This window comes from Agelaius tricolor, unplaced genomic scaffold (genome assembly GCF_023055355.1).
Source record: "Agelaius tricolor isolate 1412-34295 unplaced genomic scaffold, bAgeTri1.0.p SCAF_1, whole genome shotgun sequence".
Taxonomy (NCBI): Eukaryota; Metazoa; Chordata; class Aves; order Passeriformes; family Icteridae; genus Agelaius; species Agelaius tricolor.
Genome location: NW_027269261.1, coordinates 7,923,921 through 8,049,171, shown reverse-complemented (window position 1 = coordinate 8,049,171; position 125,251 = coordinate 7,923,921). Strand labels below are relative to the sequence as shown.

General features: G+C 40.8%; 5 protein-coding genes across 10 annotated transcripts; 3 read left to right on the top strand and 2 right to left on the bottom strand.

Moving 5' to 3' along the window:
* The first annotated feature begins 8,319 nt into the window (after nt 1–8,319).
* FBXO28 (F-box protein 28) lies at nt 8,320–21,647 on the top strand. The gene is made up of 5 exons (XM_071422054.1): nt 8,320–8,560; nt 14,284–14,393; nt 15,369–15,507; nt 17,864–18,059; nt 19,963–21,647. Exons 1-5 carry the CDS (start codon nt 8,348–8,350, stop codon nt 20,355–20,357), a joined length of 1,053 nt encoding a protein of 350 aa, XP_071278155.1. The 5' UTR covers nt 8,320–8,347; the 3' UTR covers nt 20,358–21,647.
* Nucleotides 21,648–22,728: 1,081 nt separating this feature from the next.
* On the bottom strand, nt 22,729–76,668 carry NVL (nuclear VCP like). 4 transcript variants are annotated; one of them, XR_011678442.1, is made up of 24 exons: nt 76,541–76,668; nt 74,402–74,475; nt 73,810–73,862; nt 73,622–73,718; nt 72,724–72,778; nt 71,926–72,192; nt 71,017–71,140; nt 70,652–70,728; nt 70,236–70,370; nt 68,632–68,733; nt 65,925–66,042; nt 65,316–65,460; nt 62,789–63,059; nt 60,112–60,330; nt 59,021–59,125; nt 58,189–58,251; nt 56,924–57,043; nt 55,697–55,796; nt 47,595–47,701; nt 43,833–43,909; nt 42,298–42,386; nt 38,595–38,665; nt 25,656–36,825; nt 22,729–25,592 (listed from the first exon to the last, which is right to left on the bottom strand). XR_011678442.1 is itself a non-coding variant. In XM_071422006.1 (23 exons), the coding sequence occupies exons 1-23, from the start codon at nt 76,595–76,597 to the stop codon at nt 36,781–36,783; spliced, it is 2,568 nt and encodes an 855-aa protein (XP_071278107.1). In that variant the 5' UTR covers nt 76,598–76,668; the 3' UTR covers nt 36,567–36,780. The 4 variants fall into 4 exon arrangements, 2 of the variants coding, with proteins under 2 accessions (XP_071278107.1, XP_071278108.1); XM_071422006.1 differs by lacking the exon at nt 22,729–25,592 and having other exon boundaries at nt 36,567–36,825; nt 38,595–38,662; XM_071422007.1 differs by lacking the exons at nt 22,729–25,592; nt 74,402–74,475 and having other exon boundaries at nt 36,567–36,825; nt 76,541–76,635.
* Nucleotides 26,063–30,601, top strand: DEGS1 (delta 4-desaturase, sphingolipid 1). 2 transcript variants are annotated; one of them, XM_071422067.1, is made up of 3 exons: nt 26,063–26,203; nt 26,960–27,702; nt 29,861–30,601. In XM_071422067.1, the coding sequence occupies exons 1-3, from the start codon at nt 26,122–26,124 to the stop codon at nt 30,005–30,007; spliced, it is 972 nt and encodes a 323-aa protein (XP_071278168.1). In that variant the 5' UTR covers nt 26,063–26,121; the 3' UTR covers nt 30,008–30,601. The 2 variants fall into 2 exon arrangements, with proteins under 2 accessions (XP_071278168.1, XP_071278178.1); XM_071422077.1 differs by lacking the exon at nt 26,063–26,203 and adding an exon at nt 26,718–26,803.
* CNIH4 (cornichon family member 4) lies at nt 76,641–103,658 on the top strand. Of its 2 annotated transcripts, none has more exons than XM_071422133.1 (5): nt 76,641–76,797; nt 78,339–78,407; nt 79,237–79,349; nt 81,515–81,655; nt 100,543–103,658. In XM_071422133.1, the coding sequence occupies exons 1-5, from the start codon at nt 76,729–76,731 to the stop codon at nt 100,565–100,567; spliced, it is 417 nt and encodes a 138-aa protein (XP_071278234.1). In that variant the 5' UTR covers nt 76,641–76,728; the 3' UTR covers nt 100,568–103,658. The 2 variants fall into 2 exon arrangements, with proteins under 2 accessions (XP_071278234.1, XP_071278225.1); XM_071422124.1 differs by lacking the exon at nt 100,543–103,658 and adding an exon at nt 82,243–82,444.
* Nucleotides 86,361–118,060, bottom strand: WDR26 (WD repeat domain 26). The gene is made up of 14 exons (XM_071422008.1): nt 117,702–118,060; nt 116,095–116,194; nt 115,922–115,978; nt 109,326–109,462; nt 108,648–108,745; nt 107,673–107,829; nt 103,010–103,148; nt 99,403–99,543; nt 98,005–98,124; nt 97,092–97,237; nt 96,524–96,602; nt 95,826–95,955; nt 92,660–92,845; nt 86,361–91,251 (listed from the first exon to the last, which is right to left on the bottom strand). Exons 1-14 carry the CDS (start codon nt 118,058–118,060, stop codon nt 91,226–91,228), a joined length of 1,875 nt encoding a protein of 624 aa, XP_071278109.1. The 3' UTR covers nt 86,361–91,225.
* Between the last annotated feature and the right edge of the window lie 7,191 nt (nt 118,061–125,251).

Here is a 125,251-nt window from a genome sequence, read left to right as displayed (position 1 = left end):
GAAGTGATTTGTCAATTGGATTCTGCTGAGGATTGTTTTATTTCCTTGGCCAATCACTCAAAGTTGTGTCCTGACTGTTGGGACACAGTCACAAGTTTTCTTTAGTATTCTTTTTGTATAGTTATAGTATAGTATAATGTAATATAATATAGTTTCAATAAAGTGAGAATTCAGCATTCCAAAGCCTTGCAGTCAGATGACAATCATTTCCAGACATTGGGGTCACCTGATTTCAATAGACCTTGTAAATAGAACTTGTAAAAGTGAGAGACCTCGTGACTGGTTCTCCATTTTGTGACCATTTGGGTTCATCTTGGGTGTAGCCCTGGCTGGGCTCTTGTGCTGCCCAAGGTGGATCCATTGAGGCCTTTTAATAAATCCCTACTTTATTCTTTAACTCCATCTAGGCTTTGTTCTAGGTCTTTACAAGGCATCACTTCAAGAGAAGCTCATACTCCTGCAATGGCTTGAAAAGTATCCAAGAAAAGGAAAAAAAGCCCAGAAAACCATTAAACAGAAATGTAGCAGAATTGTTATTCTTTCCACAGGAGATCAGCTTGATCTGAACCACAGAAACCTGCAATAGCAGAGACATTACAGACACTATTGGTAATGATAATCAGTAGAAATAAACAACATCATCTTTTCTTGTCATTAATCTTCCCATACAATGGGATCTGTAGGACAGGGCTGGAAAAACACTGCTGTATTTCATGCTCTCAGCACACTACTTAGAACTCCAAAACTCCACATAATTTCTTCAGTGCTGTATCCAAGCGATTTTAATAGTAACACTACTTCCAGACCAGACAAGTCCCCTTTTACAGTCCTGACAAAAATTTGGAGGATTATCAGGTAACATTCCTTTTGCAAGAACTCATAAGATTTTAAAGGGGGGGAAAAAAAGCTCTACCTTTTGGTTGTTTTTAATAAACCCTTCAATTCTTCAGCAAAAAGCTGAATCTGTTTTTTAGACTGCTTCTAAGGCGGTAATTTCGGAGGGTGTTTGACATAAATCAAGAGAGCAGCAGCAACAGAAGAGGTACAGGAGGGCAGCTGGGTTAGATTTGCTGTCCACTGCCACCTACTGTTAAAACTCCACCAAGTCAGACTTGTGAGCTCTTAATTCCCCAAGGATATGATTTAAGAGCCCAGAAGGAAGGAAAAGCTTTGGAATTAAGATTGCCTGTGGAGAAAAGGAAAAGAAAAAAAAAAAAAAAAAAAGGGGGCATGCCAAGAGAATTGCTCACCTAAACTCATCGGGCTGTGGCACGGCAGCTTCATAAGTTTGGATTCTTTCCAGCAATGTTGAAATTCTGGCACCTAATTTAGACAGCTCCTCTTCAGCTCAAGATAAGGCTTTTCCAGGCAGTGATTCAACACAAAGGCCTCGATTAGTCCGTGTTGTCAAACTTCCTCACAAAGAGAAAATGCAGCTAAAGAAGAGAAAACAGATGGTTTAACACTTTCAGCACCTACATACAGTTCTGCTAATCCACCAGCTGCCCTCTTGTTGTTGTTAGATCCGTTTCCACTATTTAATGCTGCATTCCCATAACTGAGTTTGTTTTCAAAACATCAGATAACAGACCTTAGAGCAGAAACAGTTCGGGGGAAAACACAGAGAAATTACCATCTCCCAGCTGGAAAATAAAGTTCTCTAGCTCATAGAGCCATAGAATCATTAAGGTTGGGAAAGACCTCTTAACTCATTAAGTCCAACCATTAACCCAACATTGCCAGGTCCTTCACTACTATAGTGCCATAACTATGTATTGTTGAACACTTCTGGGGCAATGATTCCATCACTTTTCTGGGCAGCCTGTTCCAGTGCTTGACCAAGTTCCAAAGTCTGCAGGTAACATTTATGAAATCTTTTCAGAAATTTGCTAACATCAGCTAGGACATCCCATGTTATTCCAGTGGCTGCTTCCAAAGAAAAAGCTTTTTGGTCCATGCTACATTCAAAGCAGCACATCAAGAAGCATTTAACAAGTGTAAACTTTAAATTAAAACACACTGGCTTGCCACCACTTCTGTCAGCCTGCTCTCTAAGAGTAGTTTTCTTGGACATTGAGGAGCTGTACAGCAGACATACCTTCCCCTTGGAGATAAGCCACCTCTCTAAACTTGTGTCTGGAAGCTGAAATGAGCCTCTTGAGGGAGTTTATCACATCAGGGCATGCTTAATGCAGAATATCAACATCATCAGGGCCCTCCTTGGATGGTGTGTGCTTTGTGCTCACACCAAGTCCATTTTGGTTGGGACATATGCTTCCTTATTCACACTCAGATTAAATCCATTTAAAATCTAAACAAATAGCTGTATTCTGTCACATCCCTACACCACAGCTGAAACAAAATCTAGATTTTCCCAACATGAGGAACAGCTGAGTTACATTTACCTCACTCAGAGCCATGAGAGATGGTGCCTTGCTTTGAGATAGCACTGACTACTACACAAAGTAAATATAAACATCATTGGTCACTGTATGTAGGAGCTGGTCATGCATATAAGCAACTACATCAGACAACCAAAGTTCAGACTCTGTAACTTTAAAGTTAGTTAAAAATTATTTTTTGCTTAACTTGTATCCTTCTCTGTAAACTAACCCCATTATCTAAGTTGTGACAGTCCCACATGCACCCACTGCACAAAGTACATTATCATGTTACTCAGTAAACTAATAATTGTACAGAGCCAGCAGCACTCAGAAAATACTTCAGAAATTTGCATCAATTTTAATGCAACCTATTCAGGCCTTAAGCAGATCATTTAAATACAGTTTCAAATGATGATTCTCTAAAAATAGAAAGTGTCATTAATATCACAGGCATCACTCACTTTAAAGAGATGTCTTCAATTTATTCCAGGTCAATAAGGAATTATTTAACTAAAGCTCTTCCAACTTCTCAAGTTACTTGCTGGAAGAAAATTCTAATTTCCTCACTCAAAAGTCTTTTCTATGTAATTTAAATTCTGTGGGGGGTTTTTTCCCTCACAGGTAATTGAACAACCAGCCAGCTAAAGCAAGTCTGCACTGTGTCTTCAAAAGAGGAGAAACTTCCTCTTCCATTAGACCCCAGCATCCTTCAACAAATTAGTGTTTTGTATGCATCACACACAGCTGCCATTCTTCTCAATAATCAAATTATATTCACTACACTCACTCTGGATCCCTATCAATTGATCTGAGCACAGATCCTGACAGAAGACCCTCTGTAACAAACCATCTGTTTAGGACAATTAGAGTGACTTGGGAAAGCTTTATCTGCCTGCAGCCACTCACCCAGCCCCATAAGGGCGCTGGCCAGGGAGGAAAAACAGGGAAGGAACTGAAACACGTGCTCATTTGCTCATTAAGCACAAATCTATTCAGCTGATGAAACAGAAATTCTGTGGTCAAAATGCCATTCCTTCCCAGAAGCTTTAAGATGCTGATTATCCACACAGTGAGTCTGGAGCTTCATCCCAGCTGGATGCTTGGAGGATGTGGAGGGTTAAATGAACACTGCCATTTTACTGTTGCCTCATCCCTATTGCTTAGCTGCCAAGAAGCCAGACTTAGCTCATGCTAGCAGCCCCTCTGGAGTCAAGAGAGAATTAAACCAGAAGGATTTCAGAAAATATAAAATTATTTCAAGATCAGGCCCTCAACAATATCTTTTTTTGTAAAGTGACTGCAGGACTGAGCAGACCATGCCTTTGTAAACCTCTTCTCATGGTTAATTTATGTATTTTCTTTGCACTTTCTGACACAGAGCTATAGTCCTGTGCCTCAGAATATCAAATTCTGCTTGAGATAACCCTGGCAGACCTGGGGACATCAAAAGTACTTGTGCAGTTTGTTGTGTCTATGGCATTTCACCAAACTGAACTGATATCTCTGAGACACAGAGACATTACTGATGTCTTCTCTGAATTATCTTTATCATAGTGTAAATATGTGCTAGTATACTGAAATTAAAGGAATTCCTTGGAACTTACATCAAAACTGAGCCCTTCCTCATGGTGATAATGAATTCTGTGCCCTAGGGATGGCAAACACCCTACAAGAGAATAATACAGAGAATTAGCAAAAGTCATGTTAGCTAATGAAAGCCTCTCATTTTTTTTTATCTAAGCTTGTTGACCAAAGTTAGTTCTGAGTACAGCTGTGTGAGGGAGGTGTGTAACCATCAGGAGCTGATTCTGTAGCCTCCCTGGGGGAGGTATTTTGACTGCAAGGAAATAGAAGGGGTATTTGTCTGAACCCTTGTCTTCTTTATTCCCCAAGTACATCAGTTTACCTGATTTGGAATTAATTTGTAGTAGTACAGAATTAATACAGTATGTGTCTACAAATGCCATTTTCCCCGTGGATATGAAAACATTTTAAGTTTTTTTCTTGACATTTGAAACAGAAAAACATATTTGATGAAAGCTTGACTGTGCAACATGCCTGGCCTACATAAACCACTCAAGATTGGTCTGGTCGCTACACTTTCAGTTCAGAAAAATCTAGAGAGAATCTATTTTCTGTCTTCCTGTCTTCTACTTGTTTTCCTTTTGCTTCTACCTCTCATCTCCATGGAGCATCATATTCTTCTGCCTCCCAACATCACCATATTATTACTTTTAGATACCTAATATACAGTATTACAAGTAAATAAAGGGGCAGATGTAGATTTTAGAGTCAGTTTCTCAACCAGATTTTTATGCAACATGTAGCACTACAGGGTCCAAAACTGATTAAACTGCAAAGGATCCAGTTAAATATTTATATTGATTTAATTAAACTGGGATTACATTCATATCTGAAGCTGACTCCATACCACAATATTTACTCATTTACCTATTAAAGGATTAAAAGTTTCAGCTGTGAAAGATTAATGTGTTCAAATTTACACTGCTGTGTTTATTAACAACACCCTCAAGGGAAATTTAAATATTACTTTTTTTCCATTTTTAATGCCTTTCACAAAAAGACCTTTAAGCAAGAAAGACTTTACTCTGCCTTAGTGTCCAACAGCCTGAATGAAAGCACAGCTGTGTGAATAGACCAGACTTCTTTCAAATTCACCATCTCTTTAAAAAAAATTCCTAATATCCATGAAGTGAGCAAACTGCTGCTGCCCCCGAGAAGGAAACACATCGTGTGGGAAAGGCTTTTCTATTTTTCTATTGATTACACTGACTTAATAAAACAAATCTGTTCTCCTCCCACCCAACTTCTGCTCTTACCATCAGTTTCTGAGCACGTTACTCCTCTTTGCTCCAATATTCCTAATCAACATGACAGTTCTGACCTACTTACACACTTTCCTTCACCTCCAACCCCCGCTGCTAAATTTTTTCCACCACTCCCATCTTCCCAGATGTCTGCTTGTTAGCTCCTGCTTCTCACTCTCTCTCTTTCCACCCTTTCTTTAATTTCTCCTCCTTGCTCAGATCTCATAGATACAACTTGACTCGTGTTTGAGCCAGGCTCCTTCCTCTTCATCACAGTTCTTGGTGTTGCTTGCTTCCATACAAAGCCCAACCAAAATATTCCACACAATTTCAGTAAAATTTGAACACACCACACTCCAATCAATTGGGAGCACAATATGTAGTCCAGAGTATGGGGAGATCCAAATTTCATTCCCCCAAACATAAATCAAAATATTATGTGGATTTTTGCATGAAAGGAGTGAAAAAATTCATTTCCCCTAACACCTTCTTGTGAGTCATTGAGAAGTTAAAAAAAAATCAATCCAACTATGCTCATAATTCTAACATGATTAAATAAAAACGATGGCTATTTCTAGATTTTAAGATTTAAGGCTATTTCAAGGCTATACATGACACGTAATATGCCAACAGATTCTACATAACTTTATTTTATCCCTTTCAGAAAATATTAGCAAGTTTTCTGGCTTCACAGTATCCCAAAATAACTGCGAAGTTCATCCACTGGAGAGTCTGTAATGGGGGTTTTGTGAAAGTGCATGAGAACTGTGTTATTCAAATTAATGCAAAGTGATGCATGCTCAGAAAAATGACACCAGATACACTGGAGAAGGACATGAGTCAGAACCTGGAAGGGAGCAGAATTACCCAACTTACTAAAATAGACTTATTAACTGTTAAGCTATGTATATACTTAGCAAAAAATATATACTGTTCGTTGTATTTCTTTTGTTTGGTGATATGAAAAACATACAGCTTATATTTATTAAACATAGAGCTGTATCTAAAAAACTGAAATTGCCTAAATTATATAGCCAAAAAAAAAAAAAGAAACACTCTCTTGAAACAAAGTGAAATCTTATATGCTTAGGTAGGATGAAAAATTCCACTTCCTTTTAAAGCATCAACACACTGCCAGCCCAAACTTCACGTGCCAAGTCACAAGTTCATAAAGAATTCTCCTGAGTGAGTTTTAAACTGCTGACGGTGCATGTGAAAGGAGATCAGGTCTGAAAACCATGCACAAGAATAAAACCCCTGCTGCAAGATAGCAGCATTGATGAGTTGAGGGGAGGGAGCAAAACACTTCCAGATCCATACAAGGCACACAGTGTTCTGCTCCTAAAAAGGAAATATTAATTTCAGCACACATTTTTGGAGTGCCATTAGGATGACACACATAAAGCCTTACCCTTGCCTTTGCCCTGCTCCCAAGTTAATTCTTTTCCAGATGCCTCTTTTTGGTTTGGGGGGGTTTTGTTTGTTTGTTTGTTGGTTTTGGTTTGGTTTTTTTTTTTTTTTTTTTTTTTAAGAAAGAGGTTGCAGATGAGTTTCTGAGGAGAGGGGGGAGTGAAAGAAATGGGTTAGGATAAAACTTCAAAGAGAGGAAGCATGAAAAAAAAAAATGTACAGAGGTGCTGCAGGCAGCTAATTCTTTAGTCCTGTAATATTTTAAGCTGCACTACCTAGGTGCAGGTACTGAAAGAAGTGGTCTCATTCTCCCCAAACATTTGATGTCTTTTTCCCTCACATTTTGCTACCAGCACTCTTGGGATTTGTTTAGTGATTTCCTCTGGCAAGTGAGTCTTCAGTTCCCCAGTCAAGCACAGACACCCAAAGCTGCTTATGAGAAATGAAGCAGCAGCAGCAGCTGAAGGCACTGAGGAGACTGGCACCATACTTTTCAAAGCTGTGCCAACTCCTGTCAGGCTAAAATGCTTGTGAAACTGAGGAGTGTCTCTTCTCAGAAGCACCATGGAATGTTCTAGAAACAGCTCTTGGTCCCATCCCTTTGTTGTCCCAGCAATCTGATCCAGAAACCTCCTTAACATACAGGATAAAGTGCAAATAAAGGAGCAGAGTTTCCTTTATTCTGAGTGTTCTGCTGCTCAATTATGCCTGGTTCCAGGCAGTGGTTTTCGGGCTGCCGAGGGTTTTGCCAGCTGGCTCTGATCCCAAAGGCCGACAGTGGACCTGCAGCCCCCTGGCTGCTGTGGCTCCCTGTGCCACCAGAGCAGGGGCAGCTTGAACACCAACCACTGAAAGGGTGCTTGCCCATCCATAGGCCAAACTCAGCAGGTTGGATTACTTTGTAATGAGGATGTAGTTTTGTCTCGCTTAGGAGCTACGAAGATATTTTCCACCGTGTAGCTGCCTCACTGTAATCCAAGCACATTCTCCCGGTAGGTCACTACCTGTGCCTGTGCGGACGGAGCGCTGCCGAACTGGGGCGCAGCAGCACCCACGGAGGTTTGGGAGGTCCTTCCCACGGATGTTTGGGAGGTCCTTCCCACGGAATTTGCTCAGAGGGGCATGGAGAGGGAGGCGTTCATCCCTTCTCTCCGGCCTCCAGCCGTAGAACACGAGGGGATGCTCTAAAGCCGCCTCGGGGGAAGTTCAGGTTGTGTATAAGGGAAATTCCTAACGGAGAGAGTGGGAATCCTACATGGGAATCATTAGGGTTGGAAGGGACCTTTGGAGATCACCAGTCCAACCGCCTGCCAAGGCAGGGTCACCTAGAGCAAGTGCCACAGGAACGTGTCTAGGCGGGGTCTGAATGTCGCCAGGGAGGGAGACTCCACGACCTCCCTGGGCAGACGCTCTGCCACCCTCAGCTTAAAAAATTCTCCCTCGGGCTGGCGAACTTCTCATGTTTCAGCCTACGGCCCTTGCTCCTCGTCCTGTCTCCTGCACCACGGACAAGAGTCGGACACCATGCCTCTGGCACCCGCCCGCCGGCGAACGGCTCCCCGGGCAGGGGCAGCGACCCGAGCCCCAGGGCACCGCAGCAGCGCTGGGGGTTCCATCTCCCTCACTCCCTGCGGGAATGCCGGGGCGGGCTCGCCGTGACGGCTGCGGAAGAGGCGTCACAGAGAGGCGGTGCCGTCCCCCCGCGGAGGAAGGACGGGCTGCAAGATGGCGGCGCCGGAGGAGCGGCTCGTGTCGGAGGGCGAAGGCGGCGCCCCGGGCTCGGCGCGGCTCTCCCCGGCCCCGCTGCCGGAGGCCGCCGAACCGCTGGCGCCCATGGAGCCGCCGCCTCAGAGCAACACGCTCATGGGGCTGCCCATCGTGGCTATCGAGAGCATCCTCAGCTTCCTGTCCTACGATGAGACGAGCCAGCTGCGCTTGGTAGGGGCCGCGGAGGGGAGGCGGCGGGGCGGGGGCCGCGGGGCTGCGGCCGGGACCGGGCTCAGCCCGCCTGGCCCGGGGCAGGGCGGCGGTGGCGGCGGCGGCCCCGGTGCCCCCCGCCGGCTGCTGCGCTCGCCGGGGAACGGGCTGAATGAGGTGGAGTGGGTGGGATGGGGCTTTATCCCTTCTCCGCTCTCCGTGTGCGCTGCCATACGCGCATTCCTAAAGCTCTTTATACCGTCTCTTACTTCTTTCATTCCTTTCACGCTCTGTGAGAAAGCACCGGGCTGCTGGCGGCTCGTTTCTCCCAGTGACTGGTTGGGGTGGGTAGTCTATTGTGTCTCATATGTGTGTTTATTTTTGCTTATAGGGCTTAAGCCTACAAGTGTAGGAGGTGGTGAGCCTGCTGCTCCAAGAATCCTCCCTTATCTAGAAATGTGGGTCAAAAAAGAAGATGTAAAAAAAAAAAAAAACCCCCACAAAAAAAAACCTGCCTGTTTCTTCTAGTCTTAGTGGATGTGTAATTAATAGCATATAGTATCTGCACCTCTGAACTTGATAATGCCAAAAAACCCCGCAGCTGTCAGCGAGGAGATCAATGTATATCAATATTTAACTGCCTGCATAAGGAGCCTGATGTAAACCATGTCATATTATGATAAGCTGTTGTCTTACTGAATCTCTTACGAGGTTGTAAATGGAATAATAGTGAGGGAATTAATGCACAGCTTATGTAACTCTCAGTAAATGTGCATGCACTGTACCATTCCTATTTTAAGAACTCGATTAGTCTAAACTGGATAACATTACAAGTGTATTTCTGCAGGAAATTGGACTGCCTGTGTCCTGGATCAGCAACCTGAAGTGTTGCATCCTGACTGTAACTATAAACTGAAAGCTCTTCAAGCAGAAAATCTGTTCTCATTTATACTGTTCCAAGCACACCAGTTCCTAAATATTTCTCGAGTGTGCTGTCAGTCCCTCAAGGCTTCAGCTTCTTCTGTGAGAGTAGGTAGTGGATCTGTAAAAAAGATGTGGTACTTGAGAAACACAGAATAGGCTGAGATAGAAGTGAGCCACGAGGATCCCAAAAGTCCAGCTCCTGGCCCTGCACAGGACATCCCCAAGATCCCAGGTGGCACCTGCAGTTTGACCAGGGGGAAGGGAAGTAAATCACATGGTGTTTGGATATGCCACGTTTCAGGCTCAGAATTGCAGGCACAGCCCGTGGCTGCAGCTTTCCCTTGCATCTTATGAATGGTAGTGCCTGTGGGAGCTCTCACAAGTCCACAGAAGGCTTTTTCTTTCTCCAGCTCTCAGTGTTTGTAATGTTCTGTTGGCAGTGAAGGTGAGAGCAGGAAAGGTAAGGATGTCAGGACTAAACCAGCTGTTTAACACTCACTGGCACTTAGGGAGTAAAATGTCACACGTTTATGCTCCCTTGTATAGCACCTCCAAGTTCCTTTTTCTAGAAGAGGACTGGCCCTTTCAGAACTTTTAGAAATATGCAAAACCAGACTTGATAAATACCAACTTTGAAGCACATGTAGAACAATACTGGGTGTAAAATGAAGGGAACTATTCAGTTGGTCTTTCCCTACTTTGAGTTTTTGAGTCAGTGACAGCCAAGAAAATTAATCTCCATCAAATTCCTAACTGTTCCCTTAAGCACATCAGAAGGCATTATGAGCATTCTCCTGAGAAGAAAGTAGCCTTTTGTTAACCAGCAGTAATGTAAAGAATCAAAGCCTTTCTGGTGTGAGCCCATAAGCTTGATCAGCTGGGTCTTTCAGGTGGCTGGTCAGAGCTGAAGGTGTTCTTTTGGCAGACACTGGATGTTCTTCATAGCTCCAGGTGCTTTTGTCAGAGAATTAAGGAAGCCTTTAAAAATAGTAGTGCCCAGGCATAAATTCAGAAATTTCATTACTTTGGGATTTTTCAAGGTGTTTTTCAAGACCTGCGTGTTCCTGCTCTACAAGCTGCCTTGCACAAACAGTAAATTTTTGTTTTCTGTGAGGACTGACTTGAGCTGCTTATCAAAGATGAATGAGTGTATCTTATAATAAGTAGTATTGTGCTAAAGATACGTTGCAGGAGCACATTAATTGAATGACAGATATGAAATTGCTCAGGTCTCATGCATATTAGAAACATACCCAAAAGCGGCCTCATTACTCCTTAGAATGTGAGATTCCATGGGATGAAGCATCTTGAGGAAGGCAGGAACATCCAGGACATCAGTTGACCTAAACAAAGTTTGATGATACATGTTTAGACAAAAAACGTGGATTCCCTAAAACCAATAATTTTGATGCATTTTCTGGATCCCAGCATGGAAGGAATGGATGTCCTAATGTGCTTTTTATTTTGGATCACCTTAGCTCAGTGATCCATAAAAAAAATCAATCTCTGGATTGAACTAGGTTTGGATCTACAGTGTATACAAAACAGCAGACTGAGGAGTTGGCTGGGTGGGAGGACACAGAGCACCAGAATGTTTTCAGATTGAAATGGAGATAGGAATGTGCATTGTTTATGTAGAGCATAATGAGGAGCATAATCTCAGGCGTAAGATCCAGAAGTCTTTTTCTGTCCTCAAAGGATGAGGTAAAGAACATTTCCTGCTTGTGATGATTGCCATCAGGCAAGGCAAGGCCGTGGGCCCCTCATTGTGCACAGAGCACTTGCTTTCCTGAGCATAATGCTGCTGTTCCTGGGGTCACTGTGTGAGAAAGCAGAAATGAAGCACCTACAGCTTAAGCAGTGAAGTAGATCCAAGGAGCAGAGACTAAACAATAGGTATTCAGAGAGCGGTCATGTCTGAAATGAGGGAAATCTTGAGCCCTCAAATTTTTGTTCAGACAAAGTGAATGAGAGGAAAAGCAGCAGCATTTTGCTTTCAGCCCTTTTGAGTATTTACTTCATCTGCTTCCTCTGATGATCCCCATGAGAGAAACACAGAGAACCCCAAGGATGCCAGTGTCTGAAGCTGTAATACTTTGGACAAGCCCACTGTGCATGCTGACAGGCAAGCTCACTATCTTCCAGCTTTTGAAGGCTCCTTTTACAGGGATATTTTTAGTAACTTGCAGAAGCTTTGAAATTTCAACCTCAGTGGGATAATAATGAAATTCTTAGATTCCAGTTTCTTTTTCAGTCACATGTCAGAGCTTGGAAAGGCACTTCCATTCAGGCTATTACTACAACAAGCATGATTAAAATCACACAGTCCACAACCTCCTTCCATGAACAATCTGAGAAGGTTGTCTTGGAATCTGACACACATCAGGACTACATAGATTCTGTAGCAAACTTGTGCTTGTTTCCTGCACAGCACAAGTAAGGACTGATAGCCTTTGGACAGGATGGCTTTAATATTCCCAGTCTATATTTACAGGCATTTCTATTTTAAGGTTTCTTGATGAAGTTATAAGCATTTTTCCACTTACTTTACCTTAAAAAAGGCATTTTACAGACCACGGTGTCAGTGTAATAAGAAAAATAACATATTGAATCTAAATACTCCAGGATATTTTATATTTGTTTTGGAGTTGGTTACCTGGTTGTGAATCTTGGAAGAAATTAAACATGCTTTTTAAGGAAGTTAGATTGTGTCAGTGTGTTTACAAATGAAGTGGAAAATTAGTTTATAAGATCATAGGAAGCTGCTTTCACATAAATGTCAGCACATGAAGAAGCAACCTCTCCTGCTTTTTAGATGGATTTGGAATACCTTTCTAACCCTGAAACTTGAACACAGGGTCTGGTTGGACTTGACCTTTGAGGAAACACAGCCTCTTTCAGCTCTGTGACTAAAATAAGAAAATATTCACCAAAATTGTAAATACAAGGATAAGGAAATTCAATTTATGATCTGTTGAATATGTAATATCCAACTGTCTTGGACTGCTGTGGACGCCTAGAAGTGTAATGAAGCTACTCTGCATATGACTGTGCAGTCTAGAAGAGGTATATTGTTCCTATAAATCCAGGTGCTCTGTGGTTTACCTGGTGAACTAGCTGAGAATTACCAGATGATTGCTAACACAAGTTGCAAACAAACACTTTTGATTTCTGGTGGTCCCGGAGTTTGGGTTCTAGACCGATGATTGCCTAAATATGGGTAATGTCGAGAAATTGGAGCAAATAATCCTTCCTGCTGTGCAGGGCAAGCAGAGGAGCGAGGCTCCAAGCCCGGTGCGGCGGGCTGCAGCTCCTGGGGGCCCGTCTGCCGGCAGATGTCACTGTGCGCGGGGTTGAAGCCCGCTCTGCCGCCTCCGAGCGCGGCCGGAGATGCTTCCTTCCTCCGGTGCCCGGGGACCGCAGAGCTGCCGCAGCCCTGTGCGGGTCCCGGTCCCTGCTGCAGGGATTTGGTGCCGTTGGAGCTGCGGGAAAGCTGCAAAGCCTTGACTCAAAAATGGTTTAAATCCGTGCGCCCCTGGAGCTGCGAGCTCAGGGAAGAAAGAAGGATTTCCTCCTTCCTGTAGGAAGGGCCAGCATTTTTCCTTATACACTGGAGATGGTTTAACTGGATCATTGAGTGTGGGGCAGAGTGTGCTGAGGCTCTCCCTCTGCCGTTTGCCTGGCTGATCCTTTATTAAGCAGAAGGATGTAATAATACCGAGGAGCACAGACAGATCACAGCCACTGCTTAATGGGCTGTCTATACAGAGCTGTCTGAAAGTAGTCAGTTCTCACAGAACTTGGCAGAACTTCTTTCTTTTTATACAGAAGGCATCACACAAAGTAATTGCAGGTTTTACTGGGAGAGGTGAGAATCTTCTTCCTCAAGGTATAAACTTACATAGACTTTAAAGTTATGAAATGATGAGTGTATGGAGGAAAAGAGTGTTTATTTAAAAAAAAAAAGAGAAAGTGTATTTATTGGCAAGTGGGGTCACAGTGGGAGCTGTGGACCTAAGTACCTAAAAAATCCCAACAAAATCAAAACTATTTCAAAGAATAGTTGGGTCACTAAGCTCTTGTATCTTCAGAATTGAATAGCAATTGCTTTAAACTTCTGTATGAGTTGGCTTTGTCCTGTAAGTGGTAACTTTGTGAAGGTTTAACTTTAGCAGTTTATTGTATCTTCTGCAGCTCTTCATGTCCCTTCTTTCTAAATCTGCGGGGCAAAAAACCCCTGAGACTACTGGTGTCCAACAGCAAATAAAGGAATTCTTTAAACAGAGAAGACTTTCTTATACAAAAAGGAGAATCTTGTTTTCCATGTGCAATGTTTTCCATGTGTTCTTAAATGTATTTGTGGTTGAGTTAAAAAACATAAGCCTTAAACACTGGAAGAAGACCACCGTGATTTCTTGTGTTTAAAGGTTTCTGGTTTTGAGACTACAAAATATTAATTTCTTCTACCAGAATCACTGTGGAGACCATGCTGAAAGCCAGGCATGGGCATTTGCAGCTTCCATTAAAATCAGAGGAAATTGTATTTGCTTCTAATAGGTGGCATTCAGCCCACTGTCTCTTGTTAGGCAAAATCAACAGATTTATTTGTGAACTGTGTAAACATAGCTGCTCCTTTTTGGAGTATTCTGATCTTTGGTGGAGATGGAAATGCCTTAATCTCAACTGCAGTTTTTGCTTGTTGAAATGGAGCAAAAAACAGTAAGAGAATCTTTTGCTACCAGGCAAGTAGGGGTAAGATAATAGTAAAAGTGAGCTGTGGCCTTAATTGAGCCTTAAGATTTCTTTTTACTTAAATACAGGTTTGTAAGCGCATGGACTTGGTTTGCCAGAGAATGTTAAATCAGGGATTTCTGAAAGTGGAGAGATACCACAACTTGTGTCAAAAGCAAGTTAAAGCTCAACTTCCAAGGTATGTACCAGTTAAAACTGGAATTAAATTTAATTGTGTTCGATTCATTTAAGCAGATTATTGAAAAGGAATTCCTTTCTGGCTAATTCTCTTATATATCTTGAAAATTTGAGTCACATTTGCCTTTATTTAATTTTTTTTTTTTTCTAAAAGCACCTTGAACTTAAGATTTAATTACATAATAGTGGTGTGAGAAGTGTGTCTGGTATTTCAAACAGAGAAGTCTGGGTTCTGTATTACTCAACTCTTCTGGCAAATCAAACGAGGATTCCTGGGAATGAATAAATGCCATTCCTTTTCAAGAACAACTGCCTTCACTGATGATTTATCAAATATTCTGCTTAAAAAAAGGCAAGGTTTTTCACTGGCAAGGATTAAATGGGAACAAGGAAGAGGGATTTGACATGTGAGCATTACTGGGAACTAGTTTCTCACTAAAGCCATGTCTTTCTTCCTCTTTCCACTGAATAAGAGCAGCTGCTGCTGTGTCCTATCAGATTTCCCAGCCAGAGGGAAGAAACTAAATGCTACTTAGCATAGACATCCTTTATCAAAAAGGGTTTCTAGCTCAACCTAAACTTCACAGTAGTTACTTACTATGTAAACTTCACTAGCAATATATTACATTTATTATTTAATTGCATTGAAGTACTGACCATATGAGTGAGTGGGATAAATACATTCCCTCTGACTCAGTGTCTGCTGCTGGTCAGTATTGCAGCCTTGTTCTTAAATAGTCCTCAATTACATACAAAATTTACTATACATAAGGTATACTAATTATTTAGAGAACAAATTTTGTCTAAGAAAGTGTAGTGTGCTGTTACTAGCTGGGTCTCTATAGTATCTATTATTTCTGTGAAGACAGATATTATTGGTTACAGGGTTTTAAGGGTGAAATTAACTTGACAAATGTTACAGTTGGATTTTTGAACTCCTTGTTAAATCAGTGTCACCTTGTGGTCTGTTTTCCAGACGGGAGTCAGAAAGGAGAAACCATTCATTAGCTCGCCATGCAGACATCCTCGCTGCTGTGGAAACGAGACTCTCTCTCCTAAATATGACTTTCATGAAGTATGTGGATTCCAATCTCTGTTGCTTCATACCTGGAAAGGTAAAATGCAGACTATATTATGGGAATATGTATCTGTGTTTCAAAAATAGGATTGTGTCACTTAATCTGGCACAGCTGGGGAAAATTTATATTGTGTGTGTGTATATATACATATATATATATATATATATATACACTTGCAAATAAACCTACAAGCCAATACTCTGTTTTACCAGGTAGTCTGAAATGAATAAACCAGGCTGTATTTAAATGTTAATTATTTTAAATTAGATTTCTGTTTGCCCTTAGATTCTCTCTTGATTCTGATGTTTGACTTGTGGTATACTCATCTTCTACAACCTTTTAGAAAAAAACATGTGATCAGGCCATCTGAAGATGTAGTAATTTAGATTACACATAACACTAGGTACTCAGTCAATCATGATTTTATGCACCTTCTTAAGGGTTTGAGTACTTCAGGTTAATTGAATTAAGGTATTTAGTATGTCAAAACACTGTTCAGTATTACAGTGGATGGTATATTTTTGTACAGTAGGTGGAATTAATTTTAAATGTAAAGTGTGTTAAATGGGAACATTACTGAACAGTTCTGGTGTTTTAGAATACCAGCCCAGCATTAAATATAAATTATGCAGGCAAGATGTACATTTGAGATACCGATGTTTTATAAGCTGTGAAATCACCAGTGCACAGGGGAATTGACAAAATCAGGCTCAGAGGAAGACTGGTACAGCTGAGGGATTAAATGAGATCAGTGAACATTATCCTAATGCTCTATTCATTGATCTTCCATGTAAGGTTGGGATATGTTGATGTTACTTTTTGGTGGGCAGAGAACTGAATTGCAGTGAGATGAATGGAAAAGTTCTCTCCTGGATTCTGGGGAAGCATTTATGCATACAGTGGTAGGATAAACTGTGGGCATGGAATGTATTCTTATCTTGAAGAAGTCACTATTTCTGTTACTCTTGATGACTTGGTATTCATTTTAAATTATATTCTTGTATGACTTTACATTATACTGCTATATATCATGTATTTTTAAAAATTTAATATAATGAAGTCAAATGAACTTAAGTCCCTGATACATGGTAAATGGGATACTTTAAAAAAATGTTGTGAAGAGTAGAGGGAAAGGCAGTACTCATCCTAGACCAGGGGTGTGCAGGAGTTGGGCAGGTGAGCTTGCTTTTCCTTGTGGGCACCAACTTGTAAACACCTTGATTTTATTTTGATACAACTGCTAAAAAGTTGTTGGTGGGTTTTTTTTTAATTATTTACTTAGTGTGTGAGTTTGCTAGCACTGCTGCACTCTCAGCACAGTTACCAGTTCACCCATTAATTAATATTTTGGTCAATCAGATTCAAGGCTTAGTGTTCACTTACAGTCCGAGGTTTCCCTCCCACCTGCTTTGCTGCCCTCAGGAAATGTCACCATAAAAGTGCCAGGAAGTGAATTTGTGTCAAAATATGCAAATCCTGGTTTGAGGTTCAGCATTCTGTGATAGCAGAGCACTGCTGCAAGGTTTTCTATTGAGGATGTTGTTGCTAAGAGGATGTGAAGTGGATGAAATTAGAGCAGTCATTTGTTTGTTGCTTGATGGGAAACTTAGGTCTTGTGTAGCTTTTGGGACTTTTTAGCTAAGCTTCCTTTATCAGAACAGGAGGTGCAACTGTATTACAAGGTCCTTATTATGTGTGTTCTTCAAACATTCTTAATCCTGTGCAAAATACCTGTACAGCTTTGCCTAAGAGACCAGCACTCCTATCTTGACCTGCCTCAGATTTTAATTCATAAATTAGTAAGACTCCTTTCATCTCTCTGTATCTCTCCTAACTAAAGGGCTTTGCTTTCCAAGCCTGTCGAGAGTTTTGCTCTCTGTCAGTAGTGAATTGATGTTTTGTAAATGAATATAGTTTGGACTTAATCTGACTTTGCAATGTTTTGTGTGTATGGAAGTGGACTCAAGTAAATATTTACAGCTCTTCAGGCTGACATAATGCTAATTCTTGCTACTCCAATTCTGTTTCATGACTGGCAGGGGTAGTGACTGCTCTGCTTTAGGGCTTCTTGCTTCAGGTTCTCCTGAAGGAAATGATCATGCTTTGCTGAGTATAGATTATATAACTTGCAAGCCAACTATGCCTGTACTTCAAATATCACCTAATGAGCATTATTTCATGACTTTGAAGAGAGATGTTGTGATAGATTAAATTAATAGCTTCTCTGATATATCATGAGCAACACTTCAAAAAGCTGATCTGGAACTAAAACACACAGTGGTGTGCAGCTGTTATGTGGTTAAAAAAACCCCTAAATATGCCAGAATTCCTAGAACAAACTGAAATAATCTTGCCTTTATCAGAAAATCCTAATTCTTCTTAAATGTTTTAGGTAATAGATGAAATTTATCGAGTGCTAAGATATGTAAACTCTACAAGAGCTCCTCAGAGAGCTCATGAAGTTCTTCAAGAACTAAGGGACATTTCCTCCATGGCTATGGAATATTTTGATGAGAAGATTGTTCCAATACTGAAAAGAAAGATGCCTGGGTCAGATGTATCGGGACGTCTAATAGGAACTGCCCCAGGTATTAATTCCAACGTATAGTTAAGTTTTATTTAGTTGTTCTTTAAAACAATCACAGCACTGTATGTTTTCTAAGCTCCCTCCCTTAAATGGGAGCTTTATTACATAAATATTGATGATACTTGTTTCTTAAGAATGCTAACTGAAATTCATTTGCTTTGAAAGTTAAGGAGCCTTTGTACTACTAAAAGAACAGTCACTTGAATGTATGTTAGAATTATGCATAGTGTGTATTCATTAAACAAATGCTTTTGTGCCACCAATGAATGAGACTTTATCGCTGCATTTGGTTGAAATTTGGCACATGAGATGACAACTCGCTGCCTTTTATTTTTAGGACAAGCTGCAAATGAATTTGCCTAAGCTGTAGTAGCACATAGAGGGCTGGAATGGGCTTTTTTTACTTTGCTGGGGGTACTGTTTTATGCACTAACAAGCAAAATAGTTACAGGTAATAGTGAAAAGGCAATTAAAATAACAGTCTATAAATAAGCCATTAAACTGGTCCTTCAAATATTCTGTCAGACTTCCCAGAACTTTTGTGAACTAAACTCCAAGGTAGTTGCCTCTTGGCTGAATTTATCCTAATGGTAAAAGGCAAAAGATTGGTAAAATTGTAGAATTTTCCTTATACAGGATGTGTTCCCATTTTAGGAAGTGTGAAATTTAACTTTCTAGAAGGATAACTTAGTAAAAATTAGGGGGGAAAAATACATCTTAAGTGAAAACAATAGGCCTAACTGCAGATGCTTTTGTTTCTTGTATGTCCTGTCCATCCTTTTAGCCATAAGTGTATATGCCACCTTTAGTATATCCTGCTAGTTGTACTTTAATTTTTATAATTATATAAATTTTAATTTTAAAATTATAGTCCTGCTAGTTGTACTTTAATTTTTCAAATGATATATGGGTTTAATTTTTTTCTAATTCTATGTGTTAGTATATACTGAGCCTCTCAGCTGAGGAAGTATCGCCCAAACCCACAGTTGATACCAATCAGCTTTTCAAGGCCAAGGCTTTGTGGTGCATAAAATGCCTCTCTCTTGTTGAGGGAAGGGCATCACCTCTCCAATAGCAACCCCTTAGTGTCCCATAATGGTAGCTGTGCTGCCATCCTGATGGAAAAAAAGGAGGAAAAAGAGGATGACTGTTCCAGACTCTTCTGTCTGTAGAACACTTAAAGTTGCACATTAATTGCACAGTGTTTCTAGAAGAGTATAATGACAGAAAAAGTGATAGATACCTTTTATGGCAGAAAAAGTGAAAGAAATTATACAGTAGCTGTTAGTCTCCTTGATTTGCAGGAACTTTATTAGAATCAACAGTTCCAAGCTCAGATTCCAGTATGGTTTTAGTGCTTAGGAGGAGTGATTCTAAAGAAGCATGGAAAATAAATTCCTTTCTTCTAAAATGTAAGTTATACCGAAATACCTTGTTAAGTTCCAAATTACAATTTTTTAGAACTTTAGCTGCAGCTAAGACAGCAGAATTTTGCTGTTCTAATGAAAGATATTTATTCAGTCTTAACTATTCCATATTAAGTAATTTTTTTTTGTGGGATTTTGTCTTAACATCTGTGACACTAAGTCTAGATGACAACACAATAGCTGTACACAGTTTTTGATGCAGCAAAAGGAGGGGGGCTTATGTACAGGAAATGAATTATGAATTTTTTTCCTAACTACTGAAAAGCTGTAAGTATTTTAAATTAAACTGGTTGTGCTCTGAGATTACCACATGTTTTTGTTAGATACTTACGTGACTGTAAATCTGTTTGCCTGTTCACATAACTCGCAGTGGGTGCTCAGATTCACGTGTGGGAAGTAGGGATAAGCAAAACATTAACACTGGGGTGCCATTTCTACCTGTAAGTCACAGAGCACTAATCACAGTTGTCTCTGAAGTTCCAGGGCCTTCTGCAGCGCTGACCACAATGCAGCTGTTCTCCAAGCAGAGCCCTTCCAGGCAGGAAGTCACCAAGCTGCAGCAGCAGGTGAAAGCCAACGGCACGGGCCTGACGGCGCTGAAGCGGGAGATCTCGGAGCTGCGCCTCAAAGTGCAGGAGCAGCAGAAGCAGCTCCAGGATCAAGACCAGAAACTGCTTGAGCAGACCCAAATCATTGGGGAACAGAACGCCCGCTTGGCCGAGCTGGAGCGCAAGCTGCGGGAGGTGATGGAGAGCACAGTAGGGAATTCTTCGGGTTCCGGCTCAAACGAACAATCTCCCAGGAAAAGGAGGAAGGCGGTGGATTCCACAGACTGTCCTAGGAAATCTAAACGCCTTCGGAACAGAAAATAACCGGGGAGGAGACGGCGCCTTCAGGAGGATACACTGCTCTAGTAGCCCGAGCAGGCCTGCTTGTTTGGATACTGTGACCAGCTTCATGGTGTCACTTAGGCTGCTGGCTCTTCAAAACACCACTTAGACTTGAACAGTGATTTTCTTTCATTGACTTTTCCCCTGCTTTCTATATGGGTGGGCCTAATGCACAGAATCTTTAAGATTTGCAATAGCTACATACTAACCAGACCTGCTCTGTTATGTTTTGAAGGGTTAACCTTTTTTTTCCGTGCAGATGTGTTTTAAAGTAAACTTATTTGTGTTTATGCATATGTTCACATGAAATCTTAAATAAATTGTCTTAACTGACTAAATGGTTAAGAGTAAAAACAGATGTCCTGTTCACTTGAAGGAAAGATCCGCTTTTAAAACCTTGTTTTTGAGAACTTGACCTTTTTTGTTACAAGTGACCTTGTCTGGAATGTCTGAAAAGTAGTTAATACTTTTTGGGGTTCTCTGTAACGAGTAAAACTGACTTCTTAAGCTACAGTATTGGCTATATATTTTTGTAAACTTCCACGGAAGGGCCTTCTATCCAGTCTTCACATGCACACACCCGGGTTCTAGGTCTTGGGAGCCATATTCTACATTTGCATGGATAGATGCATGTACAGCTTAGTCAGCCTGCCAAAAGCACTTGCCTGAAACTGTTCCAAACTCTGGGAGAGAGCACAGAGACCTGTCAAGCAATTCCTTTGTTCCTCAGCCATAAGTCAGTCTCTGCTTTCAGCACAGAGCGTTTGTGCCCAGGCTGTGTGGCTGCCCCTCGCCCTGCCTGGAGGGCAGGGATCTGCTGTTAGCCAAAGCTGGAGAGTGGAGAGGCTGCCTGGGCATCCCTTGGGTCGTGGGCCAACACCGAGCACCTGCCAACTGTCCCTGGAGTCACCAAGCTCTGGGGACATCACTGGAGTGAAATGCTGTATTATGGTAAAACTTCAGCTATTCTGTGTGTCTGTGTTGGGGTTGGGGTGGAAATTTCTCTGTAACACTGATGACAATATTCTAAGCTTTCCTTATCCTAAAAGGTAAATCACTTCAGACAGAGCTTTAATTTCTTTTGCACTTCTGTTTTGAGCTTGTAACTGGAAAAGCATGTCTTGCACTGTTCAGTCTCTCTGGTCACTTTAACCACCTCAGAGTTGTGTACAGTGGTTATTCCCCCCCTGCCATCTGTATATTTTTGGAATCTTATACAAATACCATTGTCTTTGGTTTTGTTTTAATGTACTAAACTATGTAGCTTTATAATTTGACTTTTGTTTTCTTTTTTTAACCAGCTGCTGCTTTGTCTTTAGGTGGTTCTGAATTCAACTTGGTATGGCACTGAAAATGCAAATGCTGCATTTTGTAGCTGTTCACAATCTTGATATTCCTGCTGTGGGTTAAAGTGCAAGTTCATTTTGTATGGCTGTCAGCATAACCTAGTGGCTGTATTTAAAGCACCAAACAAATCAGAAGTTGTCTGGTCAGGTATTATATAATCGTGGCAAACTGATGTTTTTCCTGAAACTTCAGCTACAATTTTTACTTCTAAAACACAGTAGCTCGTACCAGAAGTAACATTACAAATGTCTAATATTTGACAGACATTCAGCTTTCAAATAAACTTCTCGAGTAGTTTAAGTCCTTTCCAAAAAAAAAGGGCATTTTTCTTAATAATCAAGGAAATTATAGAAGGCTGTCTGAGAGCAGACTTAAACTGTTGAAGGAGCATTTGCTTTTACTGGTTTATACAGCTCAGAATGTTTTTTACAGGTAACTCTGTCTTGGAGATGGATACCTGCTATTCAGCTTAAAAATACTGGCATATACCTTAACTTTTAAAATACAATTTGGAGTCAAAGGGGTCAGCATGATAGCTAGAATTACTGTGTGATACAAATTCATTGAATGGTTATTTGTGATAAAAAATTCCTGTAATGGACTAATTACCATTTCATTTAATGAAGGGGTTTATTCATACATTTTGAATATTTTTCACTTCAGTTTCTCTGTTAATTTCTAGAACATGCAGACAATTTCCCCCTCCCCACCATCCCAGTGTACAAATCGTTTCAGGTTTAGTCCAGAGTAGCATTTCTGGATGTGTTGGGGAATCTCTGGCTGTTCCTAAACTGAGCTGGAAAACAACAGCCAATTGTTATGGGAAGTGTTCACTGGGAACTGTGCCAGCTTGGACCCTTCAGCTTAAGGAAGTATCATGTGCTCCAGGATTGCAGGTGCATCCTGCTCCTCCATGTGCTGACATTTTTCATTCCAGTGAAATGGAATGAGGCCCATGAAACTGAAGGGATAGAGGGGATGGTTACAAGAAATTCCACAATAAAGATACACCAGTGGTTTTTATTTCACATCCCAGAGAAGGAAACATCAGATGGCTCTTGGTTGGAATGTACACCAGAAAAATATGGGAAATAAAACCAGAATGAAGTAATTGTTCAGACAAAACAGCTGGAACATTAATTTCTGACACCATATTGTCCCTTGTTAAATAAAAAGGATGAATTTTGCAATATATGAGCAAGCTGATGAATCACCTGAAGTAAAACTATATCTCTTGTCACTCTCAATGCCTGTGCACATTTATGTGAGTTGGTGTATCAGCCTCGAAGTAGTGTTGGTAGTGATTAGTGATTGTATCATCTGTTCAAGGGAGAGCCTTGAAACAGTGAGACTGAGATGCAGTTTGCAAAATTACATGAGAAATTGATTTATTTCCATCCACTGTTCAATTTTAGTACTTGTGTCAAGGGCTGAAAGAAAAGTCAGAGCTGTCAGGAAAAGCAATTTTAAGTGTCTTATATCTGATGTCTTAAAATAACTTAAAACTACCAAGGCCAGCTTTGCTGCTTTTCTAAAAATAGCACTTGCTTAGAAACTTAGCACTTGCTTAGAAAAATAGCACTTGCTTTTTGTTTCATATTAAGGTTGGAGATTTTTTAAAATGAATTTGTGTACCTAGTGAACATGGTGAAAATAAGATCAAAAGATACCATGGTGGTACTTTTTTTGAGGGAAAAGCTGTTTTGTGACAAGGTCTTGCTTCCCAAACTGAACAGCTTCTGTGTAACTAGAGTATGTAAGGACCCTCCCAACCTGGGCTAATGGAAGTGCTGAAGGAAGGAAGAGTACCTGCAAACTTCACAGATTAAAAACAGATGGAAACAAATGGAACTTGGTCAGTTTCTGATACTCAGCATGGCATGTTAATATTCATTAATGCTACAAAGGATGCCTGTGTGTAACTTGTTAATGCAAAAGGTGAGACAGAATTGAACAGAAGCTTGGTTGCTCTTACTCAGATCTTCTAACAGTGAATTGTGGGGAGCACTAGGGCTGCCAGAGGAATTTTCAACATTAAGAGCCTCTTGAAAATGGGATGATGTAGGATAGAGTAGAATGTGTCTCAGCACAGGAGAGGATTCTCTGATTCCTTGGTGTTCCTGATGCTTTTAAGAGGCTAATTAGCAAATTTCAGTGATTGTTACTTCATTAATTAGTAAATTCAGTTTGGACTATTTTACAGCAACATGTCTGCTAGTTGTGAACTATTCTGTTCAACTCAAGCTGCATTTCTGTGCTACTTTGCACTGTACCTGGGCCAGCTTGCTTGTCCATGTGCTCTCCACTCCTGCAGTCCTCCTGCCTGGATCTCACCTTGCCCATTCTAAGGATGCAGTCCTGGCTTTGGTTCACATGTAAGTGAACATTCCAGGATTGTTGTTCAAGCTTTGTGCCAGCTGGAGACACAATAGGTACTGGATCTCACTGTCTCTGGAATGGAAAACATCAGATACAAACACTGTTGGCTTGCTGAAGACCTAATAAATCTGGATATGTTACACAAAATGATCAAATGCAGTGATTAAATAGGGAAAACACTTTGCTCTCCAGTACACTTGGGCAATTAAATTGTCCAAAGCTTTCCTATTTAATATATTTTTTTTAGTTGTTTAAGCCTTGTTTAACTGCTCTGGAATGTTTAGTTTATAAACCTGGGGTCCTCTGTTTAATTCACGACCATTTACAAACCTGTGTATGTTTGTGGTGCTGTAAACCTGCCTCTGTGTACCAAATTCTTCGTGTGCTGTCACTCCTCCAGCGCTCCTGTCACCTGCTGCTGCCACACTCCTTTTGGCAGGATCCTTCCCATGGATGAGGAGCTCTTTAGCACAAAGATCAGCAGTGCTAATATTTGATCTCCAGCCAGAAGGGAGCGCTGTCAGAAACGTTCCATGTGGTGCTTGGAGTGCAGCTGAGTAAAACGCTTGTGACCCCAGCGATTCTGCAGCCAGCTGCTGCACTGGCAACCCCAAAGCTTCCTGGTTTATTGTGAAATGGTCACTGACCAAAAAGTAAACCTGGCAAGGTCACAGAGCCTCGATGCAATCTAGACATCTGCTTTGCCTCTTATGCTGCACCAGTCTGCACTGTTCAGATTTTGTGACTGAGGAGGGAAAGGCTGAGCAAAACCTTTCCCGTGTCTCACCACCTTGCTGCATTTTTCACTTCTAAATCCCACCCCAATGTGCTCTAATTGAAATGCATGCAAACCAAACTATTCACAAAAGTGCTATGTTTTATGGATCCTGTGCTTTGCCCACTGCTTCACAGAGTTGCAGACATTTCCAGGTAGGGATTGAATTTCCCCTCCAATAGCCCTGTTGCATGTGGGACTTCCAGCAGCTTGTAGGCATGAGCCTTTTGTACTCGTTATTACTAATAAATTTAAAGTGATGAATCATAACCTTGAGATACTAATACTACCTGAATAGATAAGGCATAATTTACTTTGTGATAATAGCCTCCATTGTTTTTATCACTACTGCTGATTTAGATTAATTTGAGTGGATTTTTGATCTACTGATGTAGATTATTATGAGTGGATAACTGAAATTCCAAGCAAGTAGTAGTTCAACTTCTACACAGGGCAATCTTTCTCACTGAACTGCCCACAGTCAGTGTTTCATGACAAATACATGCAGTGACAGATTAAATGGAGGTAAGTCCTTACAGAGGAGTTTGTCAAAGAATTTCTTCAAATATCTTACCACAAAAAGGGAAGGAAATGGAGACTTTGCTATAGGCGTTTGGAGTTGTAGTTCAGTACCTTTAGGCAGGGGCCTGGAAGCACGGGGTCAGACCAGGACAGCAGATCACGGGAACGCGGGTTTAGGACGGCGATCGCTGCTCCTTCCCAGCTCTGAGGGCTCCTTCTGTCCTGAGGGCTTCTCCTGTCCCGCTCTGAGGGCTGACCCTGCCCGCTCTGAGGGCTCCTCCTGTCCTCTCTGAGGGCTGCCCCTGTCCTGTCTGAGGGCGGCCCCTATCCGCCCTAAGGGCTGTTCCTGTCCCTCTCTGAGGGCTTCTCCTGTCCCTCTCTAAGGGCTGTTTCTCTCCGCTCTAAGGGCTGTTCCTGTCCCTCTCTGAGGGCTATTTCTCTCCGCTCTGAGGGCTGTTCCTGTCCCTCTCTGGTGCTATTTCTCTCCGCTCTGAAGGTTCCTCCTGTCCCGCTCCCCGAGCCCCTCAGGTCCCGCCCCGCCCTGCCGCCAGGGGGCGCAGCGGCGGCGGGAGCGCGCCCAGCAGCCGGCGGCGGCCAATGGGCGGCGAGGGCGGGGCGGGGGGGGGCGTGGCCCCGGGCCGCCTCCGCCGCGCTATAAAGTGCGGTAGCGGGGGCTCGGCGCAGCGGGTGGGCAGCCGGTGAGGGGGGTTTTGTGCTGCCGTCATGGGGAACACTGTGGCCAGGGAGGATTTCGAGTGGGTCTACACGGACCAGCCGCACGCCGACCGCCGCAAGGAGATCCTGGGTGAGGAGCCGCCGGCTGCGTGGCGGAGCGGGGGGGACGCGCACGGGCACCCCACAAGATGGCCGCCCTTGTTGGGGGGCGCCGCGTGCCCCCGGAGCGTCCCGGCGGGGCGGCCGGAGCCGGGCCGGGGCCGCGTACGTGGAGGCGGGAGCCGCCGCCTTGGCGGCGCTGGCGGGGGAGGGGAAGGGAAGGAGCGGGGAAAGGAGCGGGGGGGCGGCCGCCTGCGGGGGCCGAGCCCGAGGCGCGGGGCGGCGGCGGCCCGGGCTGCCATCCCGGGCGGCGGAATAGGAGCCCCGGTTCCCCGGCGGCCCCGAGCCGCGCCCTGCCAGCGGGACGGCGGTGCCGGGGCCGCTGTGCGCAGAGGTCACCGCGGCAGCCGCGTCTCGGCCGGGGCTGGCGGGTAGCGGCGGCGAGCGCGGCGCTGAAATCGGGGTTGAGCCTTCGTGAGCCCTTCTGAATTAGCGGGGGGGGGTTGTCGGCTCAGAGGCGTTTCCTTCCTGAGGAGGCTGATGTGGTACTGGTGCTTGCCATGTACGTGTGCAGTTGCTGAGCAACGCAAAAGTGCTAAAATGACTTGATTGCAAATGATTCATTATAGCGGTAAGTATCACAAGTGGAAAGGTCACGCGTTTTCATTACCTTTGCAGACAATTCCTAATTGGGACAAAGGGAGGAAAAAACTGCCATCTAATTGGGACAGTTGGCTGTGAGGAGAGCTTTGAAATAACTTTCTTCGTTTAATTTTTTCCCATCTAGCTAAACATCCAGAGATCAAAGCATTGATGAAGCCAGACTACAACCTGATCTGGGTGGTTGTGCTGATGGTTCTGGCACAGCTGACTGCATTCTACCTGGTTAAAGACTTGGATTGGAAATGGGTGGTCTTCTGGGCGTACGTTTTTGGAAGCTGTATTAGTCACTCCATGACTCTGGCTATCCACGAGATCTCCCACAACAGTGCCTTTGGCAACTGCAAAGCCATGTGGAATCGATGGTTTGGAATATTTGCCAACCTCCCTCTTGGTCTCCCCTACTCCATCTCCTTCAAGAGGTACCACATGGATCACCATCGTTACCTCGGCGGTGACGGCATCGATGTGGACATTCCTACCAACTTCGAGGGCTGGTTTTTCTGCACCCGTTTTAGGAAGTTCATATGGATTGTTCTTCAGCCTTTTTTCTATGCCATTAGACCTCTCTGCATCAATCCTAAACCCATCAGTCGACTTGAAATAATCAATTTATTGGCTCAGCTCGCCTTTGATGTGGTAATATATTATTTATGGGGAGTCAAATCCATTTTTTACATGCTTGCTGGTTCAGTACTTGGTCTTGGGTTGCACCCAATTTCGGGACACTTCATAGCTGAACATTACATGTTTTTAAAAGGACATGAGACCTATTCCTACTATGGGCCACTTAATTTGCTCACTTTTAATGTTGGCTATCACAATGAACATCATGACTTCCCCAATATTCCTGGCAAGAGCCTTCCACTGGTAAGTTAACTTCTAAGGTTGTTACTTTTTCTTAAATTGAGGCCTACTTTAACATGAAAATAAAAGAATGGAAGCTGGGAGATGAAAAACAAAAAAAACCTTCCACAATATAAGTTGAGTGTTAAAGGAGATAATTATTAAGCATTTTAGTGATAGCCTGAACAAGCTTCCAGTCTGCTGCTGCTCAGTCCCCTTCCATAAAAGGAGAGGGGAGGGAACGCATATCTTATGCTTTGCACTAACTTTAGCTTTCTGTAATTACAGCCTGTCTTCTGAATTCTTGTTTGTAAGTATGCAAGAAACTAGTTAAGAGGTTAACTCTGGAGATTTGTTATCTCTGGCATTGAAATGTTAAGGGCAGTACTGTAATGTGTGCTTATCCTTCAGTCTCTTCTATCGGGGACATCCTCTGGTGGAGGAAGAGAGAGGGTTTGAGGTACTGTTAATGTTTGTTGTACTGTTGACAAATGTTTAATAACTTCTCTAGTCTGCAGCACTTCAGTTTCCTCTGGCAAGAGCCTTTGAACCCTAAATAAGCATCAGCTGTACGTTGGCAGTGTAGGACAGGCAGAATTAAGAGTTCCAAGCCAGGACTTAGACCTGTCATGCCTGCATGAGTAGCAGAGGTGAAGTTTCTCCTACTTGAACCTTTGCTTCTTACAGGCAGGAGCTTCTTTCTCACTGTGTCTGTGTTTCACAGCTGAAGCATGGGAACCTGGGCTTCAGGGTTACACCTGAATCTTCAGTTTTTCATCAGATACCAATTTTGCAATTTGACAGCAGCTGTGGTGTTGGTCTTACAGCTTTGTTATTGCATTTGGCTATAGTGAGACCTTGTAAGATCATGCCTCTGCTGAAGTCCAAACTTGATTGGTATTTCTGTTGTCAGTGGTGGAACTGCAGCTGAAATAACTACACCAGCACTTTTAGCAGGGCAGGTAGATCATGCAATTGGTTTACTGAGGCTTTGTGTGGTCTTCTGTAATTTTTTTTTAAAACCTAGATGATTGCTTTTATTAATAGATTTTAATCTTTCAAATGCAGTGAAAGTTGCTTTAACTCATCTTTGATATTTGGGTCTGTGCTGTGAACTAGCATTTCACTTCTTGGATAGGTACTTTAGCTATAAGTAGGCTATGAATTTTTCCAAGTATTTAATTCTAGGGGTAGACACCCAGTTCTGCTGCAGGACTCATAATCCACAGCTCTGATAAGAAAACAAAGCCTTCTTTTGGAATAGTGCAGTTAATTTGATTGGATAGGACTGCTGTGCTATGTGCTAAAGATCCCTGAGTACTGAACACTTGATTCCTCTCAGCTGGTGAGCTGGGAGTTATTACTGTTGAGTAAAAGTAGATTGCCTAGGTGCACCATTTTATAGGTGTGATGGGTCAAAACAAGCTTTGCCTTCAAACCAGCCATGTAAATACCTCGGGTTTGTTTGCTGCTTATACAGATTGATGTTATCCTTTGGACTACAGCTGTGGAATTTTGTGAAGAATCCTTTTTGTTCTGGTCGTGTTTTTAAGGCTTTAAGTGGCTGGCCCTAAATAGCAGTATGGGCACCTAACTGAACCTGCTGCTCTCAGTTTAAACAGTGGTCTAGTTAACAAGTGGAACTGAGAACAGTCTTTGGAAGTAGTTTCTATTCATTCTTTGAAGTCTGTCTTCAGAAACAAAATATTACTCAGAAATAAAATGCCTTTTTTCTTCTGAGCACCGAGATTTGAAACTCCAAGTAAAAATAGCTGTGCTAAACAGCTCTTCCTAGAATATAAAACATCCTTTTACTGTTAGTTGTAGATCTGTGAGTCAGCACTGAACTGAGTCACACACTTTGAACAGCAACCAAACCACTTGCTTTGTGAGCTCCATCACCCTGTAGGAAACATGGTGAAGGAGGAACTTTGGAAAGTTAGCTGAGTTTGTTCTGGCAGCTCCAAAAACTTCACAGCAGATTTACTTAATAACTAGGGAATTGCTTTTTCCTTCAGGGAATGTTTGCATTGTGGCACGAGTGGCCTTTCCTGTAGGATCTAACTTCTGGAATGAAACTTCCTGTGCTGTTACACATTACCAGGTTACACACTGAGGGTTGTAAAGTTGTCACAACTCATGTTAACATAACCAGTAAATAAACCTCCTATCTCTCCTTCAGGTGAAGAAAATAGCAGCTGAATACTATGACCACCTGCCCCAATATAACTCTTGGATAAAAGTACTGTATGACTTCGTGATGGATGACACAATCAGCCCATATTCACGCATGAAAAGGCAATTAAAGGGTGAAGTGAAGCAAGATTAAACTTCTGGCAACCAAAAAAACTTTGAAATGTCTGCTTGCTTTAAAGTGGCTGGTATAAAGGTTTCCTGCTAAAGCTGTTCACCTGTGTCCTGAATTAAGATGTACAGCAACATAGCAATGCATCCTTAAGGATTTTGTAGCAGACTCCAACCAGCTATAACATTCCTCACAGTCCTCAGATTTGTTGGTTTAATGTGTCCCTGTTTGCCTAAGGATCAGTGTTATATGCATTAATGCAAAATCTCTTTGTTACAGAATTTACTTTGGTAGGTGTTAAATCTATATAAAATGTCTGTCTGACTCATAACAGTTTAAAAGTTCTCAATGTATTGTACTGCCCTCAACATGCTATTTAGATGACTAGTTTTAAAATGCTGTGCCTACCTGTTAATTCTAAACTAACATGATTTGTTAACTTAAACATTCTGTTGAAAATGTTTCCAAACTGATGGTTGGAAGAACTAAATTTGCACAGAATTGTTCAGTCTGCCTTTGTTTTAAATATGTCATTTAAAGCAATGCTTTAAAGTTCCACCTTTTCTGCTGAGAGTACCTTAAAGGAGCAATCTATCAGAATGAAACTGGTATCTTTGAGATGGCTTCTGTGACTTCTTTGTTAAAAAAAAAGGTGGGGAATTCAAGAGTATTGCTAACTCCAAGGGTCCCACCCACTGCCCGAGCTGCTTCTGTTGGCATGTAGAGTGAGCAGGTGGCATTTAGGTAACTTAATGTACCTGATGTGGGGTTTCATGTTGGAAAAAGTCTTGTTTAGAGAACTTGGGGGTTTTCTGATCTTTGAAGAAAAATTATTACCATGTTACTATGGCTTCAAATATAAATATTTACACTTACTTGGAAATTTGGCTTTTATGGATGAAAACAGATACTATTTTGGCAAACAAGTCTAGCTACAGCCACTGACAATACTGCCTATTAGCACATTTAGTCATTTGTGTACACAGAAAGGTTGTTAAATAATCTTGTTTGGTTTTTTCCCCCTAAACCTACAGTACCCTCCATAAATACTTGTCTTATATATTAAAATGTGGTCAGAGGTGGTGTTATCAAACTTCCTGCCTAGGAAATCTTTCATTGGGAACAGGTAGACATGCTGGACAGTGAAGAACCTTTCCATACCTCAGCACAGTAGATTTGCCTTCTTGGCTTTAAGCAGTCAAACCTGGCTACAAATCACCCTTAAATCTCAAATGGTGGCTCTGTGTATTTTCTTCATGGATCTGAAAGATGGAATCTGAGGAAGGTGGAAGTTGTAGCTGCTCTAACTCAATTTTAGATGCCTTCAGCTCCTGGATTTTGGGGTGGTTTTTTGTGTGATGGTTTGTTTTGAGAAGGTGAGTGCCTGAAAAGATTGTACCAGCACCTCTTAACTCGGTCTCGACTGTGGTGCTGTTTTAATGTGTGTTTTGTTTAAGTGTGGGCCCTTATCTATCTGTGGCTAAACAATAGAAGTGGTATGAAAGTCTGCCAGCCACCTACAGAGTGACTTCATTATGCCCACAACCTGTGAGGTAGCCAGTGTGTTGCTCAGGGTGGAGTGTAATGTCAAAATAGAATTTGTCCAGTATTTTTACATGTAATTAAAAAGAAAAGGTTAAAGTAATACTGGGTGAATTTTTAATTGGTCTTCTTATGCTGAAGGATTTTAAGCTTTAGAGAAATTTGGTATTTCTAAAGCAGATTTGAGACCTTTCTATTGAATGGTGATATAGATGAGCTGTAAAGAATAATTGCCTTTCCTCCCTATGCAGAGGAAAACTGACTTGGGTTGAAATACTTGTAAAGGCTTAAGAAGTTGCAAACCAGTTTCTTTTCAAGCCATTTAATGTCACTGTTTGTTTTTTTTTTTTAATTATCTTTGGTGTTGATGATTTATTCATAGCTGGATGAAGGATGGAAAGTGTCTACAAAGTTTTACAGTTTTATGGCTAAGAGCTAAAGTTAAGAAATTCAGTTATCCTACATGAATATTTAAGATAAGCAGAGTTCAGAGTAAAGATTTTATAGTTAGTTGTCTTAGTTATCTATTTAATGGAATTCCTGCTTTTTAAAAGGGCTGAAGTTGCCATCTTTCTTGCTTAAAATTGCAGTTTTTGTTTTAATGTGTTCAGACTATGATTTTCTGTTCCAACTCAAAATATAAATACATTATTTTCACTTCAGGAGGTACTGAATGTTCTAGAATTCTGAGGGGGAGGTACTGTGCTTGCCATAATCTTTCTGCTGCTGGGTACCTTTTGGAGAACAATGTAGTGTATTAGGTTAATCTGAGCTAGTGAGATTGAAGTTTGGATCTGAACAATGGTCTGATTCTTGCAAGCATTGGGAGCTACCCTTCTCAGGCACAGCATTCCTGTGTAATACATAAAAAGCCTTAGCAGCCAACCTCAGTGGTCAGAACTGCCAAAGCAGAACATTGGAAAGGTAACCAGCATTGTTTCCTCCCTAAAATGCAGAAGCATTTCTGAACCACTGGTAAAAGCAATTAGGGCCAGCTGGCCCTACTTGACTGGTTTGATGTATTCTAAATGAACAATGAATTTAAGTTCTATGTCATGGTGTTTACTCCAAAGACATGACATAGAAATATGAAACACTAACATTTAAAAAAACCAAATATGAACCATCTAGTTATTGGTTTAAGTACTTCAATAATTTTCATTAATACAATTAAAACCTATCTGGCAGAAAGCTGTTAGTGTAATTTTTGAAACATTTTTTTATCTGAAAGTTGGAGGGAACTTAGACTAACTGGTAAAGAACAAATTAAACCTCAAGAGCATCAAGAACCCTGACAGTTAACCCAGTGTTTTTTTCTAAATCTATTCAGATGGAATGAGTTAACTTTGGTGTTTCTACGTGTTTATTAGGGTTTGTTCCATTCAGGTTGTCAGTTTGGAAAACATCTCCTTTATGTGCAATCAGTCAGAAATTTTAACTGTCACCCAAGTATTTTAGTTGCAGTGAAATTGTGCAGAGCTCTGAATCTTCAGGGCTTCTAGAATAACCTGCAGTGTTCAGAATAAATGTCCTTGCATGGTTTTTAATGTTCCCTGCCCCTAATTATCTGGAGCTGCTTAAGTGGAGTCAGTAATGCATCCTGGAGTCTGATTGTACTAGGCACTGGTTTTCCCACAGGACAGGAGTGGGTCTGCTCCTCTTTCAGAACAACCCTTGCCTCTGGCACTCCCCATTTGCTGTGGAACCTGTCTGTTCCCAACATGAACGTGCTAAATGGGTGCATCTCTGTCTGCCTGCAGAGCTCCATGCTGCAGACCAGGGCAGGGCTTCCTCCCTGCAACACAGGTCAGTTGGAACAGGTGAGAATTCCAGCTGTGTGTTCAGAACTCCTCTGGTGAGCTCACTGAGTGAGCAAAGGTCTCCAGCTGTTGACAAATGAATCTGGTCATGGCAAGTGGCCACTGTCAGAGCTGAGGTCAGTGGCTCACCTCTGCCTCCCTGACATTCATTCCTCCTGTCAGATGCAGTGGCATGCCACAGCAGAGCTCAAAGATGTTCATTCCTTATTTAATGATGAGGTTCAGCAGGTGATAACATCAGTGCTACAGACTGCAGCCTGCCCTGCTCCTGTTGGACTAAAGAGGAGGAAAGTGACTTTGAAGCAGCAACCTTGTGTAAGTAGCTTGGCACAGCTTTTGGAAACTGTGCTCTTTAATTTGGAAGTCTCAAAAGACTTAGAGCAAAGCAAGTTCTGCTGTTGAGCTTGCTCCTTGCAAGGCACAGGAGGCACTTCTGGGTCTGCCAGCATTGCTTCTGCAAGGTCCTGGGAAAGCAATCTGATAAATAGGTGTGTCTGAATCATGTGGATCTGCCTTTGGCACAGCAACCTGCAACTCCATGCAACTAGCTTTTCTCTAGCAAATCTTCTATTTCACAATCAAGCCTGCAGTGGGACACAAGACTTTAGTCAGAATAGAGGTGGGGAAAAAGTTTTCTACTGAGCCAAGAATGAAGACAGCATTTTTCTTTTCTCTTTTTGACAGTGCTCTGCACTGCCTCTGCCCCCATCCATGCTTATGTTAGCACCTACTGTGCTCTGGGACAGGCTCATTCTTGTGGTTTTGATATGTTGCTAGCCTCAGGAAAAGGGAGAAGAGAATGGCATGATGAACAATTTCTTGATCTTGTCACAACAGAAACAAGATGACTGGAGGCAAAACCTAGAGGCATGTCTGCTAGGAGGGGCAGTAGCTGCCTATGCAGAACAAAATATTTGTCTCTATTGGGTGAAAGGGCTCCTTCCTTAAAGCAGTTCCAATTTTCTGTGTACAAAGGATCATTTTTTTTTAGTGATACATACTATAGCCTAAGCAGAATTTCCCACAAGGAGCAGTGTGGGTGCAACACTGGTGTGTGAGCAGGCACATGGAATTCAGCTGCCTAGCCCTGCCTGCTCCTTGCTGCACATGGAGCCCAGGTGAGGTAAGCAGATAGGATATGGACACTTGACTGACCTGGCTTTTTCTCCTTTCACCTTAACTTCAGATTTTCTTGTGCATTCAAACCCTCCTGCACCCTACTTCCTCTATCACCTGATCATGAGACACTGAATAATAAACCTGTTTTGTGCTAGCACTTTTGACAAGACTGTAGTGCTATTGCTGCTCCTTGATGTTGTCATCTTATTGCAGGGGTTCCATGCTGCTGTCTCCTTATCCCAAGAGTTCCATACCTTCTTGGTATTTCTCATGGGCAGCTCCTCAGAGCTCTGACTCTTTCTTCTCACAAAGCAGCCACCAGGGGCCTTCTCACCCAGCCACCCCAGCCACTCTTTTATAGCATCTTCTTCTCACTGGTCACAGCTGTGGCCTGCTAAAGTCAGGCCTGCTCCCAATCTTTGATCATTGGCCCAGCTGCAGCTCCTTAGGGCTGAGATTACTTTCTACACCATCTTTATTTTCTTATATTCTATCCCCCTACACCTTGATAGCATTTCCTCCCTTCTCTTGCCTTGCAAGCCCTGCTTTGCTTTCTTGCTCCATACATACACAGGAATATCATCATAAAAGGAAAGGAAAATTCTCAGGTGGATATGCCAGGACTTGAGGACTCCACTCCTGCTTAGGGTCATCATCTGCAGCTATCCAGTATGGTGGCAGGAATCTTCTCTGTATATCCATAAAGGAGAAATCACTTATTCTTGTCATTGGTCCACTCAGCCACTCAAGGGAATTGAGTGTATCATTATTATACTCTTGTAGTATTATGAGCTAAGACTAAGGGAACTGTGTTTGTGCAGCCTTAAGAAAATGAAGCTTATGGAGAGAACTTAGCACCATCTTCCAGGGGTGGTTACAAAGATGGAGGGAGATTCCCTTTTTACAGGGGTGACATGGAAAAGATGAGGGGTAAGGGATGCTTCCAATTGGAAATGAGGAAAAACTATTCCACTAGTTGATTGTTATTGTGAAAAATCTCCCCAGGGCAGTGGTGGATTCCCCAATGGCAGACACCTGTAAGGTTCAGCTGGACAGGGTGCTGGGCCATCATGTCTAGACTGCTTTTTGCCAAGAAAGCTTGAACCAGATGATCATTAAGGTTTCCTCCCAACCTGGTATTGACTGAAAATGATGATGTTTCATCTTGGATTTCTGGGAATCATAGCTGAAGATTCAAGTCTGATTTACAATTAAAAGCAGGCACACCATCAGCATCTGCTTTATATCCAGGGACCTAATTTGTTAATCTGATGAGTCAGAATTTGAGTCACTCAGGCACCAACTTCTCTGGGAGAGGGAGGGAATGTCATCCCATGTAGAGCAAAAATCCCAGTGGTAAGAACAAGCTGCCATGATCATCAATATTTTTAAAATGCAAGTCTGTGATGGTAAGTTACATCTGATAGCCTTCAAACATGTACCTTTGGGTAAAAAGGTGCAGCAAAATTTCTTGTTAGCTGGCAATTCTGAGAAGAATTTAAGATGTAAGGTACTATTCTCTATCAAGGTCAGTCTTGTAGTTAGATCTGGTTGTTCAGGGTATTTGTTTAAATGAATTCAAGCAGGAGATTAAATGTTGCTTACAAAAACTATTTCACTGGGGTTTTTCCCTGAAGGCTTGTAGGTTTCATAATCTGTCACTTTTCAGTGTTTTGTCTTAACTTGGATGCTTCCCAATTTTGAAAATTTATCTGTTTAAGGCAAATAATTAAGCACTAGCTTGTTAAGTACCTCTTAACTCAAAGGTTTCTTAGGTTGAATCATAGTATCATAGCACTTCTCCAATTTCCAAACTTTACTATCTCTTTGATAACCCAGCTTGCCATCTGTGGGCACTTTATTTTGGTAAGGTGGAAGGAAGCTGTTAGCAGCTCAGAGAACCTGTCCTTGGAAAATGCATGATTAATGGTGTGATAACATCCAGTGCAGCACTTTCCCAGCCTACTTTCACTGTCCTTGTTGTGGAAAACAGCAGTTTTCTCTGGTGGTTGAAAACAGCTGTTTGTAAACACCTGGAAGGGTTGGCCTGTGCCTCAGGGATCTCTGATTCAGGGCACCAAATAGATCAGAATGGTGTTAGCTTTTTAACACTAAAAGCATTCATTGTATCTTTTATTCTGGAGACAGTTAAATTAAGGATGCTTTGGAGCAGTAGATTGTGATGATCATTTTTTCAGGTATAAAAAGTTGAGAGATAGATTTAGTAGAGCTTCTTTCCAACTTGCCTCTTGAAAACAGGCACTGCAGAACTCTTCACCAGTGTAGTGAGTCTCTTTTGGGAATTGTCCAAATGTATCACCTGCACAGTGACTTCTGCAGCTCTTCATACATTATTTGATCCTACCAGTGCCAAGAGAAGAGGAAAAATACCTCAGACAGTGGTAAAAAATTACACAGTATTTAAAAGTGACTTTGTGTATTATTTAAGCAAGTGAAACAAACCAGCTCTATGAGTCACTAGCTGCATTTTAAAACATTTCCAAACAAAAACCTAAAGAAGGCAAACCTCCAATAGCCTGGCTCATAAATGAGGCTGTCCAGGGAGAGTCAGCACTGGTGTGTAATTCCCAGAGGCCTCAGGCAGGTCCTTACAGTTCCTGTTGCCATGCTGGCTTGGATGGCAGCTTCACTGAGGAGGCACTGCCCTCTTCACCACAGGAGCTGTGCACTGACACTTTCTTCCCCCATCTAGTTCTGCACCATGAACAGACAGGGTCATCCTTTGCTAGTCTAACCTCACTGTTCCTTAACCCTTCCCACTGCTCACTCAGAATGAGAGCTTTGAGGAGCAGAATACTTCCACTGAAATCTCTGGCTTCAGAAGGTGATGTCTGCCCACAGCCTAAAGAATTTTTTTTTGTTTATCTTGAGTCAACCAATTAAACCAAAAACAGATGTGTATGAGATAGAAAAGGTAGATGCACTAGATCAGTAAGATGCAGCTTTTTTGCCTTTTTTAAAATTTTCCAGTGTCATAGCAAAGTCTGTAGTTTTTGTCAGACTGAATATGTCTAGCAGATAGGAAGTAGCAGTTGGAAATGGGAGATAAGTACTGCAAAAGATATTTCAAAATATCTAACTGACAAATCTTCAGATGAATATAACTGAAATATAGGACTCTCAGATATGTGATATTTAAGCTGCCTTTGAGATGCAGAATAACATTTTTTGATAACCAGAAGGAAGGAATATGTTCTAATACTTAACTGTCATTGCCATGTTAGAGGAGATGTTGTAAATTTTTGTGGCTGTTTGTTTAGTGATTAGCAAAGGGAAAACAACAGCCAACATCATCTTTAAAGGTTCTTGGAGCCACAGATTACATTTAATTTTATGAAAGGTCACTGACCACCAAAATACAATAAAAATGAAAGGAAATGGAAATAGTTTACTAACTTCTCTCTGGCTAGTGCTACATGTGAATACATTATTGTATTCTGCCTGCAATACAGCATAGTCTTGGCAAGACATGGAGACCTAGACACAAGCTCTGCAATAACAGAAACTCCTATATATTAACTTCAAAATTACAGTAATTAAGATGACTGAACAGCTTTCCTATCAGTCATTAAAAGGAAAAGGGCATAAGGAAAGGTTTACAACAAACTTCCTTGACAAATCCAGATAATGAAAAGAGCTATAAGAAATAACTGAAATCATAAAATGTGTTTTGTGTCCCATCTCAAATTTACATCTCTTGCACAGCAGCAGAAAAGGTTGAGCATCTTTGTGTGTCATCATCACAGGGGAGGGAAAGTTGTGGCAGGATGTGGTGCAGACTAAAGGCCTTGACTTTACACTGAAAGCTCAGCAGACATGAGAGCTTAGGGCCAGGTTAATAATCAATCTGGGAATGTCAGTGAAGTCCAAGGCACCACAGTAAAAAATAACCTTGGTATCTTGGTGAGCCATCTACATACAGTGCACCATCTGCAGCTGCAAAGGGAGGCTTTCATTTCTGGCTTTAACACAGACATCAGGGTTGTTTAATGCAGAATCAGGCAGTGTCAGTTTGAAATCCATCTTAACCATTCCCAGCAGCCTCCAGCATCTGAAGAGTGTCCTTCCCAAGGCAGTCATGAGCTTTATATACTGGAATTTTACCTTACCTCTTTGGACACTGAAGACTTCACTTTCCTGAAAGCTTCTTCAAAGTGTTTACAAGAAATCTTGATTTCTGCTTAAAGAACAAAGCATAATAAATGACTGAAATTGCAGACAAGTGACAATCAAGTGCCTGTTGCATGTAATTCAAGGCAGCATTCATGAAACCTAAGTAAATGAACTCCTGTAACCTTTCTGGAAGTGAATCCCTCAAATTCTGCTGCTTCCACTTCTGGGCTTTTTTTAAAACATAAATTCAATATTAAACTTCCCTGTTATTTAAGAGGTATCTAGAAAACATTTTGCTATCATTCCAATTCTACTCAATTTCTAAGTAACTGGCTTTATATCAGTGCTTTATCTGGCATTACACGGAAGTGATGAAAGCTTTCACTGCTACAACTCCCTGTGTTTAAGTTTATGCAAATTGCCTTTTTGACCTTAATGCAGCTCTCCATAGTAATTATTCCTAATAATAACCTTTTGAACAGGTTTTCTTAGTATGTTAAAACATAAGCATCCATCAAATAAGTCGTAGATTCCTCTGCTCTCACAAGGAAGTATCTTGTTTAATCTGGATTTAAAAATCTTAAGATGCCACTACATAAATAATTACCAGCTGACACTGTGCACAGGTACCAGATATGTCAGAAATACAAACTGTAGTCTTGTTTGGTGCATTCTTTTAATCTCTTTCATTAGGACGATTATTGCTTTTCTTTCCATCCCTGACACATGAAATGGGATGTGCCAACATGAAAAAACTCTAAACACTAATATATTTTGAGTCCTAGTTGAACAAAAATCTTCTGCTGATACAGTAAAAGACTAAAAAGCAAATGGAAGATACTAAATAAGAAATGAAATATACCTTGTCTAGGGTATTCAGGAGAAGAGCAAATAGCCTACAGTTATTATTACCTGAAGGAAATGCTATTTACAGTAAGAAAAACGTTCAAATTGGGACTTTCCCAGAAGACAGATTACTTTTAGACTGAGTCATTAAAACTCCATAAAACAAAAAAGATAGGAGAATTTAATTTTGCTTTCACTTTTGTTTTTAGGCATGTAATTTTTAATCAAACTGTGACAAGGCTACAAGGAGAGAGAAAATCTCCTGCTAGGTAGCTGACCTCTCACTGCAAGTTAAGTTAGACTGCTTCATGCTTATTATGTGATAAAAGCTTGTCCAAAATGTAGCTGTGAGTAATCTAGACCTTGGCTACTTGCTTTAACACACTTTGCCTTGATTTCTGATGACCAAACCATTTATGTTGTTAAATTAAAATAATGAAGTATATCAACATGTACAATCTTTAAAAAATAAGACAATGTACTTAAAACTCTAAATATGAAATTGGAGTTTTCCAGTTTACATAGGTGAGTGAGGGATACATGGTTCCTATCAAACAAGGACCATATCTTGCTTTTCAAATTCAATTGCAAAGATGCAAAACTTTCTTTTCACTTGTTAAACCACATTTGCTCTTAACTGCTCTAACAAAAAGCCTCATAGATTCTCTCTTAGGATCAGCCCTACAGACTGCAGGTGATGTGGGACCACTGGCTATCTCTTACAAAAATATACAAAAAGGGTCATAGTTTAGAAGGTCTGTATTTGTCACTGCAGCTGAAATAGGAGTAAAGCTCTCTCTCTATTATTTCTCATATCCTGTACATTCTGTGTAACTAGATCTGTTTGAAATAGATACACAAGACTGAGCTAAAAGGTAGGTGTGTTAAAATGTCAATGAGAAGAAGTCACCAGGAGCACATGGTGTTCCTGAGGAGCCTGACAGAAACTGCAGAACTGCTGCAGCAGGCTGGGTCCCACTCTGGCAGTGCTGCTGAAACCATCTTCAGGGGGTTGGAGAAGGGAGGCAGAAGTGAAACTCCAAGTTTGCAAATGACAGTGAACCTTTCTGAGCATTCAGTGCTGGCCCAGCGATGAGAAAATTCAGGGGTACTACATAGAAGTGGAAATCTGCCCAGTTGTTAGGAATTTCCCCTACAAACTTCTGTATCTGGCAGTTCTCAGACCACAGTGACTAACACGATCAGCTTGCCTAGGCCTGTTCAGATTAGCAGTAGAATTTCTGAATTCTCCTAAGAAATATCACCAAAAGGATATCTTTACATTTCGCTTTCTAAAAGTACCTTCAAGCAAACCACTGCCAAGTGTTAAGGAAAACCACACCCCTGATTTTATTCCAGAGGGAAAATATCAGGTGTGACAAGAAGTTGCAACAGTTTCTCCAGAAGAGAAAGGAGCAGCCCTGATTCCAAAGGACTGACTGGGGAGGACACTCAGCAGCCAAGCAGAGCGTGGGAGGGGAGGCAGCTGAGCTTGTCCTGCTCAACACCGAAGGAACAAAATCCTCAGTCTTTATCTTGAAGATAAAAATGAAAAATGAACAGGGTCTCAACTCAGAAAGCACCTCACATGTTTTCATACAATCAGGGCTGACATCTTGGAAACCCAAGGGCAGTCCAAGCAAGCAGCAGCTGCTATAAACATGCAAATCAAGCTGTACATGTATTATGGACTTGCTGGCTGCCCACACATTCACACAGTCAGTGCTTAGGCTGCAATCCTAACAGTGAAGGCTGAATTCAAGGGATGAACAGCTTTGAATAAAGCCTGCTGTATTCTGAGCAATTATAAAAATGACCAGGATAAACTCAAATATTTCTACCTCAAATCAAGAGTTTTAGCCAGCTATAGCAAGCAAAATGGGTAACCAAGTGATACAGCAGGGAAGGTTTTTACAGCTCAGGGTTTTTTCCTCCTCTAGCTGAACATGCTTGTTGCCTCAGAACAGGGAACACAGACACTGTGCTCTGGTAATCTACTCTTGCTAAAATCCAGCCAAGATTGGATAGGTGCTAGATCAAAATGAATCATTCAAAGCCATTAAAATACCAGTGTTGCTCTTAGAAATCAGAGGCATAATGAAAGCCTACAATACTTTCCAAGGACATAATCTGAAAAGCCAGAATTCTATCTTAGCTTTGCATTTTGGCTTAAAGATAAAATTACAAACAAAATTACTGGGAAGAAATCTAAACAGACAGGCATTTTATATAAAAGTTTCAATCTATAGTTTAAAAATCCCCACAAAAATACAACTTAAACCAGCAGTGCAGACAGATAAAGAAAGGGCAGAGATTGTACTTGAATCAATTTATAACTTCCTGTTAAAGTCCTGGCAAGAGGCACTAATGAGCTAAGCACCAAAGATCAAAAGTGGCATAGATTTCCCCAAGTCCATCAGTGCTGGATGTACATGTTCAGTTACACAACACAGCTGGGTGCCAAAGGCAGGAAATCAAGGAATGTGCAGTTTACAACCCTCCTCCAGATACACCGGTGATACAGTCTCTGATAGTGACAGGGAAAACTGGCAAAGTTGTATTTATTTAGTCTAGAAAATAATCAGGTTACATAACCATTTAACAGAAACTTTTCTTTAAGGCTGCAACCTTCAATTCTTTAAAAAAAATAATTGTGCTGACTTCTGGCATAACCCATTTTTCCTGTACCTTCCCCTGCCTCCCCTTACGTGACTCAATTTTTGTTTTGCTCAGAAGTCAATCAATCAATGATGTACAGCCTTCACAGCCTTATGCTTGTCTTCAACTACTCTAAATACTTGATATTCCATTTACCTTGTCACTGTTAAGATTTTCTTTTTAAAGCTCTCTTACCCTTCTTGCTTTGAGTATTCTGCAGGGCCATTTCCTGTCTCAAGGCACAAATGGAAGCCTCACGCACCAGAGCTGAAAGGTCTGCCCCTCTAGGGATACAAACAACAGGTTAGTTGGGGATAAATTGCTGCTTTGCTGATGGCATATAGAAACACACTAAAAATGACATTAAAATTTGGTTGTGCTGTCACAAAGTTTCATCTTAAGAGCACTGGAAAGAGGCCTGATGATTAGGCAGTCTGCAACCTTCATTATGGAGTGATGCCCTTCAGATTTTAGCCACAAATTAAGATCAAATTTATGAGAAACAAGGGAAGAGGCTAAACCCCCATTCAGCGTCCTTGAAAATGCCAAAGGGTTGATTAATACTGTGCCACTTCTTAGGAATATAACTTCTTTTTTTAATAAATCTTATGAGAGATTCAAATGAGAGCCCTCACCATTACAAAAAGAGTTGCTCAAAGCTCTCAAAGTAAACATGCTCTTAATAATATCCACAAAGCATGGTCAGATCAGTTTAGGTATTTCTTTCCAGTTTCCTGGAACTGGAACAGCTGGAAGTTTTCACATGTCCTTCAGCTGGTGAAAGTCATCAAATCAAAAAAATTTTCAAAATTAACTCCCCGTGCTTCATTTGGGGGTACCTGGCATAAAGTATTTAAAAATCAAAAATTAAACCAAACCAGATAAAACAAAAACCCCATATAAACCAAAACCAAGGACATGAAAACCCACAACAAAAACCCAAACACATTCACACACACACAAAACCCCCAAACTCAAAATGCAGATAAATACAAGCATCAAAAAACCCCCAACCAACAACAAAATCTCAAACAAAAAACCCACAACAAAAAAACAAACCAAAACCCCCACACACTGAACAAAAAACCTCTGAAACATAAACCAGTGAGTAAAAGGTGTAGAAAGAAAAATTACTCATCTTTCCCAATAATATTGTGGCAAGCAGTCTGTCATAAACTCTATCTTTTGTGAGCTCCATAAAAACATTGAGTATTACTAAATTATTGAATAGCTTAAAGCTTTTTAAGTTTTATGGACCATAACTGCAAACTATTCTGACAGGGATGGTAATCAAGCTTTCCCTAAAGCCACACCTGCTATTCCCAAAGCTGAAGTGGGCCCTCATTCCTTTGTCAAACAGAGTGCTCTCAACTCTGTGACAGAACAAGCTGGTTATGGCTGCTTAACCAATTTGCTTTCATCACCATTGTGTATGGGCCCATAACTTAAAGAGGGCTCTTTGTTCCTCAGATGATGCAAGAATTCTAAAATAAAACCAAAGAAAACCAAAAGGCCTCCACTGTTCTGTATTTGCAATGTGAAGACTATTCCAGATGAAGACTTTAGCATCCATATATTCCTACCAACTTCTTGGGAAAAAAAACCACAAGGGAAGAGGTTTCTAAAGTTAAAAACTCCTCTTAATAATACCAACAAAACACAGCTGATCATGCACCAAGGACTGCTGGCACTGCACATGAAGTATGAAGTCAAAAGTAGAAGATACTCACGTGTAACAATCACAGTGCTCACTGTAAGCAATTTCCTCCAGGCTCACATCACTGTCCAGGGGAGGCCTGGTGCCATCCTAAAGGAGTTGAGGTAAGGAAAAAGAGAAGGTAAGAAAACTTTTTTTCTTTTACATCTACCATCCCTGAAGCGATGAAGTTTCTTTAATCAGGAATCATATAAATATCTGACACGACTCCTGCAATATCCACAAATATAAATATTTTTAACCTCAAACTGGCAAGAAGGATAATCAGCCTTAAAACCATTTCATTAGGAAATGTTAAGCAATGGTAAATTTTAACTTGCCACCCACAGATTAGATTTTCTCTAAGGAAATGATGGCCAGCCTGCCCCAGGGCATTGTAACAACAACATTATTCCATATGTGGGCTTATTTTTAATAATAGTTGGTTGCTTCAGCAGCTTGTTTAGCTGAACTTCCTCTGGTTTTACTCTGGTGTGTTGAAATCAAGCAGCTAAGCAATAGGCATGTCAGTTTAGTCTTATCACATTTAAGACTAAATTAATTGTCTATCTTTTATATTCTGGATATAGATTTTCAAACTTAGAAGTTTTCCATTTAAGTTTCATAGCAGTTTGTCCAAAAATATACTGTAGATTTTTGGACACTACTTTTCCATATTATTACTGGTTCCTCCAGAAAGATTCCAGAAGTGGTTTCTTTTGTTATTATTTTTGCACCTCCAACAGCAAAAGTCTTAAATGACACAAATGGTTTTTGAAACTAGCCAACAAAATTTCCAAACACTGTAAGCTTGGAGATCCTCCTGTCATCCTTAGACAACAGTGAAGTATTATCACGATAGTACAGAGATTCAAGATGTCTCTTTGATCAAACAATATCTGAGTTTTGACAGGAAAGAACACTTTTAGGATAAAATTATACATTCCTGCCAGATATTCATTTGACAGAAATGCACAAATTCACATAAATATTTTCTGACTCCTTCAGAGGAATTAATATACTGCATACCTACAACACTTTCAAGAGAAAAAAATAAAATGTGTAGTACCTGGCAAGTTAAAATACTTGAATACTTAACAGACAGTGGAACAGTCAAGGACTAGGCAGAGTAAGGAAACTATCTTGAATGAATCTTTAACAGTTAAAAAGGGAAAAAATCCAAAATAACACCACAACAAAAAGATAAAGGAGCAGCCTGATTTGAAAACATCCTGGAAGGAGAGACTTTAACCTGGAAACAAGGAAGCTTCATACAACTCCACATGGGATACTTTAGTAATTCTTATGGGAAACTGCAAGCCAGAGAGATGCCTTCTCTGCTAAAAAGAAATGTTTAACCTGTTGATTTGTGGAGCAAATCCACTGGGCATTTTTTGCTCTCTGCTCTGGTGCCCAGCTCTGTGCAGCAGAGGAGGCCTGATGCAGCTTCCAGGAATGCTTAAGTGCAGCAGTGCCTGAAACATGTGAAGGCAGGCTTCTCTTGCATAATGTGCATAATTGGGAATGACTGATGTGTACAAGTTAACTGAAATAAAAGTCTTTCACAACCCACATTTAGGCTGGCTTCCTGACAACCTGTTTCTCCCCCCAAGTCCCTTTTCTACTCCTCATGCTGCCTTTCTAAGCATCCATGTTTTCATTCAGCAAGGATTCAATTTCCACATGCTGTGCATGTATTCCTAGGAGATTTCTGGGAATGCATGGCATCATTCAGAAGCCACTCACATCTGCACCAAACATTTTGTTTTCTCTGGCCTTGAGCAAGTATATTCTCAAATTTTTCACACTTCCTCACCTAAAATGCATGGATGAAATCTGACAAAAAAGAAAGCATTTTAATTAATTTAAAACACTGTCCCCTCTTCCTACTCCATGTTCTTCTTTCAGATAAATCTTTAAAGATGTGTAGGAGTTAACTCCTCATTCACCACAAGGATTTGTAATCAAAATAGCCAGACTAGTGTGAGTTAAGCATGCATGAAAGCATCTTGAATTCCTAACAACATGATAACCAGTGAGAGGATCCACAGAAACCAAGCTGATAAACACTGTGCAATGTATTCCTGCTGTCAAGAAGGCCCCTAACAGATAAGTTCACATCAAAGCTGATGTCAGCAGAAGACAAAAATATTCTGGCAGTGGGATAATAACAGGCTTACCACATCCCACTGCCACTCCTCTTGGTGTTATCCCAACAGGAAGACAGGATTGTAGGCACAAAGATTCCCAGGAGAAGGGAGCAAAGACACTTTTCAGTGACCTCGCCCAGGATTTATGGCAGTAATTGCAATTCTGAGTTTGATTCCTGATGGGAAACTGCAAACAGTTCTCCCCAACAACCAGCTGGTCACTGACACAAGAGGAAGCCAGAAGATGAAGAGAGGACTCATTACAGTTCCTTGTCCTCAGTGTTGCCCATGAGTGATCCTGCCCTTGCCAGGTGGGTTCCTGTATCCTGGTGTGGCTGTGAGAGAGAGAGAAATCAGCTCTGTTTAATGCCACCTTTGCTCCAGGGAAGGGAGCAAAGCACCAAGCTCTGCTACACTATTCCCCTGCACCCCTAATTACCTATAAAAATAAATCTGGTGAAATAAAAATTGTGATTCCTTACAGTATTCAGAGATGTTACACTGAATTCCTCTCAACATCTCATGAAGAACACTAAGAACAGGGTTGTAAAAAGTATGAACTGAAGTATTTCTGTAAAACTTAAAAACAACAAACTTGTCTACTGCAAATAGCAAGTGGGGGAATACTCAATCTATTTTCCTCCATGAAGCAAGGCACAGAACAAATGAAGGAAAGTCTAACATCCTGAATTTCTAATGAGAGGTCACCTGGTGAATATCCATTTTGGCATGAAAGAACAGGCTGGAACAAGTTCTCACTTTCTGAATTCTGAATCAACTATTGCCTATACACCACAACTTTAAGGTTACACAAGTCTGGATTATCCCTTATTAAAAATACACTAAAAAATTAAAAAAAATAAACTAAACATAAAATAAAAAATAAAAAATAAACTAAACAATTTTTGCCAGACTTCTCATAATGCTATCTCTCCTCTATAGCAAAGACTTTGTCTCCTTTGCAGCTCAATTCAAGATCTGACAGAACACCTGGTCATAAAAATCAATGTTGATCTACTGGAAAAAAGTAGGAAATATCCAAGTAATTCATATGTTTTTTATGTTCTTTTTGAAGGCCCGGATTCCTGCTGTGCCCTACTTGGGGAAACACTCCCAGAATTCTATAATCCAAGTGTCTGAAGTAGCAGATTGTGCTGTCCACCACAGGGAGGACCCATGAAGGCACAGATTGTACATTTTCACATTTACTGTAACACACAACCTCAATCATCACAAGCTTCTTTTCATCCTAAAGCAAATTAGGTGTCACAACTACTGTTGAGCAAATACAGATGGAGCCTGTGAATCATTCTGCTGGATGTCTGGAACCCCCCAAAAAAAGCTTACAAAACACTTCTAGGCCCATTACTCACTCAGATAGGAATCTTCTAATTAAATCTCTTCAAGCTGTGACTATCAAGGCAGCAACTTCTATGTTTAACAGGTTTGCTTTACCAAGATTCATCAGCCCCTTGCAGTCCCAGAGCAAATTTAACAGCAGATGGGCTGAGGGATTCTTTTTATGACCTCATGGAATAGCTGGAAGTGTTTCATGAGACAGGATCCTGCAATTCTTTGTAACATTTAATTTGTCTTACAGCATTCCACCAAGCTTCAAGATGAAGGATATATTTCCAAATACTCACTTTGGTGATGGTTTTTAAAATAGCAAGTCGATCTTCAGGTGGTGGCAAACCCACATAGAGTGTTTTATCCAGCCTACCAGGACGCAGGATAGCTGGGTCAATGATATCTTAGGGAGAGGAAAAATAGAAAAGAATTAATCCAGAAATGAGTTGCACCCTTAGGAATATCTGCACCTGAGAAGGAATACATGCATATTTGTACCAAGACTCAAAGAAGCATTTGTGTCATGCACGTGCATTTGAAGCTCTGAGCCTTATGAAAAAGTTTCATTTTTGTCAACAAGTCCCTGACAGCCAGTAAAATTAAGCCACAGCTGATCAATGACGGCTCATAAATACCAGTTTCATCTCTTCAGATAAGAGGACAACTCTATATTTGGCAATACAGGATTAGAACATTTTTGCTGAGGAATTCCACATTAATTATTAGCAGTTTCTTCTACTGGAAGGAACTCTTACCCAAAGGGACAATGATAAGCCAAGCATAACAAGCACACAGGGCCAGTCACAACCATCCATATGCCAACTTAATTTTATTGGTCATTTGTATTTCTACTACATAATGGTTATCTGAATGGTAAAACAGGAAACCCAGGAAAATACCAAAAATAGCTGCAAAGTACAGAATTAGTTTCCCAGGGAGAGCTACAGACTCCAAATTTATGACGTGTGGAGAAATAAGAAAACAAAAATTATCACAAATGTTTCTAGAAAACCATTCAAAGCTTAAGTGTAACAAAAATGTGTTACACTAAAATGTGCCTTTTAGCACCACAGGCTGTGATACCAAATGTACACAAAGTCAGTCAGGATGTAAATACTGACTATTTGTATAACAAGAGATACAGACAGGGCATATAACCTGGAAAAGGCCTCAATTCCCATCTGTATTTCAGCACAAACTGCCTGCATGTTGTTTCTCAATGCTTCTTGATGCCCTATTTCCCCATCTACCAAACCCCAATAATGGTATAAATCTGTTTAAGGAATTCTATGGAGTCACCATCCCTGGAGGTACTGAAAAGTCCTGTGGATGTGGCACTTGGGGACACAGTTTAATGGCAGATTTGGCAGTGCTGGGTTAACAGGTGAACTCCATGATCTTTGAGATTTTTTCCAACCTAAATGATTTGTGACTCGCTGATATCCTACATGCCACAGTAATGTGAGCAGCAAAGTCACAGAAGCACTCACAGAAGATATAAAGAAATCTATATTTTTACTATAACAGCCTATTTGAAAGTATATAAATGATAGGAATGTGTGAGGTAGCTACTGCAAGAGCCTCTCCCTAAAGTGACAGTTGATGATTCCATCTAAGTCTGAAGCTGGAAATTATCAAGGCTTCCCAATGAGGCTGCATTGGCTCTGCCCTCCTGACAAAACAGAGCTCACAGACAAATTACTGCATTCCTGTACATTAAAGGGGAAGGACTGGAAAAAGTGAAGCTGCTAATCTTGACTGTACAGTAACAGACACCACCCAAGCCCTAAAATAGTAGCAGGGAAGTTAAACTATCACTTTTTTGCAAATGAAAAAGGTTTGCTTAACTCTGTCCACACTTGAACTACCTGATCCTACCACAATATGGTCTTGATCCACTTTTTAAAGATGGGCATGGCTTTGTTCAAGTTGTTCTCTCAGTTATGCTTAAAGGACAACTCTGTTATCTTTTTCTTGGACAAAAGCTTCTTCCCCCCCCTAGGATACAGCAGTCATGGGCAGAAACATCTGTGGAAGAAAAATCAGCTAATGCAGATGCTGATGTGATGAGAATGGTGAGGGGGAGAAAAAAAAAAAGGCATTACTTGTATTAATTTAATCCAGACTAGATGAAACAAGAGTTAAATAGAATCCTTGTCATGGCAGGCACAGACAAAAACATGTTACTTATACATCTGTGCATTGTTCCAGATGACACTTTGTCTCGCTTTTGACACAAGTGCACTTTCCTGTTTCTGTGTTCCTTATCACATTTATTAATAAGAGATGACAAAATTCACTCAAAGGATCTGTTACAAACCACCAAAACAAATACTCTCAATAGGGCCTGCATTACAACACCAGGCACTTGCTGATTTCCCCATTCTAATGTTCCAAAAATAAAGTATGAAATAATATTTAAAAATATTAAGCTTGCTATGAAAAATACAGTTTCCATTTTGCACACTGACAACGTGGTACTTGCTATTTGTCCAACAATATGAAGCAGTTGCATTCACCTTTTTGTATGGAAATTATCACACTGCCTGCATTCAAAAAGTTACCACAACTGACAGAGCTAGATAAGCTGCAGGAATGGTGGTTTACAGCAACAAGACCACACCAAAGTCTGAAACACAGAGCTACACTCCTCATCTCCTTATGAATCTCATTTCATTCTTCTGGTTCAGATCTGGGCCTGAAGTTCTTGAAAACTCATCACATAACCCAGAAAATTAATATTTACTCATTGGACAAACTCCCTCATTAGATGCACTTCATATCCATTTAAAAGAACTGAATAAGGTACCCCTTTAAGGAATTTCAAAGCATTCCACCCTGGTAAATCATAGCACTCCCTCCATATCTATTATCTTAAAACTTACCTAAACAGAAGAGAGTCAACTCGTTTTAGATACATTTACCATTTTAATGAAATTAAGGGAGTTATTGCAGATACCTCTTTCAAAGCCTCTTATTATCCCTCCAGTTGGAGGGAAAGTGAAGCATGGAAATGTGATGAAACACAGCACCCCTTTTCCAAGCAGTTGTCTCACAGACAGAATATATTTCTACTGGGAGAAATGTTAATAATTTCCTGCTTTTCTGAGGTGGTCAATGGTGTTGACTGTCATTAGAAGACAGTAGTATAATTTTCCAAATAATCTGGCAAAACTGCATAAGAAGATATTTACAGTACATCCATTCCTTGCTCTGTTTTTAAGGGTTCAAACAGAGAATGAAGTCACTTTTCAGTTTGCTACACTGCTCTTCAAACTACTGCAAATTTTCACAGAATCTTTATGTGCCATTGAAAGTATCTGTGCATGAATTCTTATACAGGGACGTTCCATTGCTCTATAGCAGAATCTCAGTCCCACATTCATTTCTAGGTGATTATTCAGGTCCTATCTCAGCTGTAGAGAAGCCAAGCACATTTACAGAAGGTCAGTGCATACAAGCAATGACAGCTGTTGTGTGAGTCCATCAAACTTCTCCCACTCTTCACTCCAGCTTTTAAAAATATATTTGAAGTACACAAGACCTAGGCCCTCCCATTTGTTCTGATGTTCTGAAATGAAGGCTCAGAAGCTCTGAAAGGTTTTTTGAGACTCCAGGTGAATGCTGCACTCAGCAACTGAAGTTACTGTGAAAGGTACACAACACTCAAGGGCTGCTGAAATGCAGAAATAGAATTTGTGTGAATTAGAACTATTATGAAAGAAATTGTTCCATGCCTCATGTATTAAGTGCTTTTCTTAGATCTTATCTTGCCTTTAATTCAGCAACATGTATAAACAGGTAAGAACATAAACAATGCCCAAATCCAAACTGTAACTATTGTTAAAGACTGGTGATTATTTTTTTAATTGTGTTTCAAAACATGTGATTCAGGTGAATAGCGCTAAAAAAATGAAAATAAACTTGCCAACAAAAATAGAACTCACTGAAACCAGGATTGTGCTCAAAGGTAAGAGCAGAAGAGGAATTTTGCAAGAATTAATTGAAGAAAGCTAGAGAAAGAGGCCATGAATAAAAGCAAGACATCATCACAATTTATGTCCAGTTTAAAATCATTGTCTTGTCTGTTTCCTCACATGAGAAACAGTTCCCCAGATCCCAGGGGAAATGCTGCTGATGCCTTGGTCAGCATTTCTCTAAGGAGTTTATCATGTTCAAAGCCTGGGGAAGTAAGAGAAGAGCAGAAAGCAGCAGTATCCCATCCTGAAATTCAAACTGGTAGCTAGAAAGTTGTGGGAAATGATAGATTTTATTCAACAGTACTGTTTGGCTGTTGTGCAGTATTTAGTCTTGAATTTGGGAAAGGAAGTAGGCTGGAAAAGAATTTAATTATTGTGACCCATAAAGGTGCTAACAAGACAAGACATTTCTGCCTCTATTTTTTCACCCCTCTCTAATAATACCAAATGCTTTAAAAGTTTAATCCTCTTCAGACAAAGTCTGACATTGATTCTGCATTTAGGTGGAAAGAGATTGACTTGGGAATATTGCATCCCTGCTAATTTAGAAGGAGTCAAGAAACATCTGCAGAGGACATTCAAAGTCATTGAGTAAGTGCAAAAACATTCAAATATCCTGCTTTTTAGGGCATATCAAAGGGTTTTTTCAGCACTGCCAGAATAAGAATTACCACTTGCAGATTGTAGATGATAAACAAAGGAACCAATCTATTGTGCCTCCCCTTTTGCCAAAATGGGAGTTAAAGCCTTCCAAGTGTTTAAAGGTTATATAAATGAGCATTTGGCAGTTTTCAGACATGGGGTAAAAACCACCACCATTTCACAGTAATACTTTGTCCCAGGTGCCAACACCTCACTGCAACAACTGTGCCAGGAATAAACCTTGATGCCAAAAGTGGTTGAGCCACTGCTATCCTAACTACTCCTAAACAATAATAACAATAATAACAACAGCAATAACAACAATAACAACAACAACAGTAATAATAACTTATGAGTCTTCCTATTGCACAATGATTTCAGCAAACACAACAGTCATGAACAGTACCAGCACCCAACTCTCAAAGCTATGCCATCACTCTAAAAAAAGAAGCATCTTGAAAAGCCATTTTCTCTCCCAATAAATTATACCAGCATGGATTAAAAACCATGAGCTCTCACACTTCCCAGCACTGGCTGAGTGGAAGACTGCAGAAGTTCTGCTGGGACACATAATATAATTTAGCTTTACATTACACAACTCCCCTCCCCAGCAGCACCTCTGCTCACCACAACTAGGACAGAAAAATCTCTCTTACAAAGATTTAAAAACCTTTTCAGGCACCACAACTTCAGTTGTTTGGGGGAATTACTTCAATATACCAGCCAGTCTAAGCTATGCCTGTCTTACAGATCTCTGCTTGGGCTTTGCATTCTTAAGGTGGTTAAGAGTGCTTTACTAGCACAGATTTCACTGCTCTCTACCTGCAGCATGCTCCTTTTAACTACACAGACCAAACCAGCAAAACCTCATTTGGTGAGCACTGCCTCCTCCTAGGGCCCATGAACAGTGAATAAACTACAGGAGAGAAACATCAGCTTCCCCAGCTTAACCACAACTTCAGTAGAAATTGTCCTGATGAAACTCTGTTTCCTCATATTGACAAATGCAAATATCACAGGAAAAATTTATGGTCTAAACCTTCCCAAAATGTGTGTGTGTGTGTGTGTGTGTGTGTGTATATATATATGTATGTATATATGTGTGTGTATATATATATATATATGTATGTATGTATGTATATATGTATGTGTGTATATCTATGTATGTATATATATGCACACACACATATATACACGCAAACATGTATATATATATTTATATATATATACATATACATATATATGTATATACATTTTTATATATATATACATATATATGTATATATATATTTATATATATATATACACATATGCACAGTCCTTCTGAAGCAAGACATCCATCCTATCCAAATGGCATCTTCCAGCTGAAAAAAAAAACCCTTTTATTAATGTTGGCAAAACAAATCCTTGTATCTTTATCAAGATAAAATAACCAAATTGAAGGATATAAATTCATCTACAAATTCAATAAATAGAAATTAATTGTATTTGATAAGCCTGCTTTTGCATTTTCTTTAAATTTGGCATTTTTACCTCAAATCCCCTTTTTTCACCAATGTCACTGGCTAATAATAGACTGCTGAATTCATGCCTTACACATTTCCCAGCTGCCCTCAAATATGAGCCCAAACCTCATTATTTGGTAAAGTTTTGTAATTTTAACTATTCCTGTATGGTCAAACAGTAGATGTGCCACTGAGGCTGAAAAAGGTGATAATGACTTTTTAAAACTGAAGGGGGAAAAAAATATCCTAAAGCCATTCCAGAGGTACTTCCTAACCACATAAGGGTGAAAATGCACTTTGTATAAGGCTTATAGAGAGAGGAATTACCAACTGACAGGTGTCTATTTCATATATGCATGAAAATCAGACCTGTAAGCAAGCACAGAATCAGTGTATATCTAACCCAAGGAATTAGGACAAACCTGCCACACATAAATATTTATATTTTGAAATTACCATCTGAGCAATATTTACCCTGAGCTGGCCCTGGTGAAGCTGCTGGAGTGCTTGCACAGAGGAATCCTTGGCTCAGAGCAGCCCAAGAAAGGACTGGCCCCCTGCCCAGCCAGCTGAGGAGGCACTGCAGGAACTACAGCTGGATGTGTCCTCACTTCCACAGGGCTGGAATTCCCAGCCCAAGCTGCCATTAGCAGTCAGAGCTAATGACAAGTCAGTAATTAGATATGAAACCCTTGTGACACATTTCCAAACAGGGCTGCTTGATACAAATGCTTGCAATAGCACAGCTAATTTAGGGAGAGATCTCTTTGCGGAGGCAACTTGGTGGCACTCCCACCAACACTCCTGGTACATCCAGCTGCATCTATACACAGCATAATCTTATTTTCTATTCTGCATTGCATTAGATAGCTCAGGACCAGCAAAGCTCATGCCAGGAAAACCTGACACTTTAAGTCAAAGAATTTGTACAAGCAGTAGAGATTTAAGCCCCTACTGCTCACACTTCACCACGTGGAAGGCTTGAAAGTCTGTCATGGTGCAAAGAGTTCGAGACATAGGAAAATCTTCCTCCAAATCTCTGAGGCTTTTGAACATTGGAAAAAAACCTCACCTAATAGTAGCCTATTCTAGATGATTTCAGAACAAATTTTCCTTAATTTACAGAACAAAACCAATATCAAGTATTTTAACTTTCCCAAGTTCCAAATTATATCCAAAATAGCCATGCTACTATTTTTCCTGTTAAGCCATTTCTCAGCAAAAATACATCTTGTCCTTACTTAATACATGCAGGTAAGAAATAACTGTGTCTCACTGTAAGCAGAATTTGCCAAATACCTGTTCTAGGTGCAGAGGTTCTTTCCAGAATTGTGGTACCCACACCAGTATGGTTTTACCAAGACAGATTTGTAACCCTGTATTTCATTTCACTTGCAATATTCAGGAAAATAATCATAACCAAGGAAGTGCAACACCTTGTGCTTGTTTTTTTCTAAACTGACAACAAATTCCTTTATCTACAACCCACAGCTTCTACATGGAATTCAAATTCAGGAAAGACAGGTTTCTTGCTATGTATAAAAAACACAAGACTTCTCCACAATACAAAACAAACCCAAAAACAGAGATAGAAATTTGCTTGTAAAACACATGATGTGTGTAAAGCAGACATCAGTGTTTAGATTATTAACTGAGAAGATGCTGCTGGAATTGTAAGAGCTGCCAAAAATCAAAGAGCCCAGAGAGGGAGCAAAGACAGCTGTTAATATCCAAGCTGGACATGAAGCAACAGAAGAGTAACTGCTCCAAACAGTCTAGTGTGGAACACAGAGCCCAGGAAGCAAAAGATAAGCACATGGAAAAATGACTTAACATGAGACAGATGTCTTAAGGCAAAAAAAAAAAAAAAAAAGATATATAGCAGAATAGCAGAAAACTATAAAGCTCCTTTGGATAGAAAATCAATTTAAGCAGTAAAAGAGAAAAAAAAAAAAAACCCAAAACATTTCAGGTCTCTTTTCTGCTTCTACATTGCAAGGAGATAAACCACAGCAGTCAAAGGTATTTCAAAGCTTTTTAACAGCAATGATACCAGGTGCTAAGTGAGACACATTTTAAAGAGATTGCTATATCTCACAATACCACATGAACATGATTAACTGATCAGAAAGGCTTTGGATTTGAGCAGACACTGTAATTTTAAGTACAGAACTGGCTTAGTTGCAGAATTCAAATATTTAGGAACACATGACTTTGTTAAAAGAGAACCAAGGATGTCTGATTTCTTGTTTCTGACCTCTGGCTCCTCACCTGGCCTGTTTGTGGCAGCCATAATGAAAACCTGCTGTCGATTCTGCAGCCCGTCCATCTCGGTGAGGAGCTGGTTCACCACCCGCACGCTGGCTCCTGACTTTGGGAGGAGAAATTGGTCAACAAATCAAAGAAACAGTGGGAATGGGAAAATTTCAAGAAACAAAAGATCTACTAACTCCCTGCACTGAAATATTATACTCAAAGAAAAAATTTCTTTTTCACACTTTCAATGGAGCTGCATTGTGGATTCCTTCTCTCATACTCTCAGTACATCTCCATCCCAAATTCATGCTAGCTATACACTTCCCATGTATTTTAACACATGGCAAACCTTTTCTTTCCCATCAAAACTAAAGGACTCACTTGAAGGAGTACATATAAATATTTGTACTAGTTGTTCTGATATCTATCTCAACGAGAAGACAAAAATTTGTCAATATTCAGTTTTTTGGGGGAAAAGAGTTCTTAAATATTGAAACCTCTGAAACAACATTTTAAGCAGGTGAGGTACTGAGAGGTAAACAGTAATTCCATAGTAGTGACATCCTATAACCAAGCTTAATATCAATGATATTTTTGCCCTTGATGAGGGGGAGAGAAATGATGCATCTGACTCCATCTTATCAGAAGGCTAACTAATTACTTTATTATACTATATTATTCTACACTATATTACATTATATTACATTACATTTAAACTGAATCTGCCAAGCACTCCACTCTGCACACACTGCACAGAATTTGTGGCTGTCACCTCACAGTCCCCACACACTCACACCCCTGGCCCTGACAGGCCAAAGAAACAAAACACCATCACTGTGGGTAAACAATCTCCATATTGCATTCTACTCTGGCACAAACACAGGCACAGCAAAGCAGGTAAGAATTGTTCTTCCTTTCTCTGAGGTTCAGAGAATGTGAAACCCAGAAATATTCTTGGGAAGAATCATGCCTTGCTTTTCTCTGTGCAGAGAAATGTGGCTACAGCTTAACCTGAATTTCTCTGGATTTTTTTTTTCATATATGCATACACAAAAAAAGTGTTCAGCTTTATAAACCTTGACCAACATTGTTTCCCTCAACTAAAAGCCTAGTGGATTGCCTTTCTTGGGAAATACTGAGGTAATACTTGAGAAATACTTCTGGGTACTTCTGCTGCCTGCCATGTCCCAAAAGCTGTAACTGAGAGTATTTATTTGTGGAGATATCTCAAGGCAGACTCACCTCACGGTCAGACCTCCGAGGGCACAAAGCATCAACTTCATCAAAGAAAATCACACAGGGGGCAGAATTCCGGGCCCGCTGGAACACCTGGCGTACGGCACGCTCACTTTCACCCACGTACTGAAACAGCAAGAGAAACAACTTTGAAACAGTCTAAGACACAAAGATTTTGCTTGGGAAAAAAAATCAAGAGTTTTAAATGCTATTTAAGGTACTTTGCAAGGGAGAAATGCAATCTAGTAATCTGGTGTTTTATGACAACAGTCTCAAGTCTCTGTTTCCTCACTGATCATGATTTACATGGGAACTGTCACTAGCTGACTTTTGACAACTTGCAGAACATTCAGAGTTTAACAGAATTCCTTTTTTCTGGGCAAGAACTGTAACTTGCCATCATTTTGGTGATGAGAATTAACAAATAAGTCTAAATTAAGGACCCTGTTGTTCAGCTGTTCATGAACAAACCCAGAGAGCAATGTGAACACAAAGAACATCTGAAGTTCATAGAGTTGTTGCCTGAAGACAGGGGCTTGGTGGTAGGGAACTGAAAAGTCAGCCAGAATTTCCCTTTGAATGCTGAATTGTAGGAACAGGAGCTATGAAGCTGTAAATGCAAACAATTAACTTTTTCCAAACAAACATGTTTTGATTCAACTTATATGTTAACACAGTCTCTGAACCACAGCCAACCATTTTCTCTCTATTCCACAAGGAAGTTTGGCTCCTCATTAACTGTTTTATTTCCTGCCTGTATCAGTACTTGAAGCAGACATATAAAAACATTTGGAAGAGATTAATCAAATCCAGTATGTGGGTTTCAGCTTCCAAATGACTGATAATGGAGCTGCAGCCACCTTGCTCAGTTCAACACATTCTCTTGACTTTGAAAAGGACTGAAGTTACATCACAGCACTTCTGAAGTCCAGTGCTTTGAAAAGTTGAACTACAGCACTTTTATCTGTTGACATTTAAAATCTCCATGCTATAGAAAAGCAGTGATGCATGTAGTTGGCCATTTAGAAACCCTACTTCAAGTCAAGAAGGGTTACCTGCCACGTAATTTAAACTAAGATAAATATTTAAGCTGCACATGTGACTTTTATCTTTTCACATGAACAACTTCACTGCTAAAAACTTCAAGGAGAGGTTCAATAAGGCAATTTCAGCTGCACCAGTACCAGTTGTGTAATTATCAGGAATTTTGCTTGCCCCACATTTTGGGCAAGAATTCCATTAATAACAAAAGCCCCATGATTAGCACATACCATATTTAGCAGCTCAGGACCTTTCACAGATATGAAGTTCAGTCCAGACTCGTTTGCCACAGCCTGCAGAAAAGGTAAAGCCAGACAGATATAGATAAAGATATAAATATAGATATAAAACAGACATTTATCATGTCTGCTTGGGTTCTGTCCATGGAGTAATAAATAAATATAAGGGGAGGAACATACAGTCACCAACTGTTTGCAAAATATAGAAAACAGTACAAAGTATAATTATATGCCATTGAGAGTGGGAGGGGAGCAGGGAATTTAGCAATGTGTTCTCTCTCTGATGAGGCAGCTCCAGATTCACACCCCACCCCCCACACCAGCTGAAGAATGTCCAATCATTATGGGAGTTAAAGAGATATTCAACTGCATGAGAGCACCTGAAGACAAAATGAGAAACAATCTGAAATTTGCATGATTATCTGCATTTACATGGAGATGTGGTAAGAACTGAAATGCTCAAGAAGCAAACCAGAAGCATTCTCAGTAAGAGTTGCAGAGTACTCCCAAACACATAATTTAGCTACAGTAAAATATTCCATAGAGTGGTTATCCAATAGAGCTTCTCCTCATCTTTGCTACTTCTTCCTTAATCAACTTCATTCCTTCAAGTTTTGCAGAAATTCCCACTCCATTCAAGCAAAGTTGTAACTTTATGCAAGAAAAATCAAGTAACTTCAGCACAAAGGCCTAAATTTAGATTTCTGATGAAATGTGGTGCAAAAGGCCAACTTCTTGCACTATGATCCAGACTCATCCTACAAAAACATCCATTTCAAGAGGATTCTCCAGTGCTTTTAATGATGTTTAGAAAATGCATTACCTTAGCTAACAGTGTTTTGCCACACCCTGGAGGCCCTGCAAGCAGGACACCAGCTGGAGTAGTCAAGCCCAGAGCTTTGAACTGCTCTGGGTTTCTCACAGGTGCCTAAAAAAGAAATTATCATCCTTACTTCTGGCATAAAGAAAACATGAAACTTGTCATTTTAGTTACAGCTGGATGAAAAATCATTCATAGCAAGTTCTTTATTCCCATTTTTATAGACTAAAAGAATAAATATTCAACCAGCACCTTAGTATCTTGCACTGCTAATTACCCCTAAATTGGAGAAATATCCTTATTCAGTGGCAAAGATTTTATTCACCAAAGTTACCTAAAGGTGTTAATGTTAAGTTTCCCTCTGACTGGCAGCAAGATTGCTAAGCTTCCAGCTAAGTTGTCACCAATTCTTTGTGTGGTAGTTGCATAACCAAGGTTATTGGTACACAACTTCTAAAATACTTAAAGATTGAGCAATACAAACACACTGAAAGCAAGAATACAAAAAGCAAAATATTAAATACAAACAGCAGACTTGAAACAAATTCTGAAGTAAATTATACAAGCTTGACTGTTTTAAATAAAGATACTGTGTCACAGTCAGATTTTCTGAAAAATCTTTTGCCCAGGATTCTTCTCCTGGGAAGCTGAGAAGCCTCAGAAAAAAGGAAAACAATTCTTATCTCATTTGCTTCTCCTGTGTTGTGCTCACATGTGGAATGTGTTTGGAGATTGTTTCATTGGTTTCATGTGAATTATTTTGACTCATTGGCCAATCAGGGCCAAGCTGTGTTGGGACTCTGGAAAGAGTCACAAGTTTTCCTTATTACCCTTTTAGCTTTCTGTAAGTATCCTTTCTGTATTCTTTAGTATAGTTTAGTTCAGTATTCTTTAATATAATATAGTATCATAAAGTAATAAATTAGCCTTCTGAGAAATAGAGTCAGATTCATCATTCCTTCCTGCCACGGGGCACCCCACAAATACAATAATTACAAAATACCCCTATATCTTAAAGAAATATTGAAAATAAACAGGTTTATTTCCTGTAGGGGGGAGTGCAGAAGCTCTTTGGAAGGAAGGTTGGGACATACCAATATTGCCATAGTCAGCTCCTCCCGAACATCCTCCAGGGCTCCAATGTCTGCCCATGTCACATCAGGGACTGTGACAAAGCCTTCTCTCTTGGCAGAGGGCTGCACTGATGACAGTGCAACAATAAAATCATTCATCTCAATGCACAGCTTCTGCAGCTGCTCCTCAGGCAAGGGGGCTTGCTCCTTCAGCAAATCCAAAAGTCTCTGCAATTCATCCTTAATGTACATGGAAAGGGAGAGAAAAAGATTATGCAACTGGGTTAGACTTCCAGAACCATTTGAAGGGCTTCTTCATCCTTAACATACATGGGAAGGAAGACAAAAAGATTATGCAACTGGGTTAGACTTCCAGAACCATTTTAGGGCTTTTTCAAAGCCACGCTTCAACTATCAATCACATTATTATATACAATGCACATAAAATACATAAATTATTATAAACGATAAAAATATTTCAGGGAAGCTCTGTGTATATTTAACAGGTCTGAAGGGACTGAGCTGAGCTTAAAATCTTGATTTGGTTGCTACAGAAAATGAGCTAGCACATGTATTTTGCCTTCCAGTTGCTAGAAGGTAAAATACATGGTTTTTTGCCTTTCTACTGCTTCTCCCACACTGACTAGGAGAAAGGTATTTCCATGCTGAAATTTCCAAAAGTTGTATTATTTATATGTATTCATTCTGCTTTTAACAAGAAACTGCTTTCAAGAGAAAGTGAAAAACTGCTGGACAGCACAATTCCAACAATTTGCAGAATATTCAGTTCTGTATAAACTGTTAAAACTCTTAAGACACTTGTAGAACAGGATTTAACACCATTGAATTTTAACAGCATTTCTTCAGCCTGGTCAGACCTGGTTCTGCAATCAGACCCTGATAAAGTTTGGGCTAACAGGACAGAGATGCAGGGTAATGCTTTTCTGCACTGCCCCATGCTGCAGACCACAGTGACCAAGGGAGGTACATTCCAATTTCTCCAATCAGTTCCATATTGGGAATTGAGAAAATATTCCATCAAAGAACCTTAGATCTTCATAATATAAATGCATCCCCATTCTAAGGCTGTATCAAAGCAAATTGGTATTGTGCTACAAACAGAACTGTTTCAGGATTTTCATTATAAAATAGAGGGAGAAAAAAATAAATGTAAAAACTCTGTTAAGTTTCAATGTTTTTCCCACAGGAGTAGGAAGAAAAAGTATCACTTCCTATCAATTTCAGCTAGGATAGCTCTACAACTGACCACAAAGAAATACAAGTGCTTAGAATGCCTGATATTCCTTTTAAGTCCTCCCTCCTCCTCTTGACAGAGCCATTGAGAGAACCTCTGAAACAGCCAAGACCACTGGGTTTGTTTACTTGAATTGTGTGAACGATTTTTAAAGGTTTTGTATGTTTATTTTTCCATTATAAACATAACACAAGGGTTTTAATGACAATACCCTGTATTAGACTATGTCAACCTCCTGCCAGCTATCAAAACATGGCTTTGTTAGGATTAAACTTCCTCATTCTCAATGACCCCTTTGAGCACGGTGATGTTGATAAAAGCTGCAGCTACCTGCCCCTCCCCACTTTCCTCTGGCTACAGCAGGCCCCAGGAAGCTCTGGGAGGTAGAAGCACCATGCTTATGTTACACTAATACAAAGGCTTACTACAGCTTTTTATACTGATTCTTGTCATCACAGCACCACTGCTCTCTGACAGCCCTCCTAAAAACAGAACCTGAGCACAACGTGCATTTCAGCCCACTTATCTCCAGACAAATTTTTAGGAGGCCTGCACATAATGAAGGCATATGCAGACTCCAAATGTTGAGAAGTAGGACCAAGGATTTCTATATAACCTTCACGTTACTTAGGCCAGAGAATAATTCTGGCACTTGAAATATTATTTTCTGCAACAGAGATCCAGCTGTGCTGCACTTTCACAGCTCCTCTCTTCCTCAAACCTGCTACAGGTACCAGACAGCACATGTGATTTACCCCAAGTAATCACATAGCTGGAAGGCAAATAAAGTCTGCATAGATACTTCTAGACTTGGCTTCCTGTGACTCTGCCAGGTCAGGGAAGAGCCCCAGGCATAATCACAGACATTTCACTGAGGGCACAGCAAACAGCTGCTGCAAAATATTCAGTTCAAGTCTGATACTTTTTGCCCAGGATTCTTCTCCTGGGAAGCTGAGAAGCTTCAGAGAAAAAAGGAAATAATTATCTGATTTGCTTCTCCTGTGTTTTGCTGCTTTGGAATGTGTTTGGAGATGGTTTATCCAACATGTGAATTGTTTTAACTTCATGACCAATCACATCCAGCTGTGTCAGGACTCTGGAAGGAGTCACGAGTTTTCATGATCATTCTTGTTAAGCCTTCTGTAAGTGTTCTTTCTCTATTCTTTATAGTTTTAGTATAGCATTCTTTAATATAATATAGTATCATAAAATAATAAACTAGCCTTTTAAGAACATGGAGTCAGATTCATCAATTCCTCCTTCATCCTAGGGACCCTGAAAATACCACAGTTATGCTCTTGCCTTAGAAGCTGCCATTTCTAAATCTAAATTTAATATTAGGTTGGTTGTGGATATTTGAGAATTTGTAAGTAATGACTTTCATAACTCTAAAATGGCTCATCTCCTCAGATGTTAAAAACACACCCTTCAAGGAACACATACCTTAGGTGGAAGCTCTGGTTGGTTGGTGGCCTCTTCCTCCAGCACGTCTGCTCCCATCCCTGGGCTTCCTTCAGCAGTGCTCCCCCCAGAGTGTGTGTGTTTTTTCTCATGCTCCTCAGATGTTAAGAGGACCCTGCTGACCGTGCCCATGGCTGCCTCCCTGCACAGGGCCATCAGATCAGCCCCCACGTAGCCCGGAGTCAGCCGCGCCAAGTGGCCGAACGAAAACGACTCCGGGAGCTTCAGCTTGCGACACAGAGTCTGAAGAATTCTAATCAAGTAAGAGGGGGGAAAAAAAAGAAAATATAAAGATGGAGAAGAAGCTGTTACTTTTTTTTCCTTTCTTCACATGAAAACAAACAGCATTTAATGTGTCCTTCAGTCCATGTGAACTGAAGAAGCACAATGGGAAGGTTTTGCTCAAGTAGGAAGTAACCAACACTGAAACCCACAGAAATGAGCTATAAACTTCCTGTCACTTCTTAAACAAAAACCAACAGCCTCAACCAGGCATTGCTGATCAGTTTTGGTCAATTAAGTATTACAGGTCATTTTTCAACTCTAATATTAACAACTGACAGGCTAGGTTTCAGTGTACCATGGAGATTGCACATTTAACCTCGTATTCCTAACAACCTAAGGCAGCACTGGCTGTTCCATGCCACTTTTTAGAAATTTATTTATTGAAGAAGCATCTACAACAAGCTGTTCTGCAAGAAGCAAATGAAATCAGACTGTGTGAGGAGCTCTGGTTTAATCTTCATTATCTTTACCTGACCACTGAAAGCAGAATACAACAGCAAAGCATCACTTCATTGGGAAAATATTTTTAAAAGGCAGCACCAACCAAAGAAGTCCAGATCAGTAACATACTTCTAGTTCCAATAAAAACTAGTTCAAATTATTTCTAGATCAAATAATGTAACTATAGAAAAGTTATTAAAAAAACCAAGGGTTAAACTCTTCAAAACTCTAAAAATTAAAATATATTCCATCTGTTTCCCTCCCCACTAGCAAGTTCCATCATCTCCTTTCAATCTTTATTAGGGATAATAGCCTGTTTCTCAAGACTTTTTCAACCTGTCTGACAAGAGCTGTAGTTAACAGACTGAGATGAAGTGTAAACAGTTCAGGACTACAAATGGCTCATTCTGAATTTGCACAAGAAAACACCAGGTAAAGCAAGATCTCCAGGTACACCTTCTCATCTCACTCCACCCCTTCAGGCTGCAGAACCACCACTCAGCAGCTCAAATCTTGCCCTCAGCAAGACTCACCCTGTAAATCAGCACACTGTGAGGACTTGTAAGGTCTGTGCAAATATTCCATTTTAAAATAAAGAGAGAAGTCAACGCCACCACGCTGAACACAAAACACAACAGAAAGCAGGAGGAGGAGGGAAGAATTTAAAAAAGAAAATCATCATTATTCCCTGTAAGGCTACACCTCCAGGAACACAAATACAAACAAACAATAATATGAATGCCTGTGACTCCACTTGAATCTGTGAACAATCTTTACACACCACCATGGCTCTGTCATCCACAACTCCTGTCCTTCAACACTGTGCTATTTCTGGGAATATCATCATTTTAACACGTTCCTAGGAACTATCAGAGAATCACAACTCCCCTCAGGTCATCCATTAGTTCTACCTCTAACCATCTGCATGTCTTGCCCACAGCCAAGAGGAACACAATTACTACAGGGCAGCAAATCTGGAGGAAGAAGGGAGGGAGGAGAAAAAAAAATAAAAGACCCAAGGGGCAATAATGGCCTGAGCGCTGACAATGCAAAGTGGGCAACACTGCAAGCAGAAGTGTTTGCCTCTTCAACTTAGAAATATTATTATTTGAGAATAAGAAACTTGTCCTTTAACCTTTCTTTCCTTTCCATAACAAGATAAGCTCTAAGTTTTTCTAACTTCCCTTCCCATGTTTTTTGCTGTTGAGGAAATGAGTAGCAGTTCCTTTTTAACTAAAAATGCAAAACCAGATTTATTTCTTGTAATTTGGTCTGATAGTCATAGATCTTTGGAGTAAACACAACACAGGATGACTGCAGCTCAGCTTAATGCCAGACTGGTGTATTTCCATGAGGAATGGAATGGAAGAATCCAGGCCTGTTGCTTCAGGTACAAACAGGCTTTTCTTCATTTATGTTCCTAATTTAAGAGTTACATAGGGAGCACCAAAGACAGAATGTTAACTTCCTGACCACCAGAAAAGATACATTTGATTCCATCATCTGTACTGTTAAGGCACTAGGAAAGCCATTAAGATAATGTTAAAAGCAGATCTGCACACAAGAAAGGAAATTACTCCAAATGTAGGCACAGCTAGCAAGACAAATAGGAGCTCACTTAATGTCTTCTGCAACTTTTCAGTGTGTGCTGACCCACAGGTGTGTACAGAACAAACAGAACTAAACACAATAAAGTACTTTTCCTTAAATTGTATGTTAACCTACACCTCATTTTCTTATTTATCAATGTATCAAAAAGAAAGTTTAACTTCACAACACATACTTCTCTCTTGCCCCTTCATCTGGGATCCCTAAACAAATTTCTCTGTCAAATCTCCCAGCTCTCCTCAGTGCAGGGTCCAGGGAGTCAGGTCTGTTTGTTGCTCCAATAACAAGGACCTGGGTAGTGGCAGCCACATTATTCAGGTCTAAGGGAAAGAAGGAATGAAGTCAGTACACATACTCAATACCTGTGGGACTCTATTTCTGCAGCACATGACAGTAGTCAGCAGAGATAAACTAATCAGTCAGACTGAATGCTGCTCATCTCTGCCTCTACTACCTAAAACTTGTATTTTGCACAATCAAGCAAAAATTTAAAAACTAACAGATTCATTAATTATTAATAAATTTAACAGGTTCCCCCATTATTTCTGTTTATACAACAGAGAGGCTTATATAATGCTGTACAGACCACTGTGAAAATATTGCAGTAACACCCCTTCAAATTTATTATGATCTTCCAACCACTCCCCAGGCAAACTGTGTCAAAACAAGAAAAATTATTGCCACTATCTCCTCTCAAGGAAGCACAAGTCACTCCTGAAAGGAAGCAGACAGTGAGCCTGTTAATTCTAAATCTGGTTTTGGCACAGCTCTTCCTGAAACTCACCATCCATACAAGTCAGGAACTGAGCTACAATCCTCCTCTCCATGTCCTTGGAGGCGACCTCTCTCTTGGGGGTGATGGCATCGATCTCATCAATGAACAGGACACAAGGAGCACTGGACTAAGGAACAAGGAAAATCCATAATTACAAAATCACACTGACACACTGTATCACAAGAAAGAAATGCTTCGGGTTTTCTGATCTGTGACTCTTAGTGGAAATCTGCTGTACAATCAAGTCCTGGAATAATTCTGTTGTTCTTGCTGACAACCAGGAGAGCCTCCAGACTATGAAACTTCACTGATCTGAAGCTATGGAATAATTAAGGCATGAGACCTTAAATTTTAGACAGTCTTTAAACACTGTCTAAAATTTAAATATACCTCTGTGTTGCATTATGTTTTCCCTAAATATTCCATTGTGACTGCCTGCTGAAGTCCATAAACGAAAATCACACAAGAAAGGTCTGGCTGGGTTTGTTGTTTGTTTTGTTAGTGACATTAGAGCTGTGGAATTTCAAGAGTAGCATTATTGACACACAGAATGAAACAAAAGGAGCAGTAGGTGGTCATGGAACTTCAAGACTACTACAGAGCCTGACCACGTTCAAAGAGTAAAAATGAGCAGTGAGAAACTCCCACAAGTTCTAAAATTCCATTAACTTTATCAAAAGCCAACAATAATACAGATTAATAATTAGTGTAACTATTATAACAGTGCTTAGCTGATGTAAGATCATTAATATTCCCAAAAAGCACTAGTAATGCAAAGGGATACTGTGAAAAATGTGTATTTTATGATGGGCTTTTGCCAAATATTAAAATGAATATTATATGTCTTATGCTATAAAGTTATGCTGTATTAATTTTTTTAAGTAGTTTGTTAAATACAGTTTTAGGTTACAACATAATGTTTAAATAGAAACTATGTATGTGGGATATTTTTTTAAAGAAAGGAATGAGGTACTCCCACTGAGATAGCAGCCACAGGACACCTAAATCTTTCAGAGAAAAAAAGACCAAAAGTAGTGAAATATTTATTGTCCCATTATCAGGAGAAATCAACTTCTTCCTGCCTCGCTCAGCCCAGCGAAAACCCTGACTGAAAACTCAGTCAGGATTCAGAGGAAGAAGCTGACACTGACCAGACAGAATCCTGTGTTTGAATGGAATTTATGCATCATGGATGAGGTGTATGAATATGCAACAGGCTGTTGCTTTTAAGGGTTAATCCTCTGTTAAAGTGGGTCCTTTTTCAGGCTGATTTTGCCCAGAAAAAGGTACCCAGACTGTCCCTAACTCTTTGTTTTTATTGTCTCATATTGTCCTAAACCCAAATTGTCCAAATTTTTATTACTCTAATTATATTACTACTTTTATAACCATTTTATTACTATTAAACTTTTAAAATTTTAAAAACAAGCAATTGGCGTTTTTCACAGATACTTAAGGAAACTGGAATTTTGTTCCCAAAAAGCCCCGGGTAAAAAACCCGCGTGGTTCCCCGTGGTTCCCCCACGGCGCTGGGTGTTCCCAGCACCGGCTGCGCCATCTCCTGGTCATTCCCGTTCCAGCTGGGACTGATCGGGAAGGGCCATGCAGATTCCACACCACCCAAATAATGAGGAACCTTTACTATTGTTTTTATTAGTATTTATTTTGTTTTTATTATTTTTATTGGTTTTATTTTTATAATAATTATTATTATTATTTATTATATTTTCCCCTGCACAAAAACTGCTGTGAAAACTAAGTGGGAAAACTTAAGGGAATGTAGGAGACTATCAGAAAGGCAAGAGATTTTATTTTAGACACATTTTATGCAATAGATGTTATTTCTGTAACAGTAATTTAGAGCAACCTCCCCTTGATCACTACACCTACAAAACATACATAATTTCTAAAAACTCCTTGCCATAAACTATGTAATTTTATCCTAAACAACTTCTCAACAAGGCTTTCTAAAAATTAAAATGTAGTTGCATCAGGAAACATAGCAAACAGCTTTGCAAACAACCTTTCTGCCCTGTTTAGGGGCATACTTTAAACACCTACAAACAGTTTCAAGGGGGAATAGAAAAATGAAATAAAGTCAGAAAACCAGAACATTCTCAGAGGTCAGGAACAGAAGACTGACCTCATGAAATAAAACATCAGCCCCATACTAAAAACCAGAAACATCTGCATTTCTTTATATTAAAATTAACTCAACCTGTTGTCTCGTTCTCTTTGCTTCCTACTTCATCCAAAAGCAAGACTTCAACTTTAACTTTTCTCCTGCTCTTATCATGTTTGTTCCAAATTTCTTGCTTTCTACCTGGACTGCCAAAGCCTAAAATCTCTCACATCCACTCAAATTCCATGCCAAACAAAACCAGCAAAAACCCCTTGTCACAAAAAAAGCACAGTGAACTGCTCTTAATTTTTTTTTTAAATATATCAAGCCAAGCAGATCCAAATATTCAAATAATTTATGCTGCTCTCTTTACATTGCTATGATGAACCATCTTTTGTCAAGGCTTCAGAACAGAAAGCTTTGTGCTCTGTGACATCGTGGCAGTACAATGGAATTCTGGTCACAGGAGGGGACACCAGTCATGTGTGCAGCAGGATAAAGATTCACTCAAATTCAAAGCACAGCAACAAAGTATGAATCTTCACAAAGAAAAAGATAAACAATTCACAGAGCTATTTCCAGTGTGTGCCTTACCACAGCCTGCTCAAACAGCTCCCTCAGTTTCTGCTCAGATTCCCCTGACACTCCAGACACAATCTCTGTTGCTGCCACCTTCACCATTGGGAGCTCCAGCTCCTGGAAGAAAATCCAGAGGTTTAGAAATGCTGGGTGCATTTATGATAAATCCAGAGGTTTAGAAATGCTGGGTGCATTTATGATAAATCCAGAGGTTTAGAAATGCTGGGTGCCCTTGAGGACAAACATTTTTCAATAGGATATCTTTTAAACCTACAAATTACGTACTCATGACTAAAGGTTTAGGAATTTTTAAAAAATAGAAGGAGCATCCTCCAACTTAAAAAAAACCCCCAAAGCATTGCTTAGCAGTGTGGAAGGTATTCCCCACCAGGTTTGGTTCCCAGAGTCCTGTTCCAGAAATATCTGTGCAGGATTGTACAGTAAGACACTTGCAAAGCTCACACTCCAAGTTTTCTGCTATTAAAAATAAATAAATACAACTGCAATTTTAATAGACTGTAGCCCAGTAGTGCCACAGGTTGTTGCAGCCTATTTCAAGCTCTTGGAATTATATATAAAAGAAAACTATCCCTAATTTAAAATATGAAAGAAAATGAACCCTAATTTATGCAACTCAAGGCTACCAGAGACCCTACAGTGCTCAAAGATAATTTGCCTAAAAGAGGACTACTGAAAATCTCTTATTTAAGAAAAAAATATTTAAGAAGCAGTCATTAAATTTATTTAATCTCTAAGTTTTTCACTTGGGACATGCTTCTTTCCTCAAGTGTAGTACCCTTCCAGCATACAAATACTTACTTAGAAGAATTAAATATCATCAAATGATTGAAAGGGTTCCATTTTAGAATAAGGCATTAGAAAGAAAAGATCTAAATATTCTTAATTAAAACATCTGAAACAATGTCAGAAGGGTGTATCCAACATTTCAGGAATAAATATCTTTTCTTTATCTGCACTACAGAAGTAATTTACATGAATCTAAATTTAAGGTTATAATCAGTAACATTTAAGGAGCAACTGTATTAAAGAAAAGGAAATGCCCATGGTTATCACTGAGAGCCTTACAAGTCCTCAGATTTATATCCAAAACAGGATCAGTAGCAGAGCAGCTTCACCATCACCCCAAACCATTAACACCAGTAGTGTCATGGGCTCTGAAAACATCAGCATGACACAGGCAAGGCAAGATCCAGTTTTGGAATTCAGAAATCAGCTGTTTAACAACCAACAGAATCAATGTCAGCAATGTGATCAGTAAGGGTGAGTCTAGATTTGAAACAGCAAGGTAAATTTAACCAAAATTATCTTTCATTTATACCCTTCTCAAAACACCTGTGCCTGTATTGCTCTGTCCTGGGAATGCCTCAAAACAGTTAAATCACAGATAAAACCTTGTCACCATGACTCTTTGTGTTTGAGCTTCTATCAAGTAAAGATTCAGATGGAATTCAAACAAAGGAAGTAAAGATGAACATATTTCAGACTATCACAGGACAGCTACAATAAAAAGCTCCAGTCTCTCCTGAAAGAATATTATTCTCTCTCCCTCTAAAAGCAACTCAGAAAAGGAAGAAGCTGTAGATGTGAAGCCATCTCACCCCAGCAATTGCCTGTGCCAGCAGTGTCTTCCCACACCCAGGGGGCCCATGCAAAAGGAAGCCCCGAGGTGGAACCACCCCTAAGTGGGTGTAGACCTCAGGATGACGGATGTGAAGGAGCATCTTGCAGATTTCCTGGTAACAACAAGAGAAATCTACATTTAAATTGCAGAAAATAGTTTTTGCTGTTCCTATAGACAGGGGGAAATAAAACAAGTTCTGTTTAACAATCTGAATTAAATGACTGCTTAAAGAAAGATTCATTAGAGAAAAACCAACAACCCCCCCTTGCTGTTGGTTTAAGCAGCTTTACTCAGTGCCATGCACATGAACTCTGCAATATTTCTCCTCTGCCATTTTTCATGACACATTTTATTCAGTGCATCCTGTAGCCCACCAATAACATTGTAACTAACCTTTAATGTTTCATCATTGCCTCCTACATCCTCAAACTTCACTGAAGGGTGGTAAAGCTCTGACCCCTTATTTCTCACTGTTAAGGAGGAGAAGACACTAATTTAGCCATGCTATAAATATATTTGCTAATCCTAAACAAAACATACTCAGCCTAAACAAAAAGCTGAGCACACAGAGTAATATTAATTTTTAGTAGTAGACATAGGACTGCAGTATTATTTTAGTACAACATTAGGGCTAAATTTCATTTAAAAACTGCCTGGGGTCACTTATCTGCACATCAGAAAACATTTTTCTGGTAACAGATTCCATGGTCTGATACTATTTCTTTGTTTGGAGTAACACACCAAAAATAACTTCTCACCTTTCTTAAGTAACATGGATTCAATTTCTCCATCTACGTCTGGAAATTCTCCTTTTTTCCTTTTTGCTCTCCTGCCCTTTGTCTTCTTTCTTTCACTCTCCAAGACAGAAAAGTCTGTTGATTTCTAGGACATAAAACCAGAATTATATACACAAAAACCTTCCAAGTCAGTGAACTTCTGCAAAAACTGAAAAGAACAAAATGGGTGTCCATGATGCTTAACTTACACAAATTATATAAATAAAAACAAGCAAGGCAGGAACTTACACCTTTTTGCAGAAACTCTTTTTTGTACTTAGAATGTGCCTTATTTTTAAATGGGTTGAATACAATAGTCACTTTTTTTGTTAAGAGAGCATAGTAATGAGCAAAAAAACCAAACTCAAACCAAACAAACCCCCTAAAAACTACTAACCAAAATCAGACAGCAGTTATTTGCATGCCATGAAGGAATCCAATTTGGGCATGAATACAACTATACAAATGTATTTACTCCACTGGAAACAAGTTTTATTTCTAGCAAGTCACAAGGGGGTGTAAGAAAATGTTATTCAGTGCTACCACAAGCTAAGTGCATCTGAGAGAAGGACTATTACAGGGTAAAAGAAATAAAAAGGACTTTCCTCTTTTCTCCAGGGTCACTAAGACTTCACCACTGGCTAAGCAAGCCACAGCCCAGGTAGGCTGGTGCAAATGCAATAAATAACAGCCACATCCCACTCATCTTTCTCTCAATATGGGCACTAATCTGGGCCTCCTCGATACTGAGAACTACATTTGCCTCAAAAAAAATCTGGAAGAAATTCATTACTTGGTGACTTTCTACCTTCTGTACAAACATGCTTGAAATGTACCAATTCTATTCATGCATCTGCTTAGAACACCTTGGGTTGGTGAAACACAAAGTACCTCAGAAATCAGTTTCTTTTCCTCTCCTTCTCCATCCTCAGAAAGGTCAATGAAGAAGTCTTTCCCATCAGGAGTTTTATCAATGAACCAGCCACCATCAGAGATTGGTCTGTCACCTCTGGATTCTGGTGTGAGGGTGCTTGTTTGAGGTGCTGTTCTCACATGAGGAGAGGTCTCCACTGGCTCATTTTTTGGAGTGGATGGCACAGAATCAGGATTTCCTTTCTTGTACAAGCTCAGCAGGGAACTGTTCATGTGATTTGTAGACTGCAGATTTACACATTTGTAAAGAAAATACACAGGACAGGTTTTAACTTGGATTATTTATATTTAGAGGTCAATGAAAACTATTTGATAAACATAATTCAGCATTATCTCTGCTGGAGAAAATAGGCAATGCATCTTCCAACCCACTCCTCTGCACACCAAATGACTGCATAGAAACCTGCATGTGCTGCTGAAGGGGCAGCAGCCTGTGCAATTTACCCTGGAATGACTCCTGTTAATGGGCAGGCTCCTCTTTTGGCAGGAGTTGGAGATGTCAGTTCCTTCAATCACTTCACCCATTTGACAGCCAAGTCCTTCAGGCTCTCAGTGTGCCTTCCCAAAAGTGATCCCCCACCACAAGTTCCTGTTTTTCATTCAGGAAATAACCTCCCTCCAGCTCCAGGGATTCTCAGCTGGAATTGCTAACTCTGACTAGACCTTATCTCTATCCCCCCTTCCAAATTCTTCAATTTCACAACACAGAATCATTTATTATGGAAATACAAACAATCATAAGAAAATACAACTTACTAGATCTTCTGGATAATCATCATAGTCAGAGTCATCTGTGCCACTTCCAGTAGTGCTTAACAGGGAAGGAAGACAAAAACTATTAATTTATCAGAGCAGAACTGCAAGTGAGACATCTGTAAAATCAAACAGAAGTGATTTCCACAATGTGGCTCCCCAAAATCATGGTATGTAGCCTAATGCTGGAGAGAAATTCCTGACTCCCATGCTCTCAATCTTCTAGTATGAAAAGTCAAAAAATGCATCCTTTTCAAGTGTGTGATGAGTTGGATCAACTTGCCAACCTGTCTTAAAGACAGACCTACATAAAAGTGATGTAGTTCACTATGATTCAGTTCACCAAGGGAAACAGGAGCAAATCACTGCTGAACCAGACCAATCCTTCTGACAAGAGTGTCCTACTTTCCCATGAGATCCTTCATATCTCTCCCAGGTTAGAGAAAACACAACACTCCATGGGATTATGGACATGGTTAGGAGTCAGGAAATCTTCATCCCCCACTGGTGATTTACTCTGAACAGCCTGTCTGGTAGTCTCATCTCTCAGATGTGGCCAGTTCTCCCACACCCAAAAGCGACTAAGAACAAAACCAAAGAACTGAAACATGTGAGGAACAGGGCATTATGTGGAAAACTATCAAGGAAGCCATAAGGCTGTCCACTAATTCAGGGCTGTATGCTCCTCACAACAGAGAAATCATGATTGGCTCTAACATCTGCTTGTCTTCAGCACGAAAAAAAAATTTCCAGTAACTACAGGTAACTTCTAAAGAGCACAAGCCTATGGGATCCACCTGCACCCTTGAAGCAACCAAAATACAATAAACCAAACCCAGAAAGCTTAAAGAACTGGTAACAGCAATGGCATTATTAATCTAGTAGTAAAAACTCTTCTTACTCATTTTTCTCTTGCTGTCTTGCTCTTTTTGCCACATGCTCAGATTCTAAAACTGCCAAATCTTCACGCTCCTTCTCATTGCTGATTATTTCAAACACTGCAAGAAAACAGTTCAACCATGTTAAGAATTAACAGCCAAAGCACAATCAAAGAATTGGGCATTTTGGACACTGTATTAACAGACCTACCCTTTGCAACTTGTATTCTAAAGGCATTTCTTTTTCTTCGTCCATAATCTACACTGAAAAAAACCAAAATAAACAGGTTACACCAACTGGTTTTTCCTTCAACATAGTGTCATTCCCAGTGGAAAAAGTACATGGAAAGTAGAATCCCAAGCTTCCACACAGGTTTTTATTAAAAACTACCTGGGCAAAAAGGTGATTGTCCTGCTGAGCAACTGAGCAAGGTATTAATTAGTGTCTTACTGGATCCTCTGTCCTTCCCCCATGTCTGTACTGAGGTGTTGCACATTTTAAACTCACTGGGGTAAACACCGACATGCTGCAACGAATCTGCAGCTTTTTATTGAAAACAAAACAAAAATCAACCCATTAAAAACCCAAACCACAGCTAGATCTTAGAATGCCAATGAATTAATAAAATATGAGTCATTAAATGTATCAGCAGAGGGAAGCAAAGCAATCTTCACTGCTTCAATCAGCCTCAACAACTACTAATGAAGGTAACATAAGGAAAATTATAACTTTAATAATGAATGCAATAGAACAAACTAATACATTTTGAACACAGGATGTAAGAAGACAAATGTTGGCTTACCTGTAGGTTTTCTGCAAATCAGATGCTAGAACTCCAATGTCAACATACTGCCCACATTTACTACTTGCAAGATACTGAAATGAAGAATTTGAAGCAGGGAATAAAATCTTTGTCAATCACTTCACCAGAACAGCTGGACCAAATATGCCTATTTTAAATTCTGCCCTCCTTAAAAGTTGAAATGAGACTCAGAATCAGCTTTTCACTGCCTTGCAACACACCAGACAGTATTTCCCAAAGAACTGGGAAATGTTTATTAAAGCACAGATTCCTGGGCAGCTCTGCTTCCTGGGGAAAGGCAGCATCCTACATTTGGGGGCTTCTGCTGGCTCAATTCTGTTACTTTTATTTAGCAAGAAAGCTGACTTTGTAGCCCACACACCATCTCATTGTCTGGGTTCCTCTCAGTTATCCTCCTTTTGGTTTAGATCTCCTGCCCTAAAAATGAATCCATCTATATGAATCAGGAGGGATACTCTCATAAGAACAACTTTAATCCTTACAAGACATTTCAGAGCATACTATAGAGAACTGTGTTGATAAAATCAACTCTCTCTCTCAAACCTTTTTATTGCTGTGACAGCAGCTAATCCAACCCATTTTCAAACCCCAATTATGAACGTGTGAGAAAATGTACTAAATTTCATGTACAGCTGTACTCCACTTGCTTTCTTCCCTCACTCTCCAAACCAGCAGCAAGGACTTCTGATACCATAAAGATAATTCCTTCTTGAAAAAGTGGAAGAAAATATAGAATCATCCTAAAAGATCTGGTATCACAAGTATCACAGCAAGGAGGATTTCAAACCCTCATTTAAATTAATAACTCCATAGAAAACAATCAAATTGAATACATATTTAGCTTTTTAAATGATGCTGCACTTCAGATCACCCAAGGGCAGCTCCTGCCTTGCAGGAAACATCAAGGCTACCATAAACCCAGCTGGCTTCTCCACTTTGGAATAGTCAAGACACACTCAATGTGATCTTGTGAACTAAACCAAGCAGTCACTGCCTCATTTTAAGGAATTAGAAGTGGAGTACATTTAAACAGAGGCTCAGAAACCCGGAGTTCAAGGTGCAAAGTCATTACAAACTATCATAAGATGTGACACAGCACTTGAAGGAATCACAGTTTTCCCTGTTGTTCACACCATGTATTTGGGAAGTAATCCCATTCTGCCCTTTTCTCAGCTATTCAATAAAATCCCTGAACATGTTTCCAAACACAAACAGCATTTGCCAGTGTCACAGAATTGCAGGATTGTTTAGGTTGGAAAAGATCTCTGAGATCATCAGGTCCAAACCATGACTGATCACCAGACCATGGCACTGAGTGCCACATCCAGTCCTTCCTTAAACACTGCCAGGGATGGTGACTCCACCACCTCCTGGGCAGCCCGTTCCAATGTCTAATCACCCTTTCAGTGAAATTCTTCCTAAGGTCCAAATATATACATATAAACACATATATATTTACATACAAACACCTATATACCACATGTGTATATATATATATTTTTTAATATATTTATTTATTTATACATGTGGTATATAGGTATGTGCATGTAAATGTATAAATAAAAAATATATAAAATAAATATATATATAATAATAACTAGAATATATATTACATATATATTATATGTGTAAATATATATATACACACCTATATATCTACATATATATACATAGGCATATATACACACATATAACTATATATCTATATATCTATATATATATATATATAGATATGAATACTTTGACTATATTTCTTTTGCCCTATTCATTTCACATGTGAAGCAGCAGCAGTCAGCCTCAAGACCAGAACTACTAAAGAGGGCAGAAAAATGACAAGGAAAAAAAAAAAGACTTTACAGAAAATTAAAATCAATAAAATAAACCAATGGACCTTGATGAAGTCTTTTTAAGGCCTTTCTAAAGCCCTCAGAGGCAGGGCCGGGCTCGGGCACTCTCCTAGCACTGAGCGGGCCGGATGCTCACGGCCCCTCAGCCAAAGGAGGATACCCGAGCCGGCTGCCGGTACCGGGGGTACCGGGGATACCGGGGGTACCGGGGGTACCGGGGGTACCGGGGATGCCGGGGGTGCCCGGGGATGCCCCGGAGGGCAGGCGGTACCTGCTTGATGCGCTGCTTCAGCCGGGGATCGGAGACGCGGCCGGGCCGGTACCGCATGGCGGCCACTCCGCCGGAGAGGGAACTCCATTTCCCAGCGTGCCTCGCTGCGCGGGCCCGCCCGGGCGAGGCGGTGCCTACGGCGGCCGGGAGGGCCCGAGCGCGGCGGGCGCGGCGGCGGCGGTGGCGGGATGGAGTCGGTGGTCTTCATCTTCTCGCTGATCGACTGCTGCGCCCTCATCTTCCTCTCCGTTTACTTCGTATCCTGCTCCTTGCGGCGGACGCGGTGTGGGCAGCGAGGATCACCGGGCCGGGCCGGGCCCGCTGAGGCGGCGGGGGGCTGAGGGCGGCGGGGCGGGGCTGGAGCGGGCTGGAGTGGGCTCAGAGCCGGGCCGTGCTCCCTCCGCGGGGCCGCGGCTGCTGAGAGGGCACGGGAGGGGCTGCTGAGGGGACATGGGAGCGGCTGAGGGGACACGGGAGCGGCTGAGAGGACACGGGCGGGGCTGCTGAGGGGACACGGCCGAGGCTGAGGGGACACGGCCGAGGCTGAGGGGACACGGAAGGGGCTGAGGGGACACGGGAGGGGCTGAGGGGACACAGGCAAGGCTGAGGGGAGCGGGAGCGGCTGAGGAAGGGAGCGGTGCTGAGGGAGCTGCGCGGGCCTGGAAGCGCGGCCGGCGCTGTGCTGGCTCTGTGTGCTCCGAGCTGCGTTTCAATGTTCTTTTGTTAGGGGCTGGTCCGCAATCTTGCACATATTCACCTTTTTTCCCTTTTTCTCAATAAAAGAGAACTGGCTTTCTTTTTTCTTTCTTTTTTTTTTCCTTGCGTGTTCTTCCAGTCCTGATGGGATTTTTCAGGGACTGCCCAGTTCTTCTAACAATACCAATTAAAAAAAAATATTCCTCCTAGAAAGATAAGTTGTTGAAAAATGAACAGACTTTACCCGTTTTTTAGGAAAAAGATGTCTTAGTGTTCATTTCCTTGGAGAAAAGAACCATGAGCTCTACATGAGACAGCGTGGTGAGGTGCACATGTGCATCCTAAGCCTTTTTTAAGAGGACTTTTCTGTCTGAAATATTCGTGTTTCAGTCTGAAAGTTCATTCAGTAATGAACGTTACCCTCTTGTTTCCTAGCAAAGTAATAATTAATTCAATATTGTTGTAAATGTTAGGGAAAAAAAAGTAGATGCACTGCTTAAAACTGCACAGTTGTGTGAGGAGAGTTTAAAAGTGCATTAGCAGCTTCTCCTGCCCATTAAGTTTTGGTTTCAAGGGTTGTAGTAACAATTTTGATACTAAAAGTATCAAACAGCATTTGCCAGTGTCACAGAACTGCAGGATCATTGATTATATTATATTGTTTATATTATATTGTTTGATTATACAATTTTACAAGGGTTGTAGTAACAATTTTGATACTAAAAGTACTGTTTGGTTATACAATTGTCCAAGGGTTGTAGTAACAATTTTGATACTAAAAATACTGTTTGATTGTACAATTGTATCAACACTTTGATACTGCAAGTTTGCCTGCCTGATCTGTTTTAAGGGCTGAACTGAACATTAGCACTTGTGCAATAGTTGCCCCTGGGAATACATAATAAAATCACTTGGCCTGATGATAAAATATAGCCAAACCTTCTGTCTAAAATAGGAGTGAGTTGTGACTAATTGAAATATGCCTTTGACAGAGCAAGGCAGTGGATGCTGAGAGCAGAGGGTTGTCCCCAGTTTATTGGATAAAAGTAAAGCTTTGTGTATTCTGAATTACCATAATGTGTTTCCTTATCCTGAACCTCAGATAATCACGCTATCAGATCTGGAATGTGACTACATCAATGCTAGATCATGCTGCTCCAAGCTCAATAAAGTAAATTGCTCTTCTTTGCATTTGCTGTGGTTTGAGAAAACCACATCCTTCACCTGAGCATTGTAAATAACTGGGGTGTGATGGGTACCTTGACTGGCAGTATTTTGCATGTTTTTTGCATGTGTCTCTTTCTCTTATTTCAGCCTGCTTGTCTTTTTTTTTTTTTTTTTTTTTTTTTGGATGCCCATCTTTCAGTAAACTCCATTACCAAAGTACTATTTTAAATGAATCTGCTTAAAACTCTTAGCATTAAATCATTAAATCACTGTGCCCTACCCATCTGTGTGTTCACTTTGATTTAAAGGTATTTTTTTCCTCAATGTGAGAGGGAATGGCACAGGATCCTGTCAATCCAAGAATGTGGAATTGCCAGGGGCTGACCCAGTTTAATGGTGCCAGTTTTTGTATTGATCCCCTTTCTTATCTTTTCCAAGCCTGGGGCTGTTTGTGCAGGTTTTAATTATCTGAATCCCTAAACCCACTCCTCTCTGCAGTGATTTCAAAAGAGCTCTTTCTGCTTTCTCAGTTCTCTTTCTTGAATGCTTGTGTAGCATAATTGTGTTCAGACTGTGCTGCTCTCCAGAAATGTTGGTGATGCTTGGAAAAAGCATCTCTGTTACAACATCTCAGGGCTTGATTTCTGCTTATTAGTGTGGAACCTGCCTGAAGGTATTCATTTGTCCACACTGTGATGCAACCACATGCCTCTGCTGCCAGCTTTTCAGATTTACATGGTTATAATCAGACTGTAATCCCAAATAGATGTCTTTTTCATCAAGGAATTTAGAGTTGTGCATGTAACTCTTTCCTCTTTCCCCTTTTTTTGCAGTGGGTGGTGCCTGAGGTGATTGGCCATGCTGTTGTCACTGTATTAATGCTTATTTCATTGCACTGGTTCATCTTTCTCCTCAACCTGCCAGTGGCCACGTGGAATATATACAGGTAAGTGCTCAAGGGTTTCTGGGGTTCCTTGGTTACTAGTTTAGCTTTAAGTGTAGTACAAAGATGAATAATATGGCATGCTGAGATGTTTTCAGTTGCTGACAGTCTTCACTGATCAAACTGACATCATTTCTTGTGACAAGAAACCCAACAGGGTAAAGGTCATGAAACTTTTGGCCTTTGCTTGCATTCTCTTTAGTGCCCAGAAATCCCCATTTGTGGGTCATTCCCAAATTGACAGAAAATGATAGCACATTAATTGGGATTATGAAATAGTACTGAAAACTGAGTTAATAATGTTTTCATGCCATTCCTGATCTGTTGTAAAACCATGGGGTGTGGTGTTGTCCCCTGCACCCTCCTTCATTCACTGACTTGTGCCATCCCCTCACCTGCACTGCTTTTGGCCCCCATCCTGCAGGTTTGCATTTGGAAGGTTTGGAATGGAAGGAAGCTTCCATTTGGGAAGATTTGCAGCCTTTTCAGCCTAGCACAGGTGTCAGTGTTCCTGCTCTTTGTACACTGAGGAAATGTACATGCCACCCTTGGAAATGGTTTAGTTACCATGGGGCTTTCCATGTGGCAGCACTGGGACTGTCACTTCAAACCATGTTCTTTTCCTCTGACATCATTTGGTGTGTGGAGAACTGACCCTTCACAGGGGTTTAGCTGATGGAAACTGGATGTGGATTTGTCACAAATTACCTCCAGTCATTCTACTGAGGGAAGAGCCCCATGTTAAATGTGCAGGTATGGAAAGCTGGCTGTAACTCTTGTTTGCCTGAACCTGCCAGGGCTAACTGTTTGCAGGGATGGGTTGAGTGGCTGGTAGAATTAAACAAAAAGTTTCACAGCTCTCATTAAAACAAAGTTGAGATCTCTGTACTGATAACCTGGTTGGGCAAAATAGCTGTGCTATTTAAATATTGATAAATATCACCCTTGTTTCCTACAGAACTGCCAGCAAAGCCTCCAAATGTTTCTAAGCTGGAGAAACATGAGACTGTAACTTTATGCTTAATAAATAAATGTTGCCTAATACACACACAGGGCATGGTTTGGCCTGGTTTTGTTTGCCCCTCTCTGTGTACAGCTGTGACCTGTAGTGACCAATATTTGGTTTGGGATCTGCTGGCAGGTTTAGGGTTTGATGTTTCATTTAGGCAAGGCTGAGATGCCACAGACAGAATGCATTTTCCTTGAAGCTGTCAAAATTTCTTGTGCTGGTTACCACCTTGCTGCTTCATACTGTGTACTTCTATTAAAGTAGGCACTTGCTTTCCCTTCTAAAACTGGTTAGAGAGTTAAATTCCTGCATGGAAAGAATCTGATTCCAGGAAGGTAGAGCCTGTATGACATCTGAGTGAAGTGAAGTTGTAGCCTGAGCTCAGCTGGAGTGAGAACTTCATGTGCTCCCTCGAGAAATTCTAGTGACAAGAGAACATGCTGCTGGCTCACTTGTCACAGGACACAAACATTTGGTTTGCTGCTTTCATGCTTCCTTGGCTTTCATTCCACTTGGCTTCACTCAGCTTTTGTTCTCATGTGGGCTCAGACAGCAGAACTTGACATGTTCAGTTCTGCCCAGCTCACCCTGTCAGCCTCTGTCTGTGCTGGGGTGTCCCAGGATGGCTGTGACAAAGGCACCAGTAACAGCACAGGGCCTTGGCTTATGCCATCTCAGTGTGACCACTGGAGTTTGGCATTTTCTCTGTGAGGTTTTTTGCTAAAGAAATTACTGATTCTTAGTTAAATTAGATTCTTTTCCAGTCCCTTTCATCTAATGCATCTTTCCAGTGTGGGTGGGTGTCTTCCCCATGACAACAACTAACTGTGAACAGCAATTAAAGTGAGCTGGAATTGGCTGTTACCTGGAATCTCTCTCACTTACACCTAGGAAGCTGGGCTGATGTTTTTAGTACTTCTTGTTCTCTTATTATTTGTGGGTTGTACTGGCAGAGATAGCTGCAATATCCAGAACTCCCTTACCTTGAATTGTGAAACAGCTTTTCAGATGAAAGTTCTTTCTTGGCAAGCTTTCCCCTGCCTCTTGCCCTGACACTCCCTAACGTTTTTTGGGTTTTGTTGTGTGCTCTTTTTTTTTCCTAAATTTTTTTGTTTGTTTGGCTTTTGTTTTGTTCTTTTTTTTATTCTTTAACTTTCAGGTACATTATGGTGCCAAGTGGAAACATGGGAGTATTTGATCCCACAGAGATCCATAACCGAGGACAACTGAAATCACACATGAAAGAAGCCATGATTAAGCTGGGCTTTCATCTGCTCTGTTTCTTCATGTACCTTTACAGGTTAGTTTCAATAATTGCTCCCAAGCAACAAAGGGATTGTCTGCCAGCTATTTTTATCCCCTCTATTCCAGTGGTGTAATTGCTGGTATTCATGTCTTAGCTTTTTGCATCCTGCTAAGCCTTGGTAATACATTTTGACAGCTATCTCTGGGCTCACTATATGCCTTTATTCATTCTGATCAAACACTGTTTGGAAACTCAGGCTATTCCTTAAAATCAAAACCACAAGTACAACATAAAGAGTTTCGTGCTTTCAGCACCTACAGTAAGTGGCCTGTTTAGAAAGGAAATACTGAGCAGCAAGTTTATTTTGCAAGTTCTGTTTTTAAAAAATGAAGTTGATCTGGCTGAGTTACAAATAGATGTGTTGTGTGATAAGGCTGCTTACTCCAGGGTGGCAGAGCTGCTGCTCCTGTGCTGCAGTGTTGCTCCTGCAGCCTTGTCTTCATAAGCACAGCACACAGCAGGGCTGCCTTGACTTTCTGTTTCAGGTTCTCTCAGTGCAGCTCTCCCGTGACACTGAGAGCTGCTCCTGCTTGCACAAGCTTCAGTAATCCACTGGTATCATGTTTTCTGTTTTGTCACAGTATGATTCTGGCTTTGATAAATGATTGAGAAGTTGAAAGAGAACCCTTAGCTGCCAAATTGGGTCATCACTCCAGTGACTGGTTGTGGAGCCACAGACACCTCCCGAACACACCTAGATCAGTGTCGTCATGCAGTATATTTTTCCTCTTTGAACAAGAAATATTTTTCTGTATTTTTAACATAAAATATTTTCAAAAGGCATTGGATCTGTGTAGCAGTTGTTTTTGTTCCTTTACAAGCCAAACTTCTGGAGCTGCTGCTTCTGTAAGATGAAATCCTTGCTTACAAAAGTGACCTCATAGGAATTGAATGGTGATAAGGGAAACTCCATTTGTTAGCTAATGATGGTTGTTCCAGAGCACATTCAAATGCAGCAGTGATATCTGATTCTTGCTGAGAGGAGTCAGGATGAGACTTTGGCTGCCAAGCTGTCCTATCAGAGCCTAATTTGAAGGAGCACTTGGAACAGATTTCAAAGTGGAACAGGAGCACAGCTTGCATCTTTGTATTGGTATTCTTTCCAGACAAAAATCAATGGAATAAAAGTGATATTTTCCTCCCTTCCCCACTCTGCTGCAGCAATCTATATGAAGTCTTGCATTTGGATGGATTAAGTTCCCTTTGGTGGATATGAAACTTGTGTGTAAGAACACAGATAAACATGATTAGTACTTGCTTTTTCCCTTCAACTCCTATTTTGTCATTGAAGTGCATCATGGACATCCAGATAAAGTAAAGATCATACTGCACTGGGGTGGAGTTGGTTACAGAGCAAGAGACTATCTACAGTTGCTACTCCCTGAACCTGCTGTTTGCACAGCCAAGGGGGTGAAACAAGAGTCAGTCTAGCTCAGGGAAATGGTCTGGCAACCCATAACCCCACTCACTCCAGTTCTGATTGACTCCGCTTCAGTGATACCAGCAAGTTCTCTTTGTGCAGCTCTTGCATCAGTGACAAGTGGATAAACCTGAGTTTGTACCCTCACTGTCCAATAACTGTCTTTAAGTTTTTTATATGTGCTTGCAAACAGGACTCTTGGAACAAACACAACAATTAAAACACTTAAAAAACACACTTCTGTAATTCCATCTGAAAATTTATGAGCTTTTTTAAGAACCTGGGGTTTCAGTGTACAGCTGAATTCAACAACTGTTTTCAGGGCTAGCCATGAAAAGGCATTACTGATGCTTTATTGCTGTAGATAACCTTGTGGTCAGTGTTTGTTCTAGGAGAAGTTTGGCTTTAAAGTTTTGATGGATGGAGTCCAGGTTAAGCTGTGTTAAAGATGAATGATGAAAATTGTGCTCATTAAAAAAATAACTAAGGAAACAGCTACCCCAGCTGGATGACACTGACTGCCTGACAGCACAACATCAAACTACAAAAAGTATGGCCCTGTAAAGCCAGAACTCTGACAGGAGGTAGGTCTGGAGAAAGAAGAGTAAATAAAACTTCAGAAGAGTAGAAAGTCAGTAACTTTTTTAGCAGATTATGGTATGCAATTGAATTACTTCATTTGTGTGTCAAAGAAACCTACTACACATACTTTTGGAAGCAAGGGCCTAAGTCAGGTCCTTGCTGTGCTGATGACAATAGATGCAGTTCACTAAACTTGTTTCACACTGAAAAACATAAGCATTACCCTCATTTAATTGTAAGTCCATTACTCAAACTAGCAGCTTGGTATCTTATTCTAAAAACATGATGAATAAGTTCTCTGTTCATTTATATCCAACAACTGATTTTAAGACTTGTAAAAACCTCAGCAGCAGGTTTCAGAGACTACAATTCTGCTGAATAATTACACTGGTAATGTTGAAGCCTTCTTACTGTACAGGGTCAGTGCCTGCTTCAAAAGAGATCTTCAGAAAAAATGTATTTGTAATAGCTAAAACCATTAATTAGCTGGAAATAGGGATACTGCAATTATGTCACTCCTGGGAGACCCACAGAGCACAGAAATTTTTATGGTGGTAAGAAAAACAAAACTCCTTATTTTTCAACAGAGAACAGGGCAATTTAAACCCAAGCTTAGCATACAGAATTCAAGACAATAAGAAACTTGAGATTGATTTAAAAAAAAAAATCATCTGACAATCACTATAAATTGGTGTGAGGTCAAATACAGATTCCTTCCTGTTCACTCAGACTCTTTCCCTTTGGACTTGAGGTATTCAGGTACAACTTTGTGAGGCACCATTAGCTATGATTGATAGAAAACTCCTAATCAGTGAAAATAAATCAGTCCTGCAGGGATTCCAACTTTTAAGTGATGTTACTGAGCCCTTTTCCTCAGCCACAATCTACAGCCCAGCCAGCTTCAAAGAGGATCATCTTGCATCAGAGAGATTACAGAACACAGTGAAGAATTCTGCATTTGGGGGGTTAGTTAAAATGTGTAGAATTGCATGTTTCCCCCTAATTAATCATTGGCTACAGACTGTTGGTTATTGAACCTGTTTTTTAAAGAATACATTTGCCCCCTCAATCTAGTAAATGACTGGTTTGATTTTCTAAAATGGTTTTGTATTATGGAACATGGTAAATCAGTAGTCTGAGTAGTAGTCCTAAGAACAATTCTACATGCAGGTTAACAATCAACCAGAAACCCTGATAAGCCCAAAAAGGCAAATCTTTATCAGTTCAGAAATGCCAGACCTTTGTTCTAATTCTCTCTTCTCACAAGAAGCTCTCTAGGATTTTGCTGGACAAGTGCCCAAAGACCATTTATGCCTTTAAGTGTAGGGTGTGATGGACATTGGAGGAGCAGTGGGACAATCTGGGCTGTGTGTTATGAACAGTTACCAGTACCTTCAGCACCTCAGTTCTGGCAGGAACAGAGCCATACAAACCCTTGAGAACAGTACAGTTCTTTAAAAGTGAGGAGACAACTGGCACTGCCATCCTTCTGGGATGAGGTGACAGCCCTGGCACATGTGAGGCACACACAGAGCACAGGGAGCAGGGACAAGGTGTAAGGAAGGGCTCTTCTCAGGCAGAATTTGGATTTAAGCTGATTAAGAAATGCACATCTACTCTCAGGTGCATTGTGGAATTTCTTTGAAATAATCTGAATTGTTTTAAAAAAGCAAACAAAAAACCAAAAAAACACATTAAAAAAACCCAAAGCAGATTTTAAAATAACCCCCCAAAAATATCAAATCCCAAACCCACAGGACTTCAATGTTACAAATGCTGGAAAGTCCCAGGCCCATAGACTTCATATACCTGTTTCTCTTGCACTCTTCTGACCTGTTAAAGGCAGACAGGACAGCAGATGAAGCACAGCTTTTTTGGCTGGGTTTGTTAGTAACTCCCTTCATCTGCTGTGTGAGTAATTTATGGCTGAAGTGGGTCTGCAACCCAAGAACCCTCCTGCAAATGCCAGCAGCCAACAAGTGGCACGAAGGAGGACATGCAGAAGAATGAGGCATAATTAAGCCATAATTATCTGTGTGCTGCCTAAACTGGAAGGGAGAGAACAAAGTTAATACAAAGGTGCTACTAGAGGGAGTGAAGACTTCTCATCAATAAGTAAAAAGAATTCAAAAATTGAATGCAAACCAGCAAAAGGTTTGAGTTTGGAAAAGCTACAGGGAGTGGAAATTCAGGCACAACTTTTTAACACAACATAAGCGAGAGCTGAATAAAAATGCAGGACAAAGATGATGTTCTGGTTTAAGGCACAGGGAGGAGAAGTTGGAGGGAACACAAAGGTAGGAGATCCAAGTACTTTAGGAGCACCTTCTTACTATGAAGTATCAAAAAAACCCCATAAAACTCAGAGATCACCTACAACAACCAGAGTGTGATATTGAAGCAGGCTGCAGTGTTAAGGAATGATGGGTTTCACAGAGCCTCAGTGAGATAAGCACAGCCTGGGACAGGGGCAGGTCAAGTGCTAAAGTACAGCACAAACACAAGGGTGAGGTGGATTAGAGGCAGACAGCAGAGCCTGGACACAGCACTGAGTGACTCAGCTGCAGCTACACTGCCACAAATTAATTTTCCTAGCGAGGAAGTGAAATAATATGGAAGAAATCTACAATTATTGATCAAGAAATTAACATCCAAGTCAGTCATATAAGTGAAGTTAGGGAAACTAAGAACTATTCATTCCAGTTATTTATTGTTTATTGAATTGAAAGAAAGGGAATACAAACATTTCTGTTAAGTGCTGTGCACCGACATGGAAAAAGTGTATTTTTTTTAAAAAATCCTAATAAAAACAAATCAGAAGTTAATGTAGTTCCAATTGAACAATTTTTAAAGATATGTTTAAAATACTACACATTTATAAAATAAAAAAGTTAAAACGGTGTTCTGTAAATAATTAGTAAAACAAGTGAAAATAAATACGAGACCCAAAGTTCTTATGTTTTTAATGTAATATAGCAAAGAAATTTTTAACTACTTAATAATATCTGAGAGTAACAAAAATCCAGAAAGTTTAAGAACGCAATCCTTTGAAACATTTAATATCAGTCCATAGCAAATAGTCATTACATACCAAAAGCTCTAAGTGTTAACTAGTTCCACCACAACTCCATATAAATCTTGACAATTTAGAAATCTTGAGATCAACAATAAAGTTCTTTTCTTGATCTCTACAGCTTGGTTTGTAAGTACATACATGCTTTGAGGATCCATTTTGTCCCATGTGTTTTCAAGGAGCCAATATCTTTTTCCATCTGTGCCTAAAAATGTTAAGTTTCAAATCTAGCACATATACCCTAAGAATGAAAAATGTTTATGAAAAAAAGATGGGGCACAATGAATTTCAAATTTATAAAAATATACTGATATTAACCAAAACCTTCTGGTCAAAGGACACTTCACATACACACGACTTAAAGTATGCAATAAAACATGACAAGTACCTAGAACATTTGGTTCTCTGTCTGTTTGTGGAACACATGCACACACACACTCACACCAGATGGGAGGAACACTCTCACAGATGTTTGACTGAATCCAGATTATCTGGATGAATAGACAGAAAACTTGGCTACAGTTTATTTCAACTAGAGGCAGCTATTGCAGCAGTAGTTCAACACTGCACACTTCAATTAAGTCCACCCTGTTTAAAAAAAGTGTCATAGTTAATGATTTTGCTTTCTAGACATTGTTAAAAGTAGCAGTTTTCAAAAATCAAGTATGGCAGCTGAAAATGGACTCAAGCCAATGTGGAAAAGACAGGAGGAGGGCAAAAGGAGGATTAGCCATTTATGGGATGGGTGTTCCTCTTAATAGTCGTCTCAAAAAGAAATTAGATACAAGTGTATTTTGTAGCTAAAAATATGGACAAACTATTGAAAGTGCATTTTTCCTCCTCCCCCTTGAGTTACAGTAGTTTATTTGTTGGTCAGTAAATCCTGCTTTTTATGTCCATTCTTTTTTCTCTACCTCCCTCCCCATTTGGATCTACAACATATCCCCTCGAGCTACAGCTAATTGTACAAGTCCTGGCTTCCTGCTAAGGAAACTTCCAGAACTGATTTTGGGTGGGAGTATCACTTAGCAGTGTAAAAATACACAACTAGACACCAACTCCCAACAGCAGACAGTTTTATTAAACATTACCTGGTTGAAGCCAAGTTGAGAAGTAACTGGCAAGATCTGGGCAGATTTCTAGCTTGCATCTTTGCTCCAATCATAAAGAGAAGTTAACTTTAAAGTTGGAGAACTTCAGAAAAGACAGAGGGAATTTAAAAACAAAGGTGTCATTTCCCCCACTTCCCTCCCCTCCAAAACATGAACAGAGCTACCATTTTCCCTTTTGTGTTCCATTGTGCCTTGAAAATTACTTACCTGAACAGCTAAAGAACATTCAGATAATAAAATGCTTCAGCATTTCTTTTTGAGATCTGCCTTGAAAATAACCTGGGGCTACTGTGAATATTTGAAGCCAACAGGTGACCAGAGAAAGTTACAAAATGAGTACACACTTACAGTATTTTCTTCTCTAAAACCATGGGCCTGCTGACTGGAAATACAGTAATTTATTGTGGGTGTGTACTTGCTCCAGCCTTACACTCCAGCCTATGAACATTTTTAAGCACATGGAAATCAATGTGTTGCAAATGAGCAAACTAATTTGGGTTCCCCCCCCCACCCCACCCCAGTCTCATTTTATTGTCTGTGCACAAAAAGTATTGGTACTTTTCAATCCACATAGTGTTGGAAATAATTTAGGTTGGTCTTTCATCTCCAGGTTGGGATGGTACTCATTGCTACATCTCTAATGGCAGCTGCTGTGGGACTGAGTAGTGTGGCAGAATGAAGATGAATCTCCCCTTTCTGTCCTGAGATGCCAGCAGGCTGGCACTGAGACACTCTGGAAGCAGTGCCACCTGCTTGGAGCTTTTCATGCCATGGCTGCACCAGGACACCAAGGGAGAGAGGTCCCACACGTGCTGCTCCCTAACTCAGCTCCTAAATACCTCAGAGGGACAATCCAAGGCCAGAAGAGAGGGGCAGTGTTTTTGCAGAGGTCCTACATTTGAATTCCTAACTGCACTGCTGTGGAAAGCAGGCATCAGCCCACACCTTCCCCCAGCTGTAGCAGGGAAGGAGTCTCACCCTGGTCAGTTATGGCCACCACACTGGAAATGCCTGAAGTGCACACAAAACTTTAAATCTACACTTGACATTTGATCCAGCCTTCACCACCTGCCTTAAGTTCCCACTTTATTTCCATGAGTATGTAGTGACAGACCACTGCATGAGACATTAAGAGACATCAAAACCATTCTTCTCCTTACTCTCTCTATACAATATTTGCTTTGAAAACCTAAGTTCCAGAGTAAGACAATACTAGAGTAACTTCCAAAGATACACATGCTGGCATTGCTTATGAATTGTACCATGTTTTGAACATGTAAAACATTTTACAATTTACTGTTTACAATTTAGGTAATTAATTTTTCCTTAAACCCCAAGGTTTAGCTTACTCAAATTTGACCATGGGAACTTGGTCTGTTTTCCTGCAACATTAAGGCCCCAGGCCTGACTCATCTTACACTTTCTGAACTAGGAAGGGAAATAAAGAGCTTCTTCCAGAGCTGATTAAAGGAAGAAGGAACTGATGTATAATCTTAAGTTTATACATGTATTTTCAGTGCTGTGAAACAGTAATTGCTATCAAAGCATTCACCTTAGTTTTAAGGCTGAACATTAAGTTCCTACCTGGTTTTGGAGGTATTAGAAGACTCATATGTCAGATTTGGGGCTGGTTTCAACCACAGTATCAGAATCTTAACTCATGCTTAAGTTTGCACACAAGGCAAGACAAACACACCACTGGATGGCTGGAATCTAAAAGAAAAAAAAAGTCTAACCTGCTAACCTTTGTTTTTCTGGGAAACACCACACTCCCATTCAGAGTGGCTCCACCTCTCTTCCCAGGAATCCCAGCAAACCTTCCCCCACCCTTCTTCCACACGTGGCTAATAAGGACACTAAATCATGATCTCACGAAAGGATGAAGTCCACACTTCTGCTCACAGGACTCTGGTGGCACACCCTTCCCTGCTCCTTCTTTACTTTGCAGCAGTACCAACACTACCTTTCCACCCAAGGTGGCAAAAGGGAATCCAGTGCCATCCCATAATGGATTTGTGTGTAGTGCAGAAGCACAGAGATGCCAGGCCATCTGTTTATGTCAAAAAGAATAAATATTTAAACTATAAATGTTTGCTTTCTCTTAATATGGGACATTAGTGGAACTACTCCTAGATGTGTCAAGATGTTCACAGCACCAGCTTGCAACAAGGTCTGGGAGAGGCATTTAAATCTGCAAACTTAAAAGTATATTCTCAACAACAAAATCTGTCCACCCCTGTTTATCAAATAAAGAAAAAATTTCCATCATTAATACAAGTGTTTAATTATGATTTGTACGTAAATTACTTATACAAAGTGTTGACTTTGTGAAGAAAGGACTCTTTCAACACATTCTTCCCTCAAAGTGTAGTCTACCTTTTACACCAGCATTGTTGCATATATTTCTGTATTTTAAAAAACCAAAAGACCTCTTCTTGTTTCAGCTCTTAGACTGGTGGTGCAGTCTGAATGCTTTTTTCTCCTAGCTAATACAGCTTAACTGTTGAGATGGACAGTGAATTCCTCCATCTGAAACAAGCTTTACTGCCTACAGAAATCTCCTTCCAGCCACTGCTTCTGATTGGGTCTCAGGTCACTCCAGAAAAGCATCAGTGATACCGTGTTTCACGACACTTCTTGCATTGTTTTAATTCCAAATGTATACAAATGAAGTCATTTTAATCCTATAAATAATTTATTTTTAAAAAATTGTGCTGTTAACCCCTTTGCAGGGCAACGAGCTATGTGAAAAGTACAAAACTTTTTGTCAAATGTGATACTGAGAGTGCTTTTGACATAGTTCATTGGTTTATCCTCTCAATTGATAGATATACTGCGCAACGGGCAAGGCTAGAATCCATGAACCAAGCTGCAAAGATCTCAAGCTAAGTAAGGCGGAGAGAGACTTGAGAAACAAGAGAAGGAAATACTTTCCTATCCAATGTATACTCTTCAGACTAAAGCACTCTTTCTATCAAGCCTTCTAAACTGTTAAATAAAGTGTTCCAAACAAGCATTTAAACTTCATTACACAGAAGAGCAACAAGAACAGTAGCCTGCCAGACAAAAAGGCAGGAGGGAAAAATATATATACTGAGTTCAATGGTTAGCCTGAATGTAGCACAGTTCTTCACAACCGATGGGGGGGTAATTTCAACACGGTGTCCAACAAAGTTCGAAAGACGTGCTTCATCTCGACTGGTTACTATGAAGCAAAGGTGGTAAATGTTTGGCCCCAACTGGGCTTCAGAAATGGTTCTTTTTTCATGACGAGCATGTCTGTCCAGCTATCAATCATGTTTGTTTGCACCAAATCCCAAGCCATTTAAAATACGACTAATTAAGTTAAACTGAAGTCGTCTGCTCCAAATTCGCCATCAACTATCCATGCTACTGCATTCCTCTGAGCAAAAACAAAAACACAGAGAGAGAAAGAAATCACAGCTTGAAGATCTTAGCAACAGTTCATATTTCTATCACAAGGTAATTAATACAGTCTATTTACATAAATTTTAACTCAACATGCACTAGTTAATGGATCTTATACTGTAGCTAAATTCCATGCTTAAAATTACTTCTTTTAGATAAAATTACTCATAACAATTTGGAAATTATTTTAGCATGTTAGGTGTGGGTACTCAAAAAGCATCTGTTCCAAAAAGACATAACACACATTTACACACAAGTTCATGGGGAGTGTGCTAAGGACAGAGCTGTCTTGTCACCCATTTAGGATTCCTAAGTGGTTAGGTATTATTCTGTGCACCTACACCTCTTGTGAAAGCACTGCTGTGAGAAATCCATTTGTGGTTGGTTTGGTTTTGATGGCACTTACTGGTTCATTTTCTGGAGGAACTAAGAAAGTGAGCAAGCAGCTCACTGGAGAAAACCAAACAACAAAGCCATGAGTAAAACCAGCTGGAGGACAGGCTCTGACTCCTTATGGGGGCATTCCAGGTCTTACAGATTAGCCAGGCTGGTCCACCTAGTCCAAGACTAGAAGCACATGTATCAAAGCACTGGAGCAGGGAGAAGAGCTAATTCTTCCTCCTAACAACCTTCCAACTTTCAGCCATTTTTACCTAAGGGACATTCTGAACTAGAGGTGTTTACTTATCTACCAGCACTTAATGGATTTCTCTTTGATTGCTTTGCCCAGGTTCCCCTTGGTGTCACATCCATGAGGTTCTGTGGCAATAGGATATACTATATATCATTTTAATGTCTCCTGGAAATTCTTACTGTGAAGTAGAATACATAATGACAGAAGCATATGAAGTGCACAACAACTGCCCAGCAGTCACCTCCTTAACAATCTGGGGGAGGCAAGAAGGGCTGGGAACACCTGGGTGCATTTTGGCAGCAAAAAAATGAGCATTCTCTCTCTTTCCCCTGGACACATGTGGTTACTGATGGTTAGTAAAGACACAATTTTGTACAGGTTCTCTAGGGTAAAACTTTACAGTCTGTCTAAATTCTGTTGCAAATTCCTTTTGTAACCATTCCAATACCATTACTCAATTTGCAGTGTGGTTAGAATGCACTGTTTAAATTTTAATAACATTGTATATTACTAAACCTAAGCATTGAAAGCCAGGTTTTTATGGATAAATAAATTAATATAATCCTAGGCTCTTAGTGACACCACAGTTTTCTACAGGGGCACGTCAGAACAATGTTGGAAATACCGGCCGTACACAAAATGAGCAACTCCGATAAAAACCACCGGTCACACACTAGGAAAAAAACAAACAAAGCAGTGACTGATTTTTCAGCAAGGCCTTTTTTCTTTTGTTGTTTTTTTTTTTTACCTTCAATATCCTGGTTGTCTACGAAAGGCGCTGGTCCCCATATCCTGACGGTGCCGTCGTCGGAGGCGCTGGCCATCATGGCCGGGAGCTGGGGGTTCCAGCTGACGCAGTTGACCGTGCGCGTGTGCCCCGTCAGCTCGGCGATGGGCAGCTCGCTGCGCTTGTGCCAGATGTACACCTTGTGATCTGAGCCAAACACAGGGACAGCAGCCTGAGCAGCACTGCTCTGCACACACCCGGCAGCACTCGCTCTCACACCTGCTCTCATTAAAACTCCAGCCTCTGGTGTGGAACGGCACTAACAAAATTTTGCTTTTAAAAGTGATCAAAAGAACGCAGGTATCACAGATATGTTTTATGAAAAATCCTTTCCTTAAGATTTTTTCTCCTGAGAAGCTGAGAGGCCTCAGAAACAAAATGTAAACAATAATTATCTGCTGCTGTGGAATGCAACAGGTAGATTGTGATTGGTCTCAAGTGGCTGTTTCTAATTAATGGCCAATCACAGTCCAGCTGTCTCAGACTCTGGTCAGTCACAAGATTTTATTATCACTCCTTTCAAGCCTTCTGATGAAATCCTTTCTTCTATTCTTTTAGTATAGCTTTAATAGAATATATATCATAAAATAATAAATCAGCCTTCTGAAACATAGTCAGATCCTCATCTCTTCCCTCATCCTGAAACCCCTGCAAACACCAGCACACACAGGCAAAACTCTTCCATTAACACCTGCCAGTCTACTACACTTGGTGTTTGAAGGAAAACGTTTGACTGTAATGCAAGTAAGACAATACAAGGGTAAAAAGAGAAACTAAACTACTCTACAACTCCATACCTGTAATTAAAATCTTATTCAAAAGGAAGACTTGCAGATTTTTTTTCTCCCCCTCAAATAATTGTATTTGCAAATTAGTAAATGCATTATAAAGTCATGAGTACTAAGAATATTTATAACCACCTCCTGTTGATGAGTACCAGATAAGATCACAGCTCTATAGTTTATGAAAAACATCTTAATACTAAAAACCTGTAACACTCCAGAGAAAGTGCAAACAGAGCAAACGAGGGAGTGCTAAAGCTTAATGGCTCAAACTGTGAGCTATTACTATCTTTGACAACCAATTACTGTGTGGTATTTAAAGATATCAATTTGTACATATTGAAGTAGATGCAAATAAACCCTGCACATCTTATTTTGTGATAGGAAGCTTTTAATTACTTCTAGCAACTTGGTAGAAATAGAATATGGAACTGGTTAGACCCTCTACTGCACTGTTTAGAGAAGAGTCATTCTTTATAACCAACCATATTTAAGAATAAATGGAGGGTGGGGAGAAGGAGGGGGGGTTTCCCAGCTGCAGACCAGCAGCCTGTAACAAGCCTGTGGGTTTACCTGTCTAGGACTGTCTGTGGAATATTCCAAACAGAGTCACATAAACTGGACAAGTGTGTATTGCTAGTATTACACAAAAGCTTAGTATTGGGGTCTAGCAACCAAATGAAATTATTTTGATCTATCTGAGAGGCTTTTTCACATAGACGCCACTGAAGGCTCAGCAAACAAACCAATCTTCCCTCTATTCCTCCTCCCAGCCCCTTATAAAACAAACTTGCTCTCTGACCTTTCTGCTAGGAAAGCCTCAAGGCTTTTTCCTATGTGGTAGCTCCCTTGTCCTGTGCTGAACCAGCTCATTGAGGTACCACCTTCACATGTCCTTGTGCTGATGCAAATGTCCTGGCTGTGCTTCCATTCCACCTAAGATTTCAAGGGGATTGCACATCCATGCCACTCACCAGACAACACAATTCACACATAGACACACAAGCCTCTGCTCTGCCAGGTAACCAAAGCCTAAAGACAAACCAGTACTTTGGTCTGGAAAAAACAAGATAGCTACTTCAAGGCAGCAGTCAATTCCCCTCTGAGACAGACCTCTATTTTCTTCCTTTGGATGCAATTGCCAGGAAAACCCCTACCTAACCTGACAAGATGTTTTAGGAAGTTATGACAATGTGATCAATTACTTTTTAAAGCCAGCTATGAGAATGTGACCTGTTGTTATTGTTCACTTCTCTTTTAAAAAGAGTCTCAATAGCCACATTTACACAAAGGTGACAGCTTCAGACAGTTCAAATCTAAGAACCCATCAGTTCCTTACAACCAGTTTCAGTGGTTTTTAAACAGTGAAAGTCAAACTGGGGGACAAAAATGACTGGTACACTGTAGTATCTATACCTGCACACAGTTATGGCTAAATCCTGAACTTCCAGGCACTAGGGTCTCAAACAAAGAAGCTTGTCCAGCCATGGGAAAAGATTCACACTGGATTGGAAGACTGGAGGTGCTGTCCTTCAGTCATATTCCACTGGATATAGTCAGAGAGTGAAACTTGATTTTATTTTAGACATATTTCATATTTTCCAAAAACAGAGTAGGAAATGCCTTGGCCAATCTTGTTTCCTAAGAACTGTGAGTTACACAGTAGTCACAGTAATTTGTTTACATATTACAAGTGTAATTTTTGGCCCTGCATAAGCTTGAATTCAAAGTGACCTCCATGGCAGGTGATGGCACTGCACCAGTGACAAAACCAAACCAATTCAACACATAAGCTTTTAACAATTTCTACTCTTGCCACAGACAGCTGTATAAAAACATACTTCAAAGCCTTTAATCACCAAGAAACTCTACCAGACTACGTCAACAACTGCCTAATTTGAGACTACTCTGTCTGTAATTAAAATGATTCTATGGAAATTAGAATAACCTCACCACACCTGTATCTTCAACAGGCAAATGAAGCTGTTATTCCCCAGAAGTACATTTTACTCAAACCAGAAGTCTAAATATCACACCACAAAAAAAAAAATCCTCAAGAACACCCCACCCACTTCTAATTAAAACTGTGCAGATGCTTTTGCTGTAGAGGAGGAACACAAAAGAGTCAATTATGTGTTCTACCTCTGCCATCCTCTCAGAAGATTCTGTCTGCCAGCCCACAATTACTTCTTGAAGTATGCCACAATCCCAGCAAGCCTCAAATTTATTTCATGAGCCACTTGGTTTGCTTTTATAATGTTGTTGTTAGCAACTGTCATCTATAAGATGAAGGTATAGGAAGGATACAGTGTTCCAGTTTTCTGCCCAAAGGAGAATGGTGTTACCTTCACTGCCACTTGCAATGAAATCTTCATTATGACCTCCAAAACACGAGTGAATTGTGTAAAATCCTTGTGTAACACCTTGATACTTTCTCACTAAAACTCTGTCTTGTAAGTCCCATAAGTGAACTCCCTGGAAATAAGAAATTTAAAGAATGTTATTTTATCATTAAGTATTATTAATAGCATTCTTCTGAACAATGACAAAAAATTACACCTGGAAGTGCACTACTTTAGAGCCCACTTCAGTACTGTTGGTAGATGAAAAGAGTAAAGATGGATCCAATTACTCAACTCAACTTTCACTGTAGGTCCCTTCCTCTCTGAAAGCTTTATTTTTACCCAAGGTTTCAAAAGCAGAAATAGATAAATAAAATCTGTGCCCCAGACATGTAAAGTGCCACAGTTCTTGCTGTATCTGGCTTCTCAATGCAACAGCCAGATAATAACATTTAATAGTACATATTTCCCAATATGAAACTCTTGGCTATAAATCAGTCAAAAAAAATCAGGTTTCAAGAACAGGATTGCCTTCTTGTCAGATAATAATTCCATGCTGTATTTATGAATATTAAAGCCTTCATATTACACAATATACAACTAGTTAATATCAAACATTCCAATTCACATCAAAGTATTTAAAAACAGGTAGCAGTTGCAAGAAGATTTATTTCCATTTCCTTTCAACATCCCCAACTCACCTGAGTTGCTACATTTAACAAAGCTAAACGGCCATTTTTTGAAATAGTAAACGACATAATAGGGTGATCCTCTTGTACTCTGAAATGATAACACATGAGAGTCAAAATAAGCAGATAATGATGCAACACCAAGACACCAGGCATGTTCTGTCTCTGCAGTATGATCAGGGAAAAACAGTTCCAAAACTGAAATAAGGTATGGCTCTAGAAACCAGCATAAGCCAGGTCTGCAATACTTGTTTATAGTGAAGCCAAACACCAAGACCAAAAGGGACTCCAGACCTCAACTCCTAAATTCAAGGCAGAATCTACCAAAATATGTCAGGAATTGAGAGGACTACAAGTACTCCCAATGACAGAAAGAAATGCCAAAACATCCACCAGAAACCTACTCCAGTGCTCAGGAAGTTATTACCAATATTTGATCAACTGCTGCTTGCCGATACTTGCTCACTAATTCTTGTCCCATCTTTTAATATTGAGAACATTTAACAACCTGTTTCCCATCCTGTCCCCCACAACTGCCACTAGGAAGCAGGAGTTCAGAACCAAAGAGAGAGGCAGTTACATGTTCCTGTCTGTGAGATCCTCGAAGTTGTAGCCCCGAATTCGCTGGTGTGTGTCCGACGCTAGAACAGTTTTCCCATCACTCAAGCACCAAAGGCATTGTACTCTCACCCCTTCCCAGGAGTCAAGGAGATTACCATCTAAATCCTGAGCAGAAGGAAAAAAAAAACACCAACAAACATTCAACCATTAGTCTCAGGTTTTTGAGGAGCTGTGACACAAATAAAAATGTCTTTTTTTAGTCTGTCTTTCTAGTCAGACAATTGCTACAGAAAGCAATCTTACCCTTTACAAGGTAGGACCTAAAGAATTAGGAGTTGGTTGTCTTAACCAAGGGCTTTTGTAGAAATCCACCCCTGAGAGCAGAGAATCCCTTCTGTCACTTGCTCATGCCACCTGCACCCCATCACTGAGCTGACCTTCACAGTGAAGTCTGCATACCACATTATTATTATTATTATTATTATTCTGGGAACAAGTTGAAAAAATAATCAAGAACGTGGTGAAACTGTGGACCACCACCCCAAACCAGCTCTAGTCAAGTAATCAGGGTTTCACATCTATTTTCACTAAGCAAAGACTGCATGCAAAAACTAAGAAAGATGTAGTCAAAATTCTGTGGAATAAAAACACTTGTGGGCAAAGGTACTGCTTTTTATTAATGTTTTTTTCTGAAGCAGCTAAGAAAAAAAATTCCAGACCACAAATCCTCCTTGAGGCAGGTCAAAAATGCTCAAACCCTTCAAACTGCTCCATACAGAAGTGCTGCTGAAATATCTGCATTAATGTATTGCTTCTTTGAATTGCAAAGGATCAGAACCTTCAGTGCACACAAATACAAAACCCAAAAAAGCATTGACCAAGCTTTTCAATTCCTTGCTTTGCCTTCACAGGGACAGCTGCAGAGCACTTACACACTGATAGAACTGTCCACGCTGCCCTCCCGTTACAAAACGCTTCCCATCAGGATTCCAGGCCACACTTGTTAAACTGTCTTCATGAGACTGGCTCATCTTTGTCCTCAGCTCCCCAGTCTGGAAAATAAACAAAGGCAGCAGGGCCTTACACCAGAACCCTTTCCCAAAATGGCACTGGTAATTTTATCTGTTAACAATAGTTTGGAGGTGCACATATTTATTAAAAAGAAAGACATACTTATGAATAATGCAATGGAAAGGCAGAACTACTTTAGCATATCCAGTGAATTTGGACTTGATTCAGGACAATTTCTTTTGTCTCTCAAATCAAGAGAGATGGAATAGTTGGTGTGTCAGACAGCTAAAAGATTTTGAGTGGAATGAAAAGAAATCATAGGAACAAGCCAAGAGAGTGACAAGCACTATCAAATGAAAAAAACCCAAAACACTCAAAGAAAGGAGGCAGGGAGAGACTAGAAGAAAAGAGGTGACAAAATATATTTTAGTAAGAAGTTAGGAATATCACAGTAGTTAGAATGTTTTCCTCCTTGAGCTGAAGATCTCCATGCCAAAATTTATCTTTCATGCCTATAAAGCCACCATTTCACAAGACAGAACACCAATGAGTGGCACTGTCAGCAGCACTCCTCACTGAGCCAATTTAGTCAATTAAACAGAAGAAAAGTGTTCCAAGGGTGAAGAAAGGCAACGTTTTTGTTTTAGGAAACTACATTAGTTCAGAGTCCAAGGCAGCACAAGGAAGTCTATACAGCTCTCAGCTGAGGCAAGGGAAGCTTTTATATCAACTCAAGTGCCCATAAAATTCAACAGCAGAAAGTGATTTTCAAATTCATGGAGGGAATGGCAAAATGCCCAAGTGCCTGATGGAAAAATGAAGTTCTGAAATTATGAATTGAAGCCTCTTTCACTGACATCACCGGGAGGGTTACATAAAGCAGAAGTTTGCATCTTTTACTTTTCCTACTTGCTAAAATCATCAACGAGCAACTGCTTACTTCTTCCCTTCAGTGATACTTCTGCCCTCTGCTTCTCTTGATTCATTTGCTGTCCTTCTCTTCAGGAGCTCTCTGACATCCTATGCATTTATGCCATCCCTTCTCAGAAATGATAGTAACCACCCACACAAGAATTGCTGCACAGTCCCAGACACTTAGACTTGAACTCCAATTTCAGTTCTGTCCAAAGTGCAAAGAGCATTTGCAAGCTGCCATAATTATTTTTTCAAATTGAGAGGAGGGCAGCGAGATCAGCAGCTCTTCTTTACACTCCCACCTCTGGCACAAGCCCGCAGCGATTCCTTCTTTCAGGAAGGGATTTAGAGATTGAAACAAAAGCAGCACAAAGTTTTCTTTTTCACTCTCAGCCACCACTTACTTGTACATTCCAGAGCCAAAGCTCAGAACAATCATCTGGGCCACAGGCAACAAGGTAGTTGTCATCCGGACTCCAGGCAATGTAGGAGACGCCGTACGCGTGACCTTCTAACGTCTTAAGGAGTTTTAGCTGGTGAGTGTCCTGGAACAGGAGAGGTGTTCTTGAGACACTGCAAATCAACTCCCACCACATTGCACACTTCCACAGCATCCATCTACAGCATGAGAGCTTTGACAGTTTACAGAGCCAGAAAATGAAAGCTCTTAACTTCAACCTTCAAAACAAGAACACTCAGAGGTATTTTTGTTCCAATGTTCTGTGATTCTGACCATAAAACTCAAGAAATACCACTGAGTACAAAGTTTTACATTACATTACACTTGCCTTAGTACAGAAGATTTCTGTAGAGTCAAGTTTTTCTACATCTACTGGAATATGAAAGTACTATCATCTGTATTTTACAGAATTAAGTTACTTTCTGAAAAGTAAAGACACATTGGAAACCTGTTCTGGTTAAATAGAGAACCAAAATCTTCACAGCTGCTGACAAGGGAAAACCTTGAAGTGCCAATATTTTTATAAACTTGCATGTATCTTGTGTGTGCTGCTCAAGGAAGGAGACTTACAGAAAGATATTTTTAAAATCTTCCTTGAGAGGTGTTCTTATTTCAGAAGCATTGCCTACAGCAAGCTGTTTTCTGCCAGATTTAGTGAATGAAGCATACTTGGCACATGCAGCCTCTTGTATCATCTCTATATTACAACTGTTTTACTGCTGCCTCGTCAGAGGAACTTGACTTTTCAAGAAGCTTGTAAAAATAAATAGTACAGCTAGATACTGTGAAACAACCACACATTGGCTTCCTAAATACAGAAACATGCTTCAGTACAGTATTAGCACTGATTCTTGGGAACAGCATATACACAAGCAGAACAGAGCTTGTTAAAACACTGACAATAATTATCTGAAGCCTCTTGGAAAGGGCAATCAAATTGTCCTCCCTCTACCCACCCTCCCCTGTTTTTTCCAAGCATGGCAGATGCTTATATCTCCACTTTTTTTTTTTTTTTTTCAAAAAGCGTGACTAATTTGAAATTCTAGCTTGATTTCTCTAATTGTCCTTTCTCTCTTTTTTTCAGTATTAATCAACAGAGCACTTCTTGATTCTGAAGAGAAAGACCAGGGGAAGAGTGACACACAGGATCATTTCCTGATATCAGCTCTGAGGGATTTGGTGACTCTCAGCCAGCCTGCAACACTGGAGGTTCTGCTGGCTAGAAAAAGTAAATTCCTCAAAAGAAAGTGAGCTAAAAATAAGAGTGCAGAGAAAGAGGGGCAAATGAATGGACCTCCTCAAGACCCCTTTCCCATTCTAATCATTATTCCTGGACTGCATTAGACACTGCTGTGTCTGTAGTTAAAGTGATTTTCAAGGAAATTGAGTCATGTCTGACATCATCTCACATCCTGGAGCTTGTCTAGAACAGACACTTTTTTTTTTTACAACAGGATTAAAGTAGCCTGTCACTTCAGCATATTTGAAACTCATGAGGAACAAGATACATAAGATATTCCTCTTCTAATGATAGCACTCTGGGGCTGTTACTATCTTCCATACTGCTCTCATACTTCCCCCCAAATACCATAAAGCTGCCATACCATGCTCTAAAACAGCAGGCAGTGGTATTTCAGGCAAACATCTCCAAATGTAGTCAACCTGCCTCCCACCCACCACCAAGAGAAATCTCAGCACTTCTATCCCTTACATGCAGCTTTCCAAAATTTCGTTGTGTATGACAAGCAACTGTTCAGGCATCAACTCAAGTCTGCAGTAGCTGAGCTCCTTGGCTGAAACACCAAAAACCTGTCAACAGTTTTCAGAAAATGCAGAAGGGTTTTTTTTAAGGAGCCTGTTAAAGGAGAACTCTTAACAAAGATGCATGTGAGACAAGGTGATGCACAGTGTGCTCATCCTTTTGTGCTCCACAGAGGTTCTGCCACACTTCCTGACAGTCAAACAATGCAGCCCACACAAACCCAGTCAACTCAAGACACTATTTAATGCTGCTGAGCCTTCCTCAGAACTTTGAAATTAGCACATGGAAATGACAACAGAAGCATAGGTTAACACAGTCTAGACATGGCTGGGTCTTAGAAAAGAGTAAGAAATTCAAGGTATGAAAGTAAGAAAATACATTGGAGCAGTGTCCTTACACTTCAAGAGGGGCAATGAAGAAAGAAAGGGAGAAATGAAGGATTCTCACACATGTTAAGTGTGTGTGGAAAAATCAAACACTGTTCATTTAAAACAGGGCTCTCCCACCACTTGCCCAGACATTGCTGGATGTTTGTTTCCATGTAGTTTATGCAAACAGATTAGAATAATTCTGTATACCTAAAGCCTTGAAAATCACTTTAAATTTATGGGTCAAAAGACCTTGTCAACTGCTACAGGAAATGTGAGAAGCATGTTCTGGCAAACAGGAATCACTTGATGTGGCCTAATCCTATTTAAGTATCCACCTGCTTGAAAGCATTGCAATTTTTTTAAAGCACCCAAAAAAGGAGACAAACCAATAAAACTCTACAAAACCACTTTCCCACTAACTATTTTTTAGAGATTTTTATTCTTTGGCAACTGTTGGTCAAAAGGCTTAAAGGCTCAAAACATTTATGTGGTTTTACTAAGCAGCTATTAGCTAACAATTCACTTTAAGATGTACTAATCAAGATGTTTGGTATTAAAACCCATCAATATAGAAGGAAGATGTGCATCTACAGTCAATTGACAAGTTAGCAGCAAAAAATGTTTGATCCTTAATTCACCCAAATTACTCTAAGGAAAAACCAAACCAAAACAAAAACAAAACCAACAAACAAAACCCAGATAATTTCCAAACTAAATAACAGAAGTCAGCTTTGCTGCTATGCAGCTCTTGGCCCACAGCACACTGGCCCCAGTAAGACACAAACCACAGCAGTCTTATGCCTGAAAGAGCCATGGTGCCTGCTTTAGTTCTGGGGCTACTTAACATTTATGCACATGGAACAGGGTGTTCAAGTCCTCCCATCATTTTAACAGGAAAAAGGACTCAGATTATATGGCTTCTTAACCTGAAGTGAAAGAAAAGAAACTCAGATTCAAACCCCACTGAATACCAGTATGGAACTGCAGAAACCTTTCATTTTCCACCTCACATACCAGCCTGCAGCAGTGTGGTTAAAAAACCACAAGGATCTTATTTCTGATAGAGTTTCACAAACATTAGCAACTTCAAATGCTGTGTGTGTATGTTCAAGTTTATTCCCAGTCTTCAATTGTTATGAAATATATGGACATATTTTCATAATCACCTCTACAAGTCAAAACAGGTTTAGATTCACCAATCAGCTTCTTTATTTATTTATATTTCTACCAATAGATATGTGCAGGAAGGATGTATGAAATATCCTACTGCCATGAGATTTACAAGACTTACATCCCAGGGAATGGGATGTAGCAGGGCTACAGTACATGTCAGCCTGTCCTACAAAAATCACACCATCCTAGCAGGAGAAAGCTGAAAGGAAAGGGCAAGACAAGTTCATTCCCATTTTCACACTTACTGGATCAACCTGCCATATAATAACAGTTGTGTCCTTAGATCCTGTTGCTAATTTCGTGCCGTCGTTGGAGAATTTGCAGAACCACACTTCGTTACAGTGCTCTGTGAGGATCTGCTGGGTATAGCAGGGGAACTGTTTCCTGGGAAAACAAAGGGATGCAGTCACACATTAAAAAAAAAAAAAAATCTTACTGCTTTCTTATTAAAGTCAAGCTATTAAAAAAACCAGTCAAACAAAAACCTTATTTAAGTGCAAGGCCAGACAACTTAGAAACCCCCTCTATTAACAGCTGCTTCAAGTAAGTACAGAATGAAGTGTCTCACCTGGCAACAAGCTCACACCATTAAGTCATCATAATTAACCATAAAAACACAGAACTGTTCTAATTTCACCTACATGATCTGTTATTCTTTCATGTAACTTGGAATTAAACTGACCTCATCAGGAGTGTAACAGTTTATTACAATATCATTTTCTACTGTATAGAACACTATAGCATAGGTCTCTTTGAACCATAGGTGAAATGCTTTTACTTGTGAGGTTTTTGTAGGTATCTCACTCACTTAGCTACATCTTGCTAAGAAATGATTTTTACATAGAACTTTCTTTTCCTGAATGTGACCTTGCAATAAACTAGATGTTTCTTTGCCTTTGTTTTGTCATTTTTCACCTTTGCAGAGTACCACATACAATATCTAAGCATAACTAGCAAGATACCATTGAGCTTTCAGCTTGAGCAGTTCTCCCCCACAAAATCTAAACTATTTCATAAAATGCTGAGTTTATCAAACAAAATATTACATTATAAACTACTGGAGAAGATCCAAACATTCCTCTAGAGCCAATATTTAATATTCTAGTTACACACCAAAAAAAAGCTAAACAGTCAAATTATTAAGTTAGGTGAGAACTGGAGACAAGTTTTATTTGATTTAAATCTTGCCTACAAGCTCTCAAATAAGAATTTCAGAGCTAAGATAAAATAAATGTAGGCTTTTACAGCAGATGTCTTTATTTTGAAATAATACTGCAAGAGGTACAAGTTCATTGTTCAGATGCACTAAAAGAATCTCTAACCACAGATACATTTTCTTCAACTGCAGAAATGCTGAAGTGGTTTAGTCTTAGGCTGAGTTTTTACAGCACCCAGTGCAAGAGAGCAAACACAACTCTGATGAGAAACAGTGACACTAAGGGAATAATGGTGCCCTTGAATGTACAGTTGTATTTATCACTGCAGATAAACTGGCTCAAAAATACCAATCAAAAACCAACAAAACCACATCACAATTCACCCACCAAAAGCTAAATAATCCCCCCAATTAATTTAAGCAGAAAACTTACTTCCTTCACATTAATGTTTGCAAATACAGTTTGGTAGCAGCCAGGCTGACAGACACCTAACAAACTACCTCTTCCCTGAAGCTGGAAAAAGTTCTGCTTCACACAGTGTCTGTACCCTCTCAGTGCATTTTCTTTTATTAGAAGAGGCTTCCTAGTCTGTGCTTCAAGGCTATCAAGGAGCACTGAACAACCATTCAGTCTCATTTCCACTCTTATGATAGAGAAGGATAAAATGTACATATAGATATATAGATATATATATATATATATATTTGGTTTCCTTGGGTATGTCTATACTCATTTGTTTACAGAGAAATGCAAGTGTGCTCTGCTCCTGCTTTCAGCTGACCAGGAACTGCCTGGTTGGCCCTGGAAGAACACTGAACCCAAGGTAAAAAAAGCCCCACCCATGAAAGAAGACTTTGTTTCCCTTCAAGTCTAGAGGGAAGCAGATGTACATCTACAGGAGCAGTGTTTCATTATTATTTAGCCATATTGGTAGAAATTAATGGTTTTGCTCTGAACAGCAACTTGCCCTAGGAGGTGAGGCTGCATCCATAATTCACACAAAGTACAAGGGGGATGCTGTGTCCCAGGAAAGTCTTTTCAGCACATTTCATTTCAAAATAATACTCTGTGGAACAACAGCTCTTCCATCTTAAAGCTTCAGAAAAGCAGCCAAGGTTTTGTAGACATGAAAAGCAAGCAGGATAATTTTCATAGTAAGATACCTTCAGTTCCTAGAAGGGCTGACACAGCTATTAGGGCTGCTGCAGACACAGCCCAGTACTGAATTATGCTGCTCACAACCCAGTTGGATCAGAGTGCTCCCACAAAAAGTCCTCTTCACCTAACTAGTGAAACAGAACTCAGCAGGTTTGACTTCACAGATAGCAAAGTCACATTAAATAACCTGGCTGTGGAAGGAAATAGCAGCAGTCTTGAAACAAGAAACCAGAACCAGTTGTCTTAACAGCTTCTGGTTTTGGTAATTAGATATCACTGAAGCCCAAAGGCTTTCCTTGATCTTTTTTGAAGTGTTTCATTACAAATTGTTCTGTTCAGCACAAAACACCTGAATTATGTCATTCACTTACTGAGATAGAGCATCTAATAAAGTTTACTGTTGCTGTAATAACACAAGTTCAAAACTATAGAATAAAACACTAAATAGCTGTCTTTTTATTTCCTGTACATACAATGAAAGATTTATTCCTCAACAAAGAAAACAAAAAAGGCAAATGAACAAAAAAACCCAACACACCCAACTAGGCTGAAGGTTGTCAAAACCAAAAATCATCATCCCCAAGAGCATCAATTCCCTGCTATCAAAATCTCTGGCACAATCACATGAAATCCTTCACCTTCACTTCCAGTAGTGCCTCACTCTTATCAAGTGAGTTTTATAGTTAAAAATAATTTTGCTTGTCAGTGCAATTCAAGCATGCTTAACCAAAATATTGCCATAAGTCCAAAAGGGATTAATTCCAACTAAAAAAAGGGAAACTTATCAGTGTTCCATCAATTAAGTAACACAGGACTTGAACTGTCTAAGCTTTTAGACTACTGTTACTTCTGTCACCTTCACCAAAATTTGGCTTCTGGTGTCCAACTCACCTCACTATGCCCAAGCACATACAGCACACCATGAACTGGAGCCAGACCCCTGCAACAGGCAGCTACAATAGGGTGAGGACAGAAGGGAAGCCTTTCTTTTCAGTGGATTTTTGGGGACCTTTTTGGCTGAGGTTCCTGTTATTACAGTAGCCATGAGTATCTATGTATATACACAGCAAATATGCAAATTTAGGAAGTACTACTTCAGCCAAAAAAAGGAACCAACAAAACAAAAACCCAAACTTCTACGTCAGCAAATAGATTCAGGTGGGGGAAATTCAAACTCAGGTTTGTTGCATATATTGCCTTTTTTATCTGGCTCTCTGTAGCCTGGCTTCAGTAAATCAAGCTCTTCACAGTGATCTGGAATGCTCCTTGGGATTTGATAAGTAGTATCAAATCTGTTGCACAACTGCCAATACTACTCGTGGACTTGTGTAAAGGTTAAATCTCTTCTAGGCAGTCTGATTTTAAGACTCAGTTCTGAAGGAGGGAAGCCACAACACCAGTACATGATCATTTCCAATAGGTCTTAAAAAGGGCAACATTCAAATGTCTGCACACACATCTACAACTGCTGAAACAATGCAATCAGCAAAATTGTAAGCTAAAAGACTACTTGAATATATAAAGTGCCAAAGACAGTAATTTTCAAACCTTAAGATGGCCACAGCAAAGTACTGTGGAAGCCTGCATAAGCCTGCATCTTTAAAAAATGACTCCAAGTAACCCAAGAATGCAAGTCAAAGCAGCTGAGTTCAGAAAATTTCTATAATCAAGTTTATCAGTTCTTAATTAACTTCCTCAGAGGAGCTAACCTTAACTGAAAACAATTCCCCTGAAAGCCCAAGTGTTAGCCTGTTACATGGACAAATATATAAGGATACCCCATACAGCCCTTATTCCCTTAATCCACCATGCACAACACAGCAGTTTTCCATAAAAGCTACACTGAGTTTTAGGTCCTTAGCCAAGTTTTGCTGGATGAGGAAAAACTGCTCAAGTCAGCCATTTGTTAAAAACAAACATCTTCCTGTTTCATGTCTATTAGGAGTATTGCATTTTGAAGGTTCAGAAGCAGCCTCCATTTTGTCAAAAAAAAGTTATCCAGACAGTCTAAAGAGCCAATACAAAGGTATAAGAGACAGTCAATTCTTACTACCTTACATATCTGAGAAAATAGTTCTTTTTATTATTCATGTTATATATTATATAACTCAGAAAAACCTACTGTACATTTCTCCCCTGTCTTAACCTTTGTGTATAAAAGCATCTGTGTCCACTCAAAGTTACAGCTGAAAGTGGAGCTCATAGAACCATGCTTCAGCAGGCTTTCTACAGAGTCTGGGTAAGCAACACACCACTGAATCTCCAGTGGAAAAACACAGCAATCCTGTGTTGATGAACAAATAGACTGGAAACAAGTGGCTATGGATTAGCATAGCAGCATCTTCTTTTTACACCAATCTGATTAAAATTTTTAACCTTCAGTCTGATCCCATTACCCCACATCCAGCTACCAAAATCTCCTCTACACACCTCCTTTACTCCCCACCTCCACTGCTCATTTAGCGAGAACTGCTTTTTCCCCAGTAAAATCCTGTTAAACCGGCTCAGAGCAGCCCTCACGTTTCTGACCATCAGCTTATTTTAAAAGACCAAGAAAAGAGTGCCCATGTCAGGAGTCAGGAGGGTTCCTTACCTACTACAAACGTGATCTATTAGCAGCGAGACAGAGTCGAGGTTGCTGTCGAGTTTGGTGTTGTGATATAGGCACCGGTCCCGTTGGAGTTCCACAGCCTGGCGCAGCAGGTTCTGTAAACGCCTCGGAGGAAGCATCACTGATGGGGGCAGGTAGGCTTCAGAGGAGTTAGGAAGAAAAAATAAACAAATGAAGAAAAAAAAGAGACTCCTCAAATGCAAGTTACAAGTAAGGGCATACTTTGATTGGAGTGGTTTTGGAAGAGATCTTAGTAAATAATGGCACGCAGCTTGTTGAATTTGAATGTACAGCTATACACCTGGAATTAGAAGCATGAATTTGTGGGAAGCAGAGCTGTATGCAAGGTCTTTGTTGTTCTAGAGTGCATTCTCCTGGCCAACAAGCACCATTTACACAAGCAAACTCAAAACTCAGTATTTTACAAAATCTACAATGTTGCATAACACCATCAGCTGGGTTCCCTTAGGGAATTCTCTATCAGCACTATGAAAATAAAGAATACCATGGGTTTTATACCTTTGGTCCAGAGTATTACAACAGCCACAAGAGAAAGGAGAAACCATAATTCAGAGCAAAGTATGAGACCACTATCAACCAGCACCAGGATCACTAGAGGTTATAGGCCACACTTAGTTTCCTCCACTCACTGTGGCTGGCATTTGTAACACACACCCCCCTCCCTAAACCACACATTTAATCACCAAGGTATATCACTACTGCATGCAGCAGAGCTAAGAAGTAACAGTTCTTATTACAAACAGTTTATCAGAGACAGCAAAAGCTAAAGTACAGAAGACCAAAGGGTAAAGGCACCTAAAGGTATCCCCATGAACCAAGAAACCAAGAAATACAAAAATCCAACCAACCAACAAACACAGTCAGTTCCCTGGGATTTGTAAGTTATACTGGATTTAACAGAGATGAGAAGAAACTCTAAACACTAGAACATCTTACTCTGGAGTTTGTCCAAAAGTTTAGATCTGGAAGCTGTTCCTTTCCCTTCCCACTCTGCTTTTGCACGCAAGTCTTCTGCATGGCTACACATCAGGTACCTGTTTCAAAAGGGCACATACACCAACAGACCAAGACTTTTTGGAATCATTCTTTTCACTTTTAAGCATGATACAGATCATAACATTTTTAACAAACTGGGAACAGGTAAGTTAAGCTTGAGACCAACAGGGAAAAAGGCAGGGAACTATTTCACACAAACACACGTCTTCTGAACAAATGTCTGCAAACTGCCCATACAAAAAGAAAACAAAGCACAAGCAATTTTAGGATGGTAGAATTGTCTTATTTTCATCTAAGAACAAACCAGATTATACTCAGTTAAATTTTAAGGTAACTGGCTAATAATTCTCAAGATCAGAAAACCATACATATGTATTAATTTGGGTTCTAGTAGCAATAAAAGTAAATCATCATCAGGTTGTTTTCAAGCATCTGAAACAAAATACTATCTACTGAACAGCATTCTTTACTCAGCATTTTATCACATCTCAGTACAGCTTATTATCCACCAGGATAGTAGCTTTAATACAGCTTGAGTCTTCACAACATCAGCTATCAAAAGCTACAGAATTCCTTCAAAAACATCTCTGCAAGAGCTCTCAAAGTGCAAACACTTACCCACTGAGGACATGAATGCGTTCTGTGTTATATTTCAGAGGCGTCAGTTCACAGCGTAGAACCTGAAGTGCCTCCAGGACCTTGCCATCCTCCAGGTATTCCAGGTACTTCTGCTGCAGCAGCAAAAACTTCATCCTCTGACATGACAGAAAGCAGCAGTCAGGGGAAAAAGGTTGACTGAAGTTTCAGAAAACGTTTGAGCCTAAACAGAACAGTAGAAACCATTCTACTATGCCCTTCAGAAAGACAGCTCTAAGTAATGTTTCATTACTCAACTTCTTTTGTTGGCTTGTCAACAACATTGCAGCAATTAAGCTATCCATTAATTTCTTCCCTGCCTGATGGGGCTTCAAGTAGTTCCTATCTCATTCCTCAGATCTCCCCTGCAATTGTTCCCATTTTCACCTGCTCTCTCTTTAGTCATCATCTTTCAAACCCTGCATTACTCAGGTTTTCCAGTGAAACATTCTATCAACAAAAGGGCCCCAAATCAGCTACTCACATATTCAAGACTGCATGACAGCACAGAACACAACAGGGCAACTCATCAAGTTCTCACACTGCTTACATAGGTGTTGACACAAATTGTTTGCATAGCTCCATAACATATAACAGTAACAAACTGACACTGCCTGAGGTTTTGGGGGTGTTTTGTAGCTCCATGTTTACTTGTTTTCCTTGGGTGTTGTTTTCAGGATTACAGAAAAATCCATTTCCTATATTTAGGAGTCACTTCAACACTCTGAATTAAGTGCTGTTATTTCATAGTGTTCCTTTCACAGTTTTTGGTTGTTTTCTTAAAAAAAATCAAGCCTGCTATTCTAACAAATATCTGTGGGTAAAAAAAAATAAAAAAATCAGGCATTAAGTTACTACATTAAAATTTTCAATAGTGATTTAGTACAAACACAGTTTGGTTGTTTCTGGATGAAATCAAGTACCTTGTGTTTGCACACATTCTTTACTGCTACCAGAAATGACAGGTTTAGTCCACAAAACTCACCAGGTTGAAGAGAAAAATGAGGAAAATGTTCATGCTTAGACAAACTGGTAAGACATACAGGGTGGAGATAAAGTGCAACAAACTAAATTTGCTTTCCTAATGAATACACCACCAGTTCAATCACCAGTTTCCTTTGCTTTCATCAGACCTCAGGCACCTCACTATTTTCATGCTCATATTTGGTCAATGTTTACTTGGTTTCAAACACACTGCCAGCCTCCTTAAGTAGAGGGATAATGGGGAAGTTTAAGATGTTCCTATCCTATTAAAGCTCAAATGAAAGTTTAAGGCTCCCTAGATGTTAAACTCAAAGTTAAAACATAAAGCACTTTCATTTCCAGAGACACTCAGTTCTTCAAAAGAATGAAGTTTCCACATACAGTGCTATTAACTTACCACACAGCTTTGTGAAGCATAAAACATGACACAGTAAAGATGATTTATGTTCAAACTTGTCTGTAGTGCTCTGCTGTCCTGTATCTGACAGGCAAACCTGTATTGCACTCCCAATCCAGCTCTTTAGTTTATTTGAATTTGGAATTATTACACCATTACTGTACAGTTCTTCCAGGTGAGACAACTTTTTTCGATGTTCTGACATGTGAAAAACCAAATGAAAGATATCCCAATTATTTACAAGCCCAGTGCTTGGCTCCATGCAGCAGGCCAGCAGACCCCACGCTGTTTGCTTATACACCAGCAGCAGGAGGGATAAGAACTTCCTCCACCAGCTGTGCACATGCTCTCCAGGATACATGGAAATGCCCAGGTAGCAGACACACACCATATTTCACTGCTTTTGGTCACCTCACACTGATGATCACCACCAGATCAAAAACAGGCTGATATTTATTTGTAATAAAAACTGTAATCCCTCCCTATCTTCCTTCTCCATCCACTACATATAATATTTAATTTATATTTCCATTAAATGTGATAACCTACCTTTTCTGCCTCCTTACTTTCAGGACTTGGAACATTAATTTCATTTTGTTAGAGGAAAAAGTAAAAAGAGCAGAAAAACCCTATAATATGGGTTTTACAACATCAGTCTCAGCAATTCCATGAAGCATTACAGGAATACCACTCAGAATGCTGCTGCCAAAGAGGTGTAATTTCAGTTCTAGGCTAGAAAGTATGGCTTAAAAAAAAAAGAGGCCATCAGTGCCATGTGTGACTTAGGCATATTAGGAATATAAAGGCCCCCAGAAAAACAAAGTATTATACATTTCATGCAGCAATCTAGTGTTCCCATAATGGAGAATTAGAATAAGAGATAAGCAACTTGAAATAGTAACTTATCGACAGCAGAGGGCAGGGACTAAAGTCTTGATGGGGAAATTAAATTGAATTACTAAGCTATTTTGATAACTGCTCCAAAACTTGCCCTACAGCATACTCAAACAATGGCATGAATTTCCTTGAGGCAAGAGTCACACTCCAGTAATATTACACTGAACGTCATTTTTAACACTGGGACACTCACTGTCTCCTACTTCTTATTTTTGTGCAATTACTGACTTTGCTGGCAAATAAATTTCTCTCAACTCCTTTACACCCTCCTAATAGTACTTCTAATTTCTTCCAACTCCACCTTCTACAAAATCCAAGAGCATTTTGGGTACAGCATCTCTTTTAGAGCCCAAACAACCTCTTTTAGAAGGAATGAGAACTGTTTAAAGTATGGCAAAAGCACAAACTCTGCTGATTAAGTAGCTTATTCTTTCTCCATTTGTTTTTTAGGTGCCTTACAAAGAAGGGAAATCAAAATAACCATAATGAAAACCATACCAAAGTAACACAAGTGCCAGGGATTTGTTATCATCTCAGTGTTCACAAAGGAAATTCAACATCATCACACTCATGACTGCTGAACAATTCAAAATTCAGACACCACCATTGCTTAGCTTATAGCCAAGATTCCTCACCCTGATGGAGCCCTGGAAAAGTCCAATCCAAGTGTCAGCACTGCAGTCTGCCTGGCTTTGTTCAGTTATTGTACCTCATCCTGTCTCTCACCTCTACAGAAAGGATGAGGATAAAGTGCATTACTTTGTTGTTTCTACAAGCTATTATTGAAGTGCAAATTGAACTCGGATAACCCTGGGGCAAAACTAAGAGTTAAGAGATTTACAGGATTTTGTTTGTTTGTTTCAATGTATGCACTATTAGCATTTTTCTTTCTTCAAATTACAGCCTTGGATTACTAACATGAATGCTTAGTACTGCACTCCTTCCTTGTCCTAACTGTTAGTAGGAAAGCTTCTTCCAGAATCCTAAATTCTAGAAAGTCTGGCAGGTACCTTAACTCACCATCACTGCATACCCAAAGGTGAAAACCTCAGCAAACAAAGCTGTGAAAGGAACAGGACAAGCATACTGCCAGCCACAGGCAAGAAATTGGGCCATTCTGATCAGTAACTGTAAGCAGCAGTGAATCTTCAGAAGTTTAATGAACAAAATGCAAAATAAACTAATTTTATGTCTAGATTTTGGTGTTATTTTCAACCTGTGTATCTTAACAAGCTCCACAAGAGTTTTATTAACGTACTAGGAGTCCAAAATAAGTAAACATTGCTGAAACAACTGCTCTTTGAAATTAAATAGGTAACTAAAATACATGGTGAAATTATCAGCAGGTGTTTCAAAACAAACTCAACACAGTAGCCATCTCTACTTACAGCCTGCAGAACTAAGACCTCAGTTTCCTTTATCCTGTAGTCTTTTACTGTGACAGTTTTGTAAAACACTGATGAAAGCACTTAAAAACAATCCAAAACTTAAACGCCCTGATACGTAAAGGGCAGAAAGCATTGTGCTCTACAGAATTCAGCAAGGAATTTAATGAGGCTTCAACCACACCAAGTCCTACCACACAGGGAGTAATTAACTCCAGTAGGGAACTGCCCTTAATGCTGGTAGCAAGAGGGACACCATGCAGGCAGGTGGAGCACTTTACTCAAATGATAATATTTAACTCACTTTTTTTAGATTGTATTGCCTGCTGCATGCTGTATACCTCTGGAATAAGTAAAGAGAACAATGTGAAGGTATTTTCTAGATGACTGTAGAGGAATAATCCCAGAGTTTCTTCCTAGGTGGAATTAAGTACCCAAGACAGATGCCATCACATGCTTGAGTAGCCCCAAAGTAAGCAAAACCTCAGGCTGGCTTGAAGTTGGTGTTTTCTAACTGTTGCTGAAGGAAAAACATCATGCTTGATTCAATTAGAAAGCTTTCCTACAGATTTTCTAAGACAGCTGTATCTGATATGCAGGAAAAGCAAACATGACTAATCCCATACTGTACAGCACTCAGCTGTGTTAACACAAATAGAAATAGCAAACTGTCCTGTGTGCTGCCACACCCTCCTTCCCCCCATATCAACACACTGCATCAGAGCTTTAAAAATTGACATCAGCCCCTTCATATTCAGTGTCTTCACCCACAGAACTGAAAGCACTTTGCAGAAATCAGGAAATTGAACACAACTAGGATTTTTTGAATACATATGCATCTCCCTTCACTGACCAGACATTTGAAGAGCAAGTATGTATCCTGGTTATTTTGTCCAGGTCATATTAACTCTATGAAAAAAACCCAAAAAAAACCAAAACAAACCCACCCAAACCACAAACCAAAAACAAACCACAGAACACACACCCTACTTAGTTAAATACTCCCTGTGTCATCTAAATTTTTAGGCACCCATTCTTCTTGTATGTACACATTTTTAAAACATCTAGTCACATAGTGTGAGTCACAAGTCAGGAAACTCAAAATCCAATTTTCTATTTTTAAAGAGCTACCTGCAGCAGCACCTTGTTTGGACTTTTCCTGATCAAGACATTTATCACCTTCATTAGCTCTGACTTTTCTGCAGTGGGGAATACCTACAGAGCATAAAGCATCCCTCCTTACCTGTCATGACCTTTCTCTAACTTCCCAGCACTAACACCCACCCAGAACCTCAACCACATGCACAAAAGCTGGACAGGGAGGGAGGAGGAGACTCCATGCACACAAGCTCAATTTATCCTTGCAAATAATGCTGTCTTACACATATAAGATATTCAAAACTGTTACCTGTTTTAAATTATGTTAAGCTAATATAAAGGAGATCAACTTTGAAACGAAAACAGTTAATATTGGTTCAGGTAAAGTTCAGCTTAAACCAAGTGTTTTTACTGCACCAAGCTTTATGGAACCAGTTAAGATATCAGTATTAGAGAATGCTCTTGGAGCCCTTCATAACAACAGAAGGAAAACATTCTTTTTCTCAAACTGAGGTCTCCAAAGACTACAATGTTGAAAACTCAATTAAATCTCTTGACTCACTAACATGCAAAACATTTTAATACCACAGACAAACTTTGTAACTTCAGAAGTCAAAAACGTGAGAAAATTTGTTTCAAATGACCGTTGATATTCCAATATAGCAGTTCCATACTTTCAGGCTGCACAAAGCTGCATGCAATATTCTCAACTCCTTCAGGTCTTTGACAAAAGAGAAAGTGAACTACTGGTCAGTCTAATTAAGAGGTGCTAAGCTTTAACCAAACTAATAGAACCAAATGTAAACTTCTGTCAAGTACCCTCTGATGTTTTGTTAAACATCTGTTTTTCCTACTTCATTTCCTGTTCTCTCTTTCTCTCCCTCCCCCACCAGACAGGAAATTGTCTTGACAACAAATGAATCAGCTAGAAGTGGAACTAAGCAGCCATCAGCTGATTCCTCATTGTTTACAGTCACAGACACTTCAAAAAGCCTTGATACAGTTTGCTTCCTAAGTGACCATAGCTGTTGTAACTTCATCTCATTAAAATAAACGTTTTACAACAAGAGAACAAGCTCTTTGAAGAGCTAAGTGATGATTTATATCTTGAGATCCAAAAATCAAAACAAGAAACACTTTACTCAGAGCAACTGAAATCATAACAACACATTGTAGTGTCAAGTCACAGGATCCACCAACCTTCTATTTCTAGGTTCATCTTTTTTTTTTTTTCAAAGCACCCAAAGAGAAAAAGCTCTAAATAAAATCCCAAACAGCAATACAAATGCATTTGCTCTTTAAAAGCCATCTGGAAAAGCAACAGTATTGTTCATGGTCTATAGCAGCCTCTATATTCTTGTAATGTCCTATTATAATGCCAACTCCACATTAGTATTAGTGCATTTTATTTCTAAACTTCTCTTCCCTCAAGAAAACCTAACTCCTATAAACACAGAGATTGTGAGAAGTATTTCAAGGTTGAAATTAGTATTCAACATAGGCAGTTTCTACAGAAACTGACCTATTTTAGGACTGTGACAGGATTTATATTTTATCAGTTAGGTACATTTAATAGAGTTTTAACATTCAGTACACCCAATCTCAGCCTCAATACTTTTGGGCTGCCTATCTCACATTCTACAACAGAATAAAAAAAAGTTCAGATTAGTATGACGTTTGAGATAGCATGCAAGCAGCTTAAAGTAAACAAAAAAGAGAAAACAAGAACTATGGACAACCAACTCCATAGTGAAAGATTACACCACTACAATTAGTCCAACTACACAGCTCTGAAAGAGTTCAAGTGTGCCTCTTACCACAATTGCATGCGGAGAATGCACTAAGGCCTTAAGTTCATTCAGGTCGTTCTCAGCCTGCAGAAATCGGCATAAGAGAAAAAAAAGTATATAAGGAGGATGAATTTTGAATTGTCTCATAGATACTATAAATTTCAACAGTGGTTAATACAGTCCTATAAGCCCTACGTTACCTTATCCCATTCTCCTTCCATGACATGATTGCGGAATTTGGTAGCTGAAGGATGTTCTAAACGACATCCTGACTCTTGCATGAGGAGATCAACAGTCTGGCTGCAGGAGAGATACAGTGTAAAAAAACCCGACCAGTTTCACCCTCACAAATACACCGCCTGCTATGATAACAGTTTACCATAAAGTAACTTTAATTAAACAAGAAAACGATGACCAGATTCAGATGCTCGTTCAAGAAGGTGATCTCAGTTGCCTGAGACACGTAAAAAGCTACCTCTACCTAAAGCAAGTTGTCAAGGAGCTCGAAAGCTTTGCTGAAGTACCATAAAGTATGTGACTTACCAGCCACCACAAACAGCCAGCCCTGCACAGAAGATAAACTTCATGAAGGAAGATACACTCTAGAAAGCTGTGAGCTACTGGCTGCCATCCCCTGCCCCCTCCCTACCTCCCACCTAAAGGAACAAGGAGAGCTACAACATCTGGCACAGGCCTAAATTTTTCTTCTTCATCACTTCTTAAAAGAGTGGCTCCTTAAAAAAAAATAAACAAACTCAGGAACCTGTAGCCCTCCCCCTTTTATACTAAAAATAGCTTATTTACTGTGGTGTCATCTATGAATAGTCACGAGTTGTCTGCTGCTGTAAACTTGCCTCTTGTGTCAGAGGCAGTTTATTTTATGGAATATGTTCTTTATAGCTGACCCATTCTGCAGCGTTTTGAAGACTTCTTTTGTGGCTACATAAGCACTTCGCAGGACTTCTCTACCCTCCTTCCAAAATGATGACATACTGGCTAGCTTTAGCTTCACTCACAAAGCACTATGATTAAACACTTAAGACTTCCCCTATTCCACTGGGAAATTATTTTCCCTACTCTGGTTTTAAGGAAGGGCCGACATTCTCATTTCTTGTTTACAAGTAAGATTATTAGCAAAAACGCGTGTCCAGCACAAATGTAGAGAGGCCTTCACCATTTAGAGGGCCAAAGGTTTCCAGAGTGAAACCAATCGGGCTGCTAAAGTGGCAGTTTACTTTGTGTCGCTTCCTCCGAGCTGACAAGCCAAATCTTGGAGCTCATCTGCGAAAAGCCGCCCCCCCACGCCCAGCTGCGGGCTCCATTACGTTTACCAGATAACTTCTCCCCCACTAACACATTTGTATTGATCTACCCTTATCGGTGTGCAACTCGACTTCCATATTGCCATCCCTGGCAGGGGAAGCTCCCGTCCTGTCCCTTCGCTAGACACCGGCACGGGCTTGCAAAACACAGCTCCGGCTCCATTTTTCCGGGAGCGGGCCTGCCCCACCGCCGGGCACTGCCCTCCTCTCACCCGAGACCTCCGGGCTGAGACGGGGCAGTTTTGGCCACCAAACCTCCCCCACCCCGAGCCGGGGGTCCCTTCCTCTCCCCTCCTCCCCGCTCCGGGCTGCCCATCCTCCACGGGGACCCCGCGCCGGACCCTCCCCGCGGACGGAGTGGAGGGCGGCGAGGCTGCCCCGGCCCCGGGGGGACCCTCCGGTCAGGGCGCCGCAGGAAACCAAGGAAGGAAGGAGCCCATCCCCCGCCCCGGCCGCGCTGCCCCTCGCCCACCGCGGCCACTTACTTGAGCCCCAGCCCGTGGAGGTGCTGCCCGATCAGCCGGATCACGTCCTCGTCGGACTGCGAGAGCCGCTTCTTCTTCTTCAGGGCGCTGCCGCCGCCGCCGCCCCCCAGTTCGGCGGCGGCCGGGCCGGGCCCCCCGGCGGCGGGCACCCCGTTGTTGACGCCGAGCCCGCCGGGGCTGCCGCCGCCGGGGCCGCCGCTGTTGGCCGAGGGCAGCAGCCCGTTGGCGTGGGCCAGCTGGTCACCGGCGGCCGTGCCCGCCGAGGCCTCGCCGTTCTGGGCGCCCAGGCAGCCCAGCTCCGGGCCCTGCGGCGGCGGCTGCTGCTGCTGCTGGCCCCCTCCCGCCCCGTTGGCCTGCATGGCGCTGCTGGCGATGCCGCCGCTGCTGCTGCTGCCTCTGAGCGGGGCGGCGGCGGGGGCGAGCCCGGCGGGCACCGAGGGGGACTGGGACGAGGTGAGGCCTGCTCTGCCCGCGGAAGCCCCGGGCTCTCCTGCTCCCTCCGCCGCCGCCGGGGAGGCCCGGGCTTTCTTCCGCGGGGGCGGGGAGGCTCCGCCGGTGTCCGAGTCGGAGGAGGAGGAAGCGGAGGCCAGAGTTTCCTCGCCGAGAGCGGCCGTGGTGGGAAGCCGGGGGGGCGAGGAGGGGGAGGCGGCGGGGGCGAGGGGAGGCGGAGCGGGGCCCTGCGCCCGCCGGGGGTCCCGGAGGCAGCGCCGCCGCCCGCTCGGGGCTCCCTCTGGCGATGGCGGCCGCCGCTGCCCTGAGCCCCCGCCCGGCAGCCCCAGGCGCCCGGCCCGCTCCGCTCGCTGCCCGCTGGGTTTGTCTCCTCTCAGCCCAGCTGCACCTAATGGAGTCCGGGCCGGGACGTCACAGGAAATTCCTGCACTGCCCCCTACACACACTTCCGCCGCCCGGGGCCGCGGTGGGCACGGCCCCACGGCTGCCGGGGGGCGGCGGCGGGGCGGCCCCCGGCGGGGACGGGGACGCCCCAACGGCACCGCCCGCCCGCCCGCGCGGGGTCCCGCGGCGCCTGTGGGGGCCGCGGGCGTCGTGCCCGAGGGGCTGCCGGGGGTCCCGGGCATGTGCCCGGTGTGTGCCCGCGCCTGGCTGCGTGAGGGGCGAGGGTGGTCCCGCATGAGGTGCGGTGAGCTGCCCCGACGTGTCCCGGTGGGACCGGCCGTCCCTGTGACACCTGGAGGTGACCGGGTAATTTCCGACCTCAGGTGGTTTCCTGATGCAATTTGGTCAGGGAGAAATGGGTGCAAACTGAAAGAGGGGGAAATTAGGTTGGATGTGTGGAAGAAATGCTTTTATGTGAGAGTGGTGAGACGCTGGGACGGGTTGGCCAGGGAGGTTCAGATGCCCCAGCCCTGGTGGTGTTCAAAGGCAGGTTGGATGGGGCTTTGGGCAAGCTGGTCTAGTGAAAGGTGTCCCAGCCCAACAGGATGGTCTTTAAGGTCCCTTCCAACCCTGATCCTATGATCCTGCCTTTGGGTGTTTGTAAAAAAGGAAAATGCTTCATGAAGTCGCATCCTGGTGTTGCACAGGTTGGTTACTGGAAGGTTTCAGGCCTGCTGGCGGTCTTGTCTCTTGTAGTCATTGCATGGTTGACATGGAAAAAGGGGGGGAATCTACAGCAGATTTGCTCTAGATCTTACAGGAATGTTGAGAGTTGGGGCACATTTGTCAGGACAGGCTGTCAGAAGACAGTGGGAATTTTAAGGGTCTCCGTCTCTGCCCTGTGGTCTCTCTCTGCTAACCCTCCTGTGTGGTGGAAGGCAAACTCAAATCCTGAGCCAAGCCTCTGGTCAAAAGTCATGAGATGAGTGAAATCTTGGTCTTTAAAAATAGCATCTTGAAATAATACGTTTTATGTTATTTGGTTTAGAGCCTAGAATTTTTATCTTTGGTATGCTCGAACTTTTCTCCAAAAACCCAAAGGGAAATAACAAAACTCTTTTTTCCTTATTGAAAGCTCAAGTTAATATCTAAATATCTTTCCCTTCAGAAGCTGAGGTTTTAGGAGTACTGACTTAGGTTAAACTAGTACGTTTGAGCAACAGTGCTTTGTTTTGAGTGGAACTTTGAAAAAGTCCAGCTGGGGGAAACCAGAGGCCCAAGACCAGTGGAGAATTCCGTGGAGGGACAAAATGCATGGAAGGAGTGAAACCAGAGAAGGAGATGAGACCTCATGGAGGCCTGGCCAGCTGCAGTGGATACCTTGGCCCTGTTTAGAGGCTGCAGAAGATATTTGGCTGATAACAGCTAAAACACTCTTACATCAGAGGGAGAGGTTAGAAAGGGCTTTGTCCCTGACCTCTGCCCAGGTGTGGCTGTAGGGTTAAATTCTACATCAGTCTTCCAGAGTGGGGAATGTTGATTTTGTGTTTTTAGCTCACCAACCATTGCTGGAGAACACGAGGCTTGTGTTTTAGTCACTTCACTGCTGTGTATACTCTTATTTCCATTGTTCTGTGTTTTCAGCATTCTTGAGTTCTTTCTTGGTCTTCCCCAGATGCCATCACTGCATCCATAATTCAAAGACTTGGGTAAAGATGGCAGGAACAGTTGCAGAGAGCAGCACACACCCTGTGAAGGCACCTAAAAGTGAACTTTAAAGATCAAGACCTGGTTTTCAGGAAGGCAAAGTTGCTCATCATTCTTTCCTGCCCTGTGCCTCAGTGTCCAGGGGAAAGGGAGGGCAAAAACCCCTTCCCACTGTCTACTCCTGTTGTCCTTTGTCACCTATGCCTTTCCTAGTCAAAGAGGTGGTTTTTATTCTCCTAGACTTTCTCCAGTCACCAGGAGGGGATCTTGGAAGACAGGTCTGGGGCTGGCACAGTCACAGGAAAAAGAGAATTGTGAGAGGGGTAATGGCACCATGCTTTGTCAGTTTTTCATCAGCTAAGCCCTGATTTGGATCTGATTCTGTTCTGCAGCCAGATGAGAGAGGGCAAATTTAATAATCCAAATAAGTGTGCAGCTTTTTGAGCAATTAGGGAATCAACTGGTAAATACAAAACATGTCTCACTTGTGACAGATGACTCTATTACAATAACAGAAGTATGAGTTCATCCTATTCAGGAATCTTTAAAGGTTCCCAAAAGTAGAGAATTAATGCACCAATTCAACTATAAAAAATGACAAACTTATAAACACCCAGAAGAGGAATTTTCAAGAGAAATTTTGGCAATCTTAAATACAGTTGTAGTACCAGCCATGTTACTGCAGCAGAGTTACAATACACAACTGTGCAGAATATGTACAATTTTGACTATATTGTAATTCAGACAACTTCCTATTGTATAGTTCCACATCTTTAATAGAAAAAATGTTGCAGAAATACTTCTTATTTATTGTGATACTTTAGAAAACCGAGGAGAGCAATCACTCCCTGCCAAAAACAACAAATGAAATTACCAATGTAGAATATTTTGAACTAGTGTTACTCTTAAGTGTAAGAAACCTGTCTTGGGACATTCTAGACTAAAAACAGATGCTTGAGAAACAAGGAACACTTCTATTTTCTAGATCTGGAAAGTCAGAAAAAACAACACTTGAATTTATTGTTTATGAGCTGCCTAGAACTAAAGAACTAATAAACTTTGGCTAATTTAGGTAATTTTTTTTTCTTTTACTTTTTTTCCCCCACCATTTTTTTTAGAGGAGGATGGAGCACATAGTCCAGATCTGAATAATAGGAAGGAACTCTCATTAAGGGCCTGGGTTATTTGATAATAACCATGTGAGGCTGCTTCAGCAGAGCTGTAATACTACAAAATATTAGAGAAAATCCTCGAGAGATGGATTAGCAGTCAAAGCTGAATGCTGAAGGTAATTAATTGTTTGATTCCCTATCAGGTGTGTATACTTTCCCTTTTCTTCTGCATCAAATTTGAGGTTACTGGAAACAAACCAACTAACAACAAAGAACAAAGGAAGAAAGAACAATTTAGAACAATCACATTTTCCACAGTACCAGCTAAATAAATGCTCAAACAGGCACCTGGATATGCTTGCCACTTCCAAAAAATGAGATAAGGATAAAAGATAAGCACCTTCCTTAAACAGCATTTTTAGAAATCCTTCAGCAGGTAGTAAGAAAATTACACTGATGTGAGATTCTTCATCACTTCATGCAGAGGAGGATGGTCAGTATTTTGGTAGAGGAGTGGAACATGGAAAGCCAAAACCTGGCTGGAGTTGCAACTGAAGGACGTGAAGGGGAACAGAAAGAGCTTCTACAGGTGATTTGGCAGCAAAGGAAAACAAGCAAATATGTGGGCCTGCTGCAGGACTGGGTGATTAAACTGGCCATAAAGGTCAAGGAAAAAAAAGAGACCTCTTTCATCTTGGACTTTGCTGGGAAAAAGCCCTTTCCCATCTCCCAAGCTTCTGTGGCTGGTAGCAGGGTTTGGGCAGAGGAGGGAAGCTCCCCACAGAAAGTCCAGTCTGTCAAAGTGGGCATATACAAGTCCCCTGGACCCATCACACTCATTGGAGTGTTGAGGGAGCTCTCCAGTTTTATTTTGTGCTCCCTCCCTGTGACATTGGAAAGTCCATGGCATTTAAAGACTGCAGGTGACTGAACAAAGGCTAAAGTCACACATTTAAGTTCAGTTGTGTCTGACCCAGTGTCACTGACTTTGGGCTTAGTGAGCACGGGGAAAGCAGAGGATGTCACTCAAGCTTGTTTTTTTAAGAGGGCTTTTGGTGGATTTCCTCAATAACCTTATAATTGTGGGTGAGGTGGGCAGAAGAAACTGGCTGTACCCCCAGGCTTGAAGGTTGTGAGGGTTTGGAGGGATCAGTACTGGAGGGATCAGCACTGGAGCAAGCCTTGTTTGACAAGGTCACCACGCAGGGGGTGGTACAGAGTGCACCCTCAGCAAGTTTCCAGCTGCTCCCCTTGCCAGGCTGGGGAGATCAGTCAGAGCAGGCTTGCCAAGCTGCAGGAGCAGGCCAGTGAGAACCTCCAGTTGGTCAACAGAGACGGGCAAAGTCCTGAATGTAGGACAGCTACAGGATGCTACAGGCTGAGAACCAGCTGGCTTGGAAGTAGCCCAGCAGAAAAGGGCCTGGCCATCCTGGTGGACAAAAGTTCCTCATGGGATTTCAACACCTGCAGGGCTGCATTCTCCACATAGCCAGCAGATATGAGCTCTGTGTGCAGCACTGGTGAGGGCACACTGGATTCACACTGTCCAGTTTGGGAACAGCCAGTTCAGCAGAGGCTGCTGAGGCTGTGAGGGGCTGAAGCACATGCTGTGTGAGGAAGTGGGTTTGGCCACAGCAGGATCTAATTACAATGTGCACCTTCCCGAAGAGAATTATAGGGAAGATGGCACAAGGCTTTTCTCTGAGATAGTCACCAACAGGATGAGAGATAAAAGTGAGAAGCTGCACCCAGAGATATTCCAATTGTGTGCAAGAAAACAAAAGTTCAAAGTGAGAGTGGTCAAGCAGCAGAACATTTTCCCTGAGTGGCTGTGAATTCTCCATCCTTGGAAACAAAACTAGACAGGAAAAGACTTTGAGCAACCTAGATTATCTTTGAAGATAGCTGTGGAGAGAGCAGGAGGTTGAACCAGTGACCTTCAAAATATCTAGCCCAACTTTAATTTTGCTGTGATTATAAATATACTTTCTACAAGACTATCCTTGAGTTGGTGGGGAACATTATTGGTGACTGGATAATTGTCATGTCTCAGGGGTTACTGATATTATATCCCAAAGCTTCAGTACAGCCATCCTGTTGCTTTGTAGCTGAGCTTGCATAGTGAGGATAAGGGCAGTAGTGCTATTGTTGCAACCTGATTAAATATTAGGTAATCACACAGTGTCTTCTGTCCACCAGATTCATGTGCATACACTGATGTTGACCTCTGCACTCTCCTGGGTAAGCACAGTGTGCTGTGGTCACAAAAATAAATGTCAGAAAGAGCCAGGGATCCCATGTGGTACAGAACGTCCTGTTTAATACAGGGTGTGTCGTATCATTACATGGTCAGTGCAATTTCTCGTAGGAAGAGCATACCTAGCATGGTTTCCCTGCATTTCCATTGCCACAGGTGTTTTCTGGATGTGCAGGATGTATTGGGAGAGCTCAGACTTCTCTGTAAGGACAGATTAAACATGCATGTGCAAAGGGTGTGCTGCCAGGTTGGTACTTACTGTGCGACTCCTCTGAGCAGGACAATATTGCATATGCTGTGAGTCTGACATGTCAGACTTGCTTTGCACGTAGGATTTATCTGTCTGGGACTATTATAGATATCACCTTGCAAAATCTGTGATGTATCAGGCATTTTCAGATATATTTAGGAGTCAGGTGTGGCCAGGATTTGCAAAGACAGCAGGCCACCATGTCACTGCTGCAGTGGATTGCACTGGACAGAATAACAGCGTCCTTGGATTTTTCTTTTTATTTTCTCCACATCTTGGTAGGTGTAAATGCTCACTCTAACACTTATGAAATGCCCTTCTGACCACTGTGTGCAGCAGGAGTTGGCAGATATTCCACAGAAAAGCCAATCACTGAGTTTATTCCATGGAGGATTCCAAGCTTCTTGTTTCTTGTGGTCTGTGTTCCTTAATATCAGCGTGTCGATTTCATGTCCAGGTCTCAGATGGGTTATTGGTGTTTTTATGTGAGATTAGATTTGTCCTGCTGTTCTTGCAGTTATTTTACTTTTACTACTTGAGGGCTGCTCCCCTGCCTTTTATTTTGTGCTGGCTCTCAAGGCAAGTGTTACTTCAGGCTTGTTAATTGTGTCTGCCAACTCCCACATAGCTCCTAGAGCCTAACCCTGAGTGGGGTGGCACACCACCTTCTATTGCCTATCCTTGGAATTAGGACCTGTCTCTCCCAGAATGACATGTACACTTGGCCTTTCTCTAGGCAGCTGCAATGAGCTCTCACACCTGGAACTAAACATTCAAGACCAGGCATGTAGACTTGTAGTATCTCATATCCACTCTGGAATGGGCAGAGGGGAAACTATTACGTAATCACCAGAAGATTACATCTAAACATTGGGCTTGTGAATAGCTCCTTGGAGCCCTGGGATTACTTACTAATTTTTTCCCCTTCTTAATCAGAAATAGATGGTGTTCCAAGGCCATGTTTAAAAAAGCAAGTAAACCAGAAGCTCCTTACTTTGGGCAAGGGATTAAAGGCTAGTGTCACAAGAATGTCATTGCACTATTTAAGTGCTCCTTATTTTAAGGGAAATCATTACTTTTTCTTGTTACTGTACCTTTACTTAAAATACAACTTCCTGTACAAGCTTCTCCTCCCTTGTTGGTGCATAGTATTTACATCAGAAATAAAGAGCCAGAAAATTAGAGAAAAGATTCCTTTGTGTGGCTCCATACATTTATGTAGTAAAAAGTCTTCACCACTTCATCTAATACTTTCTGGTACTTCAGCTCTGGCTCTTACTCTCAGACTTAAGACCTCAGGAAGTTCCAAATATCTACTCTGATAAAAACCCCAAGGTGCCAGCACTAGTCCAGCACAAAACCACTTTTTCTGCATGCTTGAAAGAGGGTG

Coding starts and splice junctions, on each gene's coding strand:
- NVL (XM_071422006.1), bottom strand. CDS start 76,597: ATGCGGTACCGGCCCGGCCGCGTCTCCGATCCCCGGCTGAAGCAGCGC. Junction 57,044..58,188: donor GTCCTGAGCTGCTAAATATG/GTATGTGCTAAT, acceptor TTGCTGTTTCAG/TACGTGGGTGAAAGTGAGCG. Junction 42,387..43,832: donor GAGCACTGTGATTGTTACAC/GTGAGTATCTTC, acceptor TTGTATCCCTAG/AGGGGCAGACCTTTCAGCTC.
- CNIH4 (XM_071422124.1), top strand. CDS start 76,729: ATGGAGTCGGTGGTCTTCATCTTCTCGCTGATCGACTGCTGCGCCCTC. Junction 76,798..78,338: donor TCTTCCTCTCCGTTTACTTC/GTATCCTGCTCC, acceptor CCTGAACCTCAG/ATAATCACGCTATCAGATCT. Junction 78,408..79,236: donor GCTGCTCCAAGCTCAATAAA/GTAAATTGCTCT, acceptor CTTTTTTTGCAG/TGGGTGGTGCCTGAGGTGAT.
- DEGS1 (XM_071422067.1), top strand. CDS start 26,122: ATGGGGAACACTGTGGCCAGGGAGGATTTCGAGTGGGTCTACACGGAC. Junction 26,204..26,959: donor CCGCCGCAAGGAGATCCTGG/GTGAGGAGCCGC, acceptor TTTCCCATCTAG/CTAAACATCCAGAGATCAAA. Junction 27,703..29,860: donor CTGGCAAGAGCCTTCCACTG/GTAAGTTAACTT, acceptor TCTCTCCTTCAG/GTGAAGAAAATAGCAGCTGA.
- WDR26 (XM_071422008.1), bottom strand. CDS start 118,060: ATGCAGGCCAACGGGGCGGGAGGGGGCCAGCAGCAGCAGCAGCCGCCG. Junction 116,195..117,701: donor CTCCACGGGCTGGGGCTCAA/GTAAGTGGCCGC, acceptor TCTCTCCTGCAG/CCAGACTGTTGATCTCCTCA. Junction 98,125..99,402: donor TTTGGCTCTGGAATGTACAA/GTAAGTGGTGGC, acceptor TTTATTTTCCAG/ACTGGGGAGCTGAGGACAAA.
- FBXO28 (XM_071422054.1), top strand. CDS start 8,348: ATGGCGGCGCCGGAGGAGCGGCTCGTGTCGGAGGGCGAAGGCGGCGCC. Junction 14,394..15,368: donor GTTAAAGCTCAACTTCCAAG/GTATGTACCAGT, acceptor TCTGTTTTCCAG/ACGGGAGTCAGAAAGGAGAA. Junction 18,060..19,962: donor TCTAATAGGAACTGCCCCAG/GTATTAATTCCA, acceptor TTGTCTCTGAAG/TTCCAGGGCCTTCTGCAGCG.